The 137,934-nt window shown below is 38.8% G+C and overlaps 4 protein-coding genes and 4 long non-coding RNA genes across 11 annotated transcripts in view; 7 read left to right on the top strand and 1 right to left on the bottom strand.

Annotated features, from left to right (window-relative positions):
• Positions 1-27,232: 27,232 nt before the first annotated feature.
• On the top strand, positions 27,233-32,075 carry LOC148855123 (protein C2-DOMAIN ABA-RELATED 5-like). Its single transcript, XM_088984605.1, has 4 exons — positions 27,233-27,472; positions 27,597-27,787; positions 30,933-31,028; positions 31,514-32,075. Exons 2-4 carry the CDS (start codon positions 27,677-27,679, stop codon positions 31,802-31,804), a joined length of 498 nt encoding a protein of 165 aa, XP_088840731.1. The 5' UTR covers positions 27,233-27,472; positions 27,597-27,676; the 3' UTR covers positions 31,805-32,075.
• A 627-nt stretch (positions 32,076-32,702) lies between these two features.
• LOC148855122 (uncharacterized) lies at positions 32,703-36,189 on the top strand. Its single transcript, XR_016112928.1, has 3 exons — positions 32,703-34,788; positions 34,869-35,281; positions 35,369-36,189. It is a non-coding gene; the product is annotated as an uncharacterized LOC148855122 (long non-coding RNA).
• Positions 36,190-60,279: 24,090 nt separating this feature from the next.
• LOC148855121 (putative auxin efflux carrier component 1c) lies at positions 60,280-63,901 on the top strand. Its single transcript, XM_088941036.1, has 6 exons — positions 60,280-62,025; positions 62,179-62,416; positions 62,568-62,653; positions 62,889-63,046; positions 63,259-63,335; positions 63,585-63,901. Exons 1-6 carry the CDS (start codon positions 60,834-60,836, stop codon positions 63,649-63,651), a joined length of 1,818 nt encoding a protein of 605 aa, XP_088797162.1. The 5' UTR covers positions 60,280-60,833; the 3' UTR covers positions 63,652-63,901.
• Positions 63,902-89,829: 25,928 nt separating this feature from the next.
• On the top strand, positions 89,830-94,015 carry LOC148855120 (phosphoglucomutase, putative / glucose phosphomutase). Its single transcript, XM_088940852.1, has 7 exons — positions 89,830-90,519; positions 90,672-90,938; positions 91,573-92,089; positions 92,260-92,459; positions 92,970-93,082; positions 93,489-93,629; positions 93,710-94,015. The coding sequence occupies exons 1-7, from the start codon at positions 89,992-89,994 to the stop codon at positions 93,789-93,791; spliced, it is 1,848 nt and encodes a 615-aa protein (XP_088796978.1). The 5' UTR covers positions 89,830-89,991; the 3' UTR covers positions 93,792-94,015.
• Positions 94,016-101,041: 7,026 nt separating this feature from the next.
• Positions 101,042-103,261, bottom strand: LOC148855118 (uncharacterized). Its single transcript, XR_016112556.1, has 2 exons — positions 103,138-103,261; positions 101,042-102,806 (listed from the first exon to the last, which is right to left on the bottom strand). It is a non-coding gene; the product is annotated as an uncharacterized LOC148855118 (long non-coding RNA).
• Positions 101,177-102,917, top strand: LOC148855119 (uncharacterized). Its single transcript, XR_016112557.1, has 2 exons — positions 101,177-102,077; positions 102,347-102,917. It is a non-coding gene; the product is annotated as an uncharacterized LOC148855119 (long non-coding RNA).
• Positions 103,262-109,413: 6,152 nt separating the features above from the next.
• On the top strand, positions 109,414-110,596 carry LOC148855117 (uncharacterized). Its single transcript, XR_016094821.1, has 3 exons — positions 109,414-109,698; positions 110,015-110,182; positions 110,323-110,596. It is a non-coding gene; the product is annotated as an uncharacterized LOC148855117 (long non-coding RNA).
• A 26,204-nt stretch (positions 110,597-136,800) lies between these two features.
• Positions 136,801-137,934, top strand: part of LOC148855116 (phosphoethanolamine N-methyltransferase 2-like) — an 8,296-nt gene continuing 7,162 nt past the window's right edge. For 2 of the 4 annotated variants that reach the window (XM_088982479.1, XM_088982478.1), the window contains exons 1-2: positions 136,813-137,112; positions 137,235-137,350. In XM_088982479.1, the coding sequence (XP_088838605.1) occupies positions 137,100-137,112; positions 137,235-137,350 (129 nt within the window). In that variant the 5' untranslated portion in view covers positions 136,813-137,099. Of the gene's footprint in view, positions 137,113-137,234; positions 137,351-137,934 lie in introns of all 4 variants that reach the window. The other 2 variants (XM_088982481.1, XM_088982480.1) reach the window with 2 other exon arrangements.

Here is a 137,934-nt window from a genome sequence, read left to right as displayed (position 1 = left end):
TTCCTTATCCCCACCTCGTCTCTACTCCATCCTCGTTTAAGATTTGAGAAAACTTGCCTCATTCGAGGCAAAGCATGGTACGGCCCCTATTTTATAGGGAAAATTGTCATTCCTACAATTTTAATAATTTTCTATAACTAATTAACTAGCGGTAAATTAAATAACAAAAAAATATAATATTTTATGATAATTTCCAAAAAGTTATTGAAATCGCTATTGATTAGTAGTAATGTATAGTAAATTAATTATTTACAATAACAATAAATTAATGTAAATTATTTACTATTAATCAAGGTAAATGTAATTATATTAAATTATTGTAATTTTGGTAAATTACATTGTTTTTAATTAAAGGTAAATCATTTGTAGTTAATTAATGTAAAACTAGGTATGGTCAAAGTCAACTAAGTGGTCTAGATCGGTGTGGATAAACTTAATAATTTTCCTAAATTATTTAATAATTATTTATTGAAATAATAATAATAATGTATTATTATTTAAACAATTATGAAACAATTTCTAATAGATTAATTTCCTAACTTTTTAATAATTATTTAATTGAATAATAATAATGGATTATTATTTAAATAGTTTTAGAGAATACTTCTTTTTCATAGATTAATTTCTTAAATTTTAATTACTTATTTAAAAATAATTATGGATTATTAGTTAAAGAGTTTCCCTAAATTATTTGATAATTGTTAACTATAATTATTGATTTTTAGAAATTAGTAAATTATGCTAATTAGTACTATATTTTATCAATAAATTATTACTTAACAATATATTATTTTACAATAATGGAAGATGTCATGAATATATAGGAAACATTGAATTCCCCTTATTCCCCTCTCTTTGCTTGAAAGCACGTGTATAGATATAAATATTGTTTGATTTGGAAAACCAAACTAATAAATTATGGCCCTACTTTTATGGGAAAGTGAAGAAAATAGAGGGGAATTAGAGATAGAAGTGAAGGAGAGGATAAACCATATATTGAGCTAATTAAGGAGAGAAGTTAGGTTGTTATAGAAAGTGAGTTGTGGGGGAGAGAGAACCCAATGGGAAGGGAGAGGAATGAAGAGAGAGGGTGCTAAGATGGCAAATTGGGAGTGGTACGAAGGGAGAGAGGAGAAAGAGTAAAGGAGAATGAGTAAAGGAGAATGCAGGGTTGGGGTAATGGAGCAAGGAAAAGCAAGGTGATGTGGACCATCTTGATATATATATATGCATGCCACATACATTTATGCCAATTTCTAGTCTACTCCTAGGGGTGGCACTTTTCCCCGTCCCCGACGGGGTTGGGGATGGGGGGTACCTTGGCAGGGTCAGGGTCGGGGATGGGGAATGCAATCCCCGCCCAGACCCGTCCCCGATTATTAAATATATAATTATATAATATATATATATATATATATATATATAATATTAATATTATTTATATAATATTGATATTATAATATTATTATATTATTGTTCATTTATATTAAAGATTAAAACTTAAAAAATACAAACACTCAACACTTAGAGGTTAGATTCTACAAACAGAGAACTCTGAATCGTGAACCCTAGTTACTCTTCTTCCTTTGTCTTTATCACCGATTTGCTGACCACCATCGCTATCGCCACTCGCTCGTTGGACATCAGACGTCCATCATCACCGACTACCAGTCTACCACTTGAGTCTCAATAGAGGAAAGAGATACTCAAAGAAGAAAGAAATGAAACCCAATCTCAATCTCTCAGACTACTAGTCTATCATCGCAGACTGCTGTCACCATCGCTCGTCGGACTCTTCTCTCGTTGTTGGCCCAAACTTGCAACGATCCTCTCTCTCTCTCTCTCTCTCTCTTCTCTCTCTCTCTCTCTTAGTCTTAATCTCTCATTTTCTCTTTCTCGCAATCTCAGCCTCTAAGACTCACAACGCCATTTTTGCTTTGTTAATGGCTAAATCCTCGGGGATTCGGGTCTCCGGAGATGGAGAGGGATTTCTTTCCCTGACGGGGATGGGGGGTGATTTGGGGGTCGAGGATGGGGAATATAATCCCCACCCTGAACCCGCCCTATTGCCATTCCTATCTACTCTTATCAACCGACCCAAGCCCATCTTGAGCCCAAAACCAACCCAAGTACAACAAATTTTAGTGTGGGCTGGGCATAGGTTAGACAGTTTGGGCTTTGACATTGGACTATCACAATTTCATGTGCTTTCGGATTTTTGTTTTCACAACAAAAAATTTCTCATAGAGATACATTTTTTTCAGTATTAATACCATGAAATGTACCTTGAGCAATACAAATTGCAACATGAATTTTATAATGTTGCACCCTACATGTTGTGTAGAAACAAAGTTGTAAAGTTGCAATCATGACATGGTGCAATATTGCAAGTCTGCAATATTAATGAATTGTTCATGATGCATATTTGTAGCTCAATGTTGAATGTGCAGTTCTGGTAGCCAAAAATGTGTTTATATGGCATAAAATTGCTTGAAAAAAAATGCTTTCTGCAACTACATAATGATGGGCTATTTGGTTGAAACATGCAATATGTGTAAATGTAGAAGATGATGTGGCAATTATATGGACCTTTTTGATAGATTACCTTGGAAATACATAGATTTGTAATTGTTTGGTGGAAAAAAAGGAAAACCGAATCCAAGACTTTGGGGAAAAAATAACATATATAATATCATGGACAATATGAAAATACAGAAATTAAAAAAAAAAATCTTTAATAATAAATAAAGTTTCAAGGACTTTTTGCAAAAAATTAAAAAAAAAATAAAGATGTTTACACTATTGACAATTTGGGTTATGATTTGAAATTAATCACAAAAGCAGTGAGCAGGAAGAAGAAAAGTTTTCTAGGGACCAAATTACCCCTGCACTAAAAATAGAACTAAAATCAAAACACACTTGGTCTTCATCAGGCTTCTCCCTCTTTTCAATATATTCTTGAAACGCTCCTCTCTTTCCTCGATGACAAACCTCCCACCGAAGATTTATTCCTCTGGTTTTTATCCTTGTAAGTCCGGCTCTAATCAGTAATCACGGTGTATTGTGTTTTTTCTCACTCTAAGTACATGAAGGTGGATATATGTAGTGTTCGCTGAGAGCTGGTGGAGTGGCCTTTGAGTGGTTAATGATGTTGAGAATCAACAGCAGCTCTCATTTCTGTTTTTTCTTTCCGGGATTCTGTGCACCTTTTGAATGTAGAAACAATACAAGGTGAGATTTGGAAAGATGAAAAGAAAACAAAAACATATCAGAATCGAACTGAAGCATAAACCCCAACTTTCTTTCTTGATTTACAGATGAAATAATAGGAAATACAAACTGACTCTTACTAATAACAAGTGAAGCTCGAAGATAATTGAGACTCATAAGTGGGTGTTCTACTGTTGCTCTTCCTTTGCAGGTGCCAGAAGGTTGCGGGTAAACAGGTGAAGTCTTAAGCTGGTTGTAATAGAGACTTGCTATCGAATCCTGTCATCAATTCAACGTTCCTCTCTTTCCTTGATGACAGACCTCCCACCGATGATTTACTCCTCTGGTTTTCATTCTTACAAGCCCGACTCTAATCAGTAATCACGATGTATTGTGTTCACGCTACCATTTTCATTGAAAGTACCGAAATCCTAAGGAACTTCAGCTGTGAAAACCCTTTGTCATCAACTCTAGAATGAAAGGCGGCAGAAAACATATGGAAACTAACGATGTGAACAAATTTACATTTTCTGATATTACTTTGAAGATGGAGTCACTGCTTCCCAGCCGTAGACCTCCATGTTAATATGAGATTGAATCGATGGTGGCTTCTCTACCAAGCTCTCAACTTTGATTGAAATGGTATGGATGGTATAGATGAAATGAACCAAATGATATTAAGAACTGGGACAAGGTTTTTGATGTGGTGCAATCCGGCTGCTACCTGCTGGAGGTGATTTGGCTACCAGCAACGACGGGCTTAACGAATCTACAAGAGATGAACTAGAGAACCTAAGGTGGTTTACCCGGTGAGGTTGCTCCGATGCTTAAGTTAACACTTGGATGCAAGATGAAAATGATCTTAGATTATAAGAGGGCTAGAGAGTAGAGATTACGCATATCCCTCACCCCCAGGGGGTGGAGCCTTTATATACTGGAGTCCCTACGGGTTCTGCGGAGTAGTTTCGGGATTATCGCTGTGACAGGATCCGTTTCCGTGTTAATTTGGGGATGACGCTACCAACCAGTAAGGTTGACCATTTTCGCCTGAATCGGGGAGTGGGTAGATAATATTAGCCGTTACAAGGTATGGTCCCGTAAGACGCAGAGTATGGTGACGAGATCCTCGGGGTTGCCATGCAGTGGTCGATCAGCATTGCCTGAGCTCATGCTCTTTTGATACAACCTGATATGAGTGCCGAAGTGCCTTGAGACCAAGGTGGTCCTGATGTGACATTGCACGAGGTAGACTTGTCCCGATGTGGTTTTGTCCCGAGGTAGACTTGTCCTGAGGTGGTCTTGTCCCGAGGTAGACTTGTCCCATGGTGGTCTGGTTATCCGAGCTCGATCCATTGTGAACTTGACATGTCAGGCTGAACTGTTGTCCTACTAGTCAGGTCGTGTTCATATATCCCCCTATTACCAGGTCGGGCCAAATCACCCTAAATCAATTTCATTAGGAAATCATACAAGCGAGGTATTCATGTTTAATCAATTATCTACGTGAGAGGAAGAATGAAACCCCAAATTACTCGAACTTGGAGAAGGACAAATGAAACTAAGTCCATGAATGTTTTTTGAATGAGGTTTTAACCATTTTTAATTTGTCTTAAAAAGTTAATGTTTTCTCTCGCTCACTATTTTTTCTCACTATTTTCGTAACATAACCGAATCTGCTAATTGACCAATCAAAAAGTCTAAAGTTTCAACCCTCCTAGGTTCAAAGTATCGTTACACCCTGATACGCATGTTCGAACCACATGCTTCCTTTTTCAAAACTCTATAGGGGTTTGGTCTTAATAAGGTCTACCCCATTGAAAATATTAAAAATATTGAAAATATAAAACATATATTGGGGCTGGTACGATACGATACATCTCAATACATGAAATTTTTGCTACAATGCTTTATCCTTGGATTAAAACTAGAACCACACGATACATTGAAGGCTGTGATTTCAAGTGGTCGTAGAAAAAGTGAATTATGCTCACATTATAATAAAGTGTGGGCAATGTTCACATAACTAAGAGAGTTATGATGGATTACAAGCCTGACACAAACCAACCAGAGTAGAAATGAGTTAAAGTGAAAACCCCTACCCACCAAATACAAGTTCAACTTTGATGCATCAGAACTTGGTTGTACTGCAAGCAAACTAGTTAGGACCAACTGAGAATCATCATAATAGACATCCTTAAGAAGACTGCTAAGAGATTGCTAGAGAAATTGGATTAGAACTCAAATATTGACAGGCATTTAAACAAACATATCAGAACTGCATATTGGTTAGCCAACATGGATCACAATAATTTGTGCAATAACCTTAGTTGTATCAATTCTCTAACAGATCTTCTTTATATTGTTAATATTGATTATTTGCGCAACTGCTATCCCCATTAGAGGTGTAACTTGGGTTGGTCCAAGCATTTTACATTGCTTTTGGTATGGGCCTTCAGGATGGGTCCATTTAAATTTTGACAAAAATCAACTTGAGTGACCCCATTGTAGGCTTAATTCTAATCCCTTTTCTACCGGACAAGAACAAGAAATGAGAACAACCCTATAAAACTAAGTTGTTGGTAATGATACCCTGCTCTGTCCCTATGCCCAAGTCCTTACATTGTTAGAATAGTGGTATGGTAGACTAGCCTACTAATGTATAATACCAAGAAGAAAGACCCTATTTTGTTCGTTGAAAATCAAGCATTACATTTTCTTTCATCCTCTAGTCCCCTTTTCTATTTCAGCTTGACCCCCAACTAAGAATCAAGTCAATCAAGATTGTCAAAAGTATCACTAAAATAAGTTTAGATGAGTTAGAGACAAAATCAAGTACCCCGGGTTGTAGGGGTGTTCAACGTTTGGTTAATTGAATCATGCGGGTTTTTTGAAATTAAACTGGTCTTATCGGTTTTTCTATATCCTCAAATTGAAATCGAATCGATACCACCAGTTAACCGATTTCAGTTTTTGACTGATTTGATTCTTCGATTTTTTGGTTTTTTATATTTATAACATATATTAGAAATATACATATATAATATTATATTATAAATAACAAATGACATATAATCCAGGCATACTTTTTTTTTCCATCCACATCTAATGACCTAAATGTGAATCCATTGACTCGCTTCTTAAACCAATTCGGTTTATACTTTCTCAAGGTTTTCATGTGCCCACAAACTATGTTTTTGGGCCAATACATCAACCCAAAGACCAAGATAGAATTTTCATGTCAAAAAAAGAAATAACGAAAACAAAAACAAAAATACTTTTTTTTTCCTGTGAAAATTGTAAGTTCAAAACTTTATATCTTTTAACAGTTACCTTGCTTAAAAATTGAACAAGTAAAAACGTGGCTAATGGACAATGTTTTGTTTTAATGCTATGCTTGCAGCTTGGTTTAAATAGAAGAATAGTCGCCTATGGCCCAGCACAACTTGGTCTGTGCCAGGCCCAGCCCAAAACCGTGTGTAGTGCCAAGATGATGAGGTTTTGACGACTAGAGGCTAGCATAATTAGACTGTGCTATCGGTATGGCGCACACACACACATATTTATATACAACATCATTTTCAATTTTGTTATATTTTTTTAAATTTATTTTATTAAAATTCATATGGAATAAAATTTCAAGATTCTTTTCATTTTTTATCTATACTATTAATTTATTTATTTTTGTTATTTTTTTTCAATTTCTCTAAAAGAATTATATCAACCTACAGCCTGGGCCTTAGGCTATGCTGGGCTTCCATCTTTAGGGATTCGTGCCAAGCAGGCATGGCAGCTACGTTGTGGGCAGCCCACAAAAGTGGTCTATACTGGCCTAGTTTGACCCACATTACACATCTAGGTTTGACTAGGGTTGTTGATAAGAATGTCCAACCCGACCAAACCGATCAATCCGGATCAACCCAACCCGAGTCGACCGAGTTTTCATCAGTACCGATCAGTTTCGGGTTGGGCAAATATATAAACCGATATATCGAGTCAGTTTTGGTTTTCTTGTGTGAAAACCGAAACCAATCCGACCCGAACCGAACTAGTCTTCTACTAGTTTGGTAGTTCCTAGTTTGAGTAGTTTCCTACTTAATTATAACTAGTCTTGTACTAGAACTAGAAGACCCATTAGGCAATTACAATTAGAATAGGCAATCTATCATAGTTTCTAAATTTCTATATTCTTTTACACCAAATAGGCAAACCATTAGGCAATTACAATTAGAATTCAATTATGTGTTCTTTTGTATAGGAGCAAAAACGAAACCGACCCAAACCGACCCAACCCGACTCAAACCGACCAGGTCAGTTTGGCCTATTAGTGGGTCGGTTTCGGTTTCCACCTCAGGTAACCCGATCAAGTCGGGTCGGTTGAGAAAACCCCAATAAACCAACCCAACCCAACCCGCAAATACCCCTAGGTTTGACATGGCTTTTTGAACATGGGCTTTTTTTTTTTCTTTTAAACAGCCCTTAGGCTAAATTCGTTGCAACAAATAATTTTCTAGTACAGAAAGTTAAGAGGTGAGGACCAAGTAGTGATGCTATTAACATGACAATCAAACTTTGCAATTTCATGGGCAGCCTTATTTCCAGTACATGGGTTCACAGTTTTTGTAGTGAAAGAGACTATAGCTGAAACTAACTCAACCTAAAATGTTTTAAATTCATTTTAGTGAGAAATAAACATAATCTTAGGTTTGATCACTTTTTCATAATCAAAAGGTAGATTTATATTCTCTCCACCATTATCAACACTCCCCTCATATATAGAAAAAAATCCCATTATCCTAGAGAAAAGATTTTTATTTTAAAAAATTATACTTTTGTGCATTTCAATTGGACCATCTCATCACAGTCATAGTAATAGCTTTTTTTGTCATTTTTTTGGCAGCCCTAGGTTAATGCCTAGTATAAGCCCCACATGAAATTATACAATTCCTTTTTTAATTTTTGTTAGTACTAGTGGTGGGGCATATGCATTGCACGTGCAAGTTCACCATAAACTTGTTCTTGTCTTTCAAAATGATGAGCAACAATGTTCTCAAGAACCAAACAAGCATTCAGCATAAAGCTTATTAACTAACAATAAACATGAAAGGGAAAGACTTTGAAGTTAAGACAAGATCTAGTTCTATCTATCTCTAATTCACTTAATAAAAATTAAGTAATGTTAAATACAAAATGAAGGATCTACTCTTCCAGATTATAAATAAATCAAGTTCATTCTCACTCTTCCTACATTACACAATCAGATCCAATGGATATGTAAAAATAACACAGTGATCCAAGGGGCATGTACCCAATGTGTTCTTTCCATAACTGTAACCATCAAAATTTAGTTTGACTTGATTAGGAGATCAAGGATGCCAAATTCTGGAATCAATTTTCTAATTCCACAAATTTATTCAAGAGAATGAGAAAGGTAAATAGCATCTATATTTATCTTCTTACTTTAAAAATTACAAAAAAGCATAGTAATTTATCCAATGTGTTTTCCCCTTGAGGCATGCATTTCATACGATCTTAGCTGCATATTGCATCATTACTGGTTAAGCACAATGACTTCTTTCCTCTAGATATGTTGTCCTTGCAAGAACAAATCCAAATGATGTCTGTTATACTAAGTTTTTTCTTCCATCTCTGTTACACTAATTACCTAAGAAAACCGAAGAATATCTCTGCTTCTGTATGTCATCATGTTTTTTCTCCTCTACCATAAACTGCAAATCTTGATAGTGAAATAAATCTAAAGGCTAAAAAAGGCACTTGAAAGCACTTGTGATGACTTGACTCCTGGTAGGGCCTCTGAATTTAAGGATTTAACCTTTTCTAGGTATGCACCAATTGATTTTATGTTCCTTTTAACTAAAGATGCAAAGCTTGTGTTTCTTAGATTGGGTTTTAGTGTGTGGGGAGAAATTGGTAACTCTACTTCTCAGATAGTGATTTTTATTCAAGAAAATTATAAAAATAGATCTTGAATGAGCACTAAAAAATTCAATTACAGTTCAAAACAATAGTCATATTCAATAATGAAAAGGTTGCCAATGAAACAAGCAAGATTAGTTAAATCTTCTAAACATATTTTGATTTGATTAATCTATACTAAATATTTTGATTAAGAATCCATTAGAGGGCAATCCATAACTATATGATTTTTTTATTGGTGTCACTACAAGTAAGATATTCAGATTATTACTGCTGTATTCTTCTCTCCATCTAGAACAAATGGCTCAAATATATTAAAGATGAAAAGAATGTAACCTCAAAGTAGATTTGGGGGATGGGCTACCCCCTGCAAGGAATCACTTGGAGTTTAGATATCTTGAGTACATCTCCAACTGTTGCCTTGTGATGATGCCATGGTTTTTGCAAACACTGGTTCCTCAATCCAACATAGAATTGTACAAGTGTTGAAGTGCCCAAATAAATTTCATATCTGATTTTTTTAAGCATTTTCTTTAATAGAATTTGAGATCCTTTGCTTAGTTTGTCTTGGTCAAATTTAAAAATATAGAGACTTTCTTCTTAGTTTTCAACAAAAATTGTTTCAGTTATTTCAACCATTATCAAACCACCTCTAAACTACTTTGAAAAATACTTGATTCTGGAAAGTGATCTCTTTAGCCAATCGTATTTATGTTGCCACACCTTTTAACTATCAATGCATGTGAAACACAAACTTAGCACTACTTGTTGTCTAATGGGTGTCCATCAATTAACTATTTCTTAATAAATGTTGACAAGTGGTGCTAAGCCAATAAAAAAAAAATGTTCATTTTGTTTGGTTTCTAGCATCTAAACCATCCAAAGCACACGATGGGATCCCAACACCAACAACACAAAGTCCTAATACATGTATGGGAGCCAAATATTTGAAAACTACAAGAGAAATAAACTATGGATTGAGATCACGAAAACACACCTTCGGTCAAAGAGGATCTTTCAATCTCATATAATTCAGAGTTGATAGAAAGCACCTGTAAAATTGGCCATAAGAAACATTATCATAAATGTGAAAAATAATGACTAGAAAATAAATATCATCAGGCAAATAAAACTGTCATATAGCTAAAATTTGGGGTAAAAAGAAAAAAAAATTATTTATTAATTCAATTAATTATTAGTTGACAATGACTATTTAAACGGAGATTGATTAATTCTTTTCATTAATTGTAGTTTCCTTTTTGTAAACCTATCATGGATTGATCGCGTGGTGACATGAAATGTATACACTTAGTGTGTAGCACTCTATTGTATAGGGACTTTTTGCCTTTTGAATACAATATGCATTACTTCACTTTCACACACACACATACACACACACACAAAGAAACGAAATGGATGAAATAAATGACTTATTGATTTGTATGGATAAAATTGCTAAATAAAAAAAAAAAATCTAAGGGTATTGAATTAGTAATCAATACCACCTCAGCTTCACCCATGAAGGAACTTATAACCTCTGGACTTATTCACGAAAAGACAAATTATTAATCCATTCATCAAATCAACTACTTCAGGTGTAATCAAACAGCCCCTTACACATGATGCAAGTATTCTAAATGAAGTCCTATTAAATTAGATATATATCAAGGCAAAAAGACAAAAAAGATAAATGGGTTCAAACCTAATTCTATCATCAAAAGCTATTTTATGGCAAGAATGCATCTAGAACACCGAATGTGATCTCCAACTTAGTTGGCAATGCTAGGACCCATCTATATGTGCATGGGTATAACAACTAGTATAAGTAATTAATGAGCACATGCGTGCATTATTTTTCCATAATTGGTTTCTTATTTCATCTTCAAAATATAAGAAAACTTTTGTGGGGCCAATCAAATTATACAAGTCAGTAGAAACTAAAAATGATTCTTTTGAAGGAACTATGCAATTTAAGTAACCCAGCATATTTGTAATGAACCAACAACCGTAAGATCAACTAAATTAAATAAAAGAAATAAAGATTGGTTAAATCATATTGGATCCTATAATGAAAAATAAATTAAATAAATACTAAGTGACCTATTGGAACCTATAAAGAAAAAAACCATTAAAGGAAGTGCCCACATTAATGGAATAAATGAAAAAAAAAAATTAAAATATAGGCCAAAGAATCTTTCTAACCTTTCAACCTGAAAGCAAGATAACAATTAAAGAGCAATGATAAAATCATGTAGTCAATTAAGAAAGTAATATAATATAAGTTTGAATTCTGAAATATCAACTCATACCATGTTTAACAAAATAGGATATTGTAGTCTCCTGAAATCCACAAACTCAAATAATATAAACTTCAAGTAAGCAATTCAAAGAGTTGAAGTCAAAACTAGATAATATTAATTTAAATGCAATAACCGACTAGTTTCATCCCTTGTTTCACAAAATAGAAGACTATAACCCCCTAAAATCTACAATATCAAATAACTTAAATTTCAAAGTAAACCTTAGTAGCAAAATGATAGATTATATCTATGAAGAATATATCTCAACATCCCACCCTTTTAGTAATTTTCTCTATAATACTACTATTCCTTTAACCTACTTACTGTTATCATACTTCAAGATAAGCTTTATCCCATCATTGTCCTTGGAGTAATAACCACAATTGGCTTCATAGGTAAGTTGTGTAACAATCACAATGGGATACCCTCCATTGTGTTGCCCCATAGAGCAAAAATAAATCATAAAACTCATCCTTTGAATATTAGGGTTGTAAAACATGGGTCACATAGGAGATTAAAATATGTTCCAAAACTTGTAAAGTTTTATTTTTAGGATATTTCAGTGGATGGAAATTGTCAGGTGCCAATTGGTTAACAAAAGTAGGTTCTTCTAAAACTTGGAGGATTGATATTTGGGGCTCGATCTTTGAAGTAAATAATTCCATTTTTCCATTTGCTGTCTTTTTTGGATTTGTTAGACTATAGGTGATTAACCCATGAGAAATGCTCTCGTCTTCCTTGGAATAATGGATTCATCATTAGGGGATCCCTTGGATAAAAACTTGAATGAAAGGAGTTATCTCAATGCATCAAGTGTGAAGGGTAAATGATCATCTATAATCTACTTGGGGCTAAGGAAACCATGGGTTCATATAACTCTTAGATATTTTAAGCTACTTTTGGTAGTCGGTGGCAAAATGTCTATGCAACAATCAACCAAACACAAGGAGTACGTTTTAGTAACCACCCAATGTACACCTCATCTAGATTTTTCAGTTAGTCAATTGAACAAACACACTACCTAACATATAAAGTTTGTATGTTATCAAAATTGAAGGAAAATGCCTTGCATTCAAACTAGACTTATTTAAAAAAAGAAAAACATGCATGACTTCGTTGAAGTTAATTTGAACATGAATGACTAAGTTTAATCCGATGGGTTCTACATTAAGTAGAAGTACTTTACTTGCTAGATTAACTATTATGTTATTGGAATGTTGAAACCATGTTAAGGGCATCTTATTTGTCCTACATGACCAGCACCATTCAAATCCCTTCTGACAAAACCGGTTTTGATAAGAAAGAAACAAAATTGATTGACTTGGCATAATCGGATCTTTCATTATTATCGAACATCGAACATCGAACTTAAAGTAGAAGAACACTTTGCGTTCCATTTGCAATGAGTGTCCAAACGAAATAACTGTAACTCGCATTTTCGCGAATTTTGTTGCCATTTTAACATGTATAAATCCACTTTTTTCCCAAGGTAATTTGATGTTTTGACAAGGGATCAAAATGGAAATTTCAAAAATATCAAATCAAGGTTTTTGACGATAAACAATGAACCATTCTCATTTTTGGTAATAGATTTCTGTCCAAAGTCAATTAATGCCCAATATAATATCCCAAGCCCCACATGAAAATTGTATTGTTCCTTTTCAATCAATGTGTTTCTATACACAGTCCACACCCTGGTCACGATTTTGTTTCAGAAGAACTAGTTTCCTTTCCCATGAACTACGTGAGATCAACTCTGCATCCTCATTAGTATTCTTGATTTCAGCATAGTCATGTCGTGTTTGTAACTCCATCTAACTTTGTGGTTCCTCAAAATCCTCTTCTAAATAGCTTGTTTCTCCCCATAGTCCAATACCCCTCTCCTGTGAACATAGACATGTAACTATCCTAGTATCACTGTCTGTGGTGTCTTGGTCCCTGTCTCAATCTCTTGATCCCATCCCCTGTTAGGGATTCCTTGGAAGGTTCCACTCTGGTCTAAAGTTATTCACTATTTCCTGACAAAAGCACTACACATCAATTTTGGGATCTCATGTCAAAATCCAAAGGAAAAGAGAAAGTGAAGGATGAGACTAAACAACAAAGCCTTCATCTGGCACAATTGTTGGAAGAAAGAAGGCAATGATAAAAGGTTCACATGTGGAACTCGAATTGGAAAGTTGCAAGGAAGCCATTGAATATGTCCAACATTTACTGAAAGGAAGAATTTTCCCCAAACTCCAAGTCACAAGGGAAGCAGTTGAAAAGCACACAAGGATGATATGGAATCTCCACCACCAGGTACGTATCAACTTTATTGAAGGGAGCTAACTGGAAATATTCTTCGAGGATGTGTTAGAAAGAGAGAAGGCACTGAGTGGAGGGCCTTGGTTCTATAGATCAAGTTAACTGATGGTAGGCCCATGGACTGATAGTGAGGAGGGCATTGTAGAAAAGCTTTACTCCCAAAAAGTGTGTCTCCAACTTCATTTACTCCCACGATCAATAGTGGAGGACACAAGAGTTAAGGCTTTGGGACTAATGGCAGGTGCGGTAGTTAAAGATCAACCTAAGATCCAAACAGGAGTATTAATAGGAGGTTTGTACACACGAGTGCATGTTATTCTGGATATTTGACGGTCTTTATTCATTGGCATGTTCATTACAATGGATGGTAGAAAGACATGGATTTGGTATTGTTATGAATCTCTTACTAAAGTGTGTGCCTATTGTGGACTTCTGGGACACAGATGGCACAGATGCAAGAGGATCAACAAATCTCTCGATTTGGTGAAGATTGAAATGGAAAACAGAGAAATAGATCTCCCCAGTGATTAGTTACATACTGGGTTCCGATATGAAAAGCCACTAAAAATTCTTGTGTATAAAGGACTGGTGGAAGGGTACAAACTAGCGTTAGTCCGAATGAGTGATACAAGGTTTGATGAGGACTTAGAAGATGAGGACTTCTTAGAGAAAAGACAATGCTTGGATGATTTGACTTCATGTGCAATTCGTATCATAAGGAAACTGTCATAGACTGAGTCACTGGGAATGGGTGAGTCAACTTACCTTTCAGGGAAATATTGCCGAGAAGAAACTTTGACAAAAGTCATGCCACTTGGCTACCATGCAAAGAAATAGTTGAGCATGTGCCTTGAACAAAACAACAGCTCCCAGGCAATACATAGGGATGATAATACACCTAGAGATCATGCAATTATATTAAATAACAGGCCTCAGGTGCAGATTGATTCAGAGACAAATGACAGTCATGCGAATACTCCTCAACCACAAAGCCTAAAACCAAAGTGCCCATATCTCAACACGTGGAAGGAAAGAGTTTGGACTAGCTATATTACTAAGAAGGGAAGATTCGGGTATGTGGATCTAGAACTAGGTCTGAAAAAATGGGGTCGAACAGAAAGACCTTATTTGATATGGGGTTACGATCTTTACTACAAGTGAACGAAGACCATCTGGCGATAATAGTAGTGGATGGAACCAAAACTCGCATACTGTTAACAAGCCTGGATTCTAATATGTTCAATAACAACTTGATAGTAAAACTGAAGGCAAATCTCCCTCAAATACCAACAGGTTGGGAGAAAATTCTAATGTTAGCTCAAACACTATTGGTAAACCAGAGTGGCTCCTCGGTTGATGAATCGGAATTCCCTAGGATGGGAGTTGAGGAGATATATGGGGACCTGAGGTACACCTCTCAAACGTCCCATTTTCTTTTTGTGTTCTTTCATTCTATCTAGATAGTGTTTATATTACAACTGTGCTGTGTGTTGGGCCATATATCATGACATTTCTAAGTTGGAATGTAAGGGGTTGCAATAACCCACATACAATTCATTTTCTAAATAAGTCAGGAAGTTTAATCTAGGCTTACTATTTCTATCAGAAACAAGATTGGATGAGGATAAATCAAAATACCTAGGGAAAATTCTTTGTTATACTCAAACCTATTACAACCCGGCCTATGGCTGTTTAGGTGGTTTGTTCTGTTGCTGGAAATCAGACTTATCCCTCTCCATAAAAGAGATAACCAACCGATGTATTATTCTGTACACAAGTCCGACCCAAATGTCTCCTAAATGTCCCAAATTGGTTACTTATAGGAGACTTGAATGAAATCATACACCCAGGTGAATTCAATGGAGCAAGAGTTGTGTCAAACAAAATATCAAACTCTCTCAATTCTCTAATTGAAAACCATTCCCTACTGAAAATTGAAATGATAGGGTCAAAGTTTACATGTTCAAACAAGAAATGGGGACCAACAAGGGTTAAAGAAAAGCTTGACCGTGAAATGGCAACACCTTAATGCCATGCCTAGTTTCCATTAGCCCGGATTACTTCCCTCCAAACCATCTTTTCTGACCATGCTTTGTTGGTTTTAGACACAAATCCCCAAACCACCACAGACTCTAAACAGTTTCATTTTTTACCTATGTGGGTAGAAGAAGAGGAATGTAGAAAAATTATCGAAACTCAAATGGTCACTACCTCTAAATTCTTCAACAGTCTCAATTAAGCTTCGACGGTATAAACAGGCTCTCAAAGAATGGAACTCTGTAAGATTTGAAAAAATTGATTCCAAACTTAGAGAAATAGAGCTTCAACTGTCAAAACTAGAAGAGAAGGAGAACCCAAATTGCCAACAGAGATATTGTTGATGAGAGAATATGAAAAATGGTTAATGAGAGAAGAAAAGTTGTGGAGAGTAAAGTCCCAGGAGTTGTGGCTTAAAGAAGGTGATCGAAACACCAGAAATTTCCATCAAGTCACCAATTTTAATAGAAGAAGAAATGCCTTAGAGTTCTTGAAATCCTCAGAAGGGGACGTGATGTCATTAGAAGAAGTAGCAGGAGCTTTTAAAAGTCAGACAAAGAATGTTAATAATACTGTTTATGCTGAAATCCCTGCAATCTAAAATTTAATCTTTGAAAAATTTATAGAGGTGGAAGCACAAGAAATTTTGTGTCCCCCTATAGGCGAGGAAGTTGAACAAGTGGTAAAGTCACCACGGGTCCACTTAGCCCTTGGACCAGATGGGTTTACCCCATTCTTCTATCAGAAGTTTTGGAGTGTTTTAAAAAAGGATGTTTGCAGATTGATGCGAGATTTCTTTAGTACAACACAATTCCCACCTCAGATAAATTTGACACATTTGGTGTACATCCCAAAAGTAAAGGTTATAGAAACAGTAAATCAATTTAGATCAATTAGTGATTGCAATGTAATCTACAAAATTTTGTCCAAGTGCTTGGTCCTAAGGATGTAGAAATATTTAGATAGACTTATTGCTCCAAACCAAGTGGCATTCATAAAAGGATGACAATGTGTGAATAATGTGATTCTAACTTAGGAAATTGTTCATAAAATGAAAAAACAGAAAAAAGGAAAAGGATGGGTCCTATTGAAAATTGATATGTCAAATGCATATGACAAAATGAGAAGAAACTTTGTTGTCCAAGTCCTAAAAGAGAAAGGGTTCCCTGATAAGTGGTGTGGGATGATCAAATGGTGCATCAAAACTCCAAAATTCTCAGTCAAAATAAATGGAACACAAAAGGAGTATTTCTCTCTTGAGAATGAGCTGAGGCAAGGGGACCCATTGTCCCCTTATCTATTCATTATAGGAATGCAGATCCTCTTGTGTTTGCTCTCGAAAGAAGAATCACATAACAAAAGTCAAGGGATAAAACTCAGTATGGGTGGACCCCAAATTTCACACCTTTTCTTTGCTGATGACTGTCTTCTAATCTGCAAAGCAGACATCAACCAAGTACAAAAGCTACTAAATGTATTGAAGGAGTTTGAGGAGATATCTAGCCAAAGAATAAACAAAGTGAAACCAGTTGTTCACTTTAGTTCTGGGGTTCATAGAAGACAAAAGAAAATGTTCCTGTCTATCCTTCACATGAAACAACTGAAACAAGTGGAGAAATATTTATATTTGGGAGTTCAGATTACCCTAGGAAATTCAAACAGAACTATTGGACAAAATAAACACAAGGATAGGTTTATGGAAAGCAAAATTTTTGTCTCAAGCAGGAAGAACCACCATGATAAAATCCACTCTTCAGGCCATGCCTAATTACATCATGGGCTCGTCCATCCTTCCATCCTCCACTCTAAAAAAGTTAGAACAAACCCCGAAGAATTTTTGGTGGGATGGATTGATTGAAAACAGATCTGTACATACCATAGCCTAGAACACCTTATGTAAACCAAAAAAATATGGGTGGTTTAGGGTTCAGATAGATGAAAGAATTTAATCAAGCTCTTTTTTCAAAACAAATTTAGAGATTATTTTTCTAGAGAAAATGGATTATGGAGGGAAGCAATAAAAGGAAAATATTTCAAAAATGAATTTATATTCTCTCTAAAGAAAAGACTGTCTGACTCCAGTTGGTGATGACAAGTATTAGCACCATGGGGAAAGTTAAAGAAAAATACCATTTGGAAAATCAAGGGTGGATCCTCAATTCATATATATGATCTGTGGGTTTCGTTACTACCAAATGGGATTCCTGAAGTTCAACTAGAAGCCTAGTTCCAATGTATTGGCCTAACTGTAAATGATCTCATTTCCAATTCTGGTCCATGGGACCAACAAAAAATTGAATCCATATTCACTGAAGATAGCAGATTGCTTATCTTGCAAACTCTGATCTCACATCATCTCTCTTCAGACAAGCTCATATGGAAAAACTCAAAATCTGGTGAGTATGATATAAAGACGAGTTACAGATTTTTCATGGCAACATAGGCATTTTCCTCTGGGCAACGAAGAAATTGGAGGCTCATATGGAAGTGAAAAGTCCCTTTGAGATTTCAAAATTTTTATGTGGAAGGCCTGGTGAAATGGAATCAAGACTAATGATAAACTGCACTTTCTAAATGAAGAAGAGAAGAAATGTCCCTTGTGTCAAATGACCACAGAGTCGTGGCAACATGTTTTCTTTGAATATGATTATGCTCGTGCTGTTTGGATATTAGGTTCTCTAGGCGTAAATCCAGATCAAATTCAGAACAAAGCTCCACATGCCTTCATTTCTAAATGGATAGAATCCAAGTTAAAATAATTGAACAAAGAGGAAAAGAAGGTTTTCATCGCCAAGTTTTTTGTCCTCTTCAGACTTATTTGGGATGTGAGCAATGCAACTTTGTATAGCAAACTTGTCTTGAATCCAATTCAGATGATAGAAACTATGCATCGTTTCTTACCAGCAAGCCCAGTTTTTCAGAACTCTCACCCATGTTTCATGCATTCTCATATAAACACATCAACAAAATACAGACCATTCATTGATGGTTCATTCATATCAACATTTGTAATGATACGAACATGAGCAGAAATTCAATTAGCAAATGATGCTACAATATTCTCAGGAAGCAGAAGAGTTGCTACATCCAACTCACTCCAAGCCGAATGGTGGGCCCTCCTTCATGGTATACAGTATTCCCACCATTTGAGTTTAAAAATGGCGCACTTTTTCAAGAAAATTTGCTCCCATCCCACTTGAGAATCCTTTACTCCTCATTCCAAATTCCTTTTTTTTTCTTTTTGTTTGTTGGCAAAACCGATCCAATTTTTTAATCCAATTGCCTAGGATTATAATTCATAGAATCTTATAAATGTCTCATATTCTTATCTTTTCTCGATCTTTTTGGTAATTTTTTTTTCTTGATAAAAAATTTAATATTCGACAATTGTTTTCTTTTTTCTCCCTTCTAAGCAATTCTGCAACTCGAATACAATAACCTAAGCACTAGCAACCCAAGAACTAGGGGAGGACTCAACTTCTCCAGCATGTGACTAGGTGTAGCTTATTTATGTAAAAGAAAAAAAAAAGGCAATCTAAAGCATTCATTTTCCAATAAGTATATTTTAGAAGGGGAAAGAGAGACTGCATAGGGAATAAGGAATAAACAAGACAAATCCTTAATTAGGCTTTGTTTGCAGCCATAAATGAAATTTAGACCGGCAAAGGCAAATGGATTGAATATTGTAACTTGAAATTTGACTTTATAATATTGCAACTTAAAATGAAAAGAGGGTGGTATAAACTTGAGTCACTTGACAACAATTTGTAGGATGCAAAATTTACACTAATGACAATAACAAGAGAAATAGTGCAAACTTTGCATTATATAAGAAAACAGATAAAAATCACAAACAAATACATACAAATTTGAACCAAGAGAGATTAAAACATTTATTTATTTATTTTTTAAACCCAAAATTTATTCCTGGGGTAATAAACATTTTGTTATCTTATATATATATATATAAAAGATTCTTCAAAACAGGTTCGATTGTCCGGTTTTTGGGTTGATGGTTCGATTGTCCGGTTTTTGGGTTGATGGTTCGATTGTCCGGTTTTTGGGTTGATGGTTCGATTGTCCGGTTCGAACGAATGACCTGTTTTGATAACAAAAATTACAAATAAAAAATTATAGAACTGTTCTATCATAACACATGATATATATATATATATATATATATATATATATATATATATATATATATATATATATATCAAACATAAGGTTCGATCGTCCGGTTTTTGGGTTGATGGTTCGATTGTCTGGTTCAAACGAACGACCTGTTTTGATAACAAAATTTACAAATAAAAAATTACAGAACTGTTCTATCCACTGGTTTTTGTATCAGCAGTTTGATCATTTAGTTCGAATGGATGACCTATTTTGACAACAAAAATTACAAGCAAAAAATTGAGTGTGTAAGGTCCATTAAACAATATCATGTGTTATGTCATTCGAGCGTGTGACTCAAACGATCCGAAAACAGAACCATTCTGGCCAACGATTTTTTGGTTAATGGTTCGACCATCCAATTTGAATGGATGGTTCGTGTTGACAACAAAAAATTATGAAACCATTTTGGCCATCGGTTTTTGGGTCAACGGTTCAATTGTTTGGTTTGAATGGATGACCCATTCTAACAACAAAAAATACAAGCAAAAAGTTGAGTGTGTGAGGTCCATTAAGTAATATAATACGTGTTATGTCATTCGAGCATGTGACCCATACGACTTGAAAACAAAACCGTTATGGCCACTAGTTTTTGGGTTGACGGTTCGACCATCCGGTTCGAACCGACCACCCATTTTGACAATAAAATTTAAAAAAATACAAAAGGCCAATAACCATTGAATGGGTCAACGGGTTGACAGTTCGACCACTAAAGTCAATGGGTCATTGATCGATTCAACGATTTTTGGCCAGGGATCGAGATTAGGGTAAAACAAAACCGGTTGTTGGGATGGTTCCCAATTATAAAAAAATAAAAAACGGATGGCCCGTTCTGACAACAAAAATTATAAGCAAAAAATTGAGTGTGTGAAGTCCATTGAGCAGTATTATATGTGTTATGTCATTCGAGCATGTGACTCATACGACCCAAAAACAGAACTATTCTGGCCATCAGTTTTTGAGTTGATGGTTAAACCATCTGGTTCGAATAGATGGCCCATTCTAACAAAAAAATTAAAAAGATATATAAAAAAGACCAAAAACCATTAAATGGGTCAATAGGTCGATGGTTCGACCACCCGGGTCAATGGGCCATTGACTGATTCAACAGTTTTTGGCTAGGGACTGGGATTGGGATAAAACAGAACCAGTTTCCTGAACGGTTCCCATTTAAAAAAAAATTAAAAATGGCCAAAAACCATTGAACGAGTCGATGGTTCGACCATCCAAGTCAATTGGTCGTTGACCAATTCAATAGTTTTTGGCCAGGGACCGGGATTGAGTAAAAAGGAACCAGTTGCCTGGACAGTTCTCGGGCTGAAATGTCCTTTTGTTCGAGTCAACGACAATTCAAAAACCATGGTTTTTATGCTTTTGGATTTTTACTATTCAAAGGTTTCTTCTAATGTGGGCTTTATTTGAGTGTGTAGTATGTTCTTTTTTTTTTTCATTTTCTGTTTTTGTATTTTTTTTTGTGTTTGATATTCTTCTTCAAGTTCCTCTAAAACGGTCTAGGGTTTACCACCCTTTTATTTTTTTTTGGGTTTTCTTGTGTAATTTTTTTTTTCTTACAAGACAATATGATTTGTCTCTTTTTTTGATTGCATGTATGTTTAACTCCGTCTCAAAGTGAAGCTTTGAACTCAATTTGAAACAAAGAACAACTATGAAGTAGAATTAAGAACTATCACTGTATGATTATGTTCTTTTATATGATGCTTTATTGAAACAATATTTAAAAAACAAACATATGATGATCTCTTTTAAGTCTTTATATGAATTTCAAGACAAGTTTCTTTTTAAGAAACTATTATATTTTTTAATGTAAAAAATAGTAATATTACAATTCCATTCCAGTCCCATGGCCCACGTCAGCTAGTTTATTTATTAAAATCGGCCATACTTGGTCTATATGTCTGTCATCCTTGGGTTCGTTGAAAGAATATCATTGACGTCATCGTTTTATAAAAAAGTTTGTTGAAAGAGAGATGCATGCCAACAACTATATTCTATCTAGTTATTCTTGTTCAAGTGTCATCAGAATTTGGCGCCACCTCCATCATACTTTCCACTGTTTTACAATTATAAGGCCACCAACATCATCATCTAGTTTAACTTGCTTGTTAATTTGCTTTGGTTTTAGTATTCCTTTTTCACTGGTGATGATATAGAAAAGCACTTTTTAACATGCAAATGAAATTTTGCACAATGTCCAAATTGAACATCAATATGGAGCCTTGTTAATGATATTTTATTTGGTCATTGTCGGGGGTTTGTTTAATTACCAAAATCATAAGAATAGTTTAAGGCCATGTTTGTGAGTGTTAATGTTAAAAATAAGTGTTTATTTAAATAAGATTTGCATTTGATATTTAATTTTTTTAAGTGCTTATTTTTCTTATTTTAAAAAATAAGCCCTTATTTTATATTAGGCGTTTGGTAGTCTTTTTTTTCATGATTATTTTGTCTTTCATTTTCTTTTAAATTTTCAAAATGCACCTTTATGAAAGTACTTTTATTAAATTATTTTTATAAAAGTACTTTTACGAAGTACTTTTATGAAAGCACTTTTATAAAATTTAACTAGGGATAATTTCATAAGTGGTATTTTAAAATTCAAATAGGGATACTTTTGAAAGAAAAAAATTTAATAAATGCTTATTATATAAGCACTTAAAAAAACTGGAAGTTTGGGCCAAAAAAAAATAAGCCCTTAATTTTAAAATAAGCACTTGTTCTGGGCTTATTTCTCAAACACCAATAAGTGCTTAATGGTGTGGTCTCGGGCCTCCTGGCCCAAATAAACACTTTTTTTTAAGCACTCCCAAACATGGCCTAACTCTCTTGGTGTGAGCTTGTTTTATAGCATGTGTCCCAAGATCAGAGTCAACGCTCACAAGACTGTCTTCCTATCATTCTTCCAATCTTTTACAGCCATGTATTGGAAATATTTTCATACTTGTATGTTTTTTTATAGGGAGATATTCCCAATGTAAGACTGCAAGGGACTGTACAAATGGTGTAAGCATGGTCTTGTGAGGACCAAATCTGATTTCATCTATCCCAAGCGTAGATAAAGGAAGAGTGTTGCATCAGATGAGCAGGCAAGTACTGCAGCTTTTGCCAAACTCTCATAATAATCTTAAATCATCTTAGGGATAAGTAGAATGCGCTCAGAAATCTGAAATTACAGCCACCTTCTAGTCTACTAGGAGTCCCTCTATAAACCTCATCCTGTCCGTCAATCCACATTCATTCAACCCTTAGAAATCTTAGCTCCACCCTAGGGGTGGACTGAACGGTTAAAACCCTAGGGGTGGACTGATGGTGACCTTATTAACCTATTTATGATGATGTTAAGTTTCTTAATGTGCAGATAAATATTGATTGATATTTCGAATTTTCAAAGTAGAATCATTAAGGTAAATGCAAAATGCTATAATTTTCCATTGGTTGGTATAATGACAATATCTTGGGCTGATAAGCTTTGCAACGTGATTGGGGCAATAACTTTGTAGAAAAAATGCTAAACACTTGATGTTCATTACTAAAAGAAAAACTAGCCTCGGTAGAAGTGGTTTGAAAAAGTCTGAAGGCTAGTCACTTCACTTGACAAATCAAAAGCCAGACAAGTGCCTCTCAATTTAAAAGTCTGTTTGCCTTAAAAGTTAATTTATAAAAGCAAGAAAAAGTATACCTCTTAATGGTGGCTTAAAGTGGAATGGAACTAATCGTTCTAATTCACTAGAAAAGTCTTAATGAAATGATGAAAACACTGAAGCATCTTTTTATCTTTAAGGTTATGTTTGGTTTAAAGGAAAAGACAGAGAAAACTATATAAGATTTATAAAAGTTTTTTTATTTTTTCCTGTCCCACAGTACATCTCTGCCTTGGGAACATCTTCTAATAATAAACGTTATCATATCTGATATTATCATTGGGAAATATTACCAATACACAATGGGGATGTGCTGTGATAGGTTATGGGAGAATTTTGTAGGGACTGATTAGATGTCCCTTTCCCTTCTTTTCCCTGCCTTTTCCTTCAAACCAAACAGCCTAAATATCTATCTAAACAGAACAATTTTCAAATGTTGAGACAGCAGCCTCCCTTCTCTTCAACATATTCTGATGCTAATGGCCTAAATGAGTGGGCCCTTGAGATATCCCAACCTTTATCCACCCCAATAAAAGAATTTAGTAATAATTCGAGGGAAAGTATCAGGTATTTGACAACCCATTTATCAGTTAATGTTCTAGAATCTAGATTCACGTTCTACCTAATCAGGCGCCACAAATTAGGTTTCTGATCCTGAAGGGCAACTGTATGAACATTGAAAGCCTAAAGTTATGTGGGCCATGGACCTACCCATTACCCAATCCGTCTAGAACTAAATCCCGAAAAACCCTTTTTTCTATCAAAAATGTATGCCCGTTAAGGAGTTGTTTGGCAACATGATTGCTATTGTTTTGAACTAGATCTAGGGTATGGGACACAGGCTGGCCTCATTAATTGCTTAGTGCTAACTGCTACTGCCTTACTAAGGAACCAGGGCCCAGGCCCACTATAGGATAAACCATTTAAGTAAAGTCACATCGAAAGTGTTTTTTCTAAAAGTATCTTTTTTATTTTTTAATTTTTAAAATGGATCTGGAGGTATCTCATTCTTATGGACCCGAATACAACTCAAATCGGTCTGAGGACTGAGGTGCACCTTTTGTTGAAGAAGACGCAGGTCCATTTTTGGGCCCAATCCAGTTTTTCTCTCATTTTCAATGTAAAAAAAATAAAATAAAAGAAAGAAATAAAACAGGTTAGAATGCCCAATTTGAATGAGATGGAGAGGAAAGACGGGAAAACCATTAAAAAAAAATCCTAACCCTTTTAGTCAGTGGACCTCATTTAGCCGATGGATATCTCATGCTCTTATTTTTTTGGTTACCATCTCTCATTGATGCACGGGAGTCAGTAAAAAACAATAGATATCTCATATCTATGGCTTAACCTAAATTTTTTGTGATGATTGCTACTTTTAAAAAGGGTGAAATAAAAATGGAGAGATTTCAGTTCTATCATTGATTGTAACATCACCAATCAAGAAAGGAAGCACCTATCATGCCTATCTTGTCATAAAAGGTTACAAGGTTGTTGGGAGATTCATTAAATCACTTTTTGAAGTGCTTAGCTTGATTGAGTTTCTCTGTATCTTGCATCTTGCAATATCGTAAATGTTCTAAATCATTCAAAAAATTTATTTGATTTTTTTTATGGGATGATAGTTGGTGGTCCATTTCTTCATATCATCCCTTCTTATTTTACTAGAATTGTGTATATTTCAGAGAGCTTATATCTCATCGAAGAAGAAAGGGATTCTATTCTAAATGGTTTTTTCCTTACTTGAAGAAGAAATAATTAGGGTTTTATCTTCAATAATTTTCTTGTTTCATTTACCTTTATTGTCGAATTGGGCAACTAATTCCATTTTTAAATTTCTTTTTAATTTTCATATTAAATAAATAAGGGTAAATCTCTTAAACCGCCCCAACTGTTTATGAAATTGACAAACTGCACCCTTACTGTTTATATATTGTCTTAAGCTACCTTTAAGTTTTTTGACAATTGATACGCCGGTGAATACTAACAAAAAAAAAAAATGAAATATCGAATTTGCCCTTCACTATTTATCAAAATTTCAAAATAAAAACCCAACTGACTGTGTAGATTGGCTCATTAGTCTTTATGGGAGAGGATTGTAGTGTTTCAGTTGTCATTGTAATTGCCATCGATGACGGTGCTGCCTTTCCCAATCCCAAATTCAAGAGAACGGTGAAAGCTTTCTCCGTTCTCAATGGGATTACCCCTGCAAGTGGCATTTTTAGTTCCTCTGGTTCGGTTTCTGGAAAGAGACTAGAGGTAGATCCAGAGAAGTGATTTGGATGACTAGCGGAGAATTAGAGACATTAAGGTAGAGGTGGCCGTGGTGTTCCTTAGAAGCCTCATCATCATCATCATCTTCTTCTACTTTGACATTCAATTGGGACCTCTCCCCTCTTGAAATTACATGAACAGATGAAAGAAGTAAAAGAAAACAAAAAAGAAGAAGAATGGGTCAAGACCAAGCAACGATAAATATTCTACCCAAAAATTAGAACCGGACTTCCACTTTGAGGAGAAATCAAATTGTGACAATCTTAATAGAATCAAACTTCCGCATTACGACAATCTTAATTACCTACTTGCATTTATTCAATAAAATCATCACGAGAACTCAAATTGAGGATTACTTGTCACTTGTAGTTTGTTTGCTCTTTCTTCTTCGATGAACCTCAGCCGTTCAATTGTGAGATCGGCGACGTTGAGGACTGAATTTTCTGACGTCGATGGTTGTCGGCCAACTACAATTCATCATTCAATGAGAAGGTTTCTGAGAATGTCCATTGCAGAGAGAGAGAGGGCAGTTCTAGGTTGGCGAAAAGGAAAGAGGGTAGAACTGGCGACTGTGTGGATCATTGCAACCGCTGCAACTTTTAACAGTGGTGGTAAAAAATAAAAATATTTTAAGAATTTTATAGTAATTATCACTCACGTGATGTATACGTAAACCTGTGACAAAAAATTAAGGAAGGTTTTAAAAAATTATTAGAAAATGAGGGAATTTTAAGACAATAGATAACTAATAAAGTAAGGTGGAATTAGTCAATTTCACGGTAGGTTAAGATATTTTGAAAGGAGCAATCAACCATTTAATGACACCCATATGAGAAGTAGTTGTTGTAGATGAATGACGTGTAAAACCGTAAATGGAAGTGCACCCCGTCGTCTCACGAGAAGGGGATCTGCTCCTCACAAAATGTGAGGCGCCTGTGCGGCGGTGTGAGGAGCAGATCCAGTCTCCCGTCTCACACGAAGGGAAGTGCAGGAGATCCCGACTCGTCAGGTAATCGGGTACCCGTCGTGCACAAACGAGTCATGACATCTTCCGCGGCCCACACGCCTCACCGCTGAGTGGGACCCATGAGTCACCACCAAAGTGTCCAAACTCGGAATATCGAAGAATCTTCCGGGCTTTGTCTCTAAAACCATAAATCATGGCATTAGATAATCATGTATTGCTGTGGCCCACAATAGAAGTTTTTGATTTCACGGTCCAAAAAAATTATGTCGTAATAAAAGTGTTTTGTCCTTTTCGCCACGTGGCAAAATTTTAGCGATTTTCACGGATTTGAAGTCTCTGGTCAAACCCGACGAGAAAACCACCAATGAATGAGAGCCATTAAAGGAACCTGATTTCCAAAGAAGCAAAACCCAGAGTCTTCCAAAAATACATTAAATGTAATATCGAGGATAAAGGAAGACCAGTGAGTGTCCAGACAAAATGCTTCGGCAAGAGGAGAATTGAGAAAAGGATTCGAAATAGAGACCCGAAACGGGACGAGTCCTTCGATTAAGTATTGAGGTTGACTGAACTCGCAGGTGGCGGTGAACAGATGGAACGCATGGTTTTATGAGGTGGGTTCTTACCAGTTCGTCTTTTGTTTGAGGTGGCGTGGGGTTCTTACCAATTTAGTTTTTATGTTAAATTGTTTAAATAATTTACGCTGTTATTGCGTTACTGTACCCTGTGCTTGGAAAGATAAATAGAGAGAAGGGCTCGTGAGATGGAAGGATTCACCGGTTCATAGTTCGCAGTCTCCCGCCACTTCATAGTCGTTGATGGATAACCTGTTGGGTCTTCTCAGAATCCGCGTTAAGCGTGGTGTTAATCTTGCCGTCCGGGATGTCCGGAGCAGTGATCCCTACCTTGTTATTAAAATGGGTAAACAGGTCTGCTTCTTGATCGTTTTGATCATTGTCTTGGTTTTCTCTCTTTTGATATTTCTTTCTGTGTGTATGTCGACATGGGTTTGTAGTCTTTGATCTTTGACCATGCATTTCAATTCATATAAATATATTTTTTGCTCTTCTGAGCTATTGAGATTGGTTACTTCGATGTTTGATGGAAGACTTTGCTGTATTTTGGTTAACCCTCTTTTCTCCCTCTCTCTCTCTCTTTCTCTCTCGCATATATTCGAATTCTAAGCCTAGTTTATACAATTGAAAGGCAGGGGATTAAAAATGGACTTGTAATTCTGTTGCTGGATGTTTTGCTACGAAAAAAAGACCTCTAGATTTCTTCTTATTTTGTCTATTTCTTAGGAGATGAAAATTGTTTATGGGGAACTTGCTTTCTTTGACTAATATATGGGACTTGGAGCAAAAGCTCTGTTAATAACAACTATTGTTCTATTAAAGATTGTGAATGAAATCAAACCTTTTATTGTGGCATAGGACAAGAGGTGGCTAAACTCGAATAAAATCTCTCTGATAATTAATTTCATTCTCTTCCCAAAGTTTGATGTCCAATGATCCTTTTTTCTTGTAGTTTTTGCCTCTGTTCATCTTGGGCTTTGATTTCCTTTTCTCCCACAAGTTTTCTTTTGGTCTTTAATTCTTTTTTTTTTTTTTTCTTTTTAGTAATCTTATTTAACTGTTTAGTGCTTGAGTAAATTAGAATCCTCTTTTGTCAATTTTAGGAACTTTCAAGTTATTACTGCAGTATGAAACTAGCGGTTCATCTTTAGAATCCTGAAAGTGGGTGGAGAAAATCAATTGAATATATGCAGGTTGATCTTTGTTCTGCAATATATAGTTGATTCTGCCGGGTGATTGTAAGTATTTGTTAGTCAGTGAACTAACCATTGCCGCTTTAACAATTATTGGATGGATTTTTCTAGAAAAACCACTTTCTCTATTGCCAACCAAAAAAGTTATTGAACCAAGCAAAGGGATTTTACATTATTATCCATGGTGATTACAACAAGACCAAACCAATAAAAATGTCATAGAGAAACTCTTTTCCCAAGAACAATGCTTTATCCCCAATGCCACATTCTTCTAACACCAATCTCACAAAGAGGTTTAAAACAGGGATACAAGTTGTATAAGATGCCAAAATCCATAACCGGGGATACCTATACGAAAACCAAAAAGTTACCCCAAGAAAATACTTAAGATGTACAAGGGTAATTTTTTCCTTCTAGCTTCCCAAAAGAGACCATGCAGTGCCTTGTGGTTCATGGCACAAAAACCTCAACGCTATCTTTAATGTCAAACACCGTGTAGTGTGTACGTTTTTCCTCCTAATAGCTGGCTCTCTCCCTAGTAACAATAAGGGAAAATTCCCAATTAGTACTTTGTACTTTGGGTCTAGTGTCACTTTGGTCACTGAACTTTAAAATGTGACAATTCAGTACCCGAACTTTTAAAATGTGGCAATTTAGTACCTGCCGTTAACTAGGTGTTGATCAACCGTTAAGTGACATTTTAAAAAGATACAAATGCTCTTTGAGTGTTATCTAATTTTCTTTATCAACTATTCAAACATTGACAAAAAATTAATAGTCCAAAATCCTTGCCTCTTCTATTCAAGAAAGTTGGGGTCACTAGAATGCCCACTTAAATGGAACATCAACTCCTGTCAGAAAAAAAAAAAAGAAAAAACATACAAAAGAAAAGAAAAAAAAAACGGAACCTCAACTTTCTTGAATGAAAGAAGCAAGGATTTAGGACTGTTAATTTTTTGTCAATGTTTAGATGGTTGATAAAGAAAATTAAATGACACTTGAAGGGCATTTGTGTCCTTTTCAAATGTCACTTAATGGTAGGTTAACAACTGATTAATGACAGGTACTAGATTGTCACATTTTGAAAGTTCAAGTACTGAAGTGCCGCATTTTAAGGTTTGGGGACCAAAGTGGCACTAGGCACAAAGTACAGGGTATTAATTGGGAATTTTCCCTAACAAAAATGTGGTCAATGTTCTGAGCAAGAATGATGACTTGAAGCATTCTCCACATTGTTAGTTTCATCAAAACATTATCTACGTAATCAGTAAAGTAGAAATATTAATCAATGGAGTTTTGTGGTATTCCATACTATTTTGGATTTTACATTGATAGGTAATGAGGAGATGATGTGGGCATTTATAAAAAAAAAGATGAGGAGATGATGTGGGTGAAAAATATTGGTGACATGTTGAGATTGGCTGTTCTTTTCTATTGTCTCCATGTATGTAGAAAGAAGCTTGAGTTGTGAGGCCAACATAGAATATCTTCTTCATGGATGGAAGAGGGATTCTGCTTGATTCTCTTACTAAGTGTATCTAATTATTACCTCAGGTTACTCAAATAAGATGGGTTATCAACATTTGACACTTGTTTTGGTTTACTTTGGAAGCATGATCAATAATATTAAGCAGATCTTATTTATTTTTTCATTAACAGTGTCTATAAGTTTAGTTCTTAGAATACTCAATTCAAAATGGAGGCACCAAGTCCTGTGTTACACAATTCATTTTATGTTAAGACTTGAAAAGTTGATCAATTTTGTGGGGTTAAAGGATGAAATTGATGTCATTAGAGTAATCTTTTGATTTTCATATCTATTTTTTTTGTTGATCAATAACAGAAAGAAATTTTATTAAGAAAGGATAACTAAGTACAAAGATGAAGAAGGGGAGAGATAAACTCTCTTAGCCCTCCCCAATAGATTCAATTTACAACATAGCCCAAAACAAACTCTTCCTTCCCACCCCTTGTTTAGCTAGTGCGTCAGCAAAAGCAATGGCATCTATCCTCACCCAATTAAATGTCACCTCCACACTCAATGATTTTGCTACTCTCTCTCTCTTTCTCTCTCTCTCTCTCTCTAAATCTATCTGCTCAGCTTTGAATTGTTACATCTTTTACGAGTAAGTTAAGCATCCGTAGTGGATTATACTTGATCATGACATGGCTTGCGATGCAGCGTTTGACTTATAGTCACTTCTTTTCTAACTTATTCTTGGCTTCTTGCTTGAAATTCAATTATTAAATTTTTGGTGATAATGGTCAGTATTGTTGTTAAACAAATGTTTTTAAATCTGGTGCAGAAACTGAAAACTCGTGTAGTGAAAAAGAATATCAATCCTGAGTGGAATGAAGATTTAACTCTTTCTGTGTCAGATCCCAAACTTCCAATCAAGCTTGTAAGTATTCTTTTGGACTTCCTACATGTTGATTCTCTTCTTCCATATCCAAGTCATAAAATGCAATGGTAGTATAACCCATAGTAATTAAAAGTTGAGTTAATGCTTTGATGATGGTAGACAATTATGGATGTATTATGTCAAATCATTGAATGTAACTTACAAAAATTACTGTATGTGCTCAAGGGGGTAAAATGGGCATGGAAAAAAGAACTAGGAGCTGATTGTGATATTTGGGAAGTCTAGGTTTTGAATATCCACTGATAATGCTGTGGGTATTCCTCCATGGCCACAACACTCTGACTAATTTTATTTTTTTTATTCATGCTGAGAATATAATGTAGGGAGATCTGTACAAAAGCACAAGTTACCTTTCCCCGTGCTTCCTTGCAAGTCAAGCAGTGTTTCTGTTTCATTATATATGAAAGTTACTGCAAAATTTTAGGCCCATTGAATGTGCTAAGAAACATTTTTGAGTATTGCAGACGGTATATGACAAGGACACTTTCTCCCTGGATGACAAAATGGGACAAGCAGAGCTTGACATAAGGCCATTTTTGGAAGCTGTAAAGGTGGACTTGAGAAATTATCCAAGTGGTACAGTAATAACGAGAGAACTACCCAGCAGGCAAAACTGCCTTGCTGAAGAGAGCTGTATTGTCTGGCAAGATGGAAAGGTTATCCAAGATGTGTGTGTGAGACTGAAAAATGTGGAAAGAGGTGAAGTGGAACTTCAGTTTCAGTGGATTAAGCTCCCTGGTTCCAACTCTGAATAGAAATCATGGATGACTCTCTTCTGCTTGGTTGTCTCTAGTATATCTTCAGCTTCCAAGCTTTCATTACCTGACTCAAAGGAATTTACCTACATTTGTTTGTTTTTTCGTGAATATGTAAAAACACATTTGCCTTTAGAATGTGTTTTCTTTCTTGGGTTGAACTGTTGTGTTTTCTTTCTTGGGTTGAATGTTCGACTGTTCTGGAACAGTTTTTTTCTTTTTCATTTTTTTTTGGCTGCCTATTTATAATAACTGTTGCATTGATGGTGCATTTCTTATTCTCTGTTTGAATACTTTTGTGACTTGAATAAATATGTGAAAATAGGCTTCCTATTTATTGTTATATCACAAAGTTATCTTAGGAATAAGACCATACCATTAGTCATTGCACACCATTAGAAGCACCATGGACATTAGCACAATTGTATTACCTTTCTTCGCCTCGCACCACAGCCGCTGCCCCGTTCTTCTTTTTATCACACTTCCTGTTAAGGACTTAGGCCATGTTTGGGAGTGCTTAAAAATAACTGCTTATTTGGGTTGGGACTATACCATAAGGCATTTATTGGTGTTTGAGAAATAAGCCCAAAATAAGAGTTTATTTTTTAAGCTTAAATTTTCAGTTTTTTTCAGGTGTTTATATAATAATTACTTATTCAATTTTTTTCTTCCAAAATTATCTATGGTTGAATTTTAAAATATCACTTATAAAATTATTCCTAGATGAATTTTATAAAAACACTTTTGTAAAATTACTTTTATTAAAATGCTTTCATAAAAGTGCTTTTGTAAAAATATTTTTATAAAGTGTTTTCGTAAAAGTTTTTTTATAAAAGTTATTTCATAAAAGTACTTTTATAAAGATCTATTTTAAAGATTTGAAAGAAAATTGTTGCAGCGCAATCCAGTCACTCCTCACTGGCACTCGCGTGGCTCTTGAGAGGTACCTGAGACGAGAGAAAAGAGGAAGAACTCTCGGGGGGTTTCCCGGCGAGAACGCTCCGATGCTTAAGTTAGTATTGAGTGCAAGAAGCGAAAGGAGAACGAAGGCTAAGAGTGCAGGTTACACAGGTGATTCGAAGATTCCTTGTTCCTTGAGAATAAGCCCCTTATAACTGAATTCCGTTGCTTCAGGCCCTCTGGTCTCTGACAGGGCAGGTATAACCGCCACTGTCAGTCTGCCATATCCGTTACAAGTAGGGCTGAGGTGGCATGCGCGGGGCCGTCGCGTAGAGTACGTGCTTGTCAGGTGTGGGACGCCTTTCTAAAGGTGGCAGGCGCCGCGAGGGGGACATGCTTGCTGTCCATAGGTTCGTCGGGTACGGCGGTCGGGCAGAAAGCCCTCCTATGGTATACCGAACTGTTCTCCTACAAATTACCCTGAACTGGGCTGTCCTTTGAGTGACGGGTTACCTGTAGCCGGTTATGCTGAGCTAGCTGACCCGAGGTCTTTGTGCCTCGGGGCGTCCGGAGAAGAATCAGTGCATTCTTGCTTGGGAGTGGCCCGAGGTCCATTGGGAGGAGCTCGGGCCTCAAAAGGGGTCAGGGCGTCCCGAACTCGGGACCCCCGAAGTGCCTTAACCCCGGGGAGGAGGTGCGGGCAAGGCGGCTTTCGACGAGTGGTTTGCCTGCTGAGTTGTCGTGCTGAACTCAGCGGGATTTTCCCTCTAAGTTGTGCTCACGTCCGTTGCACTGTCATGCTAAGTCACTGTTTGAGTAGGGTCACACCCACGTGTACCTGAACTACAAGGTCGGCCAAATCACCCTCCATCAATTGCCCCCCGCTCCCTGTGCTGGCGGCGATGACCCAGCGTGGGGAGGTCATGACACGCCGGGTGGATTTGGCGTTGGTATTTAAGCTGCGTTGTCATGGGTTCCGTCTAGCTCTACTGGTCTAACGCCCGGCTCGACCGAGAAGAGATTCGAGTCGTGTCCAGATTATGTGCGGATTTCATGCGACTTGGACTTCCGGACGTCAAAAATGCGCTAAATCATTTTTGCCTTGAAGAACCTGCGGTCGTGGCTATAAATAGGGGGTCCCTTGGCTATTTTCTTTGCCACAAAGCTGTCGTCGTTAGTTTGAGCTCGTGCCAGGGGTCTCTTAGCTCGGGTCCTCCAATTCGTTTTCTTCTTCCAGTCCGGTTGCGTTTCTTTGGTGTCCTCCTGAGCTTCCTTTTCCCTTCTAGTTTGTTTCTTTCTTTTAGTTCGGTATGTCATCTAGTGTGGACAGTCTCATCAACTAGCCCGAGGTAGGTACTTCAGGTCATTGTGACCCTTCCCCTGCCCGACCTGCCCGCAAAGCACGGGCAGCTTCGGGTAAGTTGGCGTCCACATCCCATCGAGGTTGGGTGCCGGACCAGTTCGGTCCCTCTACTCTGACACCAGAGAGGCTTCGAGACCTCATCCAGCAGTTCAACCTTCCTTCTGAGTACAACTACAACCTTCCCACCGGTAACTTCCCCTGGGAGCACGGTCCGGATGAGGTCATGATTTTCAGGGAACAGATCGTCGGTGGGCTTCGTCTCCCTCTTCACCCCCTTATCCCTGAGGTGTTAAGGCATTTCAATATCACGCTAGATCAGCTCCACCCCAACTCCATTCGGAATTTAGTGGGGACCATTTCTCTTTGTCATGAAAAGTGGTTCTCTTTGGACGCGGACATACTCTTCTCCATACTGTTGATAAAAAAGAGTGCATCTAGCGCTCCCCTGAGCACGGGCAGGTCTACTACTTATCTCCTCGCCCAGGTTTTAAGTTATTGCATAAGTTCCCGAGCAAGGTCCCGGCTTGGAAGCGAGACTACTTTGTGGTATGGGCCAGCACAAGATGGCCCTTCCTTACCAGCTGGAGGATGGCTACCCAGGTGACCAGCACCACCCTCAACCAACAGACGTGGGAGGCCTTCCACTCGTGGGCTCAAGCTGAGCTCGATCATCGGCAATACATCACCGAAGAGAAGCTCGCTTAGGTCAGTTTGAGCTCGGGTAGGTCTATTTCTATCTTTTGGCACTTTGTTTTTATCTGCTTGTCATTTTTGGGTTTACTGACACCAACTTTTTTGTAGGCCCCATGGACGAAGAAGAGAAATCACAGCTACCCGGCTGCCAAAAGGGCTCGTGTGGAGTCACCAACGGATCCCTCCCCCGAACTTGATCATTCCCGATCTCCTACCCCTGAGACCAGACTCAACAGCGCCCCTCCGGTAATAGATCTGGAGGGCGACTTTCCACCCCAAAGGCCCGAGGCTGCGAGGGGGTTGGAGAACAAGCCAGCAGGGGTTTACTGCTGAGGCTCCGAGCTTAGCTAGGGCAGCCGCTGAGGCTACATAGGGGTCGGCTCAGCATACTACAGACGTGGCAGCGTCTAGCTCAGGGACCGAAGAGGAGGAGTCCATCTTGCATCATGAGGTCAACCTCAACCGAAGCAAGAGGGGTGTCATCAATGCTGAAGTCATGAGCTGGGCCGAACTCTCCCCAGGTCAGCTTGGAGGTCGCGCGGTAACCCACATTATGGTGGTAAGTTCGTTTTTTTTTTTTTTTTGGCTAACTAGTTTCCTTCTGTTAGGCGAACATTGTCGTGCATGCCTTAACTTTCCAATCTGATAAACGCTTGAGGCGCGCTTTGGCTACCGAGGAGTCATCCCGTATGGCCCATGCCGAGCTAAAGGCAACATAGGACAAGGTCCATCAATTGGAGAGTGTTGCCGCCGCCCAGAAAAATCTGAACGACACCTTGGCACTAGAGAGGGAGGAGCTGGCCCGGGAACGAGACAGGTTGAAGGCAGAGGTGAAGGGCTCCGAGTTGGTCAGGAAGCCCTAAAGCTCGAGGTGGAAAGCCTCAAAATGGCCCAGAAGGCTTCACAGCTCGAGATGCAGGCCCTCAAGGGAACCAAGGAGGCCCTAGAGCACGAGGTGGAGTCTCTCAAGGCCGATATCGGGGAGAAGACATAAATCTTTCACGATGCTTTGGAACAGACCAAGGTTCAGTCCGTCGTCGACTACGTCAAGTCCTCGAGGTTTGACAACATAATGTCAAAGGCCTACCGCAGGGGGTTCAAGCTTGGCCGATGGTGGATAAAGCATACCTACCCCGATCTGGATATAAGTGCCTTCACTTCTTTCAACATCACAGATGACATGGCATGCCAGGCTGCGGATGACCCAGACTCCGAAGACGACGACGACAACGGGAATGCTGATGCCACCGATCTGATTGATTCTTCTGAGGAAACCCCTGATGAAACCCCGAGTAAGTCCGATGAGCCTCCCAAGTAGTCAGGCGCTCCTTGTATTCTGGGCCTGCGAGCTCGATTTCCCTCTCTTTTGTATTGAATGTATTTATGTAGTGTAATGGGTCCTATATAATGAAGAACGTTTTTCGCCAAATACTTGCGTAATTTTCTTTTACTTGCCGAAGCGGTTGTCTTACTCTGAACTGTTAGGCTACTAGGATGAATACCCGGAATGTGGGTTCCTCAACCATCGTGGTCCCAAACTGTATTCCGACACTTAGTAGGGGTAGCCTTGTGTACACCGAGGTGAGTGACATAGTAGGGGTACATGCCCGACCTGTCTACACCCGGGTTAAGTTGGCATTTGATTGTCTCTTACGGGTTTAACTTGTCACATGACAGGACGGGCTATCCGTCACAGGGTTCCTAGCTGAAGTGCCCGTGTCTTAGGTTTTGCAAGCATTTAGCCAATGCTGATGAGAACTAGATATTGTATGCTGCCGAGGTCTTTTCATTATCTCGGCGTTCTAGCCCTTAGGTTGGAGGAGTGGATCGTGGCCCACTCTCGGAGTCTGCCCATGCTATAGAGGCGGCTGGGTCTTGTTGTGTTGAGGTCATGTCAGCTTGGCGTTCTTTGCCCTTAGGCTCTAGGGGTGACTTATAGTCTATTTTTGAGGTTTGCCCGTACCTCAAAGGTGACTGGGTCTTATTGTGCCGAGGTCATGTTAGCTAGGCATTTTTGCCCTTGGGCTTTGGGAGCAGCTCGTGGCCTACTCGGTTGCTACAGATAGTATTGTCTTAAGTTGACAATATTCCATGTCCGAGGTACTTGTTTCCCTTCAAGAGTCTCGAGCTCGTACGTTCCTTCCCTGAGCACTCGCTTCACTTGGTAGGGACCTTCCCAGTTGGACCCGAGCTTGCCAGTGCCGAGCTCGGGTACCATAACTTTATGAAGGACCAGGTCGCCGACGCGGAGGTTCCGCCTCTTGACCCTGGCGTTATAGTACCGAGCTATACTCTGTTGGTAGGCTACGGTCCTGATGTACGCGAGGTCCCTTACTTCATCGAGTAGATCGAGGTTGGTGCGCAACTCATCTTCGTTCATTTGATCACTGTATGCTTCTAGTCGCAGTGTAGACACTTCGATCTCTGCAGGGATTACTGCTTCAGTGCCGTAGGTGAGATTGAAGGGTGTTTCTCCCGTAGCGGCCTTCTCCATGGTCCGGTATGCCCATAGGACATTGGGTAGTTCGTCTGCCCACAATCCTTTAGCTCGGTCTAACTGTGCCTTTAATCCGCGGATGATGGCTCTGTTCGTTACTTCTGCCTGACCGTTTGCTTGAGGGTGTGCGATTGAAGTAAAGTTCTGTCGGATTACCATGTCTTAGCACCAGTCTTGGAATTTGATATCTTCAAACTATTTTCCATTGCCCGAAATAAATACCCGAGGTAATCCGAAGCGGCACACAATGTTTTTCCAAAAGAAGTTTTGAACATTCTGGGTTGTGATCGTTACGAGGGGTTCGACTTTTATCCACTTGGTAAAATAGTCCACTGCTACCACCAAGAACTTCCTTCCACCCGTTGCTGGCGGGAATGGCCCGAGTAGATCGATGCCCCATTGTGCAAAGGGCCACGGACTTGTGAGATACTTGAGGTCGGCAGCGGGTTAGTGGTGGATATTGGCATATCTCTGGCATTTGTCACATTTTCTAACGATTTCAATGGCATCTGCCTTCATTGTTGGCCAATAATACCCTTGTCGAAGTGCTTTCTGGGCAAGGGCTCTGCCCCCCAAGTGCTCGCCACACGACCCCTCATGAGTGTCGTGGAGTACGAGGTCAGCTTTGGTAGGCCGCAAACAACGTAGATAGGGGAGCGTGTAGGATCTCCTGTATAGCCGCTCGTTTATCATGACGTATTTGGATGCCTAGCGCTGCACCCTTCTGGTTGCATTGCGATCTGCAGGGAGGGTCCCATGTAGCAAGAAGCTCGCGAGCGGGTCAATCCAGCTCGACTCTGCTTGGACGATGGGAGCGACCTCCTTTGCCCCCTTAGAATGCTAGGCCAAGACAGGTCCTCTATGTACACGGATCTCATGGTGATGTCGCTAGTGCTGGCTAACTTGGACAGAGCGTCGGCCTTAGCGTTCTCCGACCTAAGGATCTGTCTGATGAAGTGTGACTGGAAGTCGAGCAGGGCTTCTCTAACTTTGGTCAAGTAGGCAATCATGGTTGGTTCGTGAGCTTCATACTTGCCGGTGACCTGGTTAACCACGAGCTGGGAGTTGCTGCAGATAACAATGTGCCTTGCTTTTACTTCTCTGGCTATGGCTAGTCCAGCTATCAATGCCTCGTACTCTGCTTCATTGTTAAACGCCGCAAACTCGAAGCGTAGCGCGTATTCCAGTTTCGTACCACTTGGGTTGTGTAGAACTATTTCGGCACCACTGCCCTGTTGGTTCGAGGAGCCATCTACGTGAAGGATCCAGAGCTCCTCATCCCAGCTCACGGTTGGCTGAGTGTGCATTCGGCTATGAAATCTGTTAAGGCTTGGGCCTTAATGGCAGTTTGCGGTTTGTACTGGAGGTCGTACTCGCTGAGCTCAATGGCCCACTTTGTCAACCAACCAGAGACCTCGGGTTTAAGCAACACTTGCCTCAGAGGTTTGTCGGTGAGGACGATAATAGTATGAGCTTGGAAGTACGGGCGGAGCTTCCGAGCTGCGATTATCAGTGCATATGCTAGCTTTTCCATCTTCGAGTATCTCGTTTCTGCTCCCTGCAATACTTTACTAACATAATAGATGGGTCGTTGGACCCGATCTACTTCCTTTATTAGTACCGAACTAACCACTTCGTCACTCGCCGAGAGGTACAATTCTAAGACATTGCCCTCCTCGGGCCGGGTTAAGGTCGACACACTATTGAGGTATTTCTTGAGCTCGTCGAATGTGAGCTGGCAATCTTGGGTCCATTCGAACCCTTTGCTCTTAATTACCTTAAAGAACAGTAGACAACGGTCTGTCGATTTAGACATGAAGCGGTGCAGGGCGGATATGCAGCCATTCAACCTCTGAACCTCCTTCAACTTCCAGGGCGGTCTCATATCTAAAATGGCCTTAATCTTATCCGGGTTGGCCTCGATGCCGCATCAGTTAACGATGCATCCTAGGAACTTGCCCGAGGTCACACCGAACACACACTTGTTGGGGTTCAGTCTCATATTAAACTTACGCAGAATTTCAAAAATAGAATGCAATCTTGTATTAATTCATGTGAGAGTTGAGTTTTGACGACCATGTCGTCTACATAGCATTCTACTTTTCTGCCGATTAACGGTGCAAACAACTTATTTACAAGCCTTTGGAAGGTTGCCCCTGCGTTTTTCAACCCAAAGGGCATAACCTTGTAATAGTATAGGCCGAATTCCGTGATGAAGATAGTCTTTTCTTCATCTGCCGGGTCCATCTTGATTTGGTTATAGCCCGAATAGGCGTCCAAGAAACTTAGCAACTCGTGCCCTGAGGTCGCATCTACCAAGCGGTTGATTCTGGGGAGCGGGAAGCAGTCTTTTGGGCAAGCTCAATTTAGGTCGGTGTAGTCGACGCACATGTGCCACTTGTCGTTGGCCTTCTTTACTAGGACAGGGTTGGCTACCCAACTCGGGTAGAGGGCTTCTCTTATGAAGTTTGTTGCGATGAGCTTTTTGACCTCCTCGTCGACTTCTTTCCACCGTTTCGGGGCTAGGTTGCATTTCTTCTATCTAACGGGCCTAACTACAGGATCAGTGTTCAGCTCGTGAGTTATGAGTTCGGGGTCTATACCGGGCATTTCTGCCGCGAACCATGCAAAAATATCTAAATTTTGATGTAAGAAACTTACCAGTTCTGATCGTAGAGGTTCCTGGACGGAAGCGCTGATCTGAAGCGTTTGAGTTGGGTCCGCTGCTGAGGTTGGAACCGCGATTGTTTCTTCTATTGGCGCGACTCATTCTTCGCCTTGCTCTATAGGCCGCTCCAGCTTGAGGTCGTTGGCTACCTTGGTTTTTCCCTTCAGGGAGGCAACGTAGCACTTACGGGACTCGAGCTGGTCGCCCTGCGCTATTCCCACACCAAGTCGGTTGGGAACTTCATAGCCAAATGGTAAGTGGAGACCACCACCCGTAGGACATGGGTGATCAGTCGACCTACTATGGCGTTGTAGGGGGAGAGGGTCACGACCACCAAGAAGTCGTGCTCTGACCACACAAGGCCACGTGCCGACTTCCACAGGTACTGTTATTTTCCCAAGGGGCCGGACTTCTTCTCCGCTGAAGCCTACCAAAGGAGTTTCTGCGGGCTTCAAGTCGCTTCTCTGCAACTGGAGCTGGTCAAATGCAGCTTTGAAGAGGATGTCGGCTGAGCTGCCTAAGTCGACGAGTACACGCCTGACCTCAAAGTTGTTGACTCTTAGTTTTATTACGAGTGCGTCGTCGTGGGGGTAGTGGACTCCTCGTGCATCATCTTCTGTGAAGAAAATTGGTTCTTTTGTCCTCGGCCATTTTGGGGGGTTCTGCTCCTCCCGAGTGGCTTCACGAACCAAAGTCCGAGCTACTGCTGAAGTGCAACCCGCGATGATAGAACCTCCCACTATCATGTGGATGGTTCCCCGGACTGGCCTCTCCTCTGGATGCTACCTCTGCGGTTGTTTGGCCGGCTTGCTGCTGGACTCGGGGGTATCCCTACCATGCTCCCCTTGTCGACTTGTTTTATTACTATTATTATTATTTTGTACAAAGTTTCTTAGATATCCGCAACGGATGAGGTCCTCTATCTCGTCGCGGAGGTTTTTACAACTTTCGGTTCTGTGATCGTGATCTTTGTGAAAACTGCAATACAAATTCTTATTTCTTTCATTGGGATGACCTCTCAGACGGGGTGGCCACTTCACATACGGGGCATCCTTGATCACCATCAGTATTTCAGCCCGCTTCGCGTTCAATGGGGTGTAATCAGCTCAGTTCGCTACAAGAGGTCGGAAAAACTGACCCAACTTTTCCCCCCGAGCTGTGTCCTTTTTTCTTTCGGCTGTCCCCTTGACTGGAAAGCTCTCCTTTCCTCTTTCTTTTTTTGGGCGCGCCCTCGCCCTTTTGGTTGATCTCCTCTTCGGTGGCTATGAACCTGTCTGCAAGCTTTAGGAACTCGATTATGGTCGCTGGTTGGTTGACGACCATGTGCCATTTAAACTCTTTGTGTGTCACGCCCTTCTTAGCCGCTGCAAGGCGTACGGCGGGGTCCAAGCGTGGTATCTATATACAGGCATCGTTGAACCACTTGATATAGCTTCGGATGGATTCTTCCTCTCTTTGTACTATGCTGAGGAGACTTTCTTCAGTTCGCAGACATCGCTTGCTGGTAATGAAGTGGGATGTGAAGGTTTGTGCGAACTGCGCCCAACTTCTTATCGACTTGGGTGCCAAGTTTCGGTACCACGTACGGGCTGCTCCCCTAAAAGTAGTGGAGAAGGCCACACACATGCATGACTCACTAGCTCGCGCTAGGTGCATCTGTGACTGAAAAGCGTCCACGTGATCGTTTGGGTCGAATGACCCGTCGTACTTGTCAAGAGGGGGAAGTTTGAAGTCTTTAGGCATTGGGACTGCCAGGAGTTCGGAAGATAGGGGGGATGGAACCAAGAGGAGGGGAACTTTGACTTCGGCCGAGCTTACCTCTTCTTTGCCCATGAGCTTGGGCAAATCGCGGGTGACAGATCGGCGAGCCCGACGACGGCGTCTCTGTTTCTTGGTGGGCTCGGCGTTCGTGCTGCTCACCTCTGTGCTGTTCGGAATGGTCTGCGCAGGGAGTATCCCAGTCTGCTGGTGACAGCTACGAACAGAGGGGGCCTGCTTGGAGTCTGTTGCCAGGACCTTGAACCGGTTCTCAAGGAGCGGGGTTTCAAACTTCGACTACCAAGGTGACGTAGACCTGGCGAGCTGGGGTCCTCCCGACCTGTCCGCCCGCGGTGAGATCGGGGTAGCCAATCTCTCTCGTTTGCTACGAAGGAAGGCCTAGTTTTTTGGGAGGTTTTGGGGGGCCTCTCCTTGGCCAGAGGGGCACTCGTCCTGGCGGCGAGACTTAGCTTGCTGTGAGGCTAGGTGCCGAGGCGGGAATTGCGGCTGTTGAAGTTGAGGTTGAGGCAACTGGGGGAACTACTGCTGATACTGATACTAGGAGACTTGGTGCAGTACGTGTTGTTGATAGAGATGAAGTTGCTAGAACTGTTGCATTTGGACCTGCATGGCCCGCATGCACTACATCAAGTCCTCTAGTTGGTTTGAGCAGGCCGTTGGGGGTACGACCGAAGGTTCGGTGAACGTCGCTCCAACTGTAGTAGGGAGTGGGGTGACGATAGGTGCCACTGTGAGAGACACATTCAAGCTGGGGGTTCCGTCTGCAGAGAGGGGGACGGTGAACTATCCGATATAGACAGTAGGAAGCTGGGGTTGTTCCCTGGAGTTGTCCATTTCTGTGCTTCTTCCGATGTTGCTGGAGGAAGCCATGAGCATTGGATCGTTTCGAGGAAGAAAAGAACTCAGGAAGTTTAGAGAGAAAGGTTTTTTAAAGCGTTTCCCACAGACGACACCAAATATTGCAGCGCAATCCAGTCACTCCTAGCTGGCGCTTGCGTGGCTCCTTAGAGGTACCCGAGACGAGAGGAAAGAGGAAGAACTCCCGGGGGGTTTCCCGGCGAGAACGCTCCGATGCTTAAGTTAGTATTGAGTGCAAGAAGCGAAAGGAGAACGAAGGCTAAGAGTGCAAGTTACGCAGGTGATTTGAAGATACCTTGTTCCTTGAGAATAAGCCCCTTATAACTGAATTCCGTTGCTTCAGGCCCTCTGACCTCTGACAGGGTAGGCATAACCGCCACTGTCAGTCTGCCACAACCGATACAGGCAGGGCTGAGGTGGCATGCGTGGGGCCGTCGTGCAGAATACGTGCCTATCAGGTGTGGGACGCCTTTTTAAAGGTGGCAAGTGCGACGAGGGGGACATGCCGGCTATCCACAAGTTTGTCGGGTACGGCGGTCGGGCAGGAATTCCTATGGTATACCGAACTGTTCTCCTATGAATTACCCTGAATTGGGCTGTCCTTTGAGTGACAGGCTACCTATAGCCGATTATACCGAGCTAGCTGACCCGAGGTCTTTGTGCCTCAGGGCATCCAGAGAAGAATCGGTGCGTTCTTGCTTGGGAGTGGCCCGAGGTCCATTGGGAGGAGCTCAGCCCTCAAAAGGGGTCAGGGTGCCCCAAACTCTGGACCCCCGAAGTGCCTTAACCCCGGGGAGGAGGTGCGGGCAAGACGGCTTTCGACGAGTGGTTTGCCTACCGAGTTGTCGTGCTGAACTCGACAGGATTTTCCCTCCGAGTTGTGCTCACTGGTAGGAGTACACTAGGGGGTTAATGTAAGACCTTATAATTAATCATCGCACACCATTAGCAACACCATCGACATTGGCACAATCGCATTACCTCACTTTGCCTTTGTAGCCCTGTTTAGCTTTTCATCACATTCCCCATTAAGGCTTAGTTAGGAAGTAGTATAAATAGAAATATATAGTGTAAATGCATACAAAATAGTACAAAATATAAGGCATTGCACTCTACATATTTGTATTTGTACTCCTTCCTTCCAAACTAAGCTTAAGGACTTAAGTATTATAATAATACAGGTCTTCACATGCATACATGTGCACGGCAAGAGCCCAAACACCAAGGTAACTGTTTGACATGTGGCAAAATCCTAATCAATCCAAGTGGTGTGAACCTAGTAACTGAACTCAAAGGGGGCTTTCGCAAAAAGGGGAAAGTCTATGATATGGAAAAGACATGGTATCGGAAGTGTTTTGACCAATCAAAATCCACCCATGAATTTTGGAAAATAACACCTGATTGGTGACCACCAAGGTTCAAAGTATTGATACATATCAGCTTGTATCGGCCGATACGTATTTGTTGATGCTCGGATTAACCGAGGGCAACACTGTCAATTCACTCCTAAGTTTCGGGGTAGTACCGAGGTGTTTGAAGTTCTGAGGACTGAAGAGGCCGAGGGCTAATGGCCGAGGTGAGGCTCCTTGGAGGTGTGTACAAGGTGTCTGGAGGAGGCAGGAGAGGAAGCTCTGCAAGCAAGAGTACATCAGAGGCCTCGGGTGAGGACCCAAGGCAATGGCTCCAACGGTCAAGTTAGTACTTCGTGCACAAGGAGTAAGAAGGGGGCTGGTGTGGACGAGGGCTCAGATGAGGTCGCTCATAAGCACTAGGTCCCCAGTGATAAGAATACCAAGAGTCTCAAAGGTTCCAAATCGAATTAGACTAGATCCGATCCCTTACCTTGTGGGAGGTGCCTTGTATTTATACTCAGAGCTACCTGGGGGTAGTTGGGCTCGGATGGCCTAGATGCGAGCCGTACGAGGGCTAGGCGCAACAATTTGGTGGAGCCACGTGGCATCCCGTGATTGGGGCTACCTAGTCCGTATAGAGTGATCCCATTCACTCAACGATGGGCCTATGATGGTGCTAGTTGGCCGACACGTGTCAGCCCCATACTGTCCAGCCAAATGTACCTACATCAATATCGTTCTGCGAACTCCTCGAAATGCCCCTATAGAGGGTGTATTGGGGTTCTGATCGGTTCAAGGGGTGGAGGAGCCTTGAATCGGCCCCCTGAACCGATTCCAAAAGAATTAAAAAAAGTAAAAAAAAAAGTATCGATATCGCTCAATATGCCCCTATTGATGTATCGATATTTTGAACCTTGGTGATCATGTTTATGATTTCATTTGACTGGTCAAAATCTTTTCAGATATCATATCTTTCCTATATTTTACTAAAACAAGGAAGCAATGAACAAAGTATCGGTATCGAGTATCGTATCGGATAAGTTGGATACAGATATGCTTCGGAAACGTATGGATACAAACGAAAGATATAGAAACGCTTGAATACAATAGTGAAATGCATACCAATCACATAAATACATTAATAATACTAAACTAAAAGCTGAATTATCTATGAATAAGATATAAAGACATGAGAAGTGCATATTTCAATAGATTATATGAAGAGAAATATTACAATAAACAATACCAAGACTCTATAACATTTAGACATTGTACAATAAATATCATTCTTTCAATTTTATAATTATAATTTTCAATTTTTATTAATTTTTGAGAATATTTATTAATTTACTATTTTATTTAAATAACAACTATTTTTTAAATAGTAAATATGTTTTTACTTTTAACATATAATATTTTTACTTTACACATAATAGCAAATAAATCATTCAAGGTAGAAAAAATAAATTATATTTAATTTCCATAAATATTTTGGGAAATTAAATCTTAAATAATTTGTTTCAGTTTTTATAATTATAATTTTCTGTTTTCCATTAATTTTGTTGAGAAACTTTATTTATTTAGTATTTTTATATAATAACTATTTTTTTCAAATAATAGCTATGTTTTCATTTTTAACATATAATTATGTGTAAAATAAAATATATAAATCATCTAAGGTAGATGAAATATATTATTTTTATAATTTCTAGTTTTTGTTATTTTTTTTGAAAAAAATAAATCCTAAATTATTTATTTCATTTTTCATAATACTATTTTTAACTTGTATTAAAGATGAAAAACAATCCAAAAGTACTCAATGTACAATTTTGTAAAACTAGACACGGATACTCCTCCATATTGGTGTGTATCGGACCGTATCCACCGATATAGTGCGATACGACCTAATACGGAGGCATATCATACTGATATGCATGACTCATGAGATACGTATTCAGTTATAACGTATCCCATATCCATAATCATGGATATGGATAGTATATGCCTCGTATCGAAAGTATCATATCGATTCCTTAAAACTTAAATGGAAGAATATAAGTTTTCTTTTGCAAAATATTAAAGACAAAAGAGATAGAAGAATGAAAGGAAAGAAAAATAAAATAAAATTACTTATTTTTATGTCATTCTTTATTGGAGAGGCCAAGGGAGCTGCTGTGTGTGACCATGAGAGGACTTTGTTGCTATCGTCCCACCATTTTGGAATCTGTTGGATCCCTTTGATTGCCTTTGTAAAGAGAGAAGATACCTGAAATATTATCAGCTGCTAGCTAGTGTCCACAAGCTCCATGAAGTTGTGAAATCAGTGACAGGTTTGGAGGCATGAGGCATTCACCTGAAACCATATATTTACAGCCTCCAAATCTAAGTCACCTGCATTTCATTCTCGTGGTTGCTCGTCATTCATGAATATATGAGGGAGAAGAAATCAATTTTTGTTTCCATTCGTATTTAGTAAGACCAATTTTCCCAGTAAATTCTATAAGGTTATGTTTGGTTTGAAGGAAAAAGTAAGGAAAGGAAAGGAAAGGAAGAGAAACTTTTACAAATCTTGTGTAGGTTTCCCTGCATTTTTCTTCCTTTCCTTACTCTTTCCTTCAAACCAAACATAGCGTAAGAAAATTTGCAAAAGCATCCAGTACCGGAACATTATGCACATATCATTAGGATTTCTTTAGAAGAGAAAGGGAGATCTCCATTTTACCATTTAAATATAGAAACCAGAGGATGGCTTAGGCTCAGTTTGTTTGTAGTGCGAATTTCATTTGCACTGGTGTAAATGCTTGTATGAAGTGTAAATAGGTTGATTTGATTTTGTCTTGTTTGTTTGTAGCAAAGTAAAATAGGAAGTAAAATGATGTATCCCCACCTTATATGAAAAAGGATGGAGGTGGAAAAAGGGTTATTTCCTTGAGAGTGAGGTAGGAAGAAAGAGGATGTGATTCCCATTTTATACAAGAGATTGAAGTAGGAGGAAGGTGGTGCAGTTTTTTGGGATGCAAAATTTGCATTGTTAGTAAGTGCAAATGAGATAAAATAAGTATAAGTTTTGTATCAGGTAGAAATGCATATCATAATTACAAACAAACATACATAAAACTGAACTGGCTGAAAAATTTGTATCGATTCAAATTTACACTAACATAGATCATATGATATATTTAGGGGTATTTGCCTATATGTATGATTTTGTTTTCAGTAATCGCATTCTCATAATATTGATATCTGTCTCTTGAGGCTCAGTTTCAGTTTGGAAAGAGTAGAAATACAAATATGTACAGTGCATTATCTTGTGCATTGTATTCTAAACCTTATATTTGCACTGTGCATATTTGTATTTGTGCCCTCTCCAAACTGAGCCTAAACAACAATAATATAATTTAGATTTTGGTAGAATATCTACAAAGACTAGATGAGGGTCCATTTGGTTCGTAGTCGGAATTGGAATCAGAATCGGAATAGGAATGGTCCATTCCCATAGTTGTTTGGTTCAAATAGGAAAGGGAATGAGAATTAATATCAGCAGGAATGGGATTTCATTCCCAAGGGAGGGGCAGGGAATGACCATTCCCTCCAATGGGGGAATGCCATTCCAGCAGGAATGGTAATGGGATTCCGATTCCACCCAACCAAACAATTGGAATCGGAATAGCCCATTCCGATTCCGTTTCCAGACCCCTATTCCTGCAAACCAAACGGACCCTGAGTTCATTTTAACACATCATTTGATGGGCCAAGAACGTCCATATGAATTTTTTATGTCATTTGAATAAGTCTGAATTCATTTTAGCACAATCCAGATAATGTACCAACTGAGTCACCACTCAGTTGGCTGTCTATTTGATATCATAATCGAACCCTTAAATATCAATCCAATCGGATGGATTAACCAACTTCAAGATAGAATCAATTTTGAATGGTTAGAAAATAAAGATTTTATTCTTATAGAAAAGGATGCATTTATTTGATGATTGGAGGCATCCGACCAGGCTGTTTTTTAGTTGAGCAAATCTCCTACATTAAGTCAAAAATATCTGTGCCTACTTTCTTTGAGTCAACTGGTTCAAGATCTTTTCAAACTGAAGCATATTTAGATCTTATGTAGGAGAATGGAGTCTTTATTTTTCGACCATTAAAAAGATAATTCAATCTTGTAGTTGGTCAGTTCATGCAATTGAATTGATTCTTGGTGTGAAAAACACATTAGATTAGTGAAAAATGCTCATAAGTTTCACTCTATTACTGCTGGTATCTAAATCATAGAAAGAAAATACTCAATTCAACTAAGCCTTGTCTGAACCATATAAGGTCAATTACATGAATCCTATTTCACCATTCTTTTCTGTTCAGTGTCATATCCATTATTTTTATTAAGGCTTCTATTATGATACCGGAAAACTGGCATTGTAAAAATGTTAACCAATCATGTGTTTTTTTTTTTTTTTTTTTATCAAATTCACCCGGGAGATTTGATTTCTCAAAGCTCTTTTGGTATCATGTTTTTGTGGCAGCATAAAATTTTCCTTTCATTTGGTGGTCCATACTCATAAAATGGATATGATGGTGATCTTGGCAATAAACATCCTTCACTAACTTGGGCGGTTGATGCTGAAAGTACATCCACTAGTAGCACCATTATCAATGGGCTAAGTTAGACTAACAATGGGCTAAATTGGATTAATGGGCTTCTATTCTATGCAGAGACAAGATGGAGACTCAATTTGAATGTTGTCCACCTAGCATGGACTGGATCTTTCGAGTGCAAAATGACTATTGGGTTGGATATAAACCAGAAATAACTAAGCAATTTAATCTAAGAACAAGCTTCAATTCTGCTAGAGACCATTATTAAGGAGATGCATATTGGGCCCGACTCTGGATTGCAGTTTCTTTTCTTCTGGCTACAAGGAGAGGGGTATTTGATTTGATTCAGGGTCGTGCTCAATCCAAGGTTGTGTCTAGCTTTACCTGCATGCCATTCCTAAGTTGGCAAATTTTCAGCCCTTTGACGGTTTCAACCATTTTGTTTTGTTGGGTTAAGGGAGGACAAATCTTTGTGGCTTTTGACTAGTGGACTCTGTAAGAGAAGAATCCAATACTCTATGGGATATAGAGTTGCTAGGACAGTGCATTGCATCTAGAAGGTGGAAAAGATAATGACCGAAAAGAAGAATTAAAGAAAATGATGAAATAAGTAAAAGGGACAGAGAAGAGAAGGCTAGACCACCCTATTGAAATCCTCTAGCATTATCCCTATTGTTTGGGGAGGAGAGAGAAAGAGGAGTCTCTCTTTTAAGGGGTCATTTGATAACAGCTAAAGTTGCTGTACTGAAGGATTTTATCTTAATGAATAAAATGTCAAGTTAGGGAAATTGTTTAAAAGTCATCATGACTCTTTAGTTTTTCTCTTAAATTCATCATAACTTTGTAAAACGTCTAAACACCGTTAATGTATAGTGACAGAAATTGTCCCATATCAGCATAAATGTAATTTTTATAACCAAACTGCCTCTGAATGACAAATCAACTTCATTAAACACATTTCTATGATTAAAACGACCTTAAGCACTCAATTGCCTTATATATATAAGATTTTTACACGCTGAAAAACGTTTTGCTCTCATTGTGCTGCTTGAAAGTATTCTAAGGAAGCTGAAAAATGAATTTTGGGTCGAATAATAATAGGGGTATCTCTGAAATAGTAAAAAATGGGTCAAATATAACAAACGTAAAATGATAATATATTAACATCTATTAATTTGTTTAAAATTAAGTTCCTGATATGGGTTCCGAGTTTCCTGTACGTTTTGAAAAGTTATGATAAATTTAAAAGAAATGTAAAAATTGATGGTGAGTTTTAGACAAATTTCCCTTTAAATTAATGGCTAAAACTGAAACTTAAGAAAGAAAGTTGTGACTCTTTAAAAAAGATTTGTATTAGCGATTTTTTTTTGTTTTTTTTCATAAACGAGTTGGGTTAATAGATCTTCTCCACTGCAAGCTCCCCAAGGAAAAAAAGGGTGTTCTATTGTCATTCTCTTTTCAGTTGGGCCTGGGATATAAGACCTATATTACTGTATATGTATCTGGGACCATATAATTGCCAAGCGGGGACACATTATTTGATGGGCCCCACTGGTAAGGGGAGAGGGAGAGAGACAGAGAGAGCTATAGTCTTTGATATGGTCATTGGTCAATGCTGTATCTTTCGGTAGGTCCAATTCCTGAAACATGCAACACGTTAACGTGTCAAGCTATGAGTTATGAGGGCCACTAACCTATCTCTACCTGCCCTGCATTCCGCGTCCCCAGAGCCCCAGCCCCAGGCCTTTTCTTGTTTCAGCAAGCAAAAGAGAGAGACTGCTAAAGGAGTCTTGTTTTTGACCTTTCCCATAGCCCATAGCGTCTAGTTCCGGTAAGTTTGTCTCAAGCTTTCCAGCCTTCAACCATTCTCATAAGTTGTTCTAGGGTGTTTATGTTAACAAAGAAAATGATGGGGAGAAAGACATAAATCAAAGTTATCCTCTATTATATATGTTATTGCCAAAAGGCAATCTTGTCAATTAAATCAAAGTTCTCGTCTACGACCTTTCATATTGTTCCATATATATATATATATATATTATTTATTAATTACTTTTTGATAACTCATTCTTATTCTCACTGCATTTGTATAAGCTGTTTATATCAATACCTTTTGCTGGGTGGGACTCAAGGTACCCTAAAGGTGTACAATGATCTTTTCTTTGGACCCCACAAGAGGGCCTTTGCTAAGGCTGGGACAGTCAAGCCCAGAAACTGCGGGCCTGTTGGGAGACACACCAGAAAAAAAGGGGTAGAACCAAACAAGAGTGGAACTGAAAGAGGGATCTGATCCCAGCAGAGTGGTGAAATTTCTCACAGATTTTACCAACTATTATTCCTACTTGGCACCACAGTAATGTAGCAGGGTCATCAATGGACAGCGATTATTCCTATTGGCAATTCATAGTTGAAGCTTAAAATTGACATTACTTGCTCAGGGAGATGAAGTTTAATTAATTATTCTGGTTGCAGTGATTTTTATATGTGATGTAATAACATCTCTCTCACCAGTTTATATTGTATTGATCAAACCAAAAGTTTGAGGTAGTACCAAACGCAACCTAAATGATTGCAGTTTGGTTGGTTCTTACTTCTTATAAGGATAGGCTTTTGTCCTGGATTTATCCCAAGGCCTGGGTAATGCCTAAATTAAAATTTTCTCAGCCCATGGGCCATGATCGCTTTACTTAGGATGCATTTGGTTCTTAGTACTTTATTGGTTCACTTATTAAAACACGCCTGTAGTTTTATTTAATTGACCTTTCATTACATGATCCATAGTGGAAAATGATAATCATAATGTCCATTTGAATAAATGGAATTAAAAGAAAATAAAAATAAAAAAATATCAAATTTGCCCTTAATAAGACACAAACAATCATTATATTTGGATTTATTTGGTCAATTTTGTTTTTTATATGAAGATATATTGGATGATACATTTGGAATAAATAATTATAGCCCCATGTCCTTTAACATTTTTCACTTAACTTATGTGATTATGTTACTATTTTCAGATGGCAAAACAAATACATCTTAGTGAAAGGTTGATTAATTAAGTAAATTTGCTTTGCTTTGGCCTTGGTCTTATGGCTTTTGTTGAAGATCAAAGAAATCCTATGCCTTTTTAGCTCCTTTTCTTTTTGTCATATAAATAGAAGGTTTAATATCCTGATCGACTCACCTTGTTGTCCAAGCTGCTGAAACTATGGTTTAAGACCTTTTCTTTTTTGATAATTATCCTGTTTGGGTTTTAGATGTTCAAAACTTTATAATGATATTTTAATAAAATGAAAACTATAGCATCGATTTAAGTAAATTAGTGAAACTATAGGGGTGTTCTAGTAAATGATCCTACTTTATTTTTATGATAACTTGTACAAGTGAGAAAAGAAAATTGTTAGATTTACAAGAAACCAAAAACTGTTTAATTGTCCAATGGAGGAATTCAAAGTTGAGGTGTACAATGGGTGTCAGCAAGCCAAACTGGGGTCTGTGATCTCGTGATTTAACTTGTGAACAATATTATAGTTGAGGAAGTAGAAAATCTCAACAGGTAATGCCTTTGTTGTGAATATTTGATAAAATTAATTAATTAATTTGATGGAATAGATATATACCCCATGACATGGTGGCTGTTCATTTTTGTTTGGTTTAAGTCCATTTATTTTAGGTTTTTCAACTCTGAAATTGATTTGAGATTGACCAAAAGAATCTTAAATAAATAAATAAATGGTGTCTAGTGAGTTGAAGAAGATAATGATGATGGTAGGAAGAAGCCAACATGATATGCGGGCGCACATGAAATGACCAAATAGACATTTGAACTCTCTTACTGCTGACTAAAGGTGTAATACTTTGTTAAGCATCCCCAGAATAGAAAGAAAGGAAGGAAGATGAAAGAAATAGAAAGAGAACAAGAAAAGAGTATGCAATGATGGTTTGGATGCCATTTAATGTTTTTATTAGAGGCCATTTAGTAAATGCAAATCTTTTTTGAAAGATCTTCTGGAAGTTGATGGTCAAAAGATAATGTGAGCTTTTGCGTCAAGATCTTAACAACTTGAAAATCATTTGGTTAAGACTCATTTTTCTGCACATCTATCCATACGACGATGAATTGAGAAAAAGATGAAAAGTTCCACTTAGACCTTTCCAAAAATAGCCCAAAATAGTCTTCTTGTGTCTTTTTGGGGCTACAGCTTTTGGTGACTAAATCTTTTTCCAAGTAAACGAGAAAAGATCAAAATGTGGGCTGCCGGACTTCTAAAACGTCGACAACCCATGTGAAAAGACATGCCAAATGAGGCCTTAGTCTTTCTTACTCTAAGTTCTTTGATTCTAACCAGAAGTGGATTCCTTTATTGTAAATGCATGTCTTCTAGGAAAATCCAATGGAAATGAAAGAAGAAGAAATATATGTTTCTGTATTTTTGTTCAGTTTTTTTTCTTCATCTTTTTAATTGGATTCTAGTGTTTAATTTCCTCCTTAATTAAGAGTTAGTTCATAATATGTAAAAAATGTCTGAAATATATCCTCTAGTCACTGTCTCAGGATGGATTTTTTTTTGAAAATTTTATTCATTTTGTAATAAAATTGTGAAAAATATAATAATAAAGAAAATTAGTGGAAACTTTATATGTTGTTACTAGGATTGCAGTATCACTATTGCCTTCAAATGCACAAAAAAAAAAAAGAAAATTTAACTTACGAATCAGTTAGGTAGGGAGCCAATTTGCAGTCTAGAGTAAGTAATCTTGACAAGTTAAACAAACAACGATTGTCTATGGCACATAAAGTTATTTCATTCTATATTTCTATTGATTTCCGTGAAAACTCATGTGACAAACCTCTCCATTGGACTCTTCTTTTGTTGTATATGGATTCTTTCATTGAGATTCACTTCTATGTGAGCTCACAATTCAATGAGGTCTCTTAAGTATACAGAATAGAAAAGATTTATTTTCTTTGAGATTTGTCTACATTAAATCTACCACCACGTTGCTCCATGTCAACAATCAAAATGAATAATGAAATAAAATCCCACCATCTAGTCCACTTTCATTCATGAAACTTGTAGCAAAAAGGCTTAAGGTCAAATAAGCAAAGGTTTCAAGACCAAACAATGGTTTAACCCTCAATATGGTTAAGCATAATCTCTCTCTCTCAAAACCCTAATCATTGATAAGGGGTATCCCTTTGCCTTTCTACCAAAAGGATGGATCATGAGCATAGTAAAAGAATCATTGTCAAACCTAATTTTCAGTATTATCACATAGATTCAGTATTTTTGTAGCCAAATGGAAAAACGTCATTGAAAAATGATCAAAATACAACCAAGATATCAACAACAAGAACAAACAACTGGAAAAACTAAGCAAGAACACTACTAGACATAATAGTAAGAACGAATAATGGAACATGAAACAAGTAACCTGCTTGCCAGAAAAACTTCCATAACTCCAGAAAATAAGCTAAGGAACACTTATGTCTACTAAAGAACTTAGAAAAAAAAATTAGGAAGATGATATTTTTGTAGGAGCTTCATCATGAAATGATGGATGAATCAGTTTCATTAATAAACTATTATGCTAACAAGGATTGCCAGAGAAACTTGCACTATAGATGCTTTTCAATGCTCTCATGATAAGTAAAAAAAGTTCGATTATATTACCATTGAAAAACACACACACACACACTATATATATATAAACTAAAAAACATTATCCATATTGAATATATCAAGGTCAACAAAGGACTGTGGTTTCCTATTTTGAACCAAGTGAGCTGCTGATGATCTATCAACAGTTACATTGGAAAGTCTACAGATTGAGAACATTGATGATTTTTTTTTTAACCCTAAATACCATTGAAGAACAAGTATTTATTCTTTCCTTGTTTTATTTGGTAGTGAAAAACATTTTTCCGGAGTAAGGACTTTGAAAGGAAGAAAGGAAGAAACCCTGAGACTAGTTTTCATTTCTATTGATCTGTAAATCCAAAAGCTAATATGGTTAACATGAACAAATTTGCATCTAATTAATTTTTTTTGTGGGTTATCGTCCATTTAAGTGGTCATGGCTACAGTTTGTTTGTGTCATTGGGTGACCATGTGGGCTGTCTAAGTTTGTAACAACCATATCTCCCTCATTAATTAGATATGTTATTGAGATAATTCATGCATCATTGGAAATATCTTGAGAAGTAGTTTGAGATCAAAGGGTACAAGTAGCTTAATTCATAGTTGTAAATCCTTTAAGTTATAGCTGAAAATTAGGATAAGCTTCAGGATTTGTGTTTTTGAAGTCCAAAAGCACAAAGACTAGAGAACATTCGAAGTTCTAAAGCCTTTTAAATTATAGCTGAAAATAATTTAAAATGTGTTTGGAAAAAATTCAGGGTTTGTTTTTCCAAAAGTTCAAAAGCACAAATTAAGTTCCAATTTTAGGATTTGTACTTTAGAGCTTAAGGGCCTATTTGGAGAAGCCACTTGAAAAAGTTCCAATGAAAAGCCATGTTTTTTGGATTTTAGACAGTCATTTTTGGGCTCTCCAATCTTTTCTAATAGCAGCTCATCTTTGTTTCACCCTGCCCAAAGCTTAAAAACCAAGCAGAGCCTTCTTATTCTTCATTAGAAAAAGAACTAATTAACCATTAATATCTTTACATTTTGGGTTCTCATATTGTTAAATATGTTATATTAGTAATGACAATACTGACCAATTTTGCAATTTCAGTTTTTGTAGACTTAGTATCTGTGTTGAGCATCAATCTTTCACCTTCTTAACTAGTATTATAAGTCTGCCTCAAAGAAGTCTAGGACAATATAACAAAAGTCCTATAACTTCTATATTATATATAGCTATTGTTTATTATCACTGTTGTTGTTGTTGTTATATATGATGACGATGATAATGATGATAGTGGTGGTGGTGGTGGAATTGAGACCATACAAAAAAAGGAAACAATTCAGTCAAATATTTCTAACAATGTTTTATTATTTTTAACATTTTTTAATAATTTGAATCGTGGCAGAAGATATATCTCAGCTCATTATGATAGAGTATTGCAACTGTTTTATATACTACTCTACATATAATATAGTTGTATATGTCTACTTGTTATATGTTTATTTTAACAAACAGAGATGGTTGTTGTTGTTTTTGGTGGTGATATGGTTGGAAGTTTATGTCTTTCATTTGTGGCCTAGCAAATGGAAGTATTTTTTACTCATTTTATGAATTTAATATTTTATCTTGTCTATGTAAAATCTGTGTTTATTTTATCGAGAATATTGGATTGATAATTAATTGGAAACAATCAAACGGAATACATTATTCAATGCATGATGGAATTTGCCTAACACGCGTGATTGGAATATTTTTTTATGATTGAGGAAATACATGAAGTTTTATGTTTTTTTTTTTTTTTGTTTTGTTTTGTTCTTTACTCATCCTCATTCAGTAGCATATGACTTACACAGATGTGCATTGAATTGATGGAAACAAATTCTGATCAGATATAAAAATTATAATACTTTGTTTATATCAATTTAAGTGCCCAATTTTCTGAAAATCTGTTATTGATTTAATTATTTGTATAAGAAGTGCACGAAATGGAATAGACTGCAAATTTTACTCTCAAAATATGGTAGTTACCTTGAAAATGATGAACAATTAAACAAGAATTACTTTTTTTTTCACACTAATTGGAAAGAAAAATTAAGGTTCTATTTAGATAAGTTTTTGTTTTATTTTAAGATTAGGGATGGAAAACAAAATTGAGCCAAAAGTGTTGTGAGTGCTTGATCAGAGTTGCTTTTAAAGACATTATAATCTGAAGTCAAAATGCTTTTAAACCGCAAAACACAAAGCTAAGTGCCCCTTTGGAAGGACTATTAAAGCAACTTCTAGCTTTGCAACGTGGGTGCCACACTAAAAGCCTAGAAATTATATTTGGTGAAACCAAGAAAGCCTTAATATGCTTTAATTTGAATCAGTCATGAAATTGACCTTTTGTAAAACTATTTTAATAGCTTCTTCAAAGCGGATCAATGAAAGCAACTAAATCAAAGCTGAAGCCCTCACAAACTGGTTTTAAAATTAGGGATTTGAGCGGGTGAGAATCCTCCCTGCTGCATCAGAAAAAATTAAGGCGATGTTTGGCATCAATGCCATTTTCTGACAAAATGGCACCATGTAGATGTTATATTAGAGAAAATTGTGCTTCAAATAATACCTTTGTTTGGTACCGTTGTTTTAGAAAAAAATGTTTCTCCAGACCATGCTTTGGAAATTGGGAAAGTGTGGTCTGGAGCAACACCAAATTCAATACTTTTCGAGAAAATGGTGCATTGTTGCCAACGATGCAATGACATAGTATCATCTTGGACGTTGGATAACATAGATCAATATTAAAAACGTTGTTGCTAGCACTAGTACCAAACAAAATCAATGTTGTTTTATCAAAAAATGTCTATTGATTCCAAACAAAAAATAGGTGCTTACAACTCCACATACCCAATACTGTTTTTCTCAGAAAATGGTGCGATGCTCCCAGCACTGATGCCAAATACCTACTAAAAAACTGAAATCCTAAGGGGAAAGCTTTGATTTGAGTATTCCAACTCCTTGCAATGGTTGGCCAGTCAGTCAGCAGCTAAGTTGCCTTTCTTTGTGAGCATGTCTATACGCAAATGTTGATGAGAAAGTCTGGAGCAAATTCCTGCACTCCATAAGAAGTGAATGACATTGCCACGGGACCTTTGAGACACCTTGAAGAACGTTAATTACGAGGAGAGAGAGTCTCTTTCGGTAGTGATGGACTGGTTTTGCAACTGGCTACCTAGCTTGTGGGCTCCTAGGGCAGCCCACATTTCACCATGCAACTGGCTAGCTAACTTGTGGTTTTGCAACTGGTTACCAATCATACCCGAGTCTGGGTCTGCTCTATACACCAACCTCACCATGTATCAAAAATATATCTCCTATGTTTTCAATACACGGTAGAATGCAGCTGTAAGGTCAGTGTGAGATGCGCTCTGTGAGGACACAGAGATCCCAATTCATTGTACCCCATTTTGTCTTTATAACTGTTGGTCTTTGAGAGCACAAATGTTGAAGCATATCCAAACACAACCTAAGTTTGGGATTTAGGCATTAATACCAAAATTTTTGTTAACATATCTACAATGTATTAATATACAGAAAAGTATAAAGTTAATGAAGAGTTTATTTGCATAAAAAGGTTTATTATAACATTTTCAATGCGCTGTTTTATTTTAATGATGTTTGAGAATATTCCCTCGACATAGGAATTGGAATCTCCACTGGCAATATAAAAAAGCGCGTGGCAATATCATTCACAAAATTTTTCCAATATAATAAAATTGTATTTAATAAATATTTGACATGTGGGTTCTACACTTCTACCGGGAGGAGGGCCAAAAGGTCCGTATTGAAAAGGCAACTTTGAGCATCAGATCAATCAGAATTTTCAATCTTCGATCAAAGTTATCCAGAGGCTTGATCAAACGGTCCAACTCCAAACATAGTACTTGGTGGGCCTACAAACAGTGTAATTAATTCTCCTTTAACCAACAGCTGATTTGAGTCCCCTCCTCCTTGAGAAGCTCCCCATCATAGGGAGAAAACATTGCTTTTGAGATTCAAGTAGTCAAAAATGGGGTTGATGAGGAAATCAATGTGGAATAGTGTAATTAAACAAATCAAAACCGTGCACTTACATTCTAGAGAAGAGGGCCAATTTTGCAGTGCGTGCAATTAAGTTTAGTGTTGTTTTAATACACTTCTGACATACTAACTTCTGTCCCAACTCAATGCGTGGGGAGTATTTTATTCTCTCTCTGAACCAGAACCCATTTTATATTAAGAACTATTAATTAGGTACTTGGAGGGAAATTTGATTAAGATAATCAGATGGTTAAGATTAAGGGCAGGGCCTACCCAATTGGGTATGGTACTATGATACATGATGAAGCCCAGAAAGAGGGGGAAGGCCCAATCTTTTTGTACTTGAACTTGAAGAACAGTGTCAATAGTGATCACTGGTATGATATGTACCCATGGGGAAGGTTGATCAAGATCAGATGGTTAAGATCACGGAGGGAGCTGGTAGATATACTGAAGAGTAGGGTCCACCCAATTGGGTATAGTACTGTGATACATGATGATCAAGCCCAGAAAATCCTGGTCCTCTTATCTATGAATTCCAGTACACTATGGAACTGCATGCCTGATGGATTAATTATTCTCCACAAGAGAATCTAGACATGAATGTTGATCATAGGGCAAAAGTGTTGAGTTTCCAGAGACCCTCAAAACTAAAAATCTTCCCACCAATAAAATATCAACGAAATGAAAGAGACATAGTCCTACTCCTTCGATTTGAAATGCTTTCTCTTTCGTATTCAGTATTCTCATCTCCATGTTTATACAGAGATGTCAATGGGTCGGGACTTATACCAATCCCAAACCGATTCCATAAGATTGACCCAGAATTGAAACCAATTATTAATGATCGGGATAATTGGGTCTGACCCATTAGACCCGATTATACTTGACATCTATAACTACCTATCATAATAACAGCTTCAATTTTATCTTTGATCATATAATCTTTATAAAAATGATAGTATAATATTAAACTGTTTAATATTGATATTATATACTGTCTGTCAAATATATCCTTTTAGACATAAAATATAACAAAAATTGAAAAAAAAAAAGCCAAAAGGCCATTATATATTATTAACTATATATAATTAATTCAGAATAGCAATAACCGGTCTCGATCAAATTATTAATTGGGACAAAACAATATAACCAGAACTGACATAATCAGTTCTTCTCTTGGGTAAACCCGACCGGCTGACCCATTGACAGCCTTATCTGCAGTTTTTATTCGAAAAAAAATCACAAAGATAAATGCATTCACCACCCCATTAATGGAGGCAATGAGGAATGTTGGGCCAGTTTCGGGTCGGGTTAAAAAGTGGTAGTTGGAGTCGAGGGGACAGAGTCTTGGGCCCACGGCCAGGGCCACAGGACCAGTAGTTTGTCATCTTGGGCAGTGGCCCTCCGTAGTCCGTAGCTGGTCATGTGATACATTTCCGTAGCTAGGACTAAGACCGAGCTTTGTATGGTCTCATTAAAAGAGGTCCTACAGGAATCAATGTATAACCAGATTATTTATTTTTTTTAAAGCGTTTGATTGGAGAATTAGTAATTAAGCTAAAAGTCTCCATCGAGCTTCTCTCCACCATCCAAGTATTATGTAAAGCAACAATATATAGTTGGATTGCAGATACCTCACCCCCTATTTTGGGCTCACAAATCTCCTCGGCGGGAGACCTTGAATGATGGGAACGGATCCTCCAAATATGGGATATGTTACAAGTTATGGAGCCCCAAACTTCTTTATTAGTCTTGTGGTAATGTGGTCCCAATTCTCATTCCATACATACACAAAATTACAGAGAGAGAGAGAGATAGAGAGAGAGAGACTTCGGTATTGCAGGTGAAAAAAGTTGGGAATCGGGTCAATGATGGTGAAGAACCCAGTTTCAAAAACCAATTGGCTTCTGCAGTTTTGCGGGTTGGCATGTCGGGTCAAGGATCATGCCACCCCAACCCATCAATGAGATAAAACTAAAAAAATAATAAATCAAAAAGCCATCCGACCAAAAGAGAGAAAAAGCGACGGTAGAAAGCTTAAAAGCTCCTAAACAAAGGACCTCAGACATACACCACAAGAACCAAATGCTTTTCCTTCACATTCACATATACTGCTGAGGAAGGAGAGAGAGAGAGAGAGAGCCCCAGGAAAAAGAAAAGAAAGCTCCCCTTCAGAATAAAAGTGAGAAGAGAAAAAAGTGAGAAGAGAAAAAAGTGAGAGAGAGAGAGAGATCACCCACTCTACCTACATCGGAGATTGGGGAGCTTATGCGCAACTCTCAAAGCTGGTTGTATTGTATAGAGTATTAGACTACAAGAGTAGTGAGAGTGAGAGAGTAGTTTGTTTGCACTTTGCAACCTCTCCCCACTAGTCCACTACGCAAAAACAAAACAACCAAAACACATGCTCCTCGATGCCATAAACCCTTCTCGCTCCTTTCTCTCTCCCTATCTCCAACTTTTTTCTTCTCCTTTACTCTCTGCTGCCGTGCTGCCGTGCTGCGTCCTCCTCTCTTCTCCCTCCTCCCTCCTCCCTCAACTCTCAACCCCTCCTCCTGCTTCTTGCTTTCTTGTTCGTTAGGTTCGTTAAAGGGTTAGTTGAAGACCTTTGGTTCAGCAAGATGATTAAATTATTAGACTTCTACCATGTCATGACTGCAATGGTTCCACTCTACGTGGCCATGATCTTAGCTTATGGCTCTGTCAAATGGTGGAAGATCTTCTCGCCGGATCAATGCTCCGGAATCAATCGCTTCGTTGCCCTCTTTGCCGTTCCACTTCTTTCCTTCCACTTCATCTCCACCAACAATCCCTACGCCATGAACTTCCGCTTCATCGCAGCAGATACCCTTCAAAAGCTTATCGTCTTGGGCATTCTGGCCGTGTGGTCCAACGTCAGCAAGCGAGGCTGCTTGGAGTGGACCATCACACTCTTTTCTCTGTCTACTCTCCCAAACACGCTCGTCATGGGCATCCCTTTGCTTAAAGGGATGTATGGAGATTTCTCGGGGAGTTTAATGGTGCAAATCGTGGTGCTTCAGTGCATCATTTGGTACACTTTGATGCTGTTCATGTTTGAGTACAGAGGGGCCAAGATGTTGATCACTGAGCAGTTTCCGGAGACAGCCGGTTCCATTGTGTCCATCGCTGTTGATTCCGATGTGATGTCGTTGGATGGCCGTGAGCCGCTGGAGACTCAGGCGGAAATTAAGGAAGACGGGAAGCTTCATGTTACTGTAAGGAAGTCCAATGCTTCCAGGTCAGAGATCTTCTCTAGACGCTCTCAAGGGTTGTCGACCACGCCGAGGCCTTCCAATTTAACAAATGCAGAGATATACTCTCTGCAGTCGTCCAGGAACCCAACTCCAAGAGGGTCCAGCTTCAATCACACGGATTTCTACTCAATGATTGCCGGTGGCCGGAACTCTAACTTCGGAGCCTCGGATGTTTATGGGCTTTCAGCGTCGAGAGGACCGACACCGAGGCCGTCTAATTATGAAGAGGATAACAAGGCTAGATTCCATCACCATGCAACAGGTGGGGCACAGTACCCGGCTCCAAATCCCGGCATGTTCTCTCCTACTGGATCCAAACCGGCCTCTAATAATACAGCTGCCACCGCTGCTGCTACTTCTGCTAAAAAGACCACCAATGGCCAAGTGCAGCAGAAACCAGAAGAAGGGACGAAAGATCTTCATATGTTCGTCTGGAGCTCAAGTGCTTCTCCAGTCTCAGATGTCTTTGGTGGTCAAGAATATGGCGTTGCAGACCAGACTGTAAAAGATGTTAGAATGGCTGTTTCTCCCGGAAAAGGTAATCAGCTTTACCTTTTTCCTTTTTTTTTTCATTGTTAATGTATACTTAATGGGTTTTGTTTATTTATTTATTTATTTATTTGCGGCTTTTGGAGCTTCATCTTTATTCCTGAATCCTGATGATTCTCATGTGTTTGATCTTGGTTATCAGTGGAGGGTCGTAGAGAGAACCAAGAAGAGTACATGGAGAGAAATGATTACAGTGGAGTAGTAGCAGATAGGGAGATGAACGATGCAGGGCACAAAATGGGTGATAGCAAACCCAAAGGCATGCCTCCTGCTAGTGTCATGACGAGGCTTATTCTGATCATGGTGTGGAGGAAACTCATCCGAAACCCCAACACATATTCCAGCCTACTCGGCCTCACTTGGTCTCTAATTTCATTCAGGTATATACGCAAACAAACGAATAAAACACGCGGAAAGGATCTAACTTGTTCAATCGTTTTTCTGAGTTGTGATGATTCCGGCCACAACTAGAATTAGCAGCAATGGAGTTTCGTGTTAAATGTGTTTGTTGTGCTGTTGGATTTGTTGCAGGTGGCACGTTGAGATGCCTGCTATAATAGCAAAGTCCATCTCAATACTGTCAGATGCGGGCCTTGGCATGGCCATGTTCAGTCTGGGTTAGTACTTTTTCCTTTCAAACAACCCTCACAACCCAAGAAATTCTCTCTCTGTCCCTCTATTTTTTGTGCTTTGTTCACTTTTGTTATTTTAGTTTATCTTTTATAATAAAAAAGCTCACCCAGACAGTGATCCTCATGATAATTGTCTCATGTCGATGACGAAAGGTCCTTAGTATAGATAGTGTTTGTGTAAGTGACTGTGGTTGATGGGCATGTCACTGGACATATACAGGTCTGTTCATGGCCTTGCAACCGAGGATCATAGCATGTGGGAATTCTATAGCATCTTTTGCCATGGCTGTGAGATTCCTTACAGGTCCAGCTGTCATGGCAGCTGCTTCCATTGCTGTTGGGCTGCGGGGCGTTCTCTTACACGTCGCCATTGTACAGGTAGTTCGATCACTTACTCGTCACTCCTCCTCCTCCTCCTCCTCCTCCTCCTCCTCCTCCTTCTATCTCTCTTCCCTAAATCCTGCCTCTTACTCTGACACTTCGAATCCGACTTCAATATCAAAAGGAAAACCTAAAAAGAATAAAACTATGGCTTACACTTCTTTACATGTTTTAACGTTTTTGATGTTTGGATGTCCAATGAAAACCAGGCTGCTCTTCCACAGGGAATTGTCCCCTTTGTCTTCGCCAAGGAATACAACGTACATCCTGATATTCTCAGTACCGCGTGAGTGTTCTATCAATATATATATATATATATATATATATATATATATATATATATATATATATATATATATATATATATATATATATATATTTTCCCCTGCAGAGTTACACTCTCTTACTTTTTCTTGCTTCCTCTGTTCTGGTTCTTCAACCTTTTACTGTTTTGGTGTAACCAATTAAGTAACTTTGTGTGTTTCAACTTTCGAGCTTTTAACTAATTAAGATATGATGGCTGTTGTTAATGTAGTGTTATTTTTGGGATGCTGATTGCATTACCCATCACGCTGGTTTACTACATTTTATTGGGTCTGTGAAAAAATCATCAACAATTGTTGCATCATCGCCTCGCCGTCGACGGAGGAGAAATTAACCAAGTGGATCAAGCCACCGGAAATGAGGACTGTGGAAGAAAACGGCGAGTTTCAAAAATGATTAATCCGATAGGCGGCAGGGGGGCTGCAGGCCATCTCTATGATGATCATGTTTAAATGGGTGGATTTTGTTTCTAGTAAAATTGTAAAATCATATTTGTAGTCAAGTGAAATCTTTTTGGTTCATTAGTTACTTCATTGTCATCATAACCTTTCACTTCTCGTCCAAGAATAGTTTGATAGAAGCAGTGATTGATATACATCCATATACAAGCTAAAAAGGGAGGAAAATTAAAGGAAAGAGAAACAAAAGAAAGGGAAAGCAGTGATGAATGATGGCTTACATTTACATTTTACCTTACAAAAAAAAAGTGAATGTGTTGGTCAAGAGAGGATGATGGGTTTCTTACTTTGGTCATGTTTTGATTAATTCTGATTTTGAATTTTGTTTACTTAGAAAGGAAACTCCATTAATGGTGTCTTTATTATGTTCCGTTGCTTAAAGTGAAATGCTAACCATATAAATACGGAGGGGAGCTGAATGAGATGAGATGAGAGCTTTAGAGTTTAGGTGTAGGTGGTGTTGAGGTGAGGAGGGGGGGCCCCCTCCATTAGTTTGATTTGATGTCGACCCATTTCGCATATTAGGCGACAACACTTCTCTTTGGTCGCTTTCGAATTTAGAGTTTTCTTCTGTTACAGAGCACCCCATATCCAAGCGTCTTCTTTCTACTTGTTTCATTATTTTCTAAATCTAAGCTTTCTTTTAGTTAGGGTGCGTTTGGCTGTTGTCTGGGGCCCCTCATGAAGGAAAGGAACCTGAAGTCCTGAATCTTCCAAATTAGTCCGAAAACTATTTATTTATGTTAAAGGTGAGATCACTGAGATGGGTCGATTGATGAATTAATTAACTATGAAGCCAACAAGGGTGACAGGTGGGAAACTTAGATTGGACCTGCCATCGGTGACACGTGTCTATTGAATGACCTTAAAGAAGATCAATAATGGCCTCATCATCATCATCACTCATCATCATCAATGTGTGGATCTGGGATCTGGCCATGGTTTACACTGGCTGTACAGAAGAGCAATATTGATAAATGGGTCATCCCAACTGGTTTTTTTTTTTTTTTTTTTTTTTTTTCAGTTGGACAAATCTAAGTGATGGGACGCATCACTCATACCAGTAAGCCACATCAATATACTTAAAACTGTCAAAGTTCGGTATGGTGTTAGTACCTCAGTGGCTCAGCCGAGTCAGTAAAGTTGACTCGTTAGAGAATCACCAAAAGTTAAAAAATTCAAGGAAAGAAAATCATATATGGTGCATAAAGGAAATAGATATAAACAAATAAAAAAAAAAAAAGATGGACATGTAGTTAGTGAATGAGCCAACTCAATCGAGTTAAATTTAGAGTCCCAAACAGAGGAATAAGGCAAGCTGACAATAAATACTGTAGAGTACTATCTGAATTCCTAAGTTTGTCTCCATGTGACAAAGCTTGTAGACAAGATGAGAAGCAAGGTCAGTTTCACGGCCCCTTTCTTGTCTCCATGTGCCAACTTTTCTTTTTGCAATTTTGGTCCAACCATCTCGATTTTGATCCAACCTTCTAATGGTCCTAATGGTCCAACCATTAGAAGAGAGTTTGCTAATTTGTATATTTAGGCAGAGGCAGAGCCCAGAGGGGCCATGCTCATGCATGGCTTGGTGCAATGGTAAAATATTGGAGTGAAAAAGGTGAAAATGTGGGTTTCAGTCTGATCTACAAATGTTAAAGCTTTTCAGGTCATCTGTATATCCAGTCCCCCCTTCCCAAGACCCCAGATCTGGGACCAATATTGGGCATTGGGTAAGGGCCCTAGCTTGTTGTATGTATTATGCTCAGCCCCCCGAAAGGTTTTTTAATTCCATTTTCCATTTTAGAGGAGAGAGATAGTGTGTGTGTACTTGCTGCTGATTGTCCTAACCATCCAAACAACATAAATTTGGATGGTTCAAGAACTCATTGGGATATGACCCATAACCAGTTAGTGTCTGTCCCATTACTTGATACAACAAGAAGGGTACAGAGAGGAAAAAAGAGAAAGGAGAAAATACAGAGACAGAGGAAGAGAGTATTATGATGGTCAGTGCTGTACTGCAGTTGCAGCCAAGATAATACTCCCAAATATCAAAGCATCATTGACAAAGAATTCTAATCCCCAACTCAAACCCCAACATAGGACATGGAGAATGAAACAAAGATGTGATCAAATCACAGATCATACTGTCTTATCAAAGTGTTTCGTCTGAGCATATATATACCGCGTACATGGAACCATGCCTGTGTTTTTTTCTCATGTCCCATGCCGATCGAAATCTCTCAACCAGCTCTTGCATGCCTTTAGCGCTTATAATGGGTAGTAGTTTTCTGAGAATTTGTTCTTTATGACCCCAACCACCAACACTAGCATTATTGTCAATAGAGATGAGCTGAATTCAATCTCATGTACACTGACAACTGCATGCTTGTCGTTAATTAATTGTTCAAGCGACATTTGCAATTTCAATTTGTAGCTGAATAAGTGCCCGTTTGGGAGCGCTGAAGCCATGTTTGATAAAAATCCAGAAAGTCAAAAATTGATTTATATAAGTGGTAAAATGGACTTTTTAGTAAAGTTATCTCATTAGCGGCTCAACCAACACAGCTCAATCAACCCAAGCCTCCCAAACGGGCTCTAAAACTCTCATATATAAAGCTAGGACCTAAAAGCCAAGGGAATATATAGAATATGTACATAATGCATGCTTCAAAAAGAGAAAAAAAAAGAAAAAAAAAAAGAAAAAAAGAAAAGACTGACATTCATGCTTGAATTAATGGTGATGTAGAGCACTTAAAAATTAAAATGTCCTTTTATGATGTACCTTTGTCACCAGAGCAAGGGAAGAGGGAAAAGGGAAAAGGTTTATATGTGAGGCAGAGGTGGAGGTGGATGATTTTGCTATCAAGTCCCATCATGTGTTGTGATATAATATCAGAACCAAGGTATTACATTAGATTTAAATTGTGTGGACTGTGGAGAAAACATAACCCTTATCAATTAGCGGAGAAGTAGTGAAAAATGGAAGGATGGGTACCTGCTTGGAGCTAGCTCTGTGATTCATGGTGCCATGACTGTTCTCTCTCTCCTCACAATATTGTTAGCTTTTGAATTGATCATGATGATGCTACAGGCTACAGCTATCTCCCATATAGAACTCTCTCAATACCAGCTGCCGGATGTCACTAAAATCCTAGCATCTGTACAAAATGACAGCGATGTGTTTTCTCAATTTCGACTTTAAATCTTTGTACTGCATCTATCTGTAAATACGTGTCTCTCAACTTCACTTCTCTCTCGATATTGTATTTTGACTTTGAAGCTTCGTGCTGCATGCACCTCTACATACATGCATGTCACTTCTCTTAAATGCATGTCATCATTTTTTATTTCTTGATAATTATTATACGACTAGTCTTTTGTTCCCAACTTGACACCAGGATGGTGACTACTGACTTTCCCTTCACATTTATTTATTTTTTTGGTTATTTGGGGATGTTTCATATAAAGAAACCAAGACTTACAATAAAGTTAACATATGTTCATAGAAAATGATTTAGTATTTAATAATTTTACATAAATTTGTATTACAATACAATTATATACATGGCAATAATGCTCTGATTGATGTTGGTGTAGTTAAAAAAAAAAAAAAAAACATTGACTTATAAAAGACCATAAACCCAATTGGTGGAATTGGAACCTGAATTGAACCGGCCGGTCCAATCCAGGGTGGTAAAGCAGTTCCTTAAAAAATATTCTAGAAAGTTCATTAAGAATCAAAAGGTAAATTAGTATCAATAGGGGTCCATGCCCAAATGGGAACCCAAGACCCGAATGCCCATTCTTCCCCAATCCTCTCCCTCCCTCCCTTCCTCTCTAGATGTGATTCTCTCTTCCACCAACGTATCAACTACCACCTTCAACCCAATACCCAAATGGGAGCCCGCCAATACCCGAATGCCCATTCTTTCCCGATCCTCTTCGTCCCTCCTTCCTTCTCTAGATATGATTCTCTCTTCCACCAACATATCAATCACCGCCTTCAACATTCAACCTCTAGCTAGGTCCAATTTCTCGAACGGGGCCATCTCTCTTCCTTTGGAGAACCACCTTGAAATAGTGCAAATTGAAGTCTGGATCCACCTTGAAATAGTGCAAATTCTTAAAATCCCAATATTAGATGGATAAATAGAGGAGATGGACTGAATTTTATTTGTGTAAGGCTTGATAAATGTCTTATAATGGAAGGTGGGACTTTTTCTTTAGTGCAACAAAGGTTTTTTCCTTGTTCATGTATCACTGTTTTTTAAGGTTGGTATTATGTTAGAAAATTTTATTCAAGTCATTTAAATTTCAAAAAATGTATATTTTCTTCTAATGCCAATTAAGTGCAGCCTCTTGACAATTAGACAGTTTGAGCTAACTACAAGTAGCTCGCCACTTGCAGGCAGCTCGTCACTTACAGGCAGCTTGGCACAGGTAACTCGCCACTTACAAGCAACTCGCCACAGGCAACCTGGCATCTTACGAACAGCTCGGGTAGAAGCACCTTGGCACATTACCGGCAGCTCGGTGCAAGGTACCTCGTTGCAGAGCAGCTTGATGTATCACAGGAAGATTTCCTACCTGACAACTGTACCAGCCAAATTTGGAGACCTGCGCCCACATCTCTCGCCAGGCAACATCGTGCCTTCCAGCCCTAAGAGATGTCCCTTGTTTGGTAGGGTCGTACTCTGCAACGGTTACCTGCGCCCACTAGCTCAACCCTGGCAAGTAATGGCTATGGTAGAGAATCAGAGGTAGTTACACCAAATCGGTCAGAACACTGCTGTATAAGAGCTTCGACCCCCCAAGGGGGATGGGGAGGAAAAATGGAGGTAACCCCTGCTCTCTAGCTCTCTCATTTCTCTAATATCATCTTCAAGCTCTCTATTATCAGAGTGCTAACTTAGCCATCAGAGTGGCCCCGTCGGGTAAACACCCCTAGGTCCTCTGATTAAGTTATCGTAGGTTCCTCGGCTCCCACCGTCTACAAGGAGGAGCAAATCATCTCATGCAAAGAGCAGTCGGGTTGCACTACACCAGGGAGCTCGCCACCAAGGCAACGCACTCAACAGCTCATCAAGGTGGCTCAGTACCAGGGAGCTCGCCAAGTAGCTCACCACCAGGGAGTTCGCCACCAAGTATCTCACCACCAGGCAGTTCACCACCAGAGAGCAGCTCCATCATCCTCTGAGTCACAGGCCACCTGGGAGCAGGTCAAAGAATGAGGTACTTACCAAAAGATTGATACATCACGAAAAAATTGGTACGTGACCATAAATGGTTACATCAATTGGCGCTATCTGTGGGAATACGCTACAAAAAACTAAGTTCTCATTCTACAAAAGCTAAGTTCTCATCCTACAAAAAGCTAAGTCCTCTTCTCCTAGAAAGCTAAGTCATCACTTTTTAGAAACTGAAGTTCTCGCTTCATAGTTTCCATTTTTATGAACTCAAAGACTATGCAGGGAGTTAACAGACTAAGCAGCTCTACCAACTTTACTTTTAATTCAGATAAAACCTCACCAGTCCTCTTCGTGAGGTCTCCCCTATAAAGATGAGCTCTTCGCAACTTCCGTGGGAGTTGGCGGCCAACAGACTACATGGGCGCCCTTGCCGGTCGAGCCTTCCAAGGCTCCCACGTGAACTGGTGACCTAAAGTTAGTAGTGCAGCCCCCGAAGTTCGAGCTCCTAGTAGCTTCTTATAGGAGTGGGTGACCAACATTACGAGGCTAATGTAACGCAATCATAGCTCTAAGGCACCCACCTGGTCAGCTCGGCACCTCACAAGTATCTCAGCACCCGGTCAGCCCGACACCTCACAAGCAGCCTGACACCTGGTCAACTCAGCACCTCACAGGCAGCTCGGCACCTGGTCAGCTTGGCACCTCACAGGTAGAGACCTCGGCACCACATAAGACCCAATCGCCTCTTTGGCATGAGAAAAGTCAAGAAGAGTGGACTACGAGTCACTCCCAAAGCCTATAGGCCACATTATTGCTTAATACCCAGTCGCCTCTTCAGCACGGGTGAAGTCAAGAAGAGTGGACTACGAGTCGCTCCCAAAGCCTACGGGCCACATTACTGCTTACGACCCAATCGCCTCTTCGGCATGGGCAAAGTCAAGAAGAGTGGACTACGAGTCACTCCCAAAGCCTACAGGCCACATTATTGCTTAAGTCCCAATCGCCTCTTCGACATGGGAAAAGTTAAGAAGAGTGGACTACGAGTCGCTCCCAAAGCCTACGGGCCACATTACTGCTTAAGACCTAGTCGCCTCTTCGGCTTGGGCAAAGTCAAGAAGAGTGGACTACAAGTCACTCCCAAAGCCTATGGGCCACATTACTGCTTAAGACCCAGTTGCCTCTTCGACACATGCGAAGTCAAGAAGAGTGGACTACGAGTTGCTCCCAAAGCCTACGGGCCACATTACTGCTTAAGACCCAATCGCCTCTTCGGCATGGGCAAAGTCAAGAAGAGTGGACTACGAGTCGCTCCCAAAACCTATGGGCCACATTACTGCTTAAGACTCAATCGCTTCTTCAGAATGGGAAAAATAAGCAAAAGTGGACTATAAGTTGCCCTCAGAGCCTAAGGGCTATAATACTGAACTGGCGGAGACCTCCTCACCTTACAGGCAACAGGCAACTCGCCACTTACAAGCAACTCCCAGAGCCTAAGAAAGTAGATCAGCGCTTACTAGCTCGTCGACTTACGGGACAAAAGGAGAAATCTACTCCCTTCGTCGAGTTATCTCAGCTCAAGAGTGGGGGGCAAGTGACGAGGGCACATTTGGCCCTCTAGTGAAATTATGACACCTGGCACCTCATGCCAACTAAGTGTAGCCTCTTGACAATTAGACAGCTCAAGCTAGCTACAAGCAGCTCGCCACTTACAGCCAGCTCGGCATAGGCAGCTCGCCACTTACAGGCAGCTCACCACAGGCAGCCTGGCATCTTACGAACAGCTCAAGTAGAAGCACCTCGGCACATTACCGGCAGTTCAGTGCAAGGTAGCTCGTTGCAAAGCAGCTCGGCGTATCGTAGGAAGATTTCCTACCTAACAACTGTACCTGCCAAATCTGGAGACCTACGCCCACGTCTCTCGTCAGGCGGCATCGTGCCTACCAGCCCTAAGAGATGTCCCTTGTCTGGCAGGGCGTACTCTGCAACTGTTACTTGTGCCCACTAGCTTAGCCCTGGCAAGTAACGACTATGGTAGAGAATCAGAGGCGGTTATGCCAAATCTGTCAGAACACTGTTGTATAAGAGCTCCGACCCCCAAGGGGAGAGGGGGAGGAAAAATGGAGGTAACCCCTGCTCTCTAGCTCTCTCATTTCTTTAATATCATTTTCAAGCTCTCTACTATTAGAGTGCTAACTTAGCCATTAGAGTGGCCCCGCTGGGTAAACACCCCCGGGTCCTCTGATTCAGTTCTCGTAGGTTCCTCGGCTCCTGCCGTCTGCAAGGAGGAGCAGATAATCTCATGCAGAGAGCAGTTGGTTGCACTACACTAGGGAGCTCGCCACCAAGGCAGCACACTCAGCAGCTCATCAAGGTGGCTCACTAATAGGGAGCTCGCCAAGTAGCTCACCACCAGGGAGTTCGCCACCAAGTAGCTCACCACCAAGCAATTCGCCACCAGGGAGCTCCTACATCCTCTGAGTCACAGGCCACCTGAGAGCAGGTCAAAGGATGAAGTACTTTGCAAAAAGATTGATACATCACAAAAAAATTGGTACGTGACCAGAAACGGTTACATCAAGTTCTAAGTAAGATGTTGAATATATAGATTGAAACAATCGAACATAATTCTGATAAAACCTCATTTGGAGATGTGGAATATAAGATTTGGAAATCAACCTACAAAATAATCTCAATAATGTAAATAAAATGGCTCTATAAAAATGCATAGAATGAGTTTTTTTTTTAAGAAAAGAAAAGAAAAGCCTTTTTTAATGATAAAAGAATATTGTAGAAGGGGGGTGACATAAAAGCTGACCCCTGTTCAATATATAGAGAGAATAACTTTACATATATACATATATACATACTGTTCGGATTCCAAAGTTAGGACTTTGGGAGTTCTCCAGCCGATGATTGAAGGATTCCTCGGCCACACTCCTCATTGCCCAGATCCCAAGCACCGAGGAGCACCAAGTTGACTAGATGCTCAACCATGCTTCAACTTGCAAGTTCTTCAACTGAGGAACCAAGCGGGAGCACTTTATTCCTCGACTTCAAAACTGGGGGAGTGGTGTTCGGGTCATGGTTGAGCTAGTCTTGAGAGACACATGGCCACCTAGTCATCGCCCGATTAGCCTAACCACGTCAGCATAGCTCAGCCACGACGGCATAGTCCATCCACGTCGAGGTAGCTCGATCGAGCTACGCTACTATTATGGCCCCCCATCTTATCCCCTTAGTCACATCAGCTACATGTTAGGCGGATAAACACAACTACAGATAAGAGGAGAGAGGAAGACAACTCCGTCGGGGAATAGGACTCTAGCCCAAGGACCTTGGCGGTAAACCTCATCCCAACAACCCCGGAAGCTCAATCCGACCAAGACACGGATCTTTGGCTATAAAGAGGCACTCCCCGCTCAAGGTAAGGGATTCAAACTTCTGACATCCGTATTGCTATTCTGCTTGGACCAGCATCCCTATATCTCGGCCCGGCCATCCATCACCTCCTACTGACTTGAGTGTCGGAGTACCTACCCGGGGATAACTCCTCGGGCCTCTGACTTCTCCTTTCATGATTACAAGTCTTGAAGCACGGCATCGTCCTTGTAGCTCAACACTGCCCTGTTGGCAAAGACTATCTGGTTGCTGTTCTCAGTTCGTGCACCACCTCCGATTGAGTAGCATCACATACATACAAACATACATATATATATATATATATATATATATATATATATATATATATATATATATATATATATAATTTGAAAATATATATAGGGTTACAAAAGACTTTAAAATGAGTGTTTGGAATTGAAACCCTTATTTGGTCTCAATGATCTCCATACTGCTTCCAATTAAATTTCGGCACTTCTTCCTTATACTCGCGATTCCTTTTTATTTTTCTTCATTGCAACATATTCTTGATTTTGTGTATCCTTTATTGGTGAAGTAGCTTCCTTGCTTGTTTCAAACAATAACCACACCTTGGAGTTCGGAAGAGTAACTCTGAATTTTTGTTTATATTTTATATTGTCATTTGGTGCCAATTAGGCACCACCACATAGGCAAAAAGGTGAAAATGCTGTCTCCATTTTGTAAGAAATTTCAAAATGTTGTTTCTTTTAAAAGTTATTCATCGAATTCAAGGCATTCATTGTTGCTTGAAACAGCTTTAAAACAACTAGATAACAGAAATGCTTTCTAGAAACAACTCTGGTACCAAATACCACCTTCGGGGAGAATTAAAAATAAAGCCTAGGAGTCACAATTTGATCCTTAAGGCTCTATTTAGAAAATATGCAAATATGTAGAGTGTAAAACGGTTTATATAAATTGTAAAATTAGGTTAGTTTTGCATTGACAAATTTACCTTCTTACTAAACAGACTTTTATATGTAATGGATTCAAGCATGAATTCCAATAAAGCATATGTTTTTTTTTTTTTTTTTTTTTTTTTTTTTTTTTTATCAAAAGCCCACTTGAATGCAAATTTACTTCTTTTTTATTGATGTAATTTTACATCTTATTATCAATGTAAATATGCATTGGTCTGTCATTTATCAATGCATAAATGTAATGTTGCCAAACACAAGCAAAAGTAAATCGGAATGCAAATTTATCCTGAATCGGAATTTACACTCCATTTACATCGTTTCTAAACGACAGCCTAAACAAGAAATAGCTAGAATGGTCTTTGTTTTACTATTGAATGGATGGATACATATGAAAAATGCTTCACCAACTGCTACTTTTTGAATCCTCCAAAAGACTCCAAAACGGAGACCTAGTATTCAAGCACAATTGGCAAGCACACGCACACACTTCTCCAACTCGTCCTTAAGCGTACATGTCTTACCACATGAAAACCTAGCTAAGGGCCTAAGACATATACAGGCCAAGTAGCTAGCGTCTCTCTTATTAGCTAAGAAAAAGCATTCTAGACAATGTGGAGCCTACCCTTAATGTAAACAACAAAGAATTGCAAATAAGCTATGAGAAATCAACAAAAAATGTTAAATAGATTAAAGTATGTAAATTATATAATAAGCATAATAGCTCGGAAACTAAAAGGTAGAGAGAGAGAGAGTGTATGTGTATGATCACTGATAATGTTATCTTACTCAAAGCAAAAGTTAGATATATTTATTACAAATTTCTTTCATTTTAAGAAGATCAGCAATTTAAGACATTGTTGGATAACCACTGAATTTTCTTAACTAAGTGGCTTATTAATTACTTTATCTTTTAGTGGATAAAATAATTAAATAATAAAACATTACATTCAAGTTCAACTTAGCTGTTACCAAACAACTGAAATTTCTGTTTTTAAGGAAAGATTTATGAATGAAAACTAGGAGGACATAAGCCTCACCCCTAAGGAAACAATACATGAGAGCAAATGCTCCTAAGAAAATTAAAAGTAAATATAATCTTAAGTGGAATACCACGGGTAGTAACCTTTATTTGGCCTTGAGGATTTACACAATGGTGCCTTAAGCTTCGTTGATTCATGTTCCTCTTTGGATTTATGAGACCTTTTTCAATGAATAGTTATAAAACTTGAATCCAATATGCTATCTTCTATTGTTTGGTTCCTCACTGTTTTTGAAATAGATATCAACAGATTAAGCTTTCATTTCTTTATTTTGGACTTTTGTTCTTATTATAGTAGGTTGAGCTTCTTCAGTTACTTTGATGTTTTGTAGCAGCACTGTACTTGATATTTAGTTGTTTTTGTATCATGTCACTTAATCTTCTTAGCTCTATAATCTAAGCTTTCTACCTCTGTCTTCTTCTTGGTTAATCTCCATGGTGTTTGGAAGCGTGGGCACTTTTTGGGACCGGTTTTTAAGAAAAAACGTTCATACTTTCAAAACCCATTTTTCATAAAAAAAAAAACGCTTCTGTCACGTAGGTAGTGAGCAACACTATACTGTTTGGTAAGGTGATTTTCATCACAGTTTTTCATGTATGTGCTGACAGATAAACACCACATAGGATATACATCAGTCAACCATTGGGGAAAACGATTGCATCAGTGGGGTCCCGATTTTCGAGCCTGCCTGATTTTTTAATAATTGGCTGAACTAAACAATGAGATACATGGGCATTTTAACAAACAAGAAACGCCCGTATGAATCTGATGTGGCACCGTTTTTTTGAAAAACGGCCATGATTCCAAACATCTCCCTCATTGTGCCAAAACTTCTCAACAGCCTCATCGTTGATTAGAGATTCCTCCACTGCCCAACTTGATTGGAGATCTTCCATAAGCACTCTTCCTAACAAATGCGAATGTCGATGGTTCTGATGATTTGTCAATTTCCTCTTCTAAGAAAACCATCGTTAGCTCTTCCAGGGCCACTTCAATGTTTGAGTCTTCAAATCAATCTCAAATGTATAAGAGGGAAGATTGGTTGCAGTGTTGTTGAGGCTTTCAACAAGGAAATATAAGAGTTATCGGAGGGATCCCCAAGGGGATCGGAAACCCTATCCACCATCTCTATTCCATCTTTCTTTCTGATCCAATAGCCGAAATTTACTTATAACTTCTACATTATCCCCTCGATCATATTTTGTGCTAATACTCACCAAAATTTTTATTCTCATTTTAATTTGTTTAATAAATAATTTAGATGGGGCAGAATGGAAACTTATATAATTTTACATCTTGATGGACATTATCCCCTCGATCATATTTTGTGCTAATACTCACCAAAATTTTTATTCTCATTTTAATTTGTTTAATAAATAATTTAGATGGGACAGAATGGAAACTTATATAATTTTACATCTTGATGGATTATTATTTCTTTGAATGAAAATTTTATTTTCAATAAAAATTGCAATCAATGGACCGCATTTGTGAACATATACTCCAGATTCGGGAACGAAAATCCATGACTATGTCCTCCGAAGACTAGGATCATTGGATAAGACTAGAATCATTGGATAACACAATGGTAGAGAAGAAGGGATAAAAGTAATGGAGACTCAATGGACTAATTTTGGTTGAAACATTATGTGGATTAAGGGTGTTGATTGTGCGGTTCAAATTGCAAAACCAAATCGAACTAAATCAAATTCGCAGTTTGGTTCAATTTATTCTTAAAAATGGGTTGGTTCAATTTGATATTTTCTGAATTTGTGGTTTACAGTTTCAGTTTGGTCTATTAGATTTTACAAATCAAAAACTGTAAACCGCTATTTATATATATATATATATATAAATTATAAATATATAATAAATTCTTTAATTTTATAATAAAATAAAAGTTATAACTTTTAACTTTTTAGGGGTATTATTTGGGCTTTCTAATTTGGTCTATGATCTTCTCTAAACCACACTAAATCGGACTGCCAACATCCCTAATGTGGAAAGAACTACTCAGAATTGGGGGCCAAACTAAAACATCTAACTATTGGATAGCTTTTCTGCATCGTCAAATTGTTAAATGGTTCGCTTTGGTTCAGTTTGGAACAATCAATTTTAAATTTAGTGTTTTAGACCCATTGAGTTAGATTAAGATTGCAATTTGATTTATGTTATCCCGAACCCAACCCAAAAATGTCATATTATCTTAAGAAGAATTAAGGTTAGTATTAAAAAATATGAACCTGACATTACTTTGCGTTGAGTTAATGTTGGACTTGGGCAAACCAATCCAACCATTGATATTTTCACATATACACATCCATGCATATGCGGCATGAGGAATTTTAAGTTTAGATGTAAAGATTTTCTTAAAATACTAGAATTTTGTCCTTATATACAACATTATTATATATCATACGATATCTGTCCCTCTATGTTTGTTATTGAGGCCCCAGACAGATTTCTTTCATTGGGTTGAGTAGGTATTGAGTACATGGGTTAGGAAAATCTGGTAGGATCCGGATTAAAATTTAATATTTGGGATAGGCCGGGTTGACCTCAACCCTACCCAACATATAATTTCTAAAATCTATTAACCACGTGTTCTTATCTTTGATGCATTTGCATTATCTCTCCCTAGTTGTGAATAAAGACCGTAAGAAAGAAACAAAACAGACGATACTAATAGAAAGGTTTCTGTCTTGTTTCTCTAATTGAGCTCTATGGAATGTTGCATTTGATGTTATTTTCATGCAAGGTTTCTTTTCCACTTATTCAAAATTTTACAGTACAAGAACATGTTTATGAGACCTTGTTTACCAAAATTTAAAAAAATAAAAATGTTTAAAGGTACTAGTACTGAGGAGATGCAGTACTGAAGACATAAATGCCACTATTTAGGTAGGGTTTCAAATGAAATATTAGGCTATTAGCTAATAAGAGTTGGAAGATGTCTAAAAGAAAAAGGATGGGCCACCCAATCTAATTTTAGTTGAAAACATTTTATATTCGTAAGATTCTAGGGACAAGGCATTTGTTCAAGCAAACTCCACATGCTTTGGTCTTGTGCATGCAGTGTAATCGAGTGCATGGAAGCCTTTTTCAGCTTACCATGTTCACCTGTCTAGGAAATTTCAGGAGAACTGGGTCCATTTGTCTGGTTTGATTATCAGATTCAATCTCAATCTTGTTTTATCTTGAGCAGATAAAAGAAGATCTTTCCTAGATGAATCCTAGAGAACCCTAATATAATTAATCTGGGCTTTTTCACTTGTAATGCATCCCATGGGAAGTCTAATAATTATCTAATTGAGCAAGCTTATAGACATGGATTTTAAGATGAAAACTGATTGCCAATGATCTTAGTAAGAGGTGAAATAACCTTAATGTTATCTTTGTGATCTGTCACATCTTCAATTTGATCACTCTGGGTTTGTTGATAAGTTAATGGAGATCTTAAGGAGTAGGACGGATAATGAAGGCTGAAAATTAGTTTTAATGGGAGGTTCTTAAAAGAACCATTAACAAAGATTGCTTACACTGGTGAATGAAACTTCTGTAAATTTTTACTAGTTTTAAAAGCTATATTAAGTGCATTAATTAATTAGCTAGTATTAGCTAAACATTAAATCAGATATTAATAAACGCTGTTAAAAAATTTTTATTAATTTACATTTCACAAAGTGTACTTTCACATTTAATAAGGTATATTTATCATTATGTTCAATCAATCACACCTTTTGCTGCACCATAAACCATAAAATTTGCCTAATTTTATGTTTTAGACGGAAACTACTAACCTTTCTTGCTTTCTCATTTCTTGTTGAGAAAGAAAGGTGAGGAAATTATTCCTTTAGCTTTTTAAATAATACTTTACGGCACTTGATTTGTTAAGGGTCTTAACCAAACTAAGTCATTTTTCCAACCTTAAAAGAATTATCTAATGTCCAACGTCAGTAAAACCCACTATTTTAGGACTTTTGACTCACTAATTAAAGCACAATGAAAAGCAATCTAGCTTCAATAATAAGAGTTTGAGGCACTACACGACAATTTGGGACAAACCTTTTTATGGGTTTCAGACACTACAGCCATACATCAGCAATATATAATAAGATGCCATTCATGGGGATATAAAACTTAGATATTAGCTTTTCTGGCATTTAAAAAAAAATGAAGTGAGATCATCATTTGAGGCTGAAATCATGTGGATATGTAAGTGTTGAAATGGAAATGTTTTCGATCCCCAAGTTAGGTTAGAGGATTGATTCTTGGACTGCAACTTGATGATTATAAGACACAGTGAGTGTAATGGATGGTTTATATGGTTGGAGGATTTACTAGTCCTGAATAGCTTTTCTGACCCTTTAGAGGAACAAATAGAATCTATGGCCAGGGTGGTGGGTTTATAGATTATTACATACATATACAATTCAGGGTTGGCAAAATATCTGGTCTTGAATTGTAGAATCTAACCATTTTGCAAGGATGAAAAGGACAGTTGAATGGTAGAATTGTACTCCATAAGTCTGCAACTTGAAAGCTCATTTGAATAAATATGCAAAATACTCCGAAAAGGCATCCTTGTTAGTGGAGAGCATTGAGAGCACTTGATCCGTACGTACCATTGCCCTTAAGGGTTCTCTGTAAAACCTTTATATAGAATGTTTAAGTTAATTTCTTGTTTTGATTAGAAGAGAACCAAGGAGCTTCTTAATAAGCTTTTTGACCACCAATCTCATCTGATCAGGATTAATTGATGGAGTTCTTCTCCTTTTAATGGGGTATTTTTTTTCGGATTTTGAGAGGGAGAAAAGTTGGTCAATGGGATTTTGGTTCCCATTGACCAAAAATATTTCATGTTCTTTTTTCAAATTTATGTGGGGACCAGGAAAGGTTTATTTTCCTGGGTATTGGGTAAGTGATACCCATCTTCTAGGTGAATAGATAACTTCCCACCTAGGGAGAAAGTTGTCAATACTTGAATGGGACAAAAATGTCCTTTTTAATAATGAATTTTTTTATGGCTAAAATAGCCATTGTCTTATTTACATGAGAAATGAGAAATAAAAGAATGTGGACAAATGCACTTACCCAGATAAGTGTTTCCCTAAGAAAGCTTACCCTGTTAACTGCATTTACGTGGATAAATAACCTACCAAAAAGCAAATGAGGCCTAACATTTAATTTAAGATTGGCTAGGATTTTATTTTTCTTTTCTTACGCTTTGCTTTCACTGTACATGAGAAAGGTAAATTCATGTTCTCCTACATGGAGGTATAGCGAATGTTCCTTTTCTATACTTTTAGTCCATCAGTCAACTGTAAAATCATCAATCTATGTCATTTTGTTTTTGTCTTGGGGCATTTGATGAAGCAGGGAGCCCATTTGGTGTTGACTTTGGTACTTGTGTGTGTGTCAATCTCTCTCTCCTCTGTGTGTGTCAGTTCTTGAGTTATTTTGTTTGATTGGTATATTTGACCCATACAGTACGTGATCAAGTAATTGAAATTTCTTGGTGTCGGTAATCAACGAATAGAATGCTTAATTAAAGAAATGCAAAACACTGATCTTAGGATATTCTCACCCGCCTGTACCCCTCCAAGAACAAATTAGTTTTTCTACATTCTGTAATAATTTAGAAATAGCAGAGAATATAAATTCCTAGCACAAACACCTGTATTGCCTTTATACTGAGTAAAGCTTTAACTGATGACCAGAGATGTTAACAATACTAAAGCAATAGACCAGATACACTTTGAAACCTTGATTAGATATTTCTAAGTTTGGAAATTTCGTTCTTCTCACTCTACACTTCTGGGCAAATTCATTTCTAAGCTATCATCATGTAGAGGTAGTTCTTTTCTTTCATAGAGTCAAGCTATGTCTGAGCTTCGAAACCAATCCCCTTAGAGTTAATTCACCAGGAATGGGAATGAAATTCTCCCCGACCAAACAGTGTCTAAATATTGTAATACTGCATGTGGGAATAGGTTTCTCCAGCCATCTACCGGCTAACTCATAACAAATTAAAAGTGGTTCGGTATCAGTACCGATCATCTACTGTAGATGCTTAATTTTTTTGTGAAACTAAATATTCAAGCTTTCAAAGGTTATAAGGCACATAGGAATAACAGCGTGCTAGATCATGAGGAGGATGAGTAGGTGAGTATCCCAAAGATGAGGAATCTGTTAGATATAGTGTCATGATCAATGGTGAAGCCATAATCCCCTAGGCTAAAAAAAACTCAAAATTTAAGAGCAGGGTGAAGAGGCTGATAGAAGTGTATAGATAGATAGATATCATTTGTAGCTCTAAATTGACTCAATCAACAGGCCATGGGTTACACATTAAACTTCTTTTTTCAACCATAGATTATTGTATAAATTGAGGAAAGGGCTACAGGAGAAGAGGTTAGCTAGAGAAAGATCAAAGAGCTTATAGTATTTGCATATCATTTTTCTTCAATTTGTGGGAAACAAAAGGACATTTGTGTAGTGAAGATCCAGAGCCGAGCTTGGCTCTTCTCCTTATAGACTTGTAGTCTTAGCTCAAATGATCAATATCTCATCATTTTTTTTTTGGTGAGTTTTAGCCATCGATGGAGGTGTTTAGAACCATAATGTCTCCATGAGAAAAACTTAACGATAAGGACAGATGTTGAGTATTAACCTTAAAATGAGACAATTTCAAGCCACTTGTATACTTTATTGAAGCAGCTGGGATTGAAACCTACCTTTATAATAAATAATTCTGTTTTCTGGTTATTTCGCCATTGATTCATGGGCTATAGAAAAGGAGCAGAACTGAATTGAGAAATCATCTGGTATGCCAATAGGGTCCTGAGGTTCATTATTATATCAAAGATGGAATCTGTTGAATATGATATGGACTCATGCCCATCATATATAATATTAAACTTAAATAAATAATTCCTACACATCTTATAGCCATCTGTAAATGATCCAACACTAGGTATGTATTTTGATCCCATCTGATTAAGTAAATGATAGCTTCCATGAAAGATATCTCCACGTTATTGTCTAGTAGAAAGGAAAAAAGAAAAGTGGGATGAGTATGTAAGACATAAATAAATATAAGCCAGGCCCACAGATGGCCATTGCCGACCATTCGGTTCCCTTCCACATTGTTATGTTCACGGAGCTTCTTGGTAGGACCAGAACATCAGTATTCAGTACCAAGAACAGGTGAGAGAGAGAGAGAGAGAGAGAGATTGGCATCAAATAGACCATATTGATTCTCAAAACCCTAATTAACAAAATAAAAGGAAATGGTAAGAATGATATTCCATTAATTCTTCATCATTGACAGTCATGGCACCGTTGATACTCAACCCAATACCTACAACTCAACAAAGCCTTAATCTTTCTATTTGCCAATTTTGATAGGGTTTATATAATTATATTGAAATGTAAGTGCTATGGTCTTTGCACAATCATAGAATCTTTCATTGATGTATTAGCCTTTATCTGGTTGTTGCCTTGGTTAGTGTTGGAAACTGGTCACCGATTAAATAGATGCCCCAATTATTGAACGACTGAAGATTAACTAATGAGCTAACAGTCCCACGAGTACGAATGAGGATGTCCATCATCCAAATTCATGAAACTCATTAATTAGTTTATATATTATCAGGTAGATTAGATATATAATAAGAAAACAGTGCCATAAGTATTACGTACAGTCATCGCCATCGGTGTTACAGACCAAACCATGAGATGGTCATAAGATCGAAGTTAAGAATTAGGTTAGGTAGATCTGATATTTAATTCAGAAAGACATTCAAGTCAGGATCCACTAATTGGGCAGTGGTCTCAATTAAGATACCACAATTAATGAATACAGGAAGAGAGACATGAATTGAATAGTGCTTATTATTAATAAGTTCATCGATCAGTCACCACTGAACTGAACGCATTTATAGGAATGAAGGGAGGGTGGATATGGGGGTTAAAGCAGGTGGGGACAGAACTCAGAAGGCCAAATGTATATATCTAGAGAGAGAGAGATGGTCATGTGTGTTTGTGGGTGTGGGTAATGTTTGATGTCTCCCACTAGCTTGTGTTGGGTCGGCCATTGTAGAGACACAAGTATGTGGATTGTCCTGTCGATATTAGGGTTGTTGCCGCCTCCTCTTCTCTAACTTCATTCTCACTCTCATATATCTACAAACAACACTAGCATTTCACAAGCACGTCTTATCGCTTGTGAGCTGATGAGAGCCAAGCGGTTTGTATGCTAGCTTGTATGGGCGTGCGCCATGGTCTGTTTGTTTTTTTCCCATTCAAGATTCCCTACTCAAATGCTGAAAGGAATTAATTCTTTGTGAATTCCGCCTTTCCATTATTAAAAGTCTTTTGTTCTCTTCTACTTAAACTTTTCACCCATAACAACCCTTCTCTCTCTCTCTCTCTGAGTCAGATAAGCAGAGCTTCAATAAACAAGGTTAAACACTTACAAAACAAAGTTAGACTTTTTACAAACCAAAAATCTGCCAAGCATCCTAAGAAACTTCAAACAAGCAATATCGGTTATCTTTCTGCAGAGTGCAGGCTTTGGAGGCATTTTCTGCCACGATGAGTTGATATTGGCGGTGATATGTATAAATGAGCCACATGCATCGAAAAAGTAGAAATAGAATGAAGAAGGCACCTCGATCGGCTTCTACATGTGATCATGTCAAATAGAAATTGGATGGCAAATAGAAATCGATGTTAGGTGGGTCCAAATTTAATTTATATTTGAATTTGAATGTGGGATAATTAATTGAATTTGGATTACAATCCGATATTAAATAATATAAATGAGTTAAAATAAAATTAATCGAAATATTATATATTTATTAATAAAATGAACTAAAAAGTGAATTCCGTTTTATAATTAAACAAAATGAATTTAAAAATACTTTAATACCAATAGATAAAATTTAAATTTTAGGCCCCGTTTGACTTACAGGAATGGGGTCTGGAATCGGAATAGGCTATTCTGGTTTCAACTTTTTGATTGGGTAGAATTAGAATCTCATTCCCATTCCTGTTAGAATACCGTTCCCCCATTTGAGGGAATGGTCATTCCCTGCTCCTCCCTTGGGAAAGAAATCCCATTCTTGCTGATTGTCAAGGATCGGATCCAGTAGGCACAACATAAGAAGTACATTCAGTGAGCACATTATAAATATTCTGACAATTGTATGTTAAAAGTTATCTTTAATCTTTTTCAAGGATTGATTAGGGGTATTTCAAGGAATAGGTGTCAAAAAAATTGAAAGTGCTCATTTAACGTGCTTACAATGTCGTGCTTACCTGATCTGGTCTTTGATTGTCGTTGCCATTTCCATTTCCATTCCTGTCTGAACAAAACAGATTATAGGAATGGACCATTCTGAATCCAGTTCCAACTTCCAAAGGATTTCGATTCTGATTTCGACTGTGAATTAAACAGACCCTTAAGTATATATATATATATATATAATCAAATTGGGTTTTATTAGATATGGTAGGGGCGGATATCCATTATAAATGAACCGGATTTGAATCCCACTTAATGGGATTGAATCTGCTTTCATTGAAAGCTGCCAATTTGCCACAATTCTGGGACTTCAGCAACTGCATTTGGAAGGAGATGCAGAGATCTAGTATTGTTAAGCTTCTGTTGGGTACTATAGCAAACTGCAGAAGCATTTTGCATCTCCTTCCCTGTTACTCGGTTCACCATGTTCCTAGACAGCTTAATCATGTTGCTCATGTCTTTAGTTCATCATCCCTTTCATTGTTTAGGGTAGTCACTTGGTCTAATCCTCTTCCTTTTTCTTCTTTCTCATCTTTCAAAGAATAAGTAACCGAGGTTTTTGATGAATGAATTTGGCCTTAATTAGGGCTTTCTTTCAAAGAAAAGAAGCAAAAAAAAAAAAAAAAGATTGAATTGAATTCCAATTCGAATTCAAACAATTGGATATCATTTGCAGACATAAGAAACAAGCATCAGTTGCAGCTGGATAGAACTGGGAGAGTGCTAATAAGTCTCTTTAGATATAATATTACTATTAGACCGTGATTCAACATTTCATTGTAATCTGACACTTGAACTCAATGTCTTCTTATCAAAAAATAATATGAAATAACAGAAGGGCACACTTGGTTGCAACAAATGACTTAATGAGAACCAATGTCGACTCAAAAAGAGATTTCTTTTCCTGGGTGCGCCAGTGGGGACTATCGCTTAGTAACTTTGAGGGTGGATACGTGTTCCCAACCCAAGTATTATGTGCTATCAACAGATGACTAATTTTACCAGATAAACTAAGCTGACCTTATTTCCATGGAGCAGAAAGCACATTTAATTAATATCTCATTAATCCACATGTGATGATAGATTTTGAATCCAATATATACCTAGCTATTAATTAGATATTGAGCAAATAACCTAAGTGGCTTTTGGTATCATAATGTTGTAGTCATTTTTGTTGCCAAAGTAGCACATAGGTATTTTGACTTTATCAAACCAAGTTATGGAAAAGCCACTTTAGGAAATAATTTTTTGAATGTTTTTTTTTTTTTTGTTCAAAGGAGTTTTGTCCTATATATGTGGTGTCTAGTGACATTTACATGTATTAAATAATAATAAATAATTATAGTATTGTGTTTTGTATTCAAATGTAATTTTCTTATTTTCTATATGTTTGGCTCCGTGGGTGTTTATTGAAAAAATGCCACCACATCAGTGTTACAGTGTTTTATCAAATAAACACTAAAAAAGTTGAAATGCTTTAATTTATGTGCATAGGACATTTGGTGAGAGTCAAAATCATGTTTCCCCTCAATGCGTGGGCATTTCTTGAAATGAAATGCTGATTCGATTCACTTTACCTGAAGTGTAAAGCAACTTTATGAGGTGTTACTTGAAACACCTATAAAATGTCAAACCAAATAGAAAAGGCAAAAAAAAAAAAAACGTTTAAAGAAGCATTTTTCTTATAAATATTTATCTAAATAAACGCTCATAGAACCAAACATACACTAAATCAAATGCAAATGCAACAGCATTATACAAAACATCCCCATAATTTGGAGCCTTGTTTTGATGTTTCAATAGTTTAATCCTGCATTCCAATTTGGGTTTCACAAAAGCTGGTATTCTCCCACAAATGACATGAGACTGTACAAAGCATTTCCTTTCCAGCAAACCGATCTAATTGCACATAGCCCATCATATGCCCTTGAGCATAGCCTTTCTTTCAATAATAATCAATTTTTGCCTGGTTATAAACTCATCATGGCAGCCAAACGTGCCCCTCTAATTATTTAGCTTCACGTTCCCATGAAAGCTGAAACTCTAGAATCTAGACAAAGGATGATAAAAATTTGGTTTCCAACCCCACATTTGCAGAAAGGATAGTACGGCAACTTTATTATTGTGGGATTACAAAAATGGCCCATGGGCCTAGCTTACACCACCTTTTCTAAATAATAGTACCAGACGAACTTGAATATCCGAATGTTTTGATACATATCCATGATTATGTTCCTTTGGGCAACAACATAATAATAAACTGTAGTTGTTGTTTGACAGATATTGCATTCTGGATGCATTAGGCCTCCAGAGCTAATCCGCATGCACCACCCTATTCTTTATTATAATGCTCAATAACCCAGAGAACCCAGATATATATATATATATATATATATATTCTCCATTAAGACTGTTTCCCCTTCAGTAACTTAGTGAAATACTGAACTGGACAGCTATTTGTGCCCCAAATGGAAGAAGCCCATGTGCCATATCTCTGACTTCTTCTTCTTCTTGTTTTGACCCTTTTTCAAGTGACAAGGCCGATTTACAAAGTAAAACCCAAGTTTATAGAGGTGAGTCAGAGGACGATTTGGCCAAGAATAATCCTGCTGAGCGTCTGAACCAGAGTTAAGCAGGCAATTCAGATGTAAACTGCCGAGGGCATGTGGTGTAACATGGCTGCATCATTGCATCGTGGACAGATTTACAAAGCATGGGCCCAAAAGCTAGAAAGTTGGGAAATGGTAGCCCAACAAAGCTGATGTTTAGGTTCTGAAACCCATACTCAATGGCTATCTTTAATTTGAGTAGTCAATTCATCAGCTCGTCGACATGCATGCGAGGGTCATGTTCGGATTAATGGACCACCAGTAGTCCAAGGTTTACACTGTTTGGGAAGTTTCAGTTGTCTGATCAATATAAAATACCCATTTCTCTTGTCACAGTCCGGCAAGTTGCTAACCATTCAAACAACTGCCAATCCAAGAACAAGCATAATGTGCACCACAAATAATTAATGAAGAGTTAGATGTCCAATTATAGTGAGGAATCAAAACCTATATACAGAAAATTAATCCCTAATCAACATGCAGCCAATGATGTTCAAAAATAAGATTAAGAACCATTTAATCCCCATCCTTTAAAAAAAAATACGAAATATGCTCGACCAGAAATCAGTTAAAAAGGTTCCATACTTAACAGAAAACAGTTTAATCTTTGATCTTGGTTCAAGTTATTTTTTGGGTAAATTGCTGAAACCTTCCCTCAAGTTTTTAACCATTGAACTTTCTAACATAGTTGCAAGTAGATCTCCCTTGATTAAAATTCTCTGACAAGAGGCACAAAAATTGTTCAAAATACCCATACAATTACCATTGAGGCTCAGTTTTACAAAAAAAAAAAAAAAGAAAGCAATGCAAACTTCATGAACAACAAAAAAAAAAAAAAAGTGTTTAAAGTTGTAGCTTTACCTTCGAGCAATTGATATGAAGACAAAATTTGAAAAAATAAATCAATTTCGAAAAAGAGATTGAAAGGGTTCTGGGGTAGCAATTTATATTAAGAGAAAATTTAGAAAATAAGCATCTACATCAAAAGCAACTGTATGAGTGTTTTGAACATTTTCATGCCTCTTGTTAGAGAATTCTAAGATAGGAGATCTACTTGCAACTATTAGAAAGTTCAGGGGAGGTTTTAACAACTTACTCTTATTTTTAATATTATTTTCTTTTTGGGTTATTATCTGAAACTCCCTCCACTTCCTAACAATCCTCTAAACTTACCCTTACTTTTTGATACCTTCATAGTGCCCCCCTATCAGACCTTCAGGCCGGGTCCATTGAAATTTTAACAAAAGCCCGACCTGACCCCACCCAGGTTGCACCCCTACCTGTTTACACATCCACTATCAAGTCAACATTAGTGAGCATAACATAACTTGTCCAAATGTGCCATTTTTTTAATCTATTAATGATAAAATTAGTCTTGGCCGACTAGTCTAAGTACCTTATTAACTAATTTTTGTATAACAAAAATATTCTTGATTTATTTCTCTCCCCTATTTCATTATATGTTTTATATGTTTTATATTTTCTCATCTCACAACTCACCAAAGCTTTATTGGCCTAGCAAGAGTTCAATTTGAGTAAATGAATGGACCTATATTTTTGAATGCTCCCCCTCAGTTTGAGTTGAATTGAGAGACATCAGTGTAATCTTGCAAACACCATTAGTTTTCTAATCATTTCAAAATATGCTTTTAAATTAAAGTGACCACATACCACCTTACATGTGGGTTGATGGGCCTCTTAATCTGATGATGACTTGACAGCCATTTTTTACACCATCCGGCTCACAACAATTTTCATCAGTTCCACTAGATTGTCCTTAAAATCTAAAATAATACCTAATAAAGCTGTAAAGCAGTCTCATCATTAGGTTAAATGAAGCTTAAAGAAGAATGGCATCCAAGAAACTCTATGTACAAAAAGAAAATACAATAATGGATTTCCAATTTTAGGTAATTTTCCTGTTTGATAATTTAAATAAAAATTAAATTCAATTGCCTTTTCATATCACCTAATTATTTTCAAATTTTTTCCGACCTTTTCATAGTGAAAAAATACACTTAAATTTGCATAGGTATGAGTTCAAATACTACCTGGTATATATTAAGGACATTATTGTATTTTAAAAGCACAAATAAGATATAAAGTGTTTTATGTCTTGATTGATGCTTTCTCGATTCTATCTATTAATGTTCTTGTTTGGTTATTTGTTGTTAATGGGCTTTGTAACTCAGCCTTGACCCATGCCCTTCTTTTGGAAATGAAATCTCATTCCTGTTGATTTCAATTCCTATTTTCATTTCTGTCTGAACCAAACAGATTATCAGAATAGACCATTCTAATTCAGATTTCAATTCCAATTATGAACCAGATGGACCCACCCTTAATTCTGGTAATGTACTCATCATTGGGTGAGTCCAATGCTCTGGTTTAAGAGAACAATTTGAAGATCCATGAACTAATGTGAATATGGACTTTAAGAGATTATGGACCTAGGCCCATGCACTGCGTCTATACCTTTTGGATATTGGTCCTCGATCTTCAATGTCGAGATGATTGAGAGAGGAAGACGAGAGGCCCCTTTTGGACCCCCCTTCCCCCCTAATTATTCACCACTTTTGGTGTATTGTGTTCATGGTTGTTTTCAAATTTCATCTGATTCACAAACACGCCACAATAGAAATGAACATTTTGTAAGCTACTGCTGGTTCTGAAACCTGTAACTCATGATTCGAAAATCAGAAAAAAGGGGTATCTTTTGATCACAACGTTTTATAGTATATTTCAAACAATATCTATGCTATCATAATGCTTCTACTCAAAAATGACCTACAATCAAAAGTAAACAATGCGAGTACAACTGGGTTTCCATATCTCCATTATACCATTCATCTGGCATACTCTGAATTGGACTTAGAAATATAAAGATCTACACGACCAGGAAGCTAATAAAATTGAAATTGATTTTTTCCGTTTTCAATCTTATTAAAATCATAAAATCCTGATATGGCTTATTAATGAACTTTAAAATTTTAAGCTTAGTTTTCTTGATTTTGGGGCTTCCTTGAAATTGACTTTACAATTCCTGATTTTCTATTTTAAATCTAGCAACACCACATGATGTGTAATGAATGAGTAGTTCAGAATGATGGATCCTCATGATTATTTGTATTTGCCCAGTCATGTGTGGGTAGGGCTCTAAAGTCTAAACCAAATCAAATATTGTGGGTTCTGGCCCATGATTTTTGACACCATCTTTCAAATACTAAAACACAAGGCCCAAAGCTTAGATTTTAATGGGCGCCTGTATGGCCCTGGCAAAGTGACAAGGTAATGGACTCCATAGTTTTGTTCTGGTGGCCCAATAAAATGTGGGTCCATTATTTGGGCCTTTAGGACAAACGATAACCAGGTTCAGGCTTGTCCCTTGACAGCGACGAAAAGGTAGTCGAGGTAGACTGGTCGGTACAGAATCCCTTGTCCTGCGCCCAAATAAAACAAATACAATTCCTGAAGAAACAACTTAAGAAACCCCAAGTAGTTCGGAATGTTTGTTTGCAGATTTTTTTTTTTTCTTTTTCGTGGGGAAGATATTGAATCAGCTGGAGGCTATGGTTTCGTTTCATCGTCTACCTTATCTTGTCCATAGCCTTGGTTGGTCTTAAATATTTTCTCTCTCAAAGCACACAATTCACAAGCTAGGAAGCCAACATGCCGGATTTCATGGCTACCACTTCAACATCTTCACTAGCTCTACACTGCAAATCCTTGAACAGAACAGACCTCAACTTCGCTTTTCTATTGTCATCCAGACGATCCACATCCAGGAAATCGTTCAACTCCGCGAGGTACAACCAGATTGTGGTAGACGAAGAAGTGGACAGGATTAAGAGGCTCCAAAACGGATCGGATGTGCGTGGTGTGGCCATGGAAGGTGAGAAGGGCCGAAGGGTTGATCTCACACCACCGGCTGTAGAAGCAATTTCGGAGAGTTTTGGTGAGTGGGTGATTGACGGTCTGAGCAAAGAAGGTGCAGGCAGAGGGCGTGTGGCTGAGGAGGAGGATGTGAGGGTGTCTCTTGGCCGAGACCCTCGCAAATCTGGAGCGCCACTGAGCGTGGCTGTGTTTTCTGGCCTTTCCCGTGCCGGGTGCTTGGCATTTGACATGGGACTCTCAACGACGCCCGCTTGCTTCATGAGCACTTTGCTCCCTCCATTCACTTATCATGCCTCGATTATGGTACATGCACTTGCAGTTAACTCTTGTTTGGCTTCTTCTAGCTTCTTGAGACCTGACTTGACTGCTGCCTGACCGATATCTGTTCTTCTTCTCCTTAAAAGTTGAAACCCAGTAAGGAAAATGCTGAAGTAAGTAAAATTATTGTGGTGCAGATGACGGCTTCTCATTTACCCTACACAAGAAATGGGCTGAAATTTTTCACTCGCAAAGGTGGGTTGAAGTCGACGGAGGTGGAGAAGATATGTGATCGAGCAGCTTTCAAGTATGCCAACCGGCTGGCCAAGGTATCAACCACCTTGAATGCTCTTGCTCCGACCAGAGTTAATTTCATGAGTACGTACGCTGAGTACCTCCGTGAAATCATTAGGAAAGAAGTGAACCATCCACTCCACTATGAAACTCCGCTTCAGGGATTCCAGGTTCTCTCCTCTCTCTCTCTCTCTCTCTCTCAGGTTCATTTTGGAGTTTGCATGGATGAGAAGTACAATGTAGGGGACGTTATTAATCGTCAAGTGGGTAGGCTGTGGGCGACGTTAGGTCAAACATTTCCACTCCTGTCCTACGTCTGCCCAACCATCCCAACTCAGACAGACAGACACCAACTATTCAAATTTTTACTGTGGTGTAGACTTAGCTAGTCATGGTTAAGGCCAACCTAGGCCCACTTCTAGAATTGGCCCCTAGGTTCGGGCAGTCCATGACCAGCCCCACCCGCCTACACCATACCTTAGTCCCTAACCCCAACTTGGGCTAAGATGGGCTTTCTGGGCTGGGTTGCATTAGTGAACAGGCTTGGGTGTAGGTGTCAACTCAAATCCAACAGGACTTGGGTCAAGAAAAATTCTCTAAGCCCAGGACCATTTGAAGCGTGATATCAGTTTGGGTTGGGCGAGATGGGGCTTGAGTTGGGCTTTCAGAAGCTGCAACCTAGCAATAATTCATTCTATTGACTATTGCCATATAAATGAGCAAATCAAGTCTAGTCTTCGTTTTCTTGGGTCTGCCTCTATGATGGTTAACTAAAATTGGGCTACGTTTGCACTTGAAATGCAGATAATTGTGAATGCTGGGAATGGTTCAGGAGGATTCTTTACATGGGATGTGTTAGACAAGCTTGGGGCAGACACATTTGGCTCCATAAACCTTAAACCAGATGGAATGTTCCCCAGCCACATCCCCAATCCAGAGGACAAGACGGCCATGGCCCTCACTAGAGCAGCTGTGCTGGAGAACTCGGCAGATCTGGGGATTGTCTTCGACACTGACGTTGATCGAAGTGGGGTGGTGGATTCTGCAGGTAGGGCAATCAACCGTGACAGGCTTATAGCTCTCATGGCGGCCATCGTCTTGAGGGAACACCCTGGTACCACCATCGTCACCGATGCTCGTACTAGCATGGCCCTCACTCGGTTCATCACCGGCAGAGGGGGAAAGCATTGCATGTACCGTGCTGGCTATCGCAACGTCATTGATAAGGGCATTCAGCTTAACAGAGATGGCGTCGACACACATCTGATGATAGAAACTTCCGGCCATGGAGCTTTCAAGGAGAACCACTTCCTTGATGATGGTGAGTTATCATGCATCCGAAACCAAAATTAATGAACTCTAACTCCGCCATCTGGAGAGAGGCTACTGCGGTGTGAGCATATGCAATGGCTGCAATTAATGTCTCCATGATAATTGTCTGAACATCTCGTTTCTTCATTAGTCCTCTTTTGATCTATATATTAATTGTAGGAGCTTACATGGTGCTGAAAATCATCATTGAAATGGTGCGCATGAAGCTCAGTGGATCAGGAGAAAGTATTGACCATCTTATTAAAGAACTTGAGGACCCAGCAGAGACCATAGAGCTAAGGATGAACATACTATCTGAACCTAGATTTGCAAAAGACAAAGCAGCAGAAGCGATTGAGACATTTAGAAAGTACATAGAGGTTTTTTCTTCTCTTCATATTACCAATGCGATTATGGATTTAATTTCTTTCTGTTTTGATTCAAGAGCAGCCTTACTAGGTCAAAATTGCAGCTTAATTAAATTGTATTGAGCTACTAACCTAGCGGCTATTCTCAAACGATTGCTTGTGTATTGACTTTTCCAATACTAAATAATGTTCTATATATATGCCATGAAAACTGTTGTAGGCATTGTTTCTCAAGAGTGCCCATTAAACTAAGATCTAAATGCAACTCCAGAACCCAATTTGGAGGAGAGCCCAAGGACCCATATGTCAAGATTAATTGAAAAGTATCCATCCAGAATCTGCTCATTTCCTGTTTTGTTTTTTTGACTCTATTCAAACATATTAGATATAGCTCAAAGGGGGGAAATTTGAACTCTATGCTTGAATGCTTTTATCATCTCACTACTTCTTGGTAGTATCATTCACCATGCAGTGAAAACCTTGAATCACTTGCAACTATAAGCAGAACTTGTCTTTTTGCAGGAAGGACGGATTAATGGATGGGAGTTGGATTCCTGTGGAGACTGTTGGGTAAGTGAGGGCTGCCTTGTAGAATCGAATGATGAACCAACTTCTGTTGATGCTCACATGTACAGGTGAGTACCTGCAAAATAGATATGATTTTATCTTTTCAACTCTCAAAGGAATCATTCAACTTAAAAGCTTAAGCTGTTAACTGAGCTCCCTGTATAGGGTTTTCTCTAATACACCCCCTCACGAAAAAGCCCATTGGGCTTGAAATGTGGACAAGTACAAGATCACTCATAACTTATGTTGAAATTTAATTAATTTAATGGAGATGACGAGGACTAAACCACTTGACCAAACAAGCTCTAATTTCTCAAGGAACCATTCACTGTTAATTAAGCGAGGCCCCTGAATAGGTTTTTATCTCTAACAACAACCACGAAATTATGGAAAGTCCATGAATTTCATTATATCTTTCCCTTTGATCCCATTCTCTTGCTTTGTATTAGAAGTTTAATGGTTGTGCACAAACAGGGTCAAAGTTTCAGACCAAGAGCATGGACTTCATGGCTGGGTACAGCTTAGACAAAGCATTCACAATCCAAACATTGCTGTAACTATGCAATCCATAGTTCCTGATGGCTGTCTCTCCATCACAAGAGCCCTGCATGATCGGTAAGCTACACTGCTTCATTCCTTTCTGTAAGAAACATTTTCCATTTCTGGACCCATAACATTTGCTCATATGTTTTCAGGTTCTTATTGGTTAGTGGGATGGATATAATCCTGGACATTTCGCAGATCGAAAAGTTCATAAAAATTGGATATCTAGGTTGAGATGGATGCAGTCCACCATGACAGAACAGACTAACTAATATTGTAAAACAAATCATTAGCAAAAAGCTCCATCAAATCCATCCAGTCAGAAGAAATTTAATGTACAGGAATAGTGACAGGCAAGCCAATTACGGCATGCAACAGAAAGAAACTAGAGAATTTCTGTCCAAATTGCTTAGTGTGTTAATACAGAAATAAATGAAAAAAAAAAAAATACAACATGAGAGTATAGAAATCTTGACTGTTCTTTAATGGATCACAGCATTTGGCAACAGCTTAAAATTAAAATAAACATTACACATGGTCTATTTATATCATGGTTTTCAAAACATTGTTGACCCAGACGGTCAAACTATTTGACCCGGGAATGGGTCAGGTAACCTAGAATTTTCCATAAACAATTGACTCAATCAGAAAATCTCTGTCCTGATGGTTGAACCGCTAAAACATTCGACCCAGACAACAGTTTTTGGGTCATTTTTATTTTATGTTTGGACCAGATGGTCAAACCATTCTACCCATAAACCGGTTGCCAGAATGGTTCCTTTTCCAAATCGATTTTTAAAACCTTGATTTATACACATCTTGTTTTCTTCAATTCTTATGTTATTCTTGCAAAAGGCCCAAAACTTGACGAGCCCAGTCAGATTTACATAGCAGGCCCCAAGCTCGGCCCAAATTTTGTTAGATCTTAGCTGGCTGGGCTTATACTGCCCAACTAGGGGTTCTAGTTTTACTTGAGTTGGGTGGAGCCTCAGGTTGAGGACTGAATGCCTACGTTGGGCCAGAGATCCACCTATTTAATGTTCGTTAAACAAATATACATTAGTGCCTAATGGCATTTTAAAGAATTATTCCGTTTGGTTCACAGTTGTATTGGAGCGGGAATTAAAATCCTTAGGAATCAAAATTGGAATGGTCTATTCCCTCTGCTTGAATGGTTCAGATAGGAATCAGAATTGGCTGAAATGAGATTCTCAAACTCGAGGGAGGGAGTGGGAGGATCATTCCTCAAATCAAATGGGGAATGCTATTCTATGAGGAATGGGAATCAGATTCTAATTCTACCAAGCTAAATGGTTGGATTCCAAACCCCTATTCCTACAAACCAAACGGACTAACTTGCTTCCACTTGGGCCTATCACATGAGGCTTCGTTGCAATTTGCAAATGATTGCATGATATACTCTAAGACAACCTTGGAAGCCAGCCATGGCATTAAGGATATTCTAGCTAGATACGCCAAAGCCTCGTGTCAAAGACCAAATTTCCAAAAATCGACAATGTTGTTCTCAAAAAATGTTCTTAACAGATTTTAGAGATTGTTGGCTAGGGCCCTGGCAATGTTTCCACCTGTTCCTATTCTTTTAGAAATTCTTGTGTTAGAACAAGAATTTTATTTCTTACTCCTCGGGAGTAACAAAGGTGTTTGACAAAATGTTTTTTTGAGAATGAATTTTTGTTCTATAAAAAAAGAAATGGCATTTCGATAATGAATTATACTATTTCTTAATATGAACAAACAAACTCAAATGATGGAAACTCGGCATTTGTTAGAGATGAGTGTTGTCGGAGATTAGTTTGGGTGAATCTAGTCAAAGCAATGATGAGTAAACCAGGTACGACAACAAGGAATACACCCACCTATTTATGTGAATCTGGCCAGAAATTTTGCCAAAGCTTTGTACCGTTCTCTTGCCATCCAGTTGTTGATGCAAAAAGAGCCAAAGGAGTTCTCTCCTTTGAGATGTGCAGTGGCAATAAGGTAGTGTCAAATGAATGAAAGGTGATTGTTTTAGGGCTTATTTCTATCATTTCACATGAAATACCAAACATATCCCTTCTCTCATATGGGAATTGATGGAACGTGTTTGTTAATATGCATTAACATTGTGAGTCGCCACGTTTAACGATCAAACAAGACCTAGGATTATTAGTATTCCAAGATCAAACAAAGTAGAGAAATATTTGGATGCCCCTCTCATAAATAAGAGTCACCAAAAGAACCTTCAGCAATGTCTTGCATAGAATAAAACATAAACTGGGATGAACATATTTGGCATGCCAAAGGAAACAAGCAAGGAAATGGATAAACTGTAGCGGCAATTTTTATGGGGAAAAGAACAAAATAATAAATATTTTGCTACAACAAAATGGGACAATGTTTGCTTGGATAGGAAATTGGGTGGCCTAGGCTAGGCCTAAGAAAGATGACAAATGGTAAATCAAGCAAATCTAATGAAAGTGGGCTGGAAAATCTTGAAAGACCCCAATAATTATATAGGACAAGAATAAATATCTAGGACAAGAAAATTTTTTAGAGCATAAAATTAAGAAAAACAGTTCGTATTGGATTCAAGAAGGATCAAATTTAATAAAAAAAATGGAAATAGTGAAAACTGTAAATTCTGGACAGATAATTGGCTAGATCACAAGCCAATAAAGGATATGATAACCACAAATAGCCAATATTTGGATGATCAAAACCTAGACACCAAGGTCTGCGAATTTATAGACAGATAATAAATCTTGGGATCTCCATAAAATGGCAGAAGTCATTTCTCAAAATTTAATTAACAAAATCTCTTCAATCTACATTCCAGTGAACCTTGAGGACTCAGAAGTCAGAACAATGGGATTCAAGCTTGGACAGAAACTTGACAGTTAAATCAGCATATAACTTGTTGAGAAATGACCATGCTTTGGATGATCCAGCTATTTTCCTATGGCTACTAATCCTAAGGGTCTGTTTGTTTATTCAGAAAGGATGAGAAAAGAGAATATTTCTAAATGATTCTTTTTTTTTTTTCATGTTTGTTTGTTGATAAATAATATTTTGGGATGAGAAACGAGAGGATGCGGGATCTCAAAATGGAGTGAGCAGGATCACACTAAAACAGTGCAATCCCGATGGAAAAAGAAAAAACTAAGAAAATTGGGCAGGCTTTGTCAGAGTAAAAAGTCAACAAGGAACAATTCCTCTTCTTCCCCGTTCGGACCCCAAAGACAAGGAGAGGAATTTTTTGGCTTCGTCTATTCATCATCATTCTCCCTTGCTCGAAAACCAAGAGTGGCGGCTACCTCACACCGTCTTCACCCTCCACTCTTCTTCTCGTAATCTCATGAGGGAGAAGTCTTCAAAGTTACTATTCACCGGCATTTTCCTCTCGACTGTAGCGAACTAGAGTGGTGTGATTGAAACAGCCATTGCCGCTACAACTTCTAGTAGCGGCGGTAGTTTCTTTGCTTCAACCGACCATCCTCCCTCTTCCTCTCCCTTTTCCTCTCTTTCCATCCCATTCCACCCTCACTTCTTGCCATTGAATGGCCGTTGGACACCTTCCCTAGCGAAAATAGAGCAGCGGCAGTGGCCATTGTCCTAGTAGTGAATTCCATGTGTCTTTAAAAGACTCCCCATCCGAGAGCTCATCAGGTCTTCCCTAATTTTCAAGTCATACCCCCGACAATTTTAGGTAATTTTGCTTTCTTATGCATTTCCCTTTGCGGCAGCGCTCAAGAAGAAACAGAGAGGGTGAAAGAGGAAGGGAGTGGAAGATGAAGGGGTAGCCACTGCCAGTTTTCACCGCCTCTGTCGAGAGCTCCAAGATGATGAACAGTTCAGAGAGGGGAGGCAATACACCTAAGCAGGAGAAGGTTACCGAGCTGAGAACTTCCACCACTGGCTCGCCGTGTCCAGACGAGGAAGATAAATAGTGCTGACCTCCTCAAGTTTCAGTTGAAAGAAAGAGAAGATGGACAATCGTCTCTTCTCTATTCAGATGAAGGGGGGAGTGAAAGAGAGAAAGGGAATGTCGAAGCGAGAGAGTGAGGTCGAAGGATAAGGAGGTTGTCGTAAATTACATGCAATTTTATATTTGAGAATGATTTTTCTCATATAAACTTTCTTGCAAAACAAATACTGGAAAGTGGATTTTCTCACAAAAATTTTCTCAGCAAATAAACGCATTATAACTAACTGAGAAAATAATTTTTCCTCTTCTCATCCCATCCTTTATAGACATTGTGATCTATGGGAGAAAACAGCCTTTGGCTTATGGCACTTGCCATATGGAAAAATCGAAATGAGGTGTCCTACAACAATAAGATGGGTGTCACCCCAAGAAATTATGGCTGCAAGAATCGTTTTCTGGAATGAATGAATATGCAGATGCTAATATACCTCTTCCGGAACCTAGCCAGAAATCTACCAAGAATCAATTAAAATCAATTTCCATGCCTCAACGAAATCAAATGGAAAATGTGATTTCGGAGACGTTAAAAGGCAAAGCTTTGGGCTGCTTAGCTAGTCACTCTTCAGTTGAATTACTCGCTAGACCGTCCGTCGATCATCATCGAATTGAAGGAGAAGGAGAAAACTAAACAAGATGCTCAACGATTGACTCAAACCCCCCTCCCATATCGTTTACAATCATACTCCAGTCAATATCGTTTACAACCATACTTTTCACAAAGGAAACTTAGAGACCGGATCTGCTACTCATTCGCGCTTCACACGCACATTATACCATACATTGGGAACATCTCCCATACTTATAAGTTATTATTCATGGGAGATGTTCTCAATGCACGGTGGATGTGCATGTGAGGCGCTCCTGTGTGAAGAGCATACCCAGTTCCGCTTATTAAGACTCGACTGGCAGGTTACCACCATGTTAGTCTGGTTTGTGTTGGTTTTCCATTTGTATCCAAAAAAGACCCGAGAATCAAGGCCATTGATGTATTGTAGTGGCCCCACCAACACGTTACTTCATTCATTCAGCCCAGAGCTACAACATTGTGTAGCAAAAATGGATGGTGTTTGCAATTGGTATGGCTTCTATTTCTTTGATAAACGGTATCAGCTCATTGCCATGTAGGCGTTTGTATCAAAATGTTATTTGCTGTCTTTATCTAATAAATGTTTATGTTAGTTTATGTGTAATCCAACTGTTGAAGTAATCTTTATTTTAATGTTTTCTTCAACATCAAACATCAAGGTGCTTATTTAATATTCCACTTATGTGGTGTTTAAGTGTCAACAAATAAGAAAAAAATGTTTATCAATTACTTTTCCTGATTTTAAAGACAAATAAAAAACAAATACTTTTTAAATAAGCAGAAGCCGTACTAAACATCCCCATGGTTTGTACATTAAAATGGTGTTTGGTCCTGTCGTAGTTTTCTTAGAAATCATTATACTTATTCCACGTCCATGCTATGGCCTATGTAGGCGTTTCAACCTTACCTAATGTTATTTTTTGGTTTAGTTATTTAGGTTGTTTTAATTAAAATGGTTGTACTTGTGTCCAAGGTTTAAAATTTTGATGCAATATGCTTGATATGGAGCGTATAGAAATCGGGTGTTTCATCTTTACGCATATCGGATTCATATCGGGGCATATTAATAGCGTATTGATGAAAAAGATATGACCAAAAACTAAAAAATTGGGGGGAAACAAATTTCTTTTCTCCGAAATAAGCCTTCTTTCACCCCCAAATGACTTTAAAATTCCAAGCTTCATTCCAGAGTGTTAGATTTGCAAATGTTTACAAGAAACAAGTGTGAATCGTTAATTTTTTTCAAGAATTTTCAAATTTTGAAAAAAAATGGCAAAAATAAGTAATTTTTTTCACTTTGTTATAATATCTTGTGATTTTTTTTCTTGAATGTTTAAATTTATGTTGACCTACATTTCTTATTAGATTCAAAATCACAATTTTTTTTTTTTTTGTGTTATCATATATTTATGGAAATTTCATGAAGATATTTGGGAAAAATATAAATTAACAAAAAAATTTGAAAAGGTAATTTTTTTCTCTACCTATAAAGACTAAATATGCTTTAAATCTATGGATCTATCTATCGTATCCATAGAACAATTGAAATTTCTTCTTTAATATTTTTTATATTTTTAGAATTAAAAAAATAAATAATAATTAATTATATTTTATCATTTAATCACAACAATTGAATATATTATAATTCTATGGATGATCTATCATATCCACCGACCAATTGAAATTTCTTCTTTAATAATTTTTTTTTTATTTTTATATTTTTAGAATTAAAAAATAATTAATTAATTAAATATATTTTATCACTCTATCATAATGACTGAATATATTATAATTCTATGGATGATCTATCATATCCACAAAGCAATGGAAATTTCTTCTTTAATAAATATTTTTTGAATATATTATATAATGTTTATTTATTTTTTATAATTTTTAGAAATGAATAATAAATAATAAATATTAATTATATTTTCACATAGAAGTTGTGCCAATGCATGTTTTATGGTTGGACAGGAGTTGGGTTTTTCCCGTCCCATAAAACATTAAAACTTAACAATTATAATTTATAAATTATAGTTAAGTATAGGATTTTTAGTGAAATTATAATTAGCTACAATATATTTCTTCATAAAACCATTAAAATATATTAATTTAATGTATATACACCTCATTAAGGTCTTATATTTAGTATTGTTGATGTATTTTTATGATTTATTAAAGTATTTATAGTATTTTCAAGCATATCTATGTGTATCTTAGTTTTTCTTCAATACGCATGTATATACAAGGCGTATCCTGATATGTCTTAAAATTAATTGATTTTCCAATACACTTGGCATTTCTGATACTTTGAATTTTGATTGTCTTGATTTTGATAAAAGTGAAGAAGTCATTTTCATGTTTCTTGCTTAAAGGAAGCACTTTTAGCTTCAAATCCTATGTACTACCTAATGGCACCTAGCCAGAATAAGCAACAATAAACCGACTTATGGGGTTATCTACACAATTCAAACAACTCTCCTGATTTCTAATGCATCAATCATGTATAAACGTTTTTGAGAAAACTACCATCGTACCAAAAACAGCCCAAGTGAAAGAATTGCATTTTAAAATAATGTGGGAATGTAAGACCACAATTTTTCCACCATAAATGACTACAAATAATTTCTCATAATAGATAAGGCTATATTTGATTTGATAGAAATAAATAAGAGAAAGAAAAATTTCCTGATCAGTACTGTACTTTGGCTTAAGTGACAATTTGGTCATCAAACTTTAAAATGTGACAATCCAATACCCAAACTTTCAAAATGCAACAATTTAATACCTGTCGTTAATGGACCATTATTTATGTGTATAACAATACCTCATGTGTGATTTAAGACTTTTGAAAATGTCAAAATTACTCTTAGACATAAAGCACACTGTCCATTATCTTCTTACTCAAAAAGATGAAACAAAGCCCAAGTTCTCTATCACAAACACCACAAAATGCGACTTTTTCTGATAGACCCACTCATTGGATGGTTGGAATTGCTCTAGATCATTCTTGTTTAATATATATTCTAATGAGAATTGTGTCAAGTAAATCCCTAATACAGATGCCGTGTGCCCAAAGTTTCAGCTCCTAGTTGGGCCTAATTCTTTTGGCTCTTGGCTTCCCGTCCGATTTCAATGTCTCACCTGAATCCCCATCGGATGAAGGTTCAACAGATTTTGCAAAGGAATTTGAAAGATCAGCATGAAGATCAACCACCCTCCTAATTTTGTTAAGCTCCCGGATGAGAACCACTTGTCCAGGATCAACCACCCTATGATGCAACCGTTTTCCGCTTGCCTGGACCCTTGTGCAAGCTCGGCTTTCCCACAACACCTCCGGATATTCCCTCGGTTGGAGACCTAACCCCTTTAGGCTGCAGCAGCTAGTTATGCCCACTAGGTTCCAATAGCACCGGAGGAGGTACAGCCCAGGACCAAGGTTCCAATAGCAGAGACTACGGTGGTGGGTTCAGCGTTTGTGATGGTTCATCGTTTGATGGGTTCCCGACGGAAGAAGAGAGAGGAGGTTTGGAGCCGGGGTGGAGGAGATTGACATGGGTGACGCCACATTTTATCAGTCGCCACACCGTGGACCTTCTAATCATCATTGTTTGAAGTGTCGAATGGTAGTAGGCCAGGGGTTCGCATCCGCCCCCACAGAGTGGCCCCCAAAATACATCCCACGCATTATGAGCGCGCCGCGTGTCTTGCCCAAACGTGAATTAAAGAGACTCGTGTGTAGCACATGGGACGGCTATTGGTTCCGCCCCCTTAGCTCCCTCTCGCCCAAAAGGGCGTCATCCCCCTATCCTGGGTTATATTGGGTTCGTATCCTCTTTCTCTAACTCCATCCAATCTCAGAGCTGAAATCCTCCATCTTTCGTAACTCGCCGGAGATTGTCCACCTTTGAATTCTACAAGTTGACACCGACAACCGTTCCAGCAGGAGGTAAGTATTCTCGACGTTCCATAAATTTTTCTCATTTTCTATCTTGGTTTTTTTTCTTTTTTTCTCATTTTCTACAGTTCTCACATGTGAAACCCACCGGAGTGGGAGCCCCCTTCGAGTTTGTTTGTTGGTTTTGACTTTGTTTTTCTTCACTGTAACGAAATCAACTGATTTCTCCATGGTTCCCCTAAAAAACTTCTTGCCTGCAATTTTTACAATTTTTTTCTTCTTTTTCACAAAAATTTTAATTACTTCCATTGGCGATGCAGGCCATGAACGCGAATCAGAGCAGCATGTTGATACTGCAGGAGACCTGCATCGACGCTGCAAGGTCCCTGATGGTGTACGCTCCGGTTTTCATTCCAGCCATGCATGTAGTGATGAACGGCGGTGATTCGGCGTACGTGGCACTGCTGCCCTCGGGATTTGCTATTGTACCAGATGGTCCCGGATCACGTTGTCCCATCAACAGCAACCATCACCATGCTAACGCCAACGGATGCTCGTAGAGGGTGTGGGTGGGTCGCTACTGACAGTGGCGTTTCAGATACTAGTCAATAATCTGCCGACGGCTAATCTCACCGTGGAATCGGTTGACCGTCAACAACCTCATATCTTCCACGGTGCAAAAGATCAAGGCCGCCCTTCACTTGCGAAAACTGAGAGACAGTGAGAGTGAAGGTGCGGGTGGTGGCTGTAACTGTCCTTACTTGCTTGAAGATGACTAATCTAACATTTGTGTAAATAAATAATTAGCAGCAGCATCCCAAGTGGATTGACCGAAATGTATAACTAGTAGTCATTTCCAATTCCAATGTTTGGTTCCTTGTGTCAGCTAGTGCGCAAAAGCATGAAATCACACTAGTGTGTGCATACAGTTTTGAAACTTACATCCGGTAAATTCATTTACCGGAACGACCATCGGCGTCAATCGGTGGAACTTGAAGGGGCTCTCACTCCGACGGGTTTCAGATACGAGAATGGTAGAAAATGAGAAAAAATAAAAAGTAAAAACAAGAAAGAAAATGAGAAAAAATTATGAAAGTCGAGGAATACTTACCTCCTGTCGGAATGATCGTTAAAGTTGACCAGCGGAACTCGAAGGGGACAATCTTCAGCGGGTTACGGAAGGTAGAGGGTTTCAGGTCTGAAATTGGAGAGAGAGGATACGAAGCCAGAATAAGGGGATGATGCCCTTTTGGGTGCGAAGGAGCTAATGGGCGGAATTAATAGCCGTCCCGTGAAATCCGCACGAGTCTCTTTAATTCGCGTGTGGGCGGACATGCGGCGCACCCACAACGTGTGGGATGCGGCGGATGCGAACCCGTAGGCTAGTAGCCACTTTGCCTCGGTGGGTTCCACTAAAAGGATAATGAGATAATGATAAGCTGATGCAAGACATCTTCAGATTTGCGCCCCACAACGTCCCACAGAGCAATCTGGGGCTCAGATGTGAACTCGAAAGTAACACCCTCCCCCTCTCACCTAACTTTTCTCTCTCTCTCTCCATCGTTTTCTTTTGGGTTTTTGCATTTGTATATAAGGACAACTTTTTGCCCATAATAATTAATATATAACTAAATGAGATAATAATGTTTTTGAAAATTTTTCAAATATGGGCATTGGGTAGTGTTGCTGGTCTTCCTCCTCTTTATTCATACGAACGGAACTTCATCAGGAATTGTAGAAATTTGGCAAACAGATTCGTGATCAAACTGTAAAAGAATCGGAGAAAATGCAAATTCGTTCCTAGGATACAACAGAGCCTTGGACGAGAATCTACAACCAGCAAAGTTGAAGAGTCTCCAAAGAAACCTTCTGTGAAATACTGAATACTCTCATCTACTAATTCTAAGGAGTGTAAATCAGCTCCTATTGAAATACTGAAAACAACCATTGTAATTATCCAATGTGAGACAAGTTCAAAACTGGTTTTTTTTTATAAGAGAAAAACTAATTTTCCAATCAAGTGTGCAGGTGCAATTTCTCATGTAATTGATCAATCAAACCCATTGGATTTAATCTCTTATGAGATTAAAATCCAACAATCCCCCACATTCATTGATCAATTACATAGTTCTTTCTCAATCCAAACTACTATGACACAGTTATGCATACAAAAGGTGTTTATCAACTTAAACCTCTTGTTAGTATAGTTATCTCAGAGCCTTGTCAAAGTTATTGGTGGTAAGACCTTAAACCAACTACTCTCATGACAGACTGGAGACACCTATACACATAAAAATATTCAATCTCTGCAAGAATTTCAAATTTTGCTCAACACTGTTATGGCCATGTGCTTCTTTCCTGGTTTCATGAACAATCCCGAGAGCAAACCCAAACCCTCATGAGAAGCGGCACCACTTCTATGTTCACATAGGTGAAGTTCCACTATGTGCTCTGTTATTTGACACATTTCAAAACTTCATTAAGAGTTTATCTCAACCTCTCATCATAATGGACAACACTGTTTATGTTGTGATGGGAAATTTCTCAATGTCAGTGCTAACAGTCACATTGTTGTAACTTGTTGTTACCCATTAAACCCAATACTGATGGCTTTTCAGTTCAGGTTGGATTACCATTACAGGTGACTAAGTAAAGGGTTTTAATCACATCTCTTTGGTTCTCATTCTTACCAATTCTCTAGCTAAACCCTTGGTAAGAGGATCAACCAAGTTTTTACTTGACCTCACATAGGTTATAGTGATGACTCCATCTTGAATCAGTTGCCTAACAAATTCATGTCTCAGACTTATATGTCTGGACTTACCATTGTAGGTACCACTGTAGGCCCTTGACAGAGTTGCCTCACTATCACAGTAAATGAAAATTGGAGGCATAGGACTAAGCCAAAGTTTTATATCCAATAATAAATTCCTATTCCATTCAGCCTCTTTTTCAGCAACCGCTAAAGCTATGAATTCGGATTCCATGGTCGAGTGAGATATACAAGTTTGTCTCTTGGATGCCCAAGAAATCGCACCCTCACTAAGGACAAAAATCCATCCAGATGTGGACTTGTTATCTCCATTACCGGTAATCCAACTTGCATCAGTGTACCCTTCTAGTACAGCTGGATAATCACAATAAAACAAGCCAAGTTCCAAGGTTCTCTTGAGATACCCGAGAACTCTTCCAATTGCCTTCCAATGCTCTGCACCGGGATTACTTATAAACCGACTGAGTTTACTTATTGCAAATGCAATATCAGGTCTGGTACAAAGCATAGCATACATCAAGCTCCCTACTGCACTAGCATACTCAAGTTGTGCAATTGCTCTACCAGTATTTTCTACTAGTTTTATACTAGAATCATATGGCGTGCTATATTCTTTAAATCCTAAATGCTTAAATTTCTCAAATACTTTCTCAATATAATGTGATTGGCTTAGTGCATAGCCCCTACTATGCTTTTTGACTTTTATTCCCAATATGGTATCTACTTCTCCTAAATCTTTCATATTGAAAACAAAGGATAAGTAGTTTTTAGTTTCATTTATGCCAACCATATTTGTACCCACAATAAGCATATCATCCACATAAAGACACATAATTACTCCATAATTTTCAATGAATTTTGAGTAGATGCATCTATCAGCACTATTATGTTTAAAACCAAAAGCTAGAATGCAAGAATCAAATTTCTCATGCCACTGTTTAGGTGCTTGTTTTAATCCATATAGTGATTTAACCAGTTTACAGACTTTCTTCTCGTTTCTAGGAAGAACAAATCCTTTTGGTTGTTCTATGTAAACCTTTTCATTTAAATCACCATTTAAGAAAGCAGTTTTAACATCCATTTGTTGAACAGATAAGTGATAAATGGATGCTAATGCTATAAGTGTTCTAATAGAAGTTGTTTTAGCCACTGGTGCATAGGTGTCAAAGTAATCAATCCCTTCCTTTTGACTAAATCCTTTGGCTACCAATCTAGCCTTAAAAGTTTGCACAGTTCCATCAGTGTTGTATTTTTTTTAAATACCCATTTACATTTTATTGGTTTTGGTCCTGGAGGTAGATCTACTAGTACCCATGTGTTATTTGACATTATTGAATCAATTTCATCATTTATAGCTTCCTTCCAAAAGGCAGAATTTCTAGATGTCATGGCCACACTATAGGTTTTTGGATCATTTTCAATGTTTAGGACAATGGGTATTTTATTTAAAATCTTCTCTCTATCAGCCTCAACCAAAAATACAATTGACTGAATAGAGATAAAATCTGAACATAAATGTTTCTCTGTTCTTTGTCTTTGACTTCTTCTAAGTCCTATTGTAGGTGTTATAGTGTGTCATTTCTTCTTTCAGTCTCATTATTATCAATAGGTATTGAGATATGAGTTTCTCAATCATTTTTTGTGGATTCATTTTCCATAGGTTCAGAACACAGTTTATTTTCAAGGAATTCAACATCTCTAGTTTCAATTATTATGTTGGACTCTAAGTCTAGAAGCCTATAGGCCTTGCTATGTTCTGCATATCCAACAAACATACTTTTCTTAGCTCTGAGTCCTAATTTGGTTCTTTTAGTATCTGGAACTCTATAATATGCTAAGCACCCCCACACTTTTAGATATGCTAAATTAAGCTTTCTTCCTGTCCATAATTCATATGGGCATTTGTTATTAACTCTAGAAACAATTCTGTTATGTAAATGACAGGCTGTTAGGAGTGCTTCCCCCCACAGGTTTAAGGGTGCATTAGCTTTTAACAACATGCAGTTTATCATTTCTGTAAGTGTTCTATTTTTCCTTTCAGCCAGGCCATTCTGTTGAGGGGTATAGGGAGCAGAACACTGATGTATTATTCCAAATTCTTCACAGAAAGAGTAAACTCATTTTTAAAGTATTCAACACCCTTATGACTTCTAAGGATTTTAATTTTCTTTTCTAGTTGATTTTCAACTTCAGTCTTATATAGTTTAAACATGTCAAAGGCTTCATCCTTAGTTCTCATAAGGTAGACATAGGTGTACCTAGAAAAGTCATTTATAAATGTTATGAAGTATCTATTACCTCCTCTAATTAATACACCATTGAGTTCACAAATGTCAGAATGGATTAGTTCTAGAAGTTGAGAAGTTCTCTCAACACTAGGGAAAGGTTTCTTAACCATTTTAGATTTTACACATATTTCACATTTTTTCAGTTGTTTTATTACTATAAGCAATTTTACCTAATTTGCTCATGTTCTTTATGGATTTAAAATTCAAGTGTGCTAATCTATCATGCCATAAAGAGAAAGAATCAACAATATAAGCAGGAAATTTTCCTTCATTAATACTTAATTTGAACATACCATTACAATCATATCCCTTTCCAACAAACATCTCATTCTTGGATATGATTAGTTTGTCGGATTCGAAGACAACTTTGAATCCCCTCTTACAAACAATATTTACTGAGACCAAGTTCTTTCTAATGTTAGGAACATGGAGAACATTCAGGAGAGTTAGTGCCTTTCCAGATGTGAAGTTCAACTCTACGTTGCATCTTCCAGCAACTTTGGCACATGTTTGGTTTCCCATCTGTACCTCCTGGCCATCAGTCACTTCTTCATATGTCTTGAATAAGGACTTGTCCTTACAAACATGGATTGTGGCACCTGAATCAAACCACCATCCAGAAGACAATTCTGCCATGTTGACTTCAGTAATCATGAACACGAGATTGTCTTCTACCATATTTGCAGACTCGGGCATAATGCCCCTTCTTTCTACAAATATAGCATGATTCTTATTGTTCCTCTTTTTGAAGTTCACATCCTTCTTCTTTACTTATAATACAGGGTTAGTCTTCTTCGATCCGTTTTCCACAAAATTTACATTAGATTTCAACATACCGGTCATGGTCTTATCCCTACTATCTCTAATTCGAGAGTCTACTTCAATACGAAGGTGTTGCTAAATTTGCTCCAAGGTAAGTTCTTCAGCCTTGTGCAGAAACTTCTTCCTGTAATCCTTCCAAGAGGGTGGAAGTTTGGCAATGATTGCTCCCACTTGGAAAGATTCAGGAAGGATGATGTTAAGGGATCGAATTTTATTGACTATCACCTGTAGTTCATGAACTTGCTCCAGTATAGGTTTATGGTCGTTCATGGTGAAGTCAAAGTATTCTGCAATAAGATACTTATTCGTACCCACTTCTTGCACCTTGTATTTGAATTGCAGGGCCTTCCAGATTTCTTTTGGAGATGTAAGTTCCTTGTAGAAATTGTAGAGTCGGTTTGATAAGGCATTCAGTATGTGTCCTCGGCACAGAAGTGAGCCATCTTCCCGTTTTGCTCTTTCCTTCTTTAGTTTCTCAGAGTCTTTGTCAATGGGTTTAGGAAGTGATTGCAGATTCGGGTCCAACAGATAGTATAGCTTCAATGTGGTCAGAAAGAAGATCATCTTGTCTTGCCATCGGCTGAAATTTGCTCCATTGAACTGGTCTAGTCGAACAAGATCTTGGTTCATCATCTTGATCGAAGTCATGCTTGCTTCCGCCTCCATTGCAAATTAACATTCTAAAATTGTTGGGGAAGATGGGGTCACTGTAACTTAGGAGAAGCTCTGAGACGCGTCTTAAGACACTGTCTTTAGAATGTTATTTGCCCCCACTCAGTTTTACTGAGTTTGCTGTTGGGTTACAGGCAAATTCGTTCCCAAGATACAACGGAGCCTTGGGCGAGAATCTGCAACCAGCAAAATTGAAAAGTCTCCAAATAAACCTTCTGTGAGACTATAGCAGACTGGACTAAGAGAGAGAGAGATAGTGAATTTCAAAATTGTGTATTTTGGAGTCTGATTCATGCTCCTTAAATAATTTGTGAAGATGTATGAGGAAAATGTAGGTGCTGGTTTAGAGAAGGCACCTTGAATAGTTACAATTTCAAACATTGTGACTGTTTAAAAAGTTGTTAACAGTTGGTGACTGTTAACTTTGAATTGTGCCTCTTGATCACACCCGATCGAATCGTGATTGTTGATCTCATCAACGGTGATCAACGATCATCAACGCACCAAAACCAGAGCCACCCATCGCGAGCCACGTGGGTGCGAGCAAAGTGTGCCTCTAAAGCGCCTCATTGCGCCACACACACGCGCGCGCATTGCGCGGTATCGAATCCCCATACTCTCCTCTACTAATTCCAATGAGTGTAAATCATCTCCTATTGAAATACTGAAAACAATCCTTGTAATTATCCAATGTAGGATAAATTCAAAACTGGCTCTTTTTTTTTTTTTATAAGAGAAAAAGTGATTTTCCAACCAAGTGTGCTGGTGCAACTTCTCATGTAATTGATCAATCAAATCCATTGGATTTAATCTGTTATGAGATTAAAATCCAACACTGACTTCTCTCTCTTGGAGAAAAATAGTTGCAGGATATGGAACGGAAGTCGAAGACGAAAGAAAAAAAACAGGAGGGAATACTCTACCCATCTCGGGTACGCGTATGCCTCCGGAGGCAAAGTTGGCAGCGATCGCTGTGGAACTAAACATACGGCTGAAAACGGCCGATATGCCAGCAGCCATGCAAGAGAGAGTGTTCCGACAGGCTAGAGCACTTATTGATGCCGCCTCAAATAGCTCACGGCCTAACCCCACCCCCATGGCTCTCGTTCTCAAGAAGGTACGATTTAGTAGAGTTATATCTAAAATAAGAAAAAAAAAATCATCTTAACCACCAACTGTTTTAGCTATAGCTCGATTACTCACAGTCCACCCATCTGAGTAGATGGTATTCAGCTCTGGAAAACAGGAAAAGAACTGATTTAAGTTCTCTCTTTGGGTTACTTCCGGAGATTAACGAGGAGTCGATGTACGTTAACGTTTGGGTTTCGGATTGAGACCACAGACGCAGCAGCCCATCAAGAAAGCCGAAAGCGGTTGCATGCACTTACTTTGTCCCTTAACCATGGTGAATTGATGATGACTCAATTTTGCAGGAATTCGATGCGTTGTACGGCCCAGTTTGGCACTGCATTGTTGGGAAGAGTTTTGAACCGTTTGTCACTCAGTCGCAAGGAGGGTTCCTCTACTTTTAGATCAACAAGTTTTGCATTCTTTTCTTCAAAACGGAAGTTCAACGAGTCACCGAGCCTCGTCCTCTATGAGTATGTGACCTCGAAAAATAAATAAAGGAATCTCTCAACCTTGAATTCTTATGTAATGTCCTTCAAGCTAAGATTTACCGGAGACGCTGATCAGTCTTTTTTTTCTTCTTATTTATTTATTATTTTTTTCTTTTTGACAGTTGATGGGGTTCTAGCCTTCTAGCTAGTTTGCCAAAGTTTTTTGGGCTTCTGGTGAAAGTTATGAATACAGACGAGGAGGAGGACGAGCAACAGTACCCAATAAACTTGTTTGAAATTTTTTTGAAAAAGTTATAGCATTCTCGTTATTATATAAAAAAAAATGTTATTTTTATTGATATTAAGATTAAAAAGTTAAACCCTTTTATTTTCTTTGTATATCTGAATTTCTGGACAATGCGAGTTATTTTCTAAGCATAGTACTATAGTTTGTTATTTGGTTGATTATCTAGTAGAGGGAAAAATTAAAAGGGATAACAAATTTGAGGGTTGGTTCTGATTTTAATAGATGATTGATAAAGAAAATTAGATGATACTTGAAGGGTATTTGTATCTTTTCACATACCACTTATTATTGATTAATGACTAATACTATATTATTGCATTTTGAAAATTAGGGTACTGGATTGTTGCATTTTAAAGTTTGAAGACAAAATAATCACTCAAGAAAAAATACAGGTACTGATTAGGCATTTTTCCATAAGAAACAGAAAGTTGAAGAAATGGCTTGATAACCTTCCTTCAACATTTTGTCTTTTGCTCAATTCTATCAAACCGAATACAACCTAATTGAACTATTGCATCATCAATTTGTTTCTTATGCATTTTTTTTTCCTTTTTTTCCCCTTATAAAACAGGTGAATAGGCTGAGTGCTTGCCAAAGATGTATTAATATTTGTGAACTTCTAGCATAGGATGAGTTCTACTGAACTTCTAGCATATTAATATTTGTTTTTTTTTTCCATTTTTTGTCAGAATCCACTCATTTCTTTAAATAATTCATTTACCTTTTCCTTTTTAAAGAAACTGTAGCCTTGATTGGCTTTTTAAAGAGGCTGATTTGGATCAATTTAATTATGGTAAAATCTGTAGCCTAAATAAGTAGGGAAAAGACAAATGACCATTTAAAAACTGAACTGCATTTTGATGACAAATAAAATATCCATAAAAAGCCCACAAATATCAGCCATTTCATATCCTTGATTGGCTTGATCCAAATTCAATTAATTTTCTTTGAAATTTTGAAATCATTGGGCACATTTATTACAAGATTTCTTTGTTCCATTAATGCTGTTTAATTATATATTTTTATATTATTTATTTTCACTAAATAAGTGAAAAAATCCCAAAATTTTCATATTCATTTCAGTTACCGTATTGCACAAAAAAAAAACCAATGAACTAAAAATTCATCACCCCACCCCACCCTAAAAAAATCAGGTCCTTTCTTTCTTGTCTTATAGGTTGAACGAGGGATAGGAAAAGTAAATATTTTTTAAAGATTTCTACTTAGGAATAGGCATATATAAATATCATTTATAAAGAGGTTAAAGTAAAAAAAAAAAAAAAAAAAAAAAAAAAAAAACAACTATTTTGAAAAGTAGCTTAGCTCAGTATCAGGCCAGTTCGGGTATTCCGCAATACAAATAGGTGTTGAATCTTCTTGACATATACTCTCACCATTGCTTTTATCTGCTTCAGAACTGATCGACCATGCCAAGAGTGTTCTGTCTTCATCGTTTATGGCATTAAATACTATGCATTAGGAATGACAATGGAGCGGGATCAGATTTTCCGTCTCATCTCAGACCCTAATTTTAAAAAATTCACATCCCCATCTCTGATCCCTATTCGAAATAAAATTTGTCTTCCATCCCTGATTCCCGACGGAATGGGTTCCTACAGAGACCCGAATTTTCAAATTCTTTTAGATAATAGTATTCTTAATTAAAATAAATAAAAAATTTAAATTATAAATAATGTTTTAAATATGTTTTGATATAACATAAACAATATAATATATATATATATATATATAATCGGGGTCGGGGCAAGTGGGGACCTAAATCCTCATCCCCGGCCCCAACCCCGATCAGGGATTCCTATTAATCCCCATTCCCGACTCTTTCAGGTCGGGGAAGACGAGTCCCCATCGAGGTAGACCTGTTCATGGGCCAGGTAGCCCGACAACCCAACCCTTTATTTTTCGGGCTTGGACAAAACTTCAAGACTATAGGCTCGGGCTTGGGCTTTAAATACCAGGCCTGGTCATTTTCTGGGCTGGGCTGGGCTCGTGCTTTCTCTAATATGCTTGGCCTGATACTATTACATATAATAAAAAAAGCATTTATGTTATATATAGTAAATAAAAATAATATATATTTGTTTCTTAAATTATTAATAAATATTAATTTACTATTAGGAAATACAAATTAGTTTATTAATTTATTAAATTAATATAATATTAGTTTATAAAAGTACAATAAAAATAAGACATTTTGTGTACAGGACGGGCTTTGGGCTTGGGCTCGGGCCTGCACATTTTCTATTGATAAAGAGGCAAAGCCCAGCTCGGCCCATGAACATGTCTACATCGAGGATGGGGAAATTGCCATTCGTACACATTACGGGGGGAATTTAGGGTCGAGTAGAGCAAGGTGCACGTAAGACCCATTGGTTATATCAAGAAGTTGGAGAGGTCGTGAATTGTGATTCCACATGTTTGATCCTATATCTCCTATTTGGAGGGGTGCAAGTGACCATCTCAACAACCGGATCATCAAAGCAACATATAGGTTTTGATTACTATACCATTTTACATACATTTAAAAAACAATTCTAAACAGACTCTTAGGCCCCGTTCGCTTTTCGATAAGTTACTTACCCGGGTAAATGCAATTACTTGGGAAACACTTACCCAAGCAAGTGTATTTATCCATGTTCTTTTATTTCCCAAGTAAAAAAAGGAAATGACCATTTTAACCATAAAAATCATTATTAAAAGGGGCATTTTTGTCCCACTCAAGTGTTGGAAACTTTCCCCCTGAGTGGGAAAGTTATTTAAGTGATACCCATGAAAATAAACCTTACTTGGTCCCCACATTAAACTGAAAAAAAAAAAACATGCGATTCTTGGTCAATGGGAACCAAAATCCCATTGACCAACTTTCCCCCCCCCCCCCTCTCAAAATCCAAAAAAAGAACGTCCCATTAGAGTAATGTTTAGAAAACTAGACTAGCCAATTTGGTCATACCCCAAACAAGAATGTGTTAAAAATTGGCCAAATTTGATGATTGAGCCAGTCCAACTGGAAAACCAATGAACTAGTTCAGGTTTCAAAAAAAAGTAGCTGGTTTTATTTCATTTTTTTACACATAAATTCAAACTTTTGAGGGTCATAACTTTGCATTCGACTGTCCAAGCTAGCTTTTTGTGATCTATGTGATGATAAGGCACCATGCCCCAATATTTATGTTTAAAAAAAGCCTTTTTGTCTTAATTCTAATTTTTTATATTAAAAAATTAAAATTAGATCAAAATAATATATGTTATATTAGAATATAATTATATATTTTGTATATATGTATATAATTAATATTATTATGTATATATTCTATAATAATTTGGTTGAACCTCTAAACCATGAACCTCTCCCTTTTCAAGATTGATGCTCAATCCATTTTTCTAAACATTTCCCTAGAGTATTAATATTAGAATTCCATGTTACATAAAACCTGAATTGATTAAGGACAAATTTCTTAAACTACCCTTATGGTTTAGCTAATTAACTAATATTAGTGCTAACAAAAGAAGTGAAATGTCAAATTTACCCTCCACTATTCCTCAAATTTTCAAAACAAAACCCAATTGATGAAAATTTTTCCCTCCCCTATTACCTTCCATCTTCCTTTCCCACCGTAGGACCTCTATTCATCGTCTTCTATGACGAGAACAGAGGAGTTGTAGCAGCAGTGCACCTCTCTGATACGTGCACGAACTATGTGGCAGTGGTAGCATGAGACTCGGTCAAGTTTGTTAGTTGTAGCATCTTTGAATATCCTTAGCCAGTAGTAGATAAGCTTAGTCTGTTTTAGTCGATATGCTCCAGGGGTGAGCAGTTCCTATTTTAGTTCCTATTTTAGTTCCTATTTTATTTCCTAGTTTGTAGCACAATGAGGCTATAAATACAGCCTGAAGAGAGCGAATAAAAGGGCATTTAACTTTCCTACCGTCGAATTCTTCCCCTCACTTTCCCCTCCTTTGACTCTCTCTCCCTTTACTTAATCTAATCATATCATTGGTATCAGAGTCGGTTCCGACCATGGACATTCGTGGCAAAACCAACGCAGAATTCCACAATGAAGTCAACGAGACCTTAGCATGACATGAATCAAGTTTCGATCAAGTGAACGTTGTCTTACAAGCAGTGTTAACCGAGCTCCAAGCCTTTTGAGCCACATGAACCACTCCCGAGACCAACCCCTTTGCACATGAAGAGTCCTCACACCAACATACTTCTCGTTCCAGCTCCACCCATGATCGCCCTCATCAACACATCAAATTGTCTTTCCCAAAGTTTAATGGGGATGACCCAAGTGGCTGGATTTACAAGGCAGAGCAATATTTTGAATTCCAAAATATTGTATCGGACCAACAAGTGCAACTAGCTTCCTTCCATTTAGAATGCATCGCCTTGCAATGGCCCAGATGGTTGACAAAACATCGTGGACCGCTCACATGGGAAGAATTCTCAAAGGTTGTGCTACATCGATTTGGTCCAACCGACTATGAGGACCCGTCGGAAGCTTTAACTCGCCTTAAGCAAACCACAACTATGGCAGCTTATCAAGAAGCTTTTGAAAGGCTCTCCCATCAAGTTGACGGCCTACCCGAGAGTTTTCTAATTGGTTGTTTTATTGCAAGACTTTGTGATGACATTCGCATAGACATGAAGATTAAGCAGCCTAGAACCTTGATAGATACGATCGGAGTGGCTCAACTAATTGAGGAACAAAATAAATTACAAAGGAAATCGAACTAGCAAGTTCGTTCCCAACCAGCCATAGTAACACAGAGGGTGTCACCTAACCCAATAGCTGGTGTGCTAGGGCCTCCACCAACCCAGTGCACGAACTAGGTTCCCAGTGCTCCACCAGCAACATTCCGGCGAATCACCAACCAGGAGGCACGAGAACATCGCGAGAAGGGGGTCCGTGGTTTTCTCGGTTTATCAGGTTACTACCGGAAGTTTATCCATAACTTTGGAAGCATGGCAGCTCCTTTGACCCAACTCTTGTCCAAGGGAGGATTTCAATGGAACGAGACAGCAGAGCTGGCCTTTCAACAGTTGAAGAAAGCACTAACTTCACCACCAATTTTATGTCTTCCGGATTTTTCTCAATGATTCGTGGTTGAGTGCGATGCGAGTGGAACTAGAATTGGTGCAATCCTTACCCAGCAAAATCGACCGGTGGCATATTTTAGTGAAGCACTGAAAGGTTCGGCCTTGGCACTATCCACCTATGAGAAGGAGATGTTAGCTATTGTCAAAGCCATTAAGAAATGGCGCCCCTATCTGCTTGGGAAACCCTTTACAGTCCGCACCGACCAAAAAAGCCTTAAGTATCTACTCGAGCAACGGATAACTACACCAACACAAACACGGTGGCTGCCAAAGATACTTGGTTATGACTACGAGATTGAGTATAAAAAAGGGGTTAAAAATCAATGTGCGGATTCCTTGTCTCGTATAGTTGAATCTCAAATTCTGTCAATCTCTATACCACATGCGAATTGGTGGTCGATGCTGCAAAAAGAAGTCAAACATGATGCATTATATGAAGAAGTGGTGAAGAAATGGCCCTCCTGTTCAAACCACAAGCTGCTCCAATGAAATGGAGTGTGGTTCAAGGGGGACAAAATTTATTTGAGCCCAACCTCAACCTTGATTTTAAAGGTAATTTCCGACTGTCATTCATCTCCAGTAGGTGGGCACTTTGGATTCCATAAAACCCTCTCTCGTATCAAGTGTAGTTTCCTTTGGCCTAACATGCGTCGGGCGGTGAAGGAATTCTTGCAACAGTGCGATGTATGTCAGTGCTTCAAGATAGATTGCATGAGACTAGCGGGGTTGCTTCAGCCGCTACCAGTTCCCACTCAAATGTGGACAGATGTCTCGATGGACTTCATCGAGGGGTTACCATCTTCCAATGGGTATACTGTTATCATGGTAATTGTTGATCGGTTGACAAAATATGCCCACTTCATACCCTTAAAACACCCATTCACTGCCAGGACTGTCGCCAACATTGTCCGCTTACACAGAATTCCAACATCAATTGTTAGAGACCGTGACAAGGTGTTTATCAGCTCATTTTGGCAAACACTTTTCCAAATGCATGGGACGAAGTTGTGTATGAGCTCAAGTTACCACCCCCAAACCGACGGACAGACCGAAGTCGTTAACCGAACATTGGAACAATACTTACGATGTTTTGCCGGTGACCAGCCGCGGAAATGGCTCAAATGGATTCCTTGGGCGGAGTATAACTACAACGCATCCACTCACTCTTCCACGAAGATGACACCCTTCGAAGCAGTTTACGGTATCCCACCCCCAAGTCTACTGGCTTATGTACCAGGTACTGCTCGCGTCAGGGTAGTAGATGAGTACTTGCGTGATCGAGATATCATTCTACGTGAGTTGCAACACAACCTTCGGATAGTTCGGGATCGGATAAAATGTCAAGCCGACCAACACCGACGTGAGGCTTCATTCGTCGTGGGTGATTATGTGTATGTGAAACTGCAGCCTTACTGACAGACTTTTGTGGCTTTTTGGCGCTCTATGAAGCTCGCCCCACATTACTTTGGGCCATATCCAATCATTGAAAAAGTGGGTTCGGTGGCCTACCAATTGGCCTTGCCTCCTGGCTCTCAAATCCATAATGTGTTCCATGTCAGTTTGTTACAGAAGCAATTGGGACCAATCACCCCAACTTCCACCCAACTTCCCCCAATCTTGGATACTTCAACCATTCTTCCACAACCGGAAGCTATTTTAAATCGACGTTTTATCTACAAGGGTAAATACCGTCCAAAATCTAAAATTTTTGTGAAATGGATAAGAGCACCAGCGCTGGGTAGTCGATAAAGCTCCAGGGGTGAGCAGTTCTTATTTTAGTTCCTATTCCAGGGGTACCATTTAGCTTTCCTACCGTCGAATTCTTCCCCTCTCTTTCCCCTCCTCTGACTCTCTCTCCGTTTACTTAAACTAATCATATCGCTCTCTTGTTATCATCGGCTCCAACACATGGCCGACTGTTTTTTCAATGAGTTTGCTATAGTCGACGAGATTTTTGGCAGAGAGAAGGTATTTAATGCACTTAATCAAAAGAAGATACAATAGTACCATTTCACTACAGTCATAATTGCAGGCATGGGCTTTTCTTTACGGATGCCTATGATCTGTACTGCTACTGCCTCTCACTCGTCACCAAATTGATTGGTCAGATATACTACCTTGTTGATGGCGTTGCATTCTGTGGCACACTCATCGGCCAACTTTTCTTCGACTGGCTCGGTGATAAGATGGGTCGTAAGCGTATCTCTATGGCATGACCCTCATGCTCAATCGCTTCCGGGCTTTCATATGGACAAGATGCAAAAGCTATAATGGCCACTCTCTATTTCTTCCGCTTCTGGCTCGGATTCAACATCGGTGGTGACTACCCAATTTCTACCAAAATCTAGTTTGTATGAATACGCCAACAAGAAGATTCCTGGGACCTTCATTGTTGTTGTCTTTGCCATGCAAGGCTTTGGAATTTTGGCCGGTGGGATGGTGGCAATTATCTTCTCTGCTGCATTCAAGGCCAAATTCCATGCCCCAGTTTACAGGTTTGCCAACGAATTGAAGTAACTAAATTGGCCGGTCGAGAAATCTGTGCCCGGAACTCTTCTGAGAAGATGTCAAGATGTGGAGACCTAGAAGGTGAGATCCGACAACGGATCTCATTAGTGGCACTTCAGAATTCTATCTTTTAGAATTTTGGCTCCGGCGACTTGTGTCCAACTCCGACAACTTATGGTAGGCGGGCATCATATCATCTGGTGCTGTGCTTTGCCAGGTCTAATAGGCACAGTTGGTGAGCATCGAGAACAAGAGAGGTGAACCGCTGCTGCAACTCCTTTGTTCTCGTCTTAAAGACATGAACAAAGGCCCTATGGTGGGAAAGGAAGATGGAAATGAAATAGGGGATAAAGGGAAAGATGAGATAGTAGTGAGAGGATAGAGAGGAATCGGGAGGAGAATGGGTTCTTGACATTGCCGCTATGCTCTTCGTCTCAAGGTTGAGGACGGTGAACATGTCACAAGAAGGGTATTTTAGGAATTTTAAAAATTACATGATGTCACATGTAAGCGAAGTGTGAAGGAAAGTTAACGGCAAAAGAGGTTTTAGATAGTTGTTAGAAATAGTAGGAGTATTTTAAGGCAATATATAAATAATAAGGGTAAAGTTAGTCAATTAGCTGAACTGTAGGGATGGTTTAAAAAATTTGCCCATTGATTAATTGTTTGATCAGTCCAGACTTAAAAATATTTGCAATACATATCCAATCTATACTATATATAAAAGTGTGAATGTAGTATGAAACTTTTTTGAATCAAAATTATCCTTTATTTTTTTGTTTGAAAAAGGGTATAAAAGTTATTTTATTATAGCTTTAACGACTACTATAATGGTCATATTTGTGTATTTAATCCACTCTAATTGTAAGGGTTGAAAATGTAACTTCAATTATTACTTTCTACCTTACTTAATCCCCTCTCATTAAATCTTATACTTAAAGGTATTAACTCACATTTTCTCGTATTAAGTTCTATATTTAAGTTATTTTTCATCAATAAATGGTACTAATTAGATCTATCTCAATATTTTTAACAATACAAAACTCATTTTAAAACTGGCTAAAAACAAGAACATTCTTTAACCAAGTGATGACTAAGCAATTCAACCATTGGAATCTAATGGAGGACGATTTGACCCGACCTATGAAACGGTGACACGTGGACACAAACTCAGCACGAGCGACAGCTCAGCATTGTAGCCTAGTAAGACCAAGTGATGGGCCCATAAAGCAGCTCGCTACATTGTAGATCACAAAAGGAGGAGCTCGCCACAATGCGAGCTCCGGGTTCCCTGAGCTACCTTTGAAAGGATACTCCAAGGCAATTTTAGCTCGCAAGCTAGGGGAATTAGCTCGCCCAAGCTCCCAAGCAGACAAATCATCCCAAGGACCAATTCTATTAAGGGTAATCCTGAAATATTCCAAGCTCGCTACAAAGTAGCTCGCGAATGAGCCGCGTGAGCACTCCTCAGGAAGCTTCTATCTGACAGGCCATACCGATCGGACTGCGCCATGTCCCTTACTGATGGCACAGTCCCTATCTTTTTGACAATCTGCGTCCACGTCTCTCAGCAGGCGAAAGTGTGCCTGCTACTTTGGAGACATGTCACTCACCCGTACGAGAAGTACGTCACAACGGTCACCTGCGCAGCCCTGGCAGGAAACAGCTGTGGTAGGAGCCCAGTGGCGGTTATGCCTGACCTGACATGAACGCCCCTATAAAAGCCCTCAGGGCAGAAGAGAAACTTCTTCTTGAGACTTCTAATCTCTCGAGTATAGTGATAACGTGCTATTTGCACTCTTAGCCTTCGTCTTCTCCTTGCTTCTCCTATAGAGTACTAACTTAAGCATCGGAGTGTTCCTGCCGGGTAAGCTCCCACGGATTCTTCTTCTTCTTCATCTCAGGTATCTTCTAGGAGCCACATGAGTGCCAGTTAGGAGTGACCGGATCGCGCTACATCATTTGGCGTCGTCTGTGGGAAACGCTTCAAAAAAGTCTTTTTCTAAACCTTCACAGCTCTTTCTTCCTTGAAAACTTGACACTCATGGCTTCCTTAAGCAACATCGGATGAAGCATGGAGATGGATAACTCCAGGGAACAACCCCAACTTCCTACTGCCTACATTGGACAGTTCACCGTCCCCCTCTCAGCAGACGGGATCCCTAGTTTGAACGTGCCTCTTATAGGGGCACCCGTCGCTGCTCCACTCCCTACTACAGTTGGAGCAACCTTCACCGAACCCTCGGTTGTGCCCCCAGCGGCCAACCTGAACCAACTGGAGGACTTGGTGCAGTGCATATGGGCCATGCATGCCCAAATGCAACAGTTTCAACAGTTCCAACTCTATCAGCAACAGGTGCTACACCAGGTTTCCCAGTACCTATATCAACAGTAATTCCCTCAACTGCCTCAACCCCAGCTTCAACAGCCATAGCTCCTCCCTCGGTACCCAGCCTCACAGCGAGCTAGGTCTCGCCGTAAGGAGGAGCACCTTTCTCACCAAGGAGAGGCCCCCCAGAACCCTCCTAGGAGCCAGGCCTCCTCCTGCGGCAAACAAGAAAGACTTGCCACTTCGGTCTCACCGCGGGCAGTCAGGTCGGAAGGACCTCAGCTCGCCAAGTCCATGTCGCCTCAGCCCTCCAAGCCCGATACCCCATTCCTAGAGAACCGGTTCAAGATTCTGGCCACAAGCTCTAAGCAGGATCCCTCTATCCGCAGTCATCACCAGCGGCCTGAGCTACTTTCTGCACACACCATCCTTGACAGCACAGAGGTGAGCAACCCACCAAGAAGTAGAGACACCGTCGCCGAGCCCGCAATCTGGCACCCACGACTTGCCCGAGCTCGGAGGCAAAGAAGAGGTAAGCTCGGGCGAAGTCAAGGCTCCCCTCCTTTCAGTTCAATCCCCCTTATCTCCCGAGCTCCAAGCAGTCTCAATGCCTAAAGATTTCAAGCTCCCCCCTCTTAACAATTACGACGAGTCGCTCGACCCAAATGATCATGTGGATGCCTTCCAATCGCAAATGCACCTGGCGAGAGCCAGTGAGTCGTGCATGTGCGTGGCCTTCTCCACCACTTTCAGAGGAGTAGCCCGCACATGGTACCAGAACCTAGCGCCCGAATCAATAAGAAGTTGGGCATAGTTCACACAAGCCTTCACGTCTCACTTCGTTACCTGCAAGCGGTGCCCGCGGACTAAAGAAAGCCTCCTCAACATAGTGCAGAGAGAGGGAGAATCCATCTAAAGCTATGTCAAGCGGTTCAACGATGCTTGCATGCAGATACCGCACCTGGACCCTGCCGTGCGCCTCGCAGCAGCCAAGAAAAGCGTGATGTACAAAGAGTTCAAATGGCACATGGTCGTCAACCAACCGGCGACCATAACCCAATTCTTAAGCTCACGGAGAGGTTTATAGCTATCGAAGAAGAGATCAGCCAGAAGGGTGAGGGCATGCCCGAAAAGAGGAAAAGAGAAGGAGAGCCTTCCAGTCAAGGGGACAGCCGAAAGAAAAAAGATGCAACTCGGGGGGCAAAGCTGGGTCAGTCGTTCCGAGCTCCTGTAGCGGACCGAACTGATTACACCCCACTGAACGCGAAGTGGGCCAAAATCCTGATGGCGATTAAGGATGCCCCGTATGTGAAGTGGCCACCCCATTTGAGGGGAAATCCCAATGAGAGAAACAAGAATTTGTATTGCAGTTTTCATAGAGATCACGGTCATAGTACTGAAAATTGTAAAAACATCCGCGACGAGATTGAGGAGCTCATCCGTCATGGATATTTAAGTTACTTTGTACAAAATAATAATAATAATAATAATAATAATAATAATAATAATAATAATAATAACAGGTCGGCAAGGGGAGCACGGTAAGGATGCTCCCGAGTCCAGCAGCAGGCCGTTCAAACAGTCATAGAGGTAGTCTCCGGAAGAGAGGCTGGTTCGGGGCACCATCCATGTGATAGTGGGAGGTTCGATCGTCGCGGGTTGTACTTCAGTAGCAGCTCGGACGTCAGTTCGTGAGGCCGCTCGGGAAGAACAGAATCCTCCGAAGCGGCCGAGGACAGAAGAGCCAATTTTCTTCACGGAAGATGATGCGCGAGGGGTCCACTACCCCCATGATGACGCACTTGTGATAAAGCTGAGGATCAATGACTTCAAGGTCAGGCGCGTACTCGTTGACTCGGGTAGCTCGACAGATATCCTCTTCAAAGCCACGTTCGACCAGTTTCAGTTGCAGAAAAGTGACTTGAAGCCCGCAGACACTCTTTTGGTGGGCTTCAGCGGAGAAGAAGTCTGGCCCCTTGGGAAAATAACAGTACCTATGGAAGTCGGCACATGGCCCTGCGTAGTCAGACGCAACCACGACTTCCTAGTGGTCGCGACCCCCTCCCCATACAATGCCATAATAGGTTGGCCGATCACCCATGTCCTACGGGCGGTGCTCTCCACCTATCATTTGGCTATGAAGTTCCCTATAGACTTCGGTGTGGGGGTAGCGCGGGGCGACCAGCTCGAGTCCCGCAAGTTCTATGTCTCCGCCCTAAAGGGAAAGACCAAGGTGGCCGACGACCTCGAACTGGAGCGGCCTACAGAACAAGGCGAATAACGAGCTGCACCCATGGAAGAAACAATCATAGTCCCGACCTCAGTAGCAGACCCAGCTCGGACGCTTCAGATCGGTGCTTCTGTCTAGGAACCTTTACGATCCGAACTAGTAATTTTCTTACTTCAAAATTTAGATATTTTTGCATGGTCCGCGGTAGAGATGCCTAGTATAGACCCCGACCTTATAACTCACAAGTTGAATACTGGACCTATAGTTAGGCTCGTTAGGTAGAAGAAATGCAACCTAACCCTGGAGCGGTGGAAAGCGGTCGACGAGGAGGTCGAGAAGCTCATCGCAGTTGACTTCATAAGAGAAGTCCATTACCCAAGCTAGGTAGCCAACCCCGTCCTAGTAAAGAAGGCCAACGGCAAGTGGTGCATGTGCATCGACTGCACCAACCTAAATTGGGCTTGCCCAAAAGACTGCTTCCCGCTCGCCAGAATTGACCGCTTGGTGGACGCGACCTCAGGGCACGAGTTGCTATGTTTCTTGAACACCTATTCGGGCTATAACCAAATCAAGATGGACCCGACGGACGAAGAAAAGACTGTCTTCATCACGGAGTTTGGTTTATACTATTACAAGGTTATGCCCATTGGGTTGAAAAACGCAGGGGCAACCTTTCAAAGGCTTGTAAATAAGTTATTTGCGCCATTAATTGGCAGAAAAGTAGAATGCTATGTAGACGACATGGTTGTCAAAACTCAATTTTCGCATGAATTAATACAAGATTTGCATTCTGTTTTTGAAATTTTGCGTAAGTTTAATATGAGATTAAACCCAAGCAAGTGTGTATTCGGTGTGACATCGGGCAAGTTCCTAGGGTACATCATCAACCGACACAGCATTGAGGCCAACCCAGATAAAATTAAGGCCATCTTAGATATGAAGCCACCCCAAAAGTTGAAGGAGGTTCAGAGGTTGAACGGCTGCATAGCCGCCCTAAGCCGCTTCATGTCCAAGTCGGTGGACTGCTGTTTGTCATTCTTTAAGGCAATTAAGAACAAAGGGTTCGAGTGGACCCAAGACTGCCAGGTCGCGTTTGACGAGCTCAAGAAGTACCTCGCTAGCATGCCGATCTTAACCCATCCTGAGGAGGGCGATGTTTTAGAACTGTACCTCTCGGAAAGCGACGAAGTGGTCAGTTCGGTGCTAATAAAGGAAGTAGATCGGGTTCAACAACCCATCTATTATGTTAGTAAAGTATTGCAGGGAGCGGAGACGAAATATCTAGAGATAGAAAAGCTAGCATACGCACTGGTAATTGCAGCTCGGAAGCTCCACCCGTACTTCCAGGCTCACACTGTTATCGTCCTCACTGAAAAACCTCTGAGGCAAGTCTTACTTAAGCCTGAGGTCTTTGGTCGGTTGATGAAGTGGGCCGTTGAGCTCAGTGAGTACAACCTCTAATACAAGCCACAAACTGCCATTAAGGCCCAAGCCTTAGCAGATCTCATCGCTGAGTGCACATTCAACTCCGAAGTTCCCAGGCCGGTTGAGCACGAGGTTCCCAGCTCGGGTGAGCCCGAAGCTCCCAGGCCGGTCGAGTCTGAGCCCCGTGAGGTAGCAGCTAGTGTGGCATCTTTCCTAGTTCGGCCAAGCGTGAGCTGGGATGAGGAGCCCTTGATCGTTCACGTAGATGGCTCCTCGAACCAACAGGGCAGTGGAGCCAAAATAGTTCTGCACAGCCCAAGTGGCACGAAGCTGGAGTATGCACTACGCTTCGAGTTTGTGGCATCTAACAATGAAGCGGAGTACGAGGTGTTGAGAGATGGACTAGCTCTAGCTAGAGAAGTAAAAGTCAACCACATCATTATCTGCAACGACTTTCAGCTTGTGGTCAACCAAGTCACTGGCGAGTACGAAGCTCGCGAGCCTACCATGGTCACCTACTTAGCCAAGGTCAGAGAAGCCCTGATCAACTTCCAGTCACACATTATTAGGCAAATCCCTAGGTCAGAGAATGCTGAGGTCGATGCCCTGTCCAAATTAGCCAACACCAGCGACATCACCCTGAGAACCGTGTACATAGAGGACCTGCCTCGGCCTAGCTTTCTCGGGGGGTAGAGGAGGTCACTCCCGTTGTTCAAGCAGAGCTGAGCTGGATGGACCCGCTTGCGAGCTTCTTGCTATATGGGACCCTCCTTGCAGATCGCAATGCAACCAGAAGGATGCAGTGCCAGGCAGCCAAATACGTCATAATAGACGAACGACTATACCGGAGATCCTACACGCTCCCCTACCTGCGTTGCTTGCGACCTACCGAAGCCAAACTCGTACTCTGCAACACTCATGAGGAGTTGGGCGGCAGGCACCTGGGGGGTAGGGCCCTCACCCAGAAGGCACTTCGGTAGGGGTATTATTGGCCAACAATGAAGGTAGATGCTATTGAGCTCATTAGAAAATGTGAAAAATGCCAGAGGCATGCCAATATTCACCACCAACCCGCTGCCGACCTCAAGTATCTCACCAGCCCGTGGCCCTTCGCACAGTGGGGCATTGATCTACTCGGGCCATTCCCACCAGCAATGGGTGGGAGGAAGTTCTTTGTGGTAGCAGTAGACTACTTCACAAAGTGGGTAGAAGCTGAGCCCCTTGTAACGATCATAGCCCGGAACGTCCAAAACTTCTTTTGGAAGAACATCGTGTGCTGCATCGAGTTACCTCAGGTATTGATTTCTAACAACGGCAAGCAGTTCGAGGACATCAAATTCCAAGACTGGTGCCAAGACATGGGAATCTGACAGAATTTTACTTCAGTCGCACACCCTTAAGCAAACAGTCAGGCAGAAGTCATGAACAGAGCCATCCTCTGTGGACTGAAAGCACGATTGGACCGGGCTAAAGGGTTGTGGGCAGATGAGCTACCCAGTGTTCTATGGGCCTACCGAACCACGGAGAAGACTGCCACGGGAGAAACACCCTTCAACCTCACCTACAACACCAAAGCAGTTATCCCCGCAGAGATCGAAGACCCTACACTACGACTAGAAGCATACAATGACTAGATGAATGAAGATGAGCTCCGTACCAACCTCGACCTACTCGACGAAGTAAGAGACCTCGCATACATCAAGACCACAGTTTACTAGCAAAGAGTAGCTCGATACTATAACGCTAGGGTCAAGAAGTGGAAACTCCACGTCGGTGACCTGGTCCTTCGCAAAGTTATGGTACTTGAGCCTGGCGCTGGCAAGCTCGGGTCCAACTGGGGAGGACCTTACCGAGTGAAATGAGTGCTCGGGGAAGGAATGTATGAGCTCGAGACTCTCGAAGGGAAACAAGTACTCGGGCATGGAATATTGTCAACTTAAGACAATACTATCTGTAAGAACTGAGTAGGCCATGAGCCAGTCCCAGAGCCTAAGGGCCAAAATGCCAAGCTAACATGACCTCAGCGCAATAGGACCCAATCGCCTTTATGGCATGGGCGAACTCCAATAGTGGACTATAAGTCACTCACAGAGCCTAAGGCCCAAAATGCCAAGCTAATACGACTTCGGCGCAATAAGACCCAGTCGTCTCCATGACATGGGCGAACTTCAAGTACCGAGCTGACCAACACCTCGGCATCAAGAAAGACTTAGCCATTTCGATGATGAAGGTAAAGTATGAGAAGCGTAAATAGCTTGGGCTTAAACCCCGCCAAGCATAGCTCATTCTAGTATGATGACCGAACTAGAGAATAACCAATGAGCATATAGTTTGGGCACACGTGGTAATCACTTCGCTGTGCACCATAGAGATGCCTTAAATGATTTAAGGGACAGTTCAAGAGAACGATTATCGAGAAGTCCTACTTCGGGTATGTAGCTCTAATAGCTTGGGTGTTGAGATCGCCTTAGCAAAGATAAAGAGATCACATCATACTTGGAAGAAAAAGGGAGAACTTTCATTACCATTTCAAAATAAAAATAAAAAAGAAGAAGAAGAAAGAGAGAGAAAAATGACAATGCAATAACTGAGCTAAATAGCTCGGGAAAGTTTGACAATCACAGGGCACAACCACCCAACCAAAGACCTTTGAAAGACCGGGTTTATGGCACCCGAGAGCCACCCGAAGTCTGGAAAAACACCGCCTCAGGGATCCGCTTCCTCATCCTCATCCTCTGGGGAGTCAGGCTCCTCTTCCTCTGCTTGACCATCTCAAGAGATAGGCCCTTCATAGTGATGCCGTCAAGGTTGAGCCCGGAGAACTTCTTCCGAACCAACCACCGGCAAAACTTAAACCCATAGCGGTATGAACTCGAGCCATATTCCACCTGGAGGTCGTGGTATTGCTGGGAGTCTCTGAAATCCCAGACCGCTTTCTCTCGTTCAGCCTCCACCATCTGGTCAAAGTTTTGAGTCTGATCTAAAAGAGTGGACTCCAAGTCCCACACCTGCTGCGGAGGAGCTCCCTCTTCGCCGCCACCCTCGACGACTCCTCCCTGTAACGTGCGCTCTCTTCAGAAAGTCAGACAATTTGAGCCTCCTGGTTGTGGACGAGCAGCTCTTGAGACTCACTCCCCTTGCGAGTGTGATGGAGATCGCCCCGGACCCGGTCGAGCTTGCCCTAGAGCTTCTTATTAGTAGCATGCTGGTCGAGGGCGTCAACGCGCGTCTAGAGAGCCATGGCATGGATGGCGGTATTCACCTGCCAATAGAAAAGAAGATCAGAGGACAGTGAAAGGAAGCAAAATGAGAGAAGAAGAAAGAAAAGAATCACTTACCACCATGCAGTGGGAGGAAGCGAACGCGGCAAGGTCCCTGGGCCCCATATTCCCCCAGTGAGCGACCTCGTCGTTGTTAATCGCCTTCTGGCTCCTCCGGCGAGACACAAGGTAGTCGTTCACCCCTTCCCAGTTCCCCACTGGGGAACGGAGGGTAAGGGTATGGCTGGAGGGGGTTACAGGGAGCCACCCCCTATTGAGGGAGCTCGTCCCCTCCGAGACCAGCCCCACTAGTTCCCTCGGGTGGAGGTGTTGGGATCTCAGGCAGAGGGGAGGATAAAACCAGCTCGATAGATACAAACTTAGTGCCCCTACAAAGTAATCCTGCTTCCAGGCGGGAATCTTATTCGGTAGCTCGTACAAGAGCTTATAGCCACAGCGGGGAGAGAGGTAGTAAAAGCCCTCTCCGGTGGAACCCCAAGAGTGACATTTTTTATACAAAGAATAGAGTCAAAAATATCACGGTCCAAGGGAAGACAGTACTCATAACACAAAGATATAGTCCCAACCATGTTCCGAATGGCGTTGTGATGAAGCTGATCGATGGTGACACTAAAATGGTTTAGCACCTCCACTATTAAGGGGTGCAGGGGGAGACGCAGACCAGCCTCGAGCTGTTCCTAGAAGATAACTATGTCATTGGGACCATGCTCCCAAGGGAAGTTGCCAGTGGGGAGGTTGTAGGCTATGTCCCTAGGGAGGCGAAAGTAGCGGATTAGAGACCTGAGTCTCTCCGTTGTCACAGAGGAAGGGCCAAAAGTGTTAGGCTCCCTCCCCCGAGAAGTAGATGCTACATCACCGAAGGCCTCCCAAGCCTCTGGGACTTGCTCCCAAGCTCCCCCCGAGCTCGAGCGAGCATCGTTGTCCTGGTTATTGCCCCGGCGGTAGGTGTGGTATGCGTACCCAGACATGGTTGACATCGATTGGGACTCACTAGAAGAGACAAAACGAAGTAAATTGAGGAACTCGGGTAGACTAGATGAATGCGTGACCTCAGAATCCAAAGACAGCAAGATGGCGTGAGAGAAAATGAGGCCCCAGAGTGCCCTCCTATTTATAGTCTCCACACCTCCAAATTGACGGCTCAGATCAAAGCAGATCCAACGGCTCGTAGGCGCACTGACCGCACGCCTTTTGAAAACTGAAGGTGATTGGCAGCATGTCTTCTACGATTAAGGTAATGGCGGCCGCACGACGTTCGGAGTTAAGAGCCACTTCAGCACATTTTCGGAATTCGAAGAGTCAGGAAAGTCAGAAAATCTCTTTATTCTCGCGAATGCATTTAATATGAGTAGTCAATCAAGTTTGAATTCCGATCAAATTAGTCCATCACGCTTCATGAACTCCTCGCGCTAAGGCAATGCTCTCAGCTCAAGGAGTGGGGGGGAATTGATGGAGGACGATTTGACCCGACCTATGAAACGGTGACACGTGGACACTGACTCAGCATGAGCGACAGCTCCGCATTGTAGCTTAGTGCAACCAAGTGACGGGCCCATAAAGCAGCTGCTACATTGTAGCTCACAAAAGTAGGAGCTCACCACAACGCGATCTCCGGGTTCCCCGAGCTACATTTGAAGGGGTACTCCGAGGAAATTTTAGCTCCCGAGCTAGGGGAACTAGCTCGCCCGAGCTCCCAAGCAAACAAGTCATCCCAAGGATCAATTCTATTAAGGGTAATCCTGAAGTATTCCAAGCTCGCTACAAAGTAGCTCGTGAATGAGCCGCGTGAGCACTCCTCAAGAAGCTTCTATCTGACAGGCCATCCGATCAGACTGTGCCATGTCCCTTACTAACGATGCAGTTCCTGTCTCTTCGACAGTCTGTGTCCACGTCTCTCAGCAGGCGGAGGCGTGCCTACTACTTTGGAGACGTGTCACTCACCCGGACGAGAAGTACGTCACAACAGCCACCTGCGCAGCCCTGGCAGGAAATGGCTGTGGCAGGAGCCTAGTGGCGGTTATGCCTGACCTGGCATGAACGCCCCTATAAAAGCCCTCAGGGCTAAAGAGAAACTTCTTCTTGAGACTTTTAATCTCTCGAGTATAGTGATAACGTGCTATTTGCACTCTTAGCCTTCGTTTTCTCCTTGCTTCTCCAAAGAGTACTAACTTAAGCATCGGAGTGTTCCCGTCGGGTAAGCCCCCGGGGATTCTTCTTCTTCTTCATCTCAGGTATCTTCTAGGAGCCACGTGAGTGCCAGTTAGGAGTGACCGGATCACGCTACATCATTTGGCGCCATTTGTGGGAAACGCTTCGAAAAAGCCTTTCTCTAAACCTTCACAGCTCTTTCTTCCTTGAAAAGTTGACACTCATGGCTTCCTCAAGCAACATCGAACGAAGCATGGAGATGGATAACTCCAGGGAACAGCCCCAACTTCCTACTATCTGCATCGGACAGTTCATCGTCCCCCTCTTAGCGGATGGGATCCCTAGTTTGAACGTGCCTCTTACAGGGGCACCCGTCATTGCTCCACTCCCTACTACAGTTGGAGCAACCTTCACCGAACCCTCGGTTGTGCCCCCAGCGGCCAACTCGAACCAACTAGAGGACTTGGTATAGTGCATGCGGGCCATGTAGGCCCAACTAGAGGACTTGTGAAACTTTCTTTTGACTAAAATTAATGCTTTAAAAATCGACCCAAAAACGGAATCGCTTTGGCTTATGGTTTCCAAGTTAGTGTTTCAACAGTCACTACAACACCGCTTGCCCTCTTCTTACATCTCTCTTAAATCCTAGATCATTTGATTCAGTGGTGTATCTCAGATTTTAATATAAGATTGGTGTTTGATCTCTCATCTATTCATCAATTTTTCAATTTCTTCATTGAGTTGCAATTTTTTTTTTGTTGTTATAACTTAAAAAAATCACAGAAATAAGAAAACTCAAAATCAAAATGGAATAACTAAAACCCTAATTAATTTTGGCCATTGTGAATAATCGAATAAGATTTTGAGATATGAAAGTTTCTTTTATCTTTTTTTTTCTAATTTATGTTTTTAAAATAATAAAAATTTCGAAAATAGTTTGAAAGAAACCTAAGAACCGTTAAACGGGTCAACCATTTTAACGGTTAAACTATTCAGGTCAACATTTCTCTAACCATTTCATCTGTTTTTTTATTTTTGTAAAATATCAATTTAGGGCCAAAACAGAACCGATGGCCTGACCAGTTCTCAGGCCAAAACGGTTTAACTATCCGGTCTGGTCCAATTTTTAAAACATTGACTAAAATACTAATTTTTTAATTTAGTCTATATTTAATTGTAAATTGAACTACCACTTTTCATCTCATTCAATTCCCTTTCTTTAAATCTTACATTTTTTTGATAATGAACAAAGGAAAAAGATCTATACTATATATAAAAGTGTAGATGTAGAGTGGAAATCTTTTTGGTCTAAATTACTATTTATTTCTTTGTTTGATAAAGGGTATGCAATCCATTTTATTACAGATTTAATGCCAACTTTTGGTGGCTACTAAAATGCCCATATTTATCTATTTATTACATCTCTAATTGTAAAGGTTGAAAATGTAATTTCAGTTATTACTTTCCACCTCATTTAATCCCCTTTCATTAAGCCTTATACTAAAAGTTATTAACTCCCTTTTTCTCTTATTAAATCTTATATTTAAGTTATTTTTCACCAATAATATAAACCCATATATTTTAAAACTGGCTAAAAAACAAAAACATTCTTGATCTAAGCGATGCCTAAGCAATTCAACCATTCAAATCAAATTAATCAGCCTATGAAGTCATAGTTAGGTAATAAAGTTTTTAAAATAGAAATAAATATAGAAAACTATAAAAGTGTAGAAAAATTAGACACATTTATGATACTTTTATTAATTAAATTAAAAAAATAAGTGTAATGAAAAATTATTTTTATTGATAATGAAAATGAAATGCATATTTTAGAACTAACAAAAAATGAAATTATTTTACTATTTGGCAAAGATCAATAGTTCAACTTTTGGGTCAAATGTATTAACATTTAATGTCATAAATAAATAATAAAAATAATAAATTAAACAAATAAACAAATAAAAAAAATACATAAGTGTTGCAAAAAAAAAACATACAAGCACATGTATAATATTAATTAATTATCATATTAAACAAAAAGTAAATGCGACATATCGGAATTATTTTTACACAAAATATAAAGAAAATATAGAAAAATTGAACACATTTAAAATTCTATATTTACACTACTACTAAAAATATATGTAAGATTGTGAAGCATTCATTTGAATAAAATACTCATTTTTGAATTTAGTGTCTATTTAATTGTGAGATTTAAATTGTAAATTGAACTACTACTTTTCATCTCATTCAATTCCCTCTATTTAAATCTTATATTTTTTAATAAATTAATAGAAAAAAATACTAAAAAGATAAAATATTATAAAAAAAGAATCTAACCAAACAGGTAGACCTGTCAATGATACTTAGAATCAATCCGATTATCACATATTTAGATGAGGTGTTTATATAATTAGATTTCGATTTTACAATATGCATCCAATTAATAATAAAATGCAAAAAACATATAAAAATAAAAAATAAAAATATATATTTATAAAAGTTTTTTTATTCAACATTACTATCATTATCATTTAGAATTACCACATGCAAAACACATACAATTACTAGTATCCAATAAACGAACAAGCTAGTGGAAAAAAGAGATTGCATCTTCATAAGCATCTGAGATTATCATGTGAAGAGCTTGCAACTTGAGTATATAACAATAACTTTCTGTCATAGGAAAAGGAACAAGTGCACGTGATGTGCACGTGATGACCAACTTTATAAAACCAGTGTTCTACTATTTATATAATCATAAAGAGTCACGTCTTATGCACATGATATGACAAACTAGCTAGGACATAGGTGGTGGGACCTCCATGAGTACTATACTTGTTACCATCCTCCTTATTTCTGAGAAAGAGATCTAGAAAATAATAAATTCAACATACAAATCTGTACTATTTTTTTTAAAAAGAATCTCTCCAATAAATATAAAAACATAATAGCTAGAATTATGAAAATATCTATTCATAAAAAAATCATGAGAATGTCTATTTCATTTAAAAAAAAAAAAGACAAAGTCCTTGGGAGACCCATCATTCAATGAAGGGGTGGGATTGAGAAAAAGTGTGGTTTAGATTGAGAGAAAGTGGACAAAATAAAATAGACTCTAAGGGTGGGTGGAAGGTGGTGGCACCATCCAAACCAAGTTGAGCTTCTCTAATCAAATTCACTATTGTGTTGAAATTCCACCATCACTATGGTTGGGGGTTCTGCGTGTGGAGGATAATAAAAAACCTACTACTGCTGTTTTGTGTAGCCGATGAAACAAAAATAAATAAGAAAGAAAGAAAAAAACTTTGGATAAGTATAAAAATTTTATGTGGAAAATGTGGCATTCTAGAGGGGAATTAGAAGCATGTAATAAAAAGAATAAAAAAAAGATAGACCTTAGTCTTGCTTTTGCAAGTATATTAAATAAACCATGCTATAATTTTCCTTTGTAGCAGTAGTGTCCTTCTTCCAATGTATATTGTGGTTTAAGGGTACTAAATCAAGTACCTAATTTGAAGAGCTTCTATCCGGGGCCAAGGAAATCGGATAAATAAAGTAGTGGTTGTGCTGGTGGCTGTTTAGTTAATAATAATGGCCCATGTCAACCATACATGAAACTCATACAAAGGAAGGTCTTTAGACAATAACCCCCATCCTTCGGACGCATGGCATTGTAAAATTTCAACGTAAAATCTTAGAAGAGGTTAAACTCTCACTCTTAAAAAAAGTCTATTCACTCACAAACAAATAATAACTCCACACTATTAAAATTCACACAAGTAGCAAACTAATCCCTAAAAAGTGGCCACTTCAAATGTTATAGTAGTAATTGAATTTTATTCAAACACAACCATTTCAAAAGTAACGATTAAACAAATGATATAATTTAAAAATATTCAAAATATTAAATGGATAAAAATAAAAATAAATGAAGTTCATAAAATTGACTAACAATTAAGTTTCATTCTTTTAGATGAAATAGTTTATTAATTGCAAACTAGATTTAACTTTTTTTTGGATGTTTAGCTTAATTTAGCTTTTAAAAATAAATTTATCAAATAAATAGTAAATACCAATTAAAGTGGGTTACTGCTTACAAATAAGACCTTATTTAATCTCTTAAATCATTTTAAAAACAATATAAATTAATAATGATTTTCAAACAAAATAGGATAGAATAGATTGTCAATTACAAAGATTTAAGACCCATGCATGTTAATTTTTTCTAATTTATTTTTTATAGTTGAATAGTAAATTTCAAATTAAATGATATTGTAGTTGCTCCTTAGTATGGGGCCATTCTCTTGATAAAACATGGTAAGTCTCTAAAAAGCCTAACCTAAATGTCTAATATAAATATTTAAAAATTGAAATAATTCAGATTAATGGTCCCATACTTAATACGGGGGTCTTTCCTAGTTAATAGATAAAAGTTAAAAGCTAAGCACTAGGAAAAAATTATAATTAATTGAAATAAAAGAAAGTATAATTAATTAAATGGAATTTAATCAAAAAAATTACATTAAATTTAGATTTTAAAATTAATAAAATTAAAATGTTGAATAATAAAATTATTATAAGTAAGCACCCAAAAATAATGTTTGGATTGGAGTGGGACCAACTTGATCTAATTCAAAATATCAAAAGATTCCTTTATTTTCATTTCTTTTAATCTCTTCTATCATCATATTGGTTATTAGATTTTTTTTGTGCAGGTTCACTAATAAATTATAATATATATATATATATATATATATATATATATATATATATATATATATATATATATATATATATATATATATATCACACACACATACACATACACACACATTATATAGGCATGAAATCAGGCCTTTGCCCCACCATATGTACCTCTAATTAGGGGTGTACACGGTTTTGTTCGATGTGGTTTGGAGAAAATTTCAGACCAAACCAGTAAATTATGGTTTAAAAAATTTCTAAACTGAACCAAACTGTTTTGGTATGGAAACCAAATCAAACCAAACTGTTTTATTACGGTTTGGTGCGTTTTGTAATACGATTTGGGGACTTTGAACCATTCTATGATTTTTTTTTTGGCCTTAACCTAATTAGAAAGCCCAAATAACCCCCTAAAAATTAAAACCTAAAACTTTTATTTATTATTTTATTATAAAATAAAGTATATATTTATAATTTCATGCATTCCATTTAGATATATAGTGTTTATATATCATATATCCATTATTATATATATAATTTTGACTTAAGATTTACAATTTGGTTCAGTTTATAAAATTCAATAAACCAAACCAAAATCACAAAACACATTTTAAATAATTCTCAAACCGAACTAAACCGTTTATAAATACAAATTGAACCAGACCACAAATTCGATTTAATTCGATTTGATTTTACGATTTGAACCGTATAATGAACACCCCTACCTCTAATTGTCGTCGAGTAAGCTCGTTTCATGTGATATTTATCAACATGGAATGAGTGGAGCAGGTAATTGCGTCTTTCAATTCCTGCGATGACACCCTATTTAAACTGACTTTTATTTTTTATTATGCAAAATATTTTTAAAGCTTAATTAATGCATAGAATAATTTGCATTTTAAAGCAATGTTCATGGAATCTGATCCAATCATCATCCATTTATCAAAAGTTGGATGTATTCAAATCATTTTCTTTAAATTAATATATAAGAGAGATTAGAGAGTGAAATTTATGATAAAGAACAAAATAAGTATCAAATAAAAAACAGCCACAAATAATTAATTTATAATTCCAAATGAATATTTATAAAATTGCTCGGATGGAGCCAAGTCAAGAGGACTAAAGGACTAAGAGGGTAAGAGGTGAGAGTGGACCACTCCCAAAGATACGGTATCTTTTGTGGGCCATAGGGAGTCAATTATTGATCCAATAACGTTAAAACACACCGACGTGATGCATAACGGAAGCTGGTGGGTCCCTCTTTATACCAAATAGGCAAATACAATATTGCTTTGAAAATATAATTTTAGCAAATGTTATAAACAAAAAAAAATGATGTCACAAGACCACATATCACACCGTTTGTACCGTCTTTCACAGCTGTGCATTATATGTTTTTCTCTTTTTTTTTTTTTTTGATGGGGAGATATTCCCAATAGATGGCTGCAAGGAACCGTGTGAATAGTTACTAAATCCGATTTCTCACCATTGATATTTAACATTATTAGAGTCACACATGAATTAAAAAAATAAATAGAATTATATGATATATTTAATGTGTTATAAATATTTATTTTTTGAAAGTAAGGTTGTTAAAAAAATTCGATGAAAAGAATTTATTATCCATTTTACACATTTTTTTTTGTCTTATATAATACACATTTAAGTCTATGTCTGATTTGAAGGAAAAAAATGGGGAAAAGAAGGGATATGTAGGAAAACCTATACAGAGCCTTAAAGGTTTCCTAAAATTTTCCATCATTTTCCTACATTTTCCTTCAAACTAAACATAGCCTTAAAGGTGAGTAAAAATTTGATACTATAGGATGTAGATGAGGTTGGCACCCATTTTACATTGAAACAGATGGGTTGCTGCAAGATATTTTTGTGCTTGAGTTGGTTTGGAGGGGAGGGTGGGTGTTTGGATTTATTTAGAATCATTTTAAATAATAAAACTTTAGGTATTTTGATCTATTTATTAAAAAAGGTAAGGAACAACGTCACTCCACGTGATTGGTGGAACCATGGCACAACCAGACAAGTCCTTACCAAAAAAAGCAGACAACTCCGTCCAGATGGTTGTTTCCACCGAGACACTACTTCCGTTATTATACTTTTCCGGGATCATACATATTTACCCATATTAAATACTGGAAATGGATCAGAGTTGATCCGATATCATGCCCTGCTCCAACATCCGTATTCAGCAAGTTCGGATTATCAGAGGCCCATATCTAAAACAATCCCGAATGTGCCAATATGAAATGAGCTGAGCTGATAAGCCAATTCAAAGTTCGGACCCAGAGTGTCATCGTCCTGTCCGAGCGGTCAGTCTCCACCATTTGGGTAAGGATCTGGGCTCGGCCGGAACCGGTCCAATTCTTTCAATTTCCAATGCACCAATGCACCTTATTCTATTTGGGGGTTGGATTCATATCGCCGAGTGCTTACAAAACAATGCCAAAACTGGGGACGAGGTCGCTTTTATGAATTGACACGTGGCCCAGGGCGATTCGTCGTGGGGCATCGCTTCCGATTCTCCGCAGTTTGGCCGTTTCGCGGATTCAAGATTCGCCACTCAAGTCGCCAGTTTTATAAAGCCCAACGATGGAGAAACCAGAAAAGTAGAAAACACGACCACGAGACGAGAAAGCGAGGGAGCAGAGTAAGAGCGAGAGTGCGAGAGAGGGAGAGAGAGAGAGAGAGAGAGAGAGAGAGAGAGAGAGAGAGACTGGTGATGCAGCAGAGAGGGAGGATTTACAACCGAAGATCTAGGAGCTTTTCGAGGTCTCGGATTGCCGTTGAGGGTTGTTAGCTCATTCGCCCCTCATTTCATTTCTTTACTCTTAACTCGCAAAAACTCCTCGCTTTTGAGAATCGGAAACTCGAGCTTCAAGATATAGCCATGGCTGCTCAAGGTAAGATACTAAGATCTGATTCCTTCACTCTTTCGTGGAATTTTGATTTAATGGGACTCGTTGGGTTTTTTTTTTTTTTTTTGTTTGTTTGTTTATATTTATGTTTTGTCAACTTTTTGTAGTTGAGGAACGTGAGGTTCAGAAAAGCTACTGGATCGAGCACTCTTCGGAATTAACTATTGAAGCTATGATGCTTGATTCCAAAGCCGCTGATCTCGACAAGGAAGAGCGACCTGAAGTAAAATTTCTTTCTCTCTAAATTTCGCTTTTTTTTTTTTTTTTTTTTTTTTATTTCAAGTTTTGTGTTTGGAGATCTGATGGTGGTTTCTATTCCATCTGTTTCTTTAGAAATGATGAGTTTCTTCGTCTTGTTAAGCATGGAAAGGAAAACGTGTAATGCTGATAGTCTTTTAGTAAAGTCTTATTGTACTTACGTATACCTTTTGAATTACAGCTTTTCTTAGATTTTCATGGGAGTAATTTCTTATGTTTATATACTATTGGATTGGAACTTGTTATACTTGTCAATTAGTTCTTAAGCTTAAATGATGGTTGTGAGTACTTATGTTAAGCTGTTGAGAAAGGAGACAGGGGCCATTTCTTGGTGCAGTAGTAACATCTTGGGCTACAAGCCTAAGAACGTGGATTCAAGTTTAGAGCTGCTACTTAGTACCAAAAATGTCAAGGGTTTGGTCCCAATCCAGTCTACTCTTCTCAAAACCATGAGTAACGGGGGCCAACATTGGGTGATGGTCTAGATGTGAAAAGGGATACATCTTTAGGCTTTAATTGGCTCTCTATTAAGTATTATCAGCATCTTAA

This window comes from Nelumbo lutea, chromosome 4 (assembly GCF_056320005.1).
Source record: "Nelumbo lutea isolate HS-2025 chromosome 4, American lotus-T2T, whole genome shotgun sequence".
Taxonomy (NCBI): Eukaryota; Viridiplantae; Streptophyta; class Magnoliopsida; order Proteales; family Nelumbonaceae; genus Nelumbo; species Nelumbo lutea.
This window is presented reverse-complemented; position numbering and strand designations above follow the sequence as displayed.

Bases quoted from the DNA above. Each gene is read 5' to 3' on its own strand.
- LOC148855121 (XM_088941036.1), top strand. From the start codon at position 60,834: ATGATTAAATTATTAGACTTCTACCATGTCATGACTGCAATGGTTCCA. The intron at 62,026-62,178 runs GTAATCAGCTTT...CTTGGTTATCAG, and splicing joins GGCTGTTTCTCCCGGAAAAG to TGGAGGGTCGTAGAGAGAAC. The intron at 63,047-63,258 runs GTAGTTCGATCA...AATGAAAACCAG, and splicing joins TACACGTCGCCATTGTACAG to GCTGCTCTTCCACAGGGAAT.
- LOC148855123 (XM_088984605.1), top strand. From the start codon at position 27,677: ATGGATAACCTGTTGGGTCTTCTCAGAATCCGCGTTAAGCGTGGTGTT. The intron at 27,788-30,932 runs GTCTGCTTCTTG...AATCTGGTGCAG, and splicing joins TTATTAAAATGGGTAAACAG to AAACTGAAAACTCGTGTAGT. The intron at 31,029-31,513 runs GTAAGTATTCTT...TGAGTATTGCAG, and splicing joins CCAAACTTCCAATCAAGCTT to ACGGTATATGACAAGGACAC.
- LOC148855120 (XM_088940852.1), top strand. From the start codon at position 89,992: ATGCCGGATTTCATGGCTACCACTTCAACATCTTCACTAGCTCTACAC. The intron at 90,520-90,671 runs GTACATGCACTT...ATTGTGGTGCAG, and splicing joins CTTATCATGCCTCGATTATG to ATGACGGCTTCTCATTTACC. The intron at 92,090-92,259 runs GTGAGTTATCAT...TATTAATTGTAG, and splicing joins GAACCACTTCCTTGATGATG to GAGCTTACATGGTGCTGAAA.